At 38.9% G+C, this 108,393-nt stretch overlaps 18 protein-coding genes, 1 non-coding gene and 1 pseudogene across 31 annotated transcripts; 13 read left to right on the plus strand and 7 right to left on the minus strand.

The window, feature by feature from the left end:
- The first annotated feature begins 9,511 nt into the window (after window positions 1–9,511).
- On the plus strand, window positions 9,512–15,203 carry LOC110766967 (alpha-N-acetylglucosaminidase-like). Its single transcript, XM_088253251.1, has 19 exons — window positions 9,512–9,957; window positions 10,112–10,188; window positions 10,332–10,543; window positions 10,672–10,793; window positions 10,901–10,986; window positions 11,064–11,158; window positions 11,274–11,355; window positions 11,559–11,665; window positions 11,778–11,808; window positions 12,175–12,292; window positions 12,439–12,486; window positions 12,876–12,984; window positions 13,157–13,260; window positions 13,488–13,586; window positions 13,749–13,859; window positions 13,950–14,182; window positions 14,276–14,513; window positions 14,602–14,680; window positions 14,804–15,203. The coding sequence occupies exons 1-19, from the start codon at window positions 9,715–9,717 to the stop codon at window positions 15,091–15,093; spliced, it is 2,484 nt and encodes an 827-aa protein (XP_088109377.1). The 5' UTR covers window positions 9,512–9,714; the 3' UTR covers window positions 15,094–15,203.
- A 3,224-nt stretch (window positions 15,204–18,427) lies between these two features.
- On the plus strand, window positions 18,428–19,021 carry LOC148294591 (CDP-diacylglycerol-glycerol-3-phosphate 3-phosphatidyltransferase). Its single transcript, XM_088253255.1, has one exon. The coding sequence runs from the start codon at window positions 18,596–18,598 to the stop codon at window positions 18,836–18,838; it is 243 nt and encodes an 80-aa protein (XP_088109381.1). The 5' UTR covers window positions 18,428–18,595; the 3' UTR covers window positions 18,839–19,021.
- Window positions 19,022–19,538: 517 nt separating this feature from the next.
- Window positions 19,539–23,336, plus strand: LOC110766864 (aminoaldehyde dehydrogenase 2, peroxisomal-like). 2 transcript variants are annotated; one of them, XM_021970263.2, is made up of 15 exons: window positions 19,546–19,833; window positions 19,988–20,130; window positions 20,218–20,298; window positions 20,388–20,536; window positions 20,851–20,943; window positions 21,041–21,164; window positions 21,310–21,375; window positions 21,482–21,548; window positions 21,756–21,832; window positions 22,048–22,161; window positions 22,279–22,356; window positions 22,459–22,610; window positions 22,696–22,756; window positions 22,861–22,967; window positions 23,104–23,336. In XM_021970263.2, exons 1-15 carry the CDS (start codon window positions 19,725–19,727, stop codon window positions 23,192–23,194), a joined length of 1,512 nt encoding a protein of 503 aa, XP_021825955.2. In that variant the 5' UTR covers window positions 19,546–19,724; the 3' UTR covers window positions 23,195–23,336. The 2 variants fall into 2 exon arrangements, with proteins under 2 accessions (XP_088109378.1, XP_021825955.2); XM_088253252.1 differs by having other exon boundaries at window positions 19,539–19,833; window positions 19,988–20,298.
- Window positions 23,337–23,620: 284 nt separating this feature from the next.
- Window positions 23,621–28,447, plus strand: LOC110766863 (aminoaldehyde dehydrogenase 2, peroxisomal). The gene is made up of 15 exons (XM_021970262.2): window positions 23,621–23,883; window positions 24,314–24,456; window positions 24,621–24,701; window positions 24,780–24,928; window positions 25,137–25,229; window positions 25,322–25,445; window positions 25,593–25,658; window positions 25,760–25,826; window positions 26,000–26,076; window positions 26,330–26,443; window positions 27,293–27,370; window positions 27,452–27,603; window positions 27,699–27,759; window positions 27,862–27,968; window positions 28,140–28,447. Exons 1-15 carry the CDS (start codon window positions 23,775–23,777, stop codon window positions 28,228–28,230), a joined length of 1,512 nt encoding a protein of 503 aa, XP_021825954.2. The 5' UTR covers window positions 23,621–23,774; the 3' UTR covers window positions 28,231–28,447.
- Window positions 28,448–29,668: 1,221 nt separating this feature from the next.
- On the plus strand, window positions 29,669–33,376 carry LOC110766927 (uncharacterized). The gene is made up of 15 exons (XM_021970347.2): window positions 29,669–29,998; window positions 30,272–30,369; window positions 30,450–30,550; window positions 30,666–30,744; window positions 30,987–31,047; window positions 31,180–31,226; window positions 31,321–31,413; window positions 31,571–31,661; window positions 31,928–31,976; window positions 32,102–32,218; window positions 32,309–32,456; window positions 32,584–32,676; window positions 32,758–32,826; window positions 32,928–32,970; window positions 33,076–33,376. The coding sequence occupies exons 1-15, from the start codon at window positions 29,941–29,943 to the stop codon at window positions 33,174–33,176; spliced, it is 1,248 nt and encodes a 415-aa protein (XP_021826039.1). The 5' UTR covers window positions 29,669–29,940; the 3' UTR covers window positions 33,177–33,376.
- Window positions 33,377–33,821: 445 nt separating this feature from the next.
- Window positions 33,822–37,184, minus strand: DEL1 (DP-E2F-like 1). Of its 3 annotated transcripts, XM_021970238.2 has the most exons (12): window positions 36,830–37,184; window positions 36,673–36,740; window positions 36,538–36,590; window positions 36,363–36,440; window positions 36,189–36,242; window positions 35,985–36,084; window positions 35,701–35,768; window positions 35,527–35,599; window positions 35,365–35,429; window positions 34,879–35,218; window positions 34,553–34,620; window positions 33,822–34,308 (listed from the first exon to the last, which is right to left on the minus strand). In XM_021970238.2, exons 1-11 carry the CDS (start codon window positions 36,919–36,921, stop codon window positions 34,553–34,555), a joined length of 1,059 nt encoding a protein of 352 aa, XP_021825930.2. In that variant the 5' UTR covers window positions 36,922–37,184; the 3' UTR covers window positions 33,822–34,308. The 3 variants fall into 3 exon arrangements, with proteins under 3 accessions (XP_021825930.2, XP_021825928.2, XP_021825929.2); XM_021970236.2 differs by lacking the exon at window positions 34,553–34,620 and having other exon boundaries at window positions 36,830–37,181; XM_021970237.2 differs by lacking the exon at window positions 34,553–34,620 and having other exon boundaries at window positions 35,365–35,426; window positions 36,830–37,179.
- A 945-nt stretch (window positions 37,185–38,129) lies between these two features.
- On the minus strand, window positions 38,130–40,172 carry OTP43 (Pentatricopeptide repeat (PPR) superfamily protein). The gene is made up of 2 exons (XM_088253253.1): window positions 38,670–40,172; window positions 38,130–38,565 (listed from the first exon to the last, which is right to left on the minus strand). The coding sequence occupies exon 1, from the start codon at window positions 40,136–40,138 to the stop codon at window positions 38,675–38,677; it is 1,464 nt and encodes a 487-aa protein (XP_088109379.1). The 5' UTR covers window positions 40,139–40,172; the 3' UTR covers window positions 38,130–38,565; window positions 38,670–38,674.
- A 155-nt stretch (window positions 40,173–40,327) lies between these two features.
- Window positions 40,328–43,271, plus strand: APC8 (anaphase-promoting complex subunit 8). Its single transcript, XM_021970243.2, has 4 exons — window positions 40,328–40,559; window positions 40,651–40,957; window positions 41,450–42,700; window positions 42,870–43,271. The coding sequence occupies exons 1-4, from the start codon at window positions 40,474–40,476 to the stop codon at window positions 42,957–42,959; spliced, it is 1,734 nt and encodes a 577-aa protein (XP_021825935.1). The 5' UTR covers window positions 40,328–40,473; the 3' UTR covers window positions 42,960–43,271.
- Window positions 43,272–43,436: 165 nt separating this feature from the next.
- LOC110766846 (B12D protein) lies at window positions 43,437–45,028 on the minus strand. The gene is made up of 3 exons (XM_021970245.2): window positions 44,870–45,028; window positions 44,664–44,752; window positions 43,437–43,827 (listed from the first exon to the last, which is right to left on the minus strand). The coding sequence occupies exons 1-3, from the start codon at window positions 44,897–44,899 to the stop codon at window positions 43,674–43,676; spliced, it is 273 nt and encodes a 90-aa protein (XP_021825937.1). The 5' UTR covers window positions 44,900–45,028; the 3' UTR covers window positions 43,437–43,673.
- Window positions 45,029–45,158: 130 nt separating this feature from the next.
- On the minus strand, window positions 45,159–45,230 carry TRNAD-GUC (transfer RNA aspartic acid (anticodon GUC)). The gene has a single exon. It is a non-coding gene; the product is annotated as a tRNA-Asp (tRNA).
- Window positions 45,231–45,431: 201 nt separating this feature from the next.
- Window positions 45,432–48,350, minus strand: LOC110766953 (serine/arginine-rich splicing factor). The gene is made up of 6 exons (XM_021970373.2): window positions 47,582–48,350; window positions 47,352–47,403; window positions 47,175–47,264; window positions 46,468–46,532; window positions 46,185–46,340; window positions 45,432–46,069 (listed from the first exon to the last, which is right to left on the minus strand). Exons 1-6 carry the CDS (start codon window positions 48,245–48,247, stop codon window positions 46,013–46,015), a joined length of 1,086 nt encoding a protein of 361 aa, XP_021826065.2. The 5' UTR covers window positions 48,248–48,350; the 3' UTR covers window positions 45,432–46,012.
- A 3,039-nt stretch (window positions 48,351–51,389) lies between these two features.
- On the plus strand, window positions 51,390–54,042 carry RR5 (response regulator 5). Its single transcript, XM_088253254.1, has 5 exons — window positions 51,390–51,820; window positions 51,936–52,012; window positions 52,241–52,318; window positions 52,445–52,515; window positions 53,446–54,042. The coding sequence occupies exons 1-5, from the start codon at window positions 51,658–51,660 to the stop codon at window positions 53,738–53,740; spliced, it is 684 nt and encodes a 227-aa protein (XP_088109380.1). The 5' UTR covers window positions 51,390–51,657; the 3' UTR covers window positions 53,741–54,042.
- Window positions 54,043–54,879: 837 nt separating this feature from the next.
- On the plus strand, window positions 54,880–57,712 carry LOC110766940 (formin-like protein 4). The gene is made up of 2 exons (XM_021970359.2): window positions 54,880–56,165; window positions 56,285–57,712. Exons 1-2 carry the CDS (start codon window positions 55,330–55,332, stop codon window positions 57,612–57,614), a joined length of 2,166 nt encoding a protein of 721 aa, XP_021826051.2. The 5' UTR covers window positions 54,880–55,329; the 3' UTR covers window positions 57,615–57,712.
- A 949-nt stretch (window positions 57,713–58,661) lies between these two features.
- Window positions 58,662–61,202, plus strand: LOC110766939 (protein EDS1-like; annotated as a pseudogene).
- Window positions 61,203–62,889: 1,687 nt separating this feature from the next.
- LOC110766865 (protein EDS1L) lies at window positions 62,890–65,591 on the plus strand. Its single transcript, XM_021970264.2, has 3 exons — window positions 62,890–63,599; window positions 63,891–64,652; window positions 64,877–65,591. The coding sequence occupies exons 1-3, from the start codon at window positions 63,237–63,239 to the stop codon at window positions 65,390–65,392; spliced, it is 1,641 nt and encodes a 546-aa protein (XP_021825956.2). The 5' UTR covers window positions 62,890–63,236; the 3' UTR covers window positions 65,393–65,591.
- A 309-nt stretch (window positions 65,592–65,900) lies between these two features.
- On the plus strand, window positions 65,901–68,376 carry LOC110766860 (protein EDS1L-like). Its single transcript, XM_021970258.2, is given in 5 exon segments — window positions 65,901–66,436; window positions 66,536–67,297; window positions 67,394–67,816; window positions 67,818–67,896; window positions 67,899–68,376. Coding segments are annotated over 5 exon segments (1,851 nt in total). The 5' UTR covers window positions 65,901–66,073; the 3' UTR covers window positions 68,123–68,376.
- LOC110766861 (uncharacterized) lies at window positions 68,013–71,796 on the minus strand. Of its 10 annotated transcripts, none has more exons than XR_002528217.2 (5): window positions 71,535–71,796; window positions 71,360–71,423; window positions 69,674–71,215; window positions 69,521–69,591; window positions 68,013–69,420 (listed from the first exon to the last, which is right to left on the minus strand). XR_002528217.2 is itself a non-coding variant. In XM_021970259.2 (3 exons), exons 1-3 carry the CDS (start codon window positions 71,622–71,624, stop codon window positions 70,308–70,310), a joined length of 1,062 nt encoding a protein of 353 aa, XP_021825951.2. In that variant the 5' UTR covers window positions 71,625–71,796; the 3' UTR covers window positions 68,013–70,307. The 10 variants fall into 10 exon arrangements, 1 of the variants encoding a protein (XP_021825951.2); XR_015835927.1 differs by having other exon boundaries at window positions 68,013–68,713; window positions 69,307–69,420; window positions 69,521–71,215; XR_015835924.1 differs by having other exon boundaries at window positions 68,013–68,971; window positions 69,307–69,420; window positions 69,521–71,215.
- A 464-nt stretch (window positions 71,797–72,260) lies between these two features.
- On the plus strand, window positions 72,261–73,746 carry LOC110766851 (callose synthase 10-like). The gene is made up of 4 exons (XM_088253812.1): window positions 72,261–72,320; window positions 72,434–72,547; window positions 73,191–73,316; window positions 73,475–73,746. The coding sequence occupies exons 1-4, from the start codon at window positions 72,261–72,263 to the stop codon at window positions 73,676–73,678; spliced, it is 504 nt and encodes a 167-aa protein (XP_088109938.1). The 3' UTR covers window positions 73,679–73,746.
- Window positions 73,747–79,770: 6,024 nt separating this feature from the next.
- Window positions 79,771–83,032, plus strand: LOC110766876 (ARM repeat superfamily protein). The gene is made up of 5 exons (XM_088253579.1): window positions 79,771–80,752; window positions 80,835–80,943; window positions 81,256–81,833; window positions 82,126–82,532; window positions 82,620–83,032. Exons 1-4 carry the CDS (start codon window positions 79,973–79,975, stop codon window positions 82,522–82,524), a joined length of 1,866 nt encoding a protein of 621 aa, XP_088109705.1. The 5' UTR covers window positions 79,771–79,972; the 3' UTR covers window positions 82,525–82,532; window positions 82,620–83,032.
- Window positions 83,033–85,524: 2,492 nt separating this feature from the next.
- On the minus strand, window positions 85,525–88,176 carry LOC110766938 (putative FBD-associated F-box protein At5g53635). The gene is made up of 4 exons (XM_088253813.1): window positions 87,817–88,176; window positions 86,368–87,267; window positions 86,126–86,275; window positions 85,525–85,842 (listed from the first exon to the last, which is right to left on the minus strand). Exons 1-4 carry the CDS (start codon window positions 88,174–88,176, stop codon window positions 85,525–85,527), a joined length of 1,728 nt encoding a protein of 575 aa, XP_088109939.1.
- Window positions 88,177–108,393: the final 20,217 nt, after the last annotated feature.

Below are 108,393 nucleotides of genomic sequence, written 5' to 3' on the forward strand. Positions count from 1 at the left end.
ATATTCCTCTGCAAAGGCGCTGCAAAGTTGTTATTCACCTGCAAAGCTGCTGCCCCCACATGACAGCATCCTCCTGTTGGAAAAATTGGCTCACCTAAGGATACAAAGTCCTTTTTTGTGTGCTATGGATTTCTACCTAAATTGCATGACATGGTTGACTCATTTCTAGAAAAATTTTGGAGTTGCCCATGTGAGTAAATATTGGCTTGCCATCTTTGTCAAAAATAGGTGACTTGTTTGGTGGCACAAAATGGTGGAATGTTTGGTAGCCATCCATGGTTAAGTTTGGTAGCCAACATTTGAATAGTGTGAGGTTGCATTCACACTCTTGCATATTTGGCTATATAAAGGGGTTTAGCATGCAAGAAGTAAATCATGGCTTAAGAGTTTTCTAGTGTATCAAAGTGTTGAGTAAGGGGTGAGAGAGAAAAGAAAGCTTGGGGAGAGAATAGAGTTCTAAGGGGGTTTCTTTGTAAACCAAAGTTGTAACTTATTCTTTCATTAGTGAATTTCTCAAGGGGATCACCAAGAGGATGTAGGCAATTGCTGAACCTCTATAAATTCTTGTGTCATTTTGTGCTTGGTTAGTTTCTCAAGTGTAGTGTGTGTGATTCATCCATAATTGTGTTTGTCACAAAGTCCATCAACAACAAGATCAATAGGGGAGGGTGAGTTGAGTTTGTTCTCAAATTCACAACAAGTGGTATCAGAGCTGTGTTGAAGCAGCAAGTTGCTAGAGTGTTGAAGATGGCAGGTGACAAGGAAGCTGAAGGTGAAAGTAGCTCTATGCTGCAGAGGCTGCCACAATCTGTCAACATGAAGGTGGAGTTAAAGCCCTTCACAGGGAAGGAGAACTTCACGCTTTGGCAAAGGAGGATGAAGTCAGCCCTTACACAACAACATCTCCATGTTGTGTTGGTGGGCAAGGAAAAGAAGCCAACAGGTATGACAGATGATGAGTGGGGTGTACTTGACGAGTTAGCCAGAGGAGCCATCGAAAACTACCTCTCCGATGAGGTGCTCATCAACGTATTGAAGGATACAGCGAAGCAAACATGGGAGAAGCTCGAAGAGATGTTTGCAGGGAAGTCGCTGTCCAACAAACTCTTCCTAAAGGAAGAACTCCTAAATCTTAAGATGGAGGAGGGAGGTAATCTAATGGAACATTTAAGTAGTTTCAATAGATGTGTTGCTGACTTGCAGAGAATGGAAGTTAATTATAGTACGGAGGATAAAGCTCTTATGTTGTTGACATCCTTACCTCCATCCTATAAACACTTTCGAACTACTCTTATGTTCGGGAAGGTCACTCTGGATTTTGAGCCGGTGGTGCAAGACATCATGACGCACCATAGGATGGCCCAACGTTCAGGAGAAAACCCTCAAGGTGAAGGTCTAGTTGCTAAGACCGAAGAGAGGGGCCGTTCAAAGAGGCGTGAAGGCAAGAAAGGCAGCAGAGGAAGGTCAAAATCCAAGGCAAAAGAAGGTTGTTTCGAGTGTGGGTCAAAGGAGCACTGGAAAAAGAATTGCCCCATATGGAAGGAGAAGAAGAACAAAGGGAAGAATGCAGCAAACACAGCTGAGGAAGTCACAGAAAGTGATGGTGAGCTTTTATGTGTTAATGGCAATGTTAAAACTAATGCATTTGCTAATTCTTCAAGGTATTCCTCTTCCGATTGGATTTTGGATTCCGGGTGCTCATACCATATGTGCTCAAACAAGGAGTGGTTTGACACATATGAAAAAGAAGAAGGTGGTGAAGTTATGATGGGGGATGGCTCAATTTGTAAAGTCAAAGGCACCGGTACAGTCAAGGTGAAGATGCATGATGGGGCTGTTAGGACGCTTGGAATGGTAAGACACATTCCAAAGTTGCGTAAGAATCTCATTTCCCTTGGAACTCTTGATAAGAATGGTTATTCAATTAAAGCTAATGGAGGGAAACTCATAATCTCAAAAGGTTCACTTGTGGTTATGAAGGGAGAAGTTCAACCTAATTGTCTATATAGATTGTGTGGTACAACAATTACAGGTGGAGCAGCTGTATCCACAAGCAAGGACTCGGAGGATGAAACTCAGCTTTGGCATTTGAGGCTAGGGCACATGAGTGAGAGGGGCATGCAGGAACTACACAACAGAAAGTTGTTAAAAGGTGTTCAAAGCTGCAAGCTGGAGTTCTGCAAATTCTGTACCATGGGAAAACAATCAAAAGTAGCTTTCAAGCAGCGAGATAAAGAGGAAGAAAGCACAGGTGTGCTAGATTATATTCACACGGATGTATGGGGGCCATCACCGGTTAAATCAATGGGTGGAGCTCGCTATTTCGTGACTTTCTTGGATGATTTTTCCAGGAAGGTTTGGGTCTACTTCATGAAGGAGAAATCTGAGGTCTTCACCAAATTCAAAGAGTGGAAGGCAGAAGTTGAGAACCTAACCGGAAGAAAGATCAAGATCCTAAGGAGTGACAATGGTGGTGAATATAAAGATAACAAGTTCCTTGAGTTTTGCAGAAACGAAGGCATTAAGAGTCACTTTACCGTGAAGAAGACGCCCCAACAAAATGGAGCTGCAGAGAGGATGAATAGAACTCTCATGGAGCGTGAGAGATGTATGAGGATTCATGCAGGATTGCCCGAATCATTTTGGGCGGAGTCAGTTAACCACGCTACTTATTTGGTTAACCGATCGCCGTCAAGAAATCTTGAGTTCAAATGTGCAGAGGAGGTATGGTCTAATAAGTCAATTGATTATACTAATCTTAAGGTATTTGGATGCAGTGCATATGCACTTATTCCTAGTGATGAAAGATCCAAGTTGAAGCCAAAGTCTCTTGAATGCATTTTCATCGGCTTTGAAAGTGGTGTGAAGGGCTACAAGCTATGGGATCCAGTGAACCAAAAGAAGATACTCAGCAGAGATGTTGTGTTTGATGAGAAGACCATGCCTATGAACAAAGTCAAGAATTCATATGCAAAGGAGGATGTTGTTGAGAAAGAAACAACCATTAAAGTTCCGCTCAAGAAGGTGTCCAGGAAAACTTCACAAGAACAGCCAACTGAAGACGTTCAGGATGAGGTGGAGTCTGACACTGAGGAGGAAGATGCTGGGCAACAACAACAACAAACTCAAGAAGAAGAGGCTCAAGAACTGGTGGAGCCATCATCTATAGCTCGGTCCAGGCCCAGGAGAACCATCAAACCACCTCAAAGGTTTGGATGGGACAATGACGCAGTTCACTATGCCTTAAATGCTAGTGAAGAAGAACCAACCACGTTCCAAGAGGCTGTTGAGAGCAAGGAACGAGAAAGTTGGATGGAAGCTATGATGCAAGAGATGGAATCTCTACACCAAAACTCAGTTTGGGAGTTAGTTCCTAAACCCGAAGGTCGCAAGGTTATTGGCTGCAAATGGGTGTTTAGGAAGAAAGAAGCAATGCATGAGAAGGGAGCCACCATATTCAAAGCTCGGTTGGTGGCCAAAGGATACTTGCAAAAGGAGGGAGTTGATTATGATGAAATCTTCTCTCCGGTGGTGAAACATACTTCTATAAGGCTACTACTCTCCATAGTAGCTCAAAAGGACATGGAGGTGGAACAAATGGATGTGAAGACTGCTTTCCTCCATGGGGACTTGGAGGAGGACATCTACATGAGCCAACCTCAAGGGTTCATTGAAGCAAGCAAGGAAAATCTGGTTTGCAGGTTGAAAAAGTCTTTATACGGGCTGAAGCAATCTCCAAGACAGTGGAACAAGTGCTTCGATTCTTTCATGATGAAGATTGGGTATAGAAGATGTGAATCAGATTGCTGTGTATACACTCATGCATTCAAGGATGGTAATGTCATTTTTTTGCTTCTTTATGTTGATGACATGCTAATTGCATGTAAAGATATGTCAAAAATCCAGGAATTGAAGACATTGCTTGGAAGGGAGTTTGACATGAAGGATCTTGGCCCTGCACAAAAGATCCTAGGAATGGAGATAAGGAGAAACAGAAATTCAGGCAAGCTATGGTTGTCACAAAGTAAGTACATTTCCAAAGTACTTGAAAAATTCAATATGATGGATTGCAAGCCTGTGTCTACTCCTTTGGCGGAGCATTTTAAGTTAAGTGCGCAGGAATGTCCTTCTACGGATGAAGAGAAGGAAGAAATGAGCAAAGTTCCATATGCAAGCTTGATAGGGTGTCTCATGTATGCAATGGTGTGCACACGCCCCGACTTAGCCCAAGCCGTAAGTGTAGTGTCAAGATACATGGCGAATCCAGGGAAACAACATTGGACAGCAGCAAAGTGGATTCTAAGGTATTTGAAGGGCACCAAGAGGATTGGTATATTGTTTGAAAGACAACAAGGAAAGGCATGTGTGTTGGGGTATGTGGACTCTGATTATGCAGGAGATCTAGACAAGAGGAGATCCACCACAGGATATGTCTTCATTTGTGGTGGAGGACCGATTAGTTGGAGAGCGGTGCTACAATCGGTTAGTGCTTTGTCTACTACAGAGGCGGAGTATATGGCGCTCACGGAAGCTTCTAAAGAAGCAGTATGGCTGAAGAGATTGGCAAAGGAATTCGGGATAGCTCAAGACTTGGTGGTGATACAAAGTGACAGTCAAAGTGCTATATACTTAGTGAAGAATCAAGCGTTCCATGGGAGGTCCAAACACATTGATGTGCGATACCACCGGATAAGAGATTGGGTGAACGATGGAGACGTCATGATAAAGAAGGTTCATACAACTGAAAATGCTTCGGATTGTCTAACAAAGCCAGTCACAGCAGCAAAGTTCAAACATTGTTTGAGCTTGCTCAATCTTGTTCCATGCTAAAGATTGAGGTGGAGTTCTTGGGAGTTATCAGGACGATTCTCAAGACATAACAGATGTCCTGAAAGGCAATGATTTCCACATGGAGTTTTAGGCTCGCCAAGGTGGAGATTGTTGGAAAAATTGGCTCACCTAAGGATACAAAGTCCTTTTTTGTGTGCTATGGATTTCTACCTAAATTGCATGACATGGTTGACTCATTTCTAGAAAAATTTTGGAGTTGCCCATGTGAGTAAATATTGGCTTGCCATCTTTGTCAAAAATAGGTGACTTGTTTGGTGGCACAAAATGGTGGAATGTTTGGTAGCCATCCATGGTTAAGTTTGGTAGCCAACATTTGAATAGTGTGAGGTTGCATTCACACTCTTGCATATTTGGCTATATAAAGGGGTTTAGCATGCAAGAAGTAAATCATGGCTTAAGAGTTTTCTAGTGTATCAAAGTGTTGAGTAAGGGGTGAGAGAGAAAAGAAAGCTTGGGGAGAGAATAGAGTTCTAAGGGGGTTTCTTTGTAAACCAAAGTTGTAACTTATTCTTTCATTAGTGAATTTCTCAAGGGGATCACCAAGAGGATGTAGGCAATTGCTGAACCTCTATAAATTCTTGTGTCATTTTGTGCTTGGTTAGTTTCTCAAGTGTAGTGTGTGTGATTCATCCATAATTGTGTTTGTCACAAAGTCCATCAACAACAAGATCAATAGGGGAGGGTGAGTTGAGTTTGTTCTCAAATTCACAACACCTCCCACATGATAGCACAAAGTTCTTTCGGTGCAAGTTGAGCCATAATCAACAATAGCTGCAAAGTTGTTATTCACCTGCAAAGCTGCTGCCCCCACATGACAGCATCCTCCCACATGATAGCACAAAGTTCTTTCGGTGCAAGTTGAGCCATAATCAACACAGACTCCCCTCTAATAAATTGAGGCTAATGCTTCCTTGCCCATAAAGAAAGAGGAACTCCTCATTTCCTAATAAGCATGTGTCACTTTATAAAATAAAAATATATATATTTCTCAAACACGCATACATATTGTACCTTCTGTTTAGCATAGAAATTGGTGATGAAGAAATACATTCTTTCTTGTTTATGATTATAATTGTCACTTGCGGTCTTAATGAGATTACTTAGTTTACTGTTTGGGTCTTGTAGAGGTATTTTCATTCCGTGTAGGGAAGTCTTTACAACTCAAAGTTTGCTAGATTAAAAAATGCCTATATCCCATTAAGCAAAGAAAAAGAATAAAAGAAGAAGAAGGAGAAGAGGAAACCTTTATAAGAAACTATGCCTATCAAACGTTGGAGTTGGAATGGGCCAATAAAAGTGGAAGAAACAAAAATGCACTCTTGAGAATTGGAAAAATGAAAAGAAAAGGGATACATGTCAGTTTGTGGTTGAGCCACGGGGTGAGGAGATAGCTAAGATAACATGACTTTTCTTTGGGATTGTGCCGGAAATTTATAGTGAGACTCAAGTCCCCAACTCCCCAATGAACGTATATATAGTGCCTTGGGCGGTTGCAACGCTAATGGGCTATTGATTATGGCCTCACACTCATCGTACTTCCTTAGCTTGTTTGAAATCAGCCCTAATAATAATATGAATTAAATTTAGGGTTAGGGTTAGGGTATGAACAACCCTTGGAAATTCTCCTTTACGCTTCCTTTTCCACGTTCTAACTTGCACCAGAGCAGAACAGAGCCTCCTATCCTAGTACTACCATGGAGGGTCTCGTCGCTGAGCTCACCTCGGCTGAAGATCTTCAGGACCAGCTAATAAAGATGACTGTACGGCGAGATGAACTCGACGCCTGGTTTCGGGAGATCAGCGAAGCCATAAGCGCCGTTGATCTCGAGAAATTCAAACTGAAAAAGGAGGTGATTCGCCTAATAGAAGAAACGACCACTCCAAATATCCCGCTGATTGTCTACGACAGTACAAACAACGACAACAACATTGTTAATCCTTACCCAAGGTCAGTCAGTGGCATGGCTCACTGGATTAATGTTTGTTTTACATAAACTCTCTCTCTCTCTCTTTCTCTCTCTCTCTCTCTCTCTCTCTCTCCCACTGTTTTTCGGGGAATATTGCTTAAGTTTTCTCTCGTTGTGGCTTTGACCTTGCTTAATTAATTATTCTCTCTAGGTAGCTAGGTGTTTGAAAATATTAACATGACATGTTCTGTATATATTTCTCTGTCCAGCTTGCCCATGGTGGGGGACCATACATTGAGGATGGCAAATCAGGGGAAAGCCAGTTCTGTGTTTGCAGTGGTGAAGTATATTGAACCCCCATACAGTGGTGCAGTATTTGAAATAAAATTAAAACGAGGAGGAGAAGACCATATGGGCGGTGGTGCTGGAAGAGAAGGAGTCACTCATGAACCCCAACTACTTGAACCTATAGTCAAGTTATTTGGTCGTTATGCGATTCAGACTGCGAGGATTTTCAGCCGCTCCCAGTTATTTCTACTCCTAGAGAACGATATTACGCACAAGACACTGCATGGATATGCTATTGACACGAAGACTAAGTCAGTGGCTTCATTCGTGCCCCCGGGAGCTTCTAAGCGGGCTGGGGTCATTGTTTCTGCTTATGGGAAACTTTATCATCTTGGAGCTCCCGTACACCCCGAAAAACTATCCTTTGACAGTTACGATCCTGCTACAAATCTGTGGACACCTCTGCCTAATTCTGCGTATTGTCCCAACATGCGTATAGTTGGTCATGCCGTTTGCTATGGCTTTATTTTGTTTTCAATGCGTGACTACTACAATCAGCGGTTCAAAGTCACAGCTTTTCATGTGAGTACAAGCGTATGGCGTGAAGTGAAAATTGACACTGCTTTTGTTCCTTTCCGAGGGAGGGCCGTGGTTGTAGGCAATACTATATATGCCTTATCTCAATATGAAACGAACATTCTAGCATTCTCCTTCTTAAAGATGGATGAAGGTGATTTTGCTTGTTCACTAAGTGCACCATTAAGATTGCAGGGCCTGGAGGTTCGGGGTGGGCCATTTACATGTGGTGATAAGCAAACAGAGTATTTGGTTCATTTGGGGAACCAGAATTTTTGTCATATCCGAACTGCCCAGAACAATGCAATTTATTGTCGTCAATATCTTTGTATCACCACGTTTCAAATTGCTGTTGGAGAAGGAGGAAGTCGTATCAAGACCTTAGATTCAACTGTTTTTCATGTGGATGTCAGTCGCTCTGGTACTTTCTATATTAAATTCAGCTTCGCACCGTAAGTTTCCTTCACGTTTTTGTGTTTTCATCCATAACATTTGGGATTCTCTTACATTTTGTATGTAACATGGTTTATAATTATTTTGACTAAGTGAGTGCGAGGATTTTGAACCCGAAGAAAAGGAGGAGAGTGTAAAAACAAAGTGCAAGGTAAGTTACCATCCTCACGTCACTCACTCGTAATTAAATTACTTCTAGACAATTGAAAAAGAGAAAAAATAAAAATATTTGGGAGGAAGAAGCATTTCTCGACTCGATGCGTACCTGCAGCTGTGATACGTACCTAAATGTTATTTTTTTGTTTACATTGGAAAAACGATTCTCCTTTTTTAGATCATGTCAAATTTGTTGGTACAGTATGCATGAACAGGTGATACCTAGGGAGTTTTGTGTACATCGTCCAACAAGGGTACAAAAACCATCACAGGTGAAAGAAATGTGTCTATATGAAATCTTTTAATTTATTTAATGAATATGTAAGTGCTTTTGTTAGACTTTAAATCTAATTTCTTGTAATATAATTAGTTTCGCAGAGACAGGCCGTCCAACTGGAAATATAAAAGCAAAAAATAGGCTAAAAGCGAGAAAGCCAAACAGCAGGAAACACCAAAAAGATGGCGAATCTAATGAAAATATTGCTTAAGAAAGCACTTCCTTTACCCATATGTTGAGCAGTTAAAAATTAGTGATTTTATTCATCTGTAATTACGGTTGAAAACCAGTGGTTTGCTGATTTTGAACAATCTCTATATGTGACTGCATCTCTATAACATCCTCTTTTTTTTTTTTATTGAACAATTTAGAGAAGCCATTAACTTCTTGTGGGAATGTAAAAGGAAATCATATTGCTGATTTTATTTCTATTTTTTATTTATCACATAAGATGAACGTAATTTTTTATTATAATAACTTTCTTAAGTGTTTCTTTTTTCATATCTAATTTCTAAAATTCCAAAGTGTTCAATCATCTCCAATATTATAAAACAATAGGGTGTCTGTTGGATTCACATAGGCTTTTGGTGTTCTCTTAAGTGGTGCTGAGTTCTGATAACATAAAGAAAAGAGAAGGAGAATTACAGAGATAGCAGAGAAAGAGAGAGAAGAATTGAGAATTTCTGTGTTTTGATTTCAATCTATCAATCTTTAAGTTCAAGCCCCCATTGTACCCGTGTGTGTGAGTTTCCCCTTTCTCTTTCTAACTTTGGCGAAAGATAGAAAATAAAATCTTCTCCAATATTTTTTTTTAAAAAAAGTGTTCAATTCGTAAGAGAAATGTGATCTTTTAGATTCACATTAATATTGGCTTTTACTTTTTGAATTTTATTACGAAAGAACCGAAGGATATATAATTTTCTTTTTTTCTTGGTCTCACCGAAGGGGAGAATCATATAAACAAAAACAAAATAAAATCATACAAAACAGAAGAAAACAAAAATAAATAAATAAATAAATAAATAAAAACGGAAGCAAGCAACGACTCTGTGTCGCGCGCTTTCTCTCACAAGCCGGCCTTCAATTTTGTCTCATAGTCGTCATCTTCCTTCAAGATTCTCTTCTTTAATTGACCAGTAACCAGCCTAACCAACCACCATTGCAGTTAGCTTCCTCTGTTCCTCACTCTGCCTCTCTAAGCCTCCAATGGCCTCCAAGTTTCCCTCCTTTTCTCCAACGGTCACAATAATCTTCTTCTCCCTCTGCTGTGCCCTCTTGTTCAACTTAGCTCACTCCTCCGCCATCGGAATCGGCTACATTTCGCGCCTTCTAGAAATTCAGGACCGCGAGAGGGCCCCACCGTATGTCCAAGTCGCCGCCGCTCGTGGAGTCCTTCGCCGCCTCCTTCCTTCCCACTCTTCCAGCTTCGACTTCCAAATCGTCTCCAAGGTACTAATTTCAAACTTTGAAATGTTTCATCTTTTTTTAAAATTTTCCGAATCCAGCAAAGGCACAATTTTTATTTTTGTTAATTCAATTAAAGATTATTTTTTTCTATAGGTTTGCACAATCGTTTTTTATATATGGTTTATTTAATTTGCAGGAGCAATGTGGGGGTGCATCTTGCTTCATGATCAAGAACCATCCTTCTTTCCATAGACGAGGAGATCCTCAAATTCTGTATGTTGGCATTTCTCTCTTTTGTGAACACTTGGAGATTCAGATCAAATGAAAAAAACCCATGTACTACAATAATCTAATAGCTGAAGTTGTATGCTTGACACAATTTCATGTGACTTTCAAATTTCAAAACTTTTTACTAGAATTTCTGGGGTCACTGGAGTGGAGATTTTAGCTGGACTGCACTGGTACTTGAAGCGTTGGTGTGGATCACATATATCCTGGGATAAAACTGGTGGCGCGCAACTATTTTCAGTGCCGAAAGTAGGGTTACTCTCCCGGGTACAAGATGCTGGCATTTTGGTCCAGAGACCTGTTCCTTGGAACTACTATCAGAATGCCGTTACTTCTAGCTGTAAGCTTCTTGTGTTTACTTCTCCACAGTGGTTGTGAAATATTTGTGGCTTCCAATCTTGGAGCTTTGCTTTTGAACAATTGCAAATGATCTTGTTCCTTTTTGTTATCTAATTTTTTTTTTGTAAGATTCTTTTGCTTGGTGGGACTGGGAAAGATGGGAAAAGGAGATTGATTGGATGGCCCTCCAGGGAATCAATTTGCCTCTAGCATTTACAGGGCAAGAGGCTATTTGGCAGAAAGTTTTCCAGGTGATTTTCTGTGTTGCCTTTATTTTCCCCTTGTTAACTTAGCAGTAATAAATCAATCCATAGTGTTTTTTTTTCGTTTCGATAACGTGTTATTTATCCTCTAGCAGAAATTTAACATAAGTACATCAGATTTGGATGATTTTTTTGGAGGCCCCGCTTTCCTTGCATGGTCTCGTATGGGAAATTTGCATGGGTCAGTTTTCTGATCTTGCTCTAAAGAATAGTTTTATGGAAATAATCTTCCTTGATTACATAAAATACTTTTCGCAGATGGGGTGGACCTCTACCACAAAGTTGGTTTGATCAACAGCTGATTCTGCAGAAGAAAATTCTTGTCAGAATGTATGAACTTGGAATGACTCCAGGTACTAATTATCACAAGTCATCTACCCTTAAATACTTCGTAATTTTAAGCTACTCTTTCAACGGGGAAGAAATAGGGACAGTAACACTCTTGATTTCTTCATTTCTGTTTCTCAGTCCTTCCAGCCTTTTCTGGAAATGTTCCTGCAACACTCAAAACTACATATCCATCAGCAAAGATAACACGCTTAGGAAATTGGTAAGTAAGTACTAATACGTTCTAATGATGTAATCAACCTCATAAGTTCCTGACTTGTAGCTTTCAAGTGCTTTAATTGGTTAGTGTTCTAAATGACGCATTTCATTCAGGTTTTCTGGAAATGTTCATTCAATTCCTACCAACTTAACTATGTAGGTTTCTTGAATACTAAATTTATTTAAGATTTTCCACTTCTGCTTCAGGTTTTCGGTTAAGAGTGATCCCAGATGGACCTGCACTTACCTGCTTGATGCAACTGATCCCTTATTTGTTGAGATTGGGAGAGCATTCATCGAGGAACAACTAAAAGGTTGGTCACCTGCGTCCTGTTCCTCCCCCTTTATGTTTGTGCATGTAAGATTTGTGCTAAACACTACTTCCGTTCTAATTTCTTCTCATTGTTGGATTATTTGTTTGGTTAGAATATGGAAGAACCAGTCACATATACAACTGGTATGAGGCTTCCTTCACTGACCTTCTTTAAAAGCTCATTCTTCTATTCTCTGAAAATCCTTGACATCTGCTAGATAATATTTGTTCAACTGGTCATTCTAGCTCATAACAGACTGCCTTGAAATGATCCATTTCCAATATAAAACCAATTTTGCAGTAGGATAAGTAGGTATAATATTAGTAATTTACAATTTCCAGAGTAAGATTTAGAATAGTAAATGTGCTCCAATGAGATTATTATCTCAAATATGTCAAATATATATGTAGAAAATCTCAGCTGTTTCTTTATTTCAGTTTCCCGAATAATTGCACCGAGTTAAATCCAAAACTATGCTCCCTTTTTCATGTTTACTGAACCTATTGCAGTGATACTTTTGATGAGAATACTCCACCTGATGATGATCCAGAGTACATCTCTTCATTAGGTGTAGCAATCTTTAGGGGAATGCAAAGTGGAGATAATGATGGTGTGTGGCTAATGCAGGTAAAAGAAATGATATCTTTAAGTCTTGCTGAGTACATCTTTTATGGCAAAATGGTTAGTTACAATGGAAGTCCAATTCAACGCAGTTATGCACTAGATTTTCACTTTGTTTTGGTATGCTACTGAGTATACTTTTAACTCTTCAGGGGTGGTTATTTTCATACGATCCATTCTGGAGGCCTCCACAAATGAAGGTTATATTTATAATTTATTTGCTTTCACTGTGTGGCTTTCTTGTTATCCATGATTCAATTCAAAAACACTACGCATTTGATCACACAAATGGTTCTAAACTATGTGAAACTCTAAATCATAACAATTCATATTATGTAAATAAGCTCTTGATAGGAACAACCAAAGTCTTAGTAGCCTAGGCATTATGAACGAAAATCTAAATAGAAGTTGAGCATGGCTTCATGCAATTTACTTACGGTTAAAATTTAGATTCGAAAACTGAATGTAAAATGCACAACTCGTTTCAATCTTATATTGATAATTTGATACACAACCCATTCTACTATTATATCTTTGCTATTACCATCTTTCTCTGCTTTGGTTGACAGTGAAATGTGCTTGTTTTCAGGCACTTTTACAGTCTGTTCCTGCGGGGAGGCTGGTAGTCCTCGATCTGTTTGCTGAAGTGAAACCCATATGGATTACTACAGAGCAGTTTTATGGTGTTCCTTACATATGGAAAGTCATATGTCCATTTTGAAGATTAAGTTGCTATAAAGTCTTTTTTTTATTGGTCAAATTCTATGAAGTCCTTTTGTGTATACTAAAGAGGGACATTTTAAGTTCATCCATGCTATTTTGTTCTTCCCATCTAGATTCTTATTTGATTTGTTTGACTTCTGCATTACAGGTGTATGCTGCACAATTTTGCAGGAAACGTTGAAATGTACGGAGTTTTGGATGCGATAGCATCTGGACCAATTGATGCTCGTACAAGTGAAAACTCAACAATGGCATGTTTATCCATCCACAAAAAATTTGCTTATAATGAAGATATTATAAATTGTTTGTTATCTTCCATTAGGCTCTGCAACCACACAATGTTAAATTCCTTTGTTTAACTATATAGTTGCTGCATTTGAATTTGATAATTAACTTATTGGTCTTATTCTAGTCTCCTCTGATACTTAATAGTTAAAAAAATGATATATTTCATACTGTATCTGTTACTTTTCTGAAGGTTGGTGTTGGAATGTCAATGGAAGGTATAGAACAAAACCCGATTGTTTATGATCTCATGTCTGAGATGGCTTTTCAACACAACAAAGTTGATGCTAAGGTAACGTCAAGTTATTTCCTAATCCTGTTGAAATTTAGGACACTTACTGTTTTAATTTCCCTCTACCATCACCCTATAGTTGTGACTTGTATTGTAACTGATGAGTAGGGGGGGTGATTTGGAAATAAAATTAAAAAAACTACTCATTCCTTCCCACTTCAGGCCTGGATTGATCAATATTCTGCTAGACGTTATGGCCGCTCAGATCCTTCAATACAAGATGCCTGGAATATATTATATCACACCCTCTATAACTGCACCGACGGTGCCTATGTAAAGTTCCCTATATTCTTTTGCATATCTTCGTCTGTAAGATTGCATTGGCACGATCTTGTTCCCACACAACTTTTCCTATGAAAACAGGACAAAAATAGGGATGTAATTGTGTCATTTCCTGACGTTGATCCATCCTTTATATCAATACCGCCTGAAGAGTGTCAACCAAATGAGAACCCAGTAGCAGGGAGAGCAGTTCTAAAGGAAATAACCGATTCATTTGATCAACCTCATTTATGGTATTCAACATCCGAAGTGATACATGCATTAGAGATTTTTATTGCAAGTGGAGATGAACTCTCAGAAAGTAATGCTTACAGGTTAGCCCTTTTTACTCTCAACTGGTACCGCATGTTGTACTTAAAATTTTCATATTGTTGTTTAATTTTATTTGCCATTTTTACTGGTCTCAGGTATGACCTTGTGGACCTGACTAGACAAGCTTTAGCTAAGTTTGCAAACCAGCTATTTCTAAAGGTCATAGAAGCTTATCAGTTAAATGATGCCATCGGAGTGGCTCACCACAGCCAGAAGTTTTTGGGTCTAGTTGAAGACATGGACACACTCTTAGCCTGCCATGATGGATTTCTCCTAGGACCTTGGTTAGAAAGCGCAAAGAAACTCGCCCAAGATGAAGAACAGGAAAAGCAGGTTTGAGTCCTAGTTGAACTATCATCAAACAAAACTAATGTCATCAAGAAAGACAAAACTTTAAGAATTGATTTGATATAAAATGCAGTTTGAATGGAATGCTAGAACTCAGATAACAATGTGGTTTGACAACACAAAGGAGGAAGCAAGTCTGCTTCGCGACTATGGTATGACAAATGGTGATGCCTTATAAGAATTCATATCCTGCAATCTTTTACTGTAGAAACATTGAACTGTCTGTCTGCATGCAAATATTGCTGTAAGACTTCTGTTTTTCTTTTTTCTTGTAGGAAACAAGTATTGGAGTGGGCTTCTGCGAGATTATTATGGCCCTCGAGCAGCCATATATTTTAAGTATTTAACACAAAGCTTAGAGGAGGGCGGTGAGTTTCGGTTGAAGGATTGGAGGAGGGAGTGGATAAAGCTTACAAATGATTGGCAAAACAGCAGGAAGGCGTTCCCTGTGAAAAGTGGTGGAAATGCTCTCAACACATCCAGATGGCTTTTTGATAAGTATTTAGGATCAAGTGCTGACAACATACAATCCCTAAATGAAGCTGCTACTGAGATTGTAATATAATAGGTTTGGGTTGGAAGACTTTGTGATGAGTAATTTACTACTCATTTTAATTTTAAATAAAGTTTTAGAAAACTTGTACAACTTATAAAGGTAACAGTGGTGTTGAATTTTACCATTGCTTGCATATAGGATTTGATTCAGTTAGCACAAACAGTAGCTCATTCCTTATACCTGGAATGTGTTATTCCCCTAAGCTTTAAGCTTTTGATTACATCTCCCACGGCTCTCGTCCTGTCCTCAGCGATGAATGCAAGGTTATTGAACCGCCATTAGAGTTTGAATTTTCTGGTGGTAAATTCTCAGCAAAACTACAGGTTTGGGAAAATTATTCAGTGCTATATCTGAGCATGAAATGGGTATTTGAGCTTACCCTTTGTGAATTTAACCAACGATTTGGTCCTCAATTACAAAGCGAAGGAACTCAGATAAACAAACAATTGGTCTGTTTCTGTTTGACAGCTGAGAAAATGTATTGTATAACTTATCAAGGAAAGCGCGATTGCAGATTTTGATCTTTTCCGAGTAGGCTCTAAGATCTGAAGGGTCGTCGGGAAGGGTTTCCGGTTTGGATATCCTAACGAGTCCCAAGTGAAGACTTCATCGGAGGCTGAGACTGATGCAGGACGACAAGTGAGAACTTTGTGAAAAGCTTGCTAGGTGGAACGAACTGGGAACGGCGTCGTAAGCGCCTTTGGGGAAAGCGTGAAAAGCTTTGGCGGTAAAACGTAAGGCCAGAGAGTCATTTCACGCTTGTAAGTTGTATCAAGTATCAACCAACTTAACTAATTTGAAAATTCAGCGCTAGGCGGGTCTTTTTTTTTCCTTCCTGACTTTAAAGAAAACCTGAGTTTTTAAAGTCTTTAGTCTCTGCGGCCAAACGGTTCGTTTTATATTCGTTGATTTTTTTAAAAATTTGGGTTGGTTGATTGTTGCTGATGTTGAATGATGCGCACCGGATTGACTTGTCATGTGGTGGGCCATGGATTACGTGGCAGGATCTGGGTCGTCCACTCTGATTTTAGAGTGGACGTGGCAAAATGAGGAGTGGTAAACAGTTTTTCTTCAAGAAAACGAAAGCCCTAGCCGCGAAGCAGACATCTCAGAAGGCAAACCAAACAAAGCGTGGGTTGTTGCTGATTTTGGCGGGTGAGAGTTGAGAGAGAGCGCGAGAAATCAATGGGTAAAGGGGAAGCAGAGGAGGAAGGGCTTAGTTTCAGGGATATAAGTAGCTCTCCTGGTTGCTCTCACAAGAAGCTGAAGACGAGAATTGAGCCATGCCCTTGAAGTAAGTGATTGAGATGGAAAGAATGTGACACATAGCAAATATCTGTATCGGCTTCGGCACGTAACCATCGATTCCAGATTCGACCATAGGATAAGATAATTGTTCTACTTTCGTTACTGGAGCCTCTAACACAATGAAAATGAGGTCTGGACGGACTACCAAAAAGTTTTTCAAGCCTTTTTTTTTCAGTCCCTAAAGTTTTTCAAGATCCTTTGCAAAGTTAAAATGGACCATGAAGCTTCGAAGTTAGATTGTATATTTCATTTGATGATTCAGGTTAGATTCTATTGCCCCCCTCCCCAACACATTGTATTTGAGTTTTCAATAAATTTATCTTGTATCGTCGAAGTTTTTTTTATTTATAAAAGTGATAAGAGCATTCTTCCTTATCACTTTTGGCATAGCGAGCCCACCGTCGGGAGGTCCGCACGGCGGGCTATTAGCTCAGTGATAAAACCTACAATATTCGATCAAACTCTAAGAAAAAATCAATTTAAACCTGCATCCTTCCTCCCACTGCATTTTCTGTATCCTAGAACAAAGACTAACAGAGGTCAAAGAAAAGCAAAACAGCATAAACAAAGAAAGCAAAAGCACCAGCAACAAGTTTTTATCTGTTACTTATATTTTATTATTTTCTACTTTTCTACAACTAGAACGTAATTGCTGCTGATATATTTTGTTTTTGTTTTCTTTACGTACGTGGTACATGCATGAGGATTACACGAGGCAGGGCATGGCAGATTTGGATTTGCAGTTGTGTACCTCTTTGTCTTTGGTGAAGGCTCAAAGACAAGGACATGTTTCAATGTTTGTAGGTACAGGTCACATATATTATATATAGTCCACACCATATGTCTAAATCTTTAACTTTTATCCTTAACTTAGCTGGGGAAAACTTCTTCTATTTTCAATTTTTAACTTCCAACGAATTTAGGAACTTTTGATCACTGTGTCTAATTATTAAATGCAAGATGACTTACGCATTATATTAAACAACTGGCCTAATTCAAACATAGATTTTTCATAAAATATAATTGATTTTAAAACATTTTATCAAGGAAAAAAATGAAGTCTTTACTTAGCAGGTAGGTTACGATTGGTTGAAGCTACGTACGAAAGCCACAGTTACAAGTTATATATGAATAATCTGATGGAGGAGGAGCTGATGAGCTGCCTTTATAAAAATTGTTTGAGTTGATTTCCTTTTCAAAGTTGGCTCATTTTGCATGCCATCACCGGCGTCATTGGTGAAAGGCTGTATATTTGACTTGGAAATATAATACCACCACCGCCGGCCACGGTTCATTTTCATTCGTATTGAAAAAATGGGCCATGAAGCTTCGAGATCATGAGCATAACGGACGAGTAGGAAAAGGGGGCCGCCAAGAATTTTTGACTTTTTGGGCCTTTTTTTATTCTTTTTTTTTTTTGGACTTTGTGGGCCTCACGGTGGTTAGAGTTTGTGGTCAAAAGTTCTTGTTCTGGATGATTCCAGAAGGCATGTGGAAATCTACAGTTAAGTCAAGCGAATTTGCAATATTACCCTTGTGAGTTGCAAATTCATAAACCTAAAGAAAGGAGTAAGGGCTATAAGGAAAATATCTTTGTCGATAAAAAGGTATTTGAAGGAAAATAATCTAAAATAAGAGATGAAATTATAACCATTTTCATATCAGTATGTCACTCACTTATAAAGAAAAAATCTCATCCATCAAAGATATGATAAGCAATGTAATCAACAAATTTGATGATATTTGAATTTTCAACAAATTTCGCTTATATCGTCGAGGTGTTTTTGTTAAAAAGAGATAAGGGCATTCTCGTCTTTTCAAGTTGATGAGCTAATAAGGGTATTATTGTCAACAAACAAAAAAAGGGAAACGTGGAAATTGCTGACTTCTCATATAAAACAGGCCCGCGTGTTTATATAAATTGATTTCCCATTTTGGGTCCACTCCGGCACGCGTCGCAATTTAAGATTGGTCCAATCTCCCCTACAATTTTATATTTCCTAAAGTTGGACCAACTCCTATAAAGAGCTTTCGTTTACGTCTTTATGATAATAAAATAGAAATCCTCATCTTAAACCCCTTCTTCTCCAGAGAATTCTATCCTCCCCAAAACTCAACCTTCCACTTTTCTCTTCTTCTCAGAATCTCGGATCTTCAATCGGCTACGCATTTAGGGCTTCATTAATTTCTTCAGATCGAGACAATGAACGGAGACAAAGCTAACAATTACGAGACCTCCTGGGCCGATCAGTGGGATTACAACAGCAACTCCTCCTACCCCGTCGTGGTCAAAGGCGGCAATGGCGGAACCGCCGCCAAGTGCAAGCAAAAGGTCGGCGAAGGCCTCGTCAAAACAAAGGCGGTGGCTTCCACCAGCGCTAAAAAGTTCAAGGAAGGGGCCTCCACTGGGTTTCAATGGATCAAACAAAAGTGCCAGAAGAAATAGCAGATTGTTCATTGAGGCAGAGACCTCTGCAGATACAGAGTTTTAATCATCGTTTTTAATTTCTTTTCATTTTGTTTAGGTTTATTTTTTTTCTTTCTTCATTCTATTCGTTTGTACAAAATAAACATCATTACATGATTTTACATGTAATTAATCATATAATATATATTTCGTTCTTCTTTTTGTTGTTGTGTTCTTGGGGTCAAGCAAGTCATCTCTGTTTTGACATTTTCTTTTCTTTTCGTTTCTAGGGTTTGATTTGTTACGTTCCGTGGATTAATTGATAATTACCACCAAACACGGAAAATAAAATTAAAATCTATAAGCTTATTTGTTTGAGAAAGACTGGGATATCACTTTTACTATTCCGAAAGTAGTTGTGACTTTCACCATGCGAGCACATAGGTGCTTGAGCCCCCTCCCCTTAAAATGGATCCCTCTATATTTACCGAATTTTCTATTTTGGGCTTTTATTTTTCTTGCAAGTTTGAGGCAACGTTTGTCAATGTGGGCTGAGCTGCTGATTGACAAGCCCAATGTTGCTCTTTTTTGTAAAACCGTAATTAAAGAAATAATTAATTAGTAAACAACAGATTAAGAAAAGAGAGATCCTCCTCCCGCGAAAACTCAATGCAGCTCTCTTTTGGTGAAACATTGTAAAAGCCTGAAATGTCGTCTTCTTGTTCGAGTTTTCAGATCTCTTCACGCGATCCGCACATTGAGAGATTGAGACGTTAAGAGAAGACTGAGTGGCTAGGCTAGTACTAATAATAGGCACTGTCAACTCTGATCCAAGTGAGAGCCAATACAAACTACAACAACAAGAACAAGTAAAGGCAAGGCAACAACAATTTATAGCTTTTGGAAGAGAGAGAGAGAGCTGGAAATGGCGATCCAAATACCGAACCGGCAGTTATTCATCGACGGCGAGTGGAGAGAACCAGCACTCAAGAAACGCATCCCCATCATCAACCCTGCCACTGAAGAAACCATTGGTCTCTATATAGATGTGCATTTTTATTGATTTATTGAAATATTGATTTGTGGGTTTGTTTTCCAAGTTGGTTTACTTTTTCTTAACTAAATATCAACTTGGCTGAAATTTGGAATGTGAAGAAATGGGGTTGTGTGTGGAATGTGATGATGCAGGGGATATTCCTGCAGCAACTGCTGAAGATGTGGAGATTGCAGTGGAGGCTGCTCGAAAAGCCCTGGCCAGGAACAAGGGTAGAGATTGGTCCTCCGCGTCTGGGGCGGTTCGTGCCAAGTATTTACGTGCTATTGCTTCTAAGGTATTAAAGAGCATGGATTTTGATTCATTCTTATGTCTTTGGTCCTGTTTTGGAGTGTTTTATTTTTATTTTTTTATTTTCATGCAGATAAAAGAGAGAAAAACTGAGCTAGCCAAACTTGAAGCAATTGATAGTGGAAAACCACTGGATGAAACGACCTCTGACATAGTATGCTTGTGATTTTGTGACAATTTTGAATTGTTATTTCATCATGCACAAGGCCCTTATTTGTTTCCACATAATGGAATGGAATGCAGGATGAGGTTGCCGGGTGTTTCGAATACTATGCAGGCCTTGCTGAAGGTTTGGATGCAAAGCAAAAGGCTCCTATTTCTCTTCCTACGGAGAATTTTAAAACTCACGTTCTTCAGGAACCGATTGGGGTTGTTGGGTTGATTACAGCATGGTATTTTATGCTGCTTGTTTTTTTTTTTTTTTTGGTTTTTTTTTTAAGAGGGTATTTTCTGCATCTTTATGTTTAACAATTATGCACTTTATTTTAGTAACATTTGCTTGCTTGGTGGTTGCAATAACTTGTAGCAAAGTAAGTTCTAATCATCTATTGGTAAACCTTTTGGATTTTGAATGGTCCTAAAAGTTGGTAAGATGATCTTTGGATAATTTGGAGTTTTATCTTGTAGGTGGCCTTTCAGTGCAACTAAGAAGCATCTTAATGATTTATATGGTAACCAAGTGCTTATTTTTTATTTTTATGTTAAGGAACTACCCTTTATTGATGGCTGCATGGAAAGTAGCTCCTGCCTTGGCTGCTGGGTGTGCTGCTATACTGAAACCATCTGAGTTGGCATCTATGTATGTCATGTTCGGTTTACATGTACTAAACTTTGTTCAGTTCTTATGTTGATTTTGCACATTGTATGCCTATCATCATGTTATCAATCGATTCCAGAACTTGTTTGGAGCTAGCTGAGGTGTGTATAAAGGTCGGTCTTCCTCCCGGTGTCCTCAATATTCTGACTGGACTGGGCCAGGAAGCTGGCGCCCCTTTGGCATCTCATCCCCATGTTGATAAGGTTCAGCTTTTTCTTTACTGCTAATTCTGCTCTTGGAATTTCTGCAAATTTGAGTCTTGTTATATATGCTGAAAATTTGGTACTTGTAAGGTATCTTTGAGTTGTTATATAGGCTGTAATCGCAAAATTGATTAATATCCGACAGGTTGCATTTACCGGAAGTACTATCACTGGGAGCAAGATTATGGCAGCTGCAGCTCAATTGGTCAAGGTATATGTTGAAAGCTATCTAATGCGGAAATTAGTCAATCACGTTTGTGAAATTCATTCTCTTCATTTGATCTTTATAAACTTTCTCGTACGTGGTTTCTGTGTAGCCTGTTTCACTGGAGCTTGGAGGAAAAAGCCCAATTGTTGTTTTTGAGGATGTTGATATTGAGAAGGGTTAGTGCCTCCTGAAGCCTCATTTTAAGTCTCTCCACTCTCCACACATGTTTCTCGAATATAAATTACTTCCATTAGAAATTAGTTGTGTACATCCGAATGGAATCTGTGCATCTAAATCACATCATGTTAGAGAAACAATAAGCATATAGATATAACTGCTGGTACTGTAACCATAACGTTCTGCTCTATGATTCAATGAAACAGCTGTGGAATGGACCTGCTTTGGTATCTTTTTGACAAATGGTCAGATTTGCAGCGCAACCTCCCGTCTTATAGTGCATGTAAGTACTATAGCGAGCTGCTACATCACTTTCTGTTAGTCCCTTCTGAGATACATGGATGAATGATTGTGCATCTTTTAGAACTACGCAGTTAATTTATTACATGTGAATTCAAACTAAGCAGTTAATTTATTACATGTGAATTCAAACAACTCTTGACTATGGGGTTCATGCATGCTATTTTTTGTGTGTCAATTTCTTGCACCTTTTTTAAGGAAAGAATTGCAGCAGAGTTTATGGACAGGCTTTTGAAATGGTGCAAAAACATCAAGGTTTCAGATCCTATGGATGAAGGTTGCAGGCTTGGTCCTGTTGTGAGTAGAGGGCAGGTAAATGAGCACGTTTATGATCCAAATTTTTTTAAGTTTCACATTTAGTAGCATCTACTCATTTTCTGATAAAGTTATGATCCAAATACTATCTAATCTTCACTGCATCTGCTGCAGTATGAGAAAATATTGAAGTTCATCTCAACAGCTAAAAGTGAAGGAGCAAAAGTTGCGTTTGGTGGGGGTCGTCCTGAGGTATAAATAAACCTATGTCTTTATTATCAAGGCCATTTTGTTTCTTGACTTGTCACAACATGAACATGTTTGCTGAGTCATTTTATGAATGGATGATGGCAGCATCTAAAGAAAGGGTTCTTCATTGAACCAACCATCATAACCGACGTAACAGCCTCGATGCAAATTTGGAGAGAAGAAGTTTTTGGACCTGTTCTTTGTGTCAAAACATTTGGTTCAGAAGAGGAAGCTCTTGAATTAGCAAATGACACCTAGTGAGTTGACTCTTAATATATATGGTTTGATCAGGACCCCTTTTCTTTTCTTTTACTGACATGATATTTTGTTGATCTTTGACAGTTATGGCTTAGGCGCTGCTGTGATGTCAAAAGATTCAGAAAGGTGTGAGCGCTTTTCTAAGGTGAGAGTGAGACTCTCTTTTCTTTGCACCAAAAGTCTTCATGAAATAAAAGGCAGCATTTTGATTATCATGAGTTGTGTTTCTTCTGTTGCTGTACTCTGCAGGCCCTTCAGGCAGGAATTGTGTGGATCAATTGCTCACAACCATCCTTCATTCAGGCTCCATGGGGAGGCATTAAACGAAGCGGTTTCGGCCGCGAATTAGGAGAATGGTACATGCCTTCCTCAGCATTGCATTGTATCAATTATAATCTTCTGTTTCATCACATGCTGCATTGTGTGTGTTATAAAAATCAATGAGCTGCTCTGCTGATGGTGATAATGATATATTTCTCTTTTGATCAACAGGGGACTTGATCTCTACTTGAGCGTGAAACAGGTGACTCAGTATGTATCTGATCAACCTTGGGGTTGGTTCAAGTCACCTTCAAAGCCATGAAAGTACCCCGAAATCGAATCGAATTGGGAAGGAAAAAAACCCAAAAATGTAGCGAGCTGTTATACAGAAAATAAGAAGGGTTAAATATATGTACTGAACTGAACCTTAGAAAAATTACTATATAATAGTGTTGCGTTCACCATATTAAGTTGTTCTGTTCTGTGGTATTCTATTGATTATTTTTTCTTTTCATGAAGCAAGTTTTACAATTTATGTAAAAACGTGAAAAGGTGAAGACTTTCCAACACATACAAACAAAACTATCCCAAGAGGCTCACGCAGGCTACCCGGTGTGCCGGTGGCAGTGGCCTTGAGTGTTGCGTATAGATTTAAGCATAATTTAATTTATTGACCAAAAAAGAAGATGATTTTTTTTCTGAAAAACCCAAAAAGAAAGGGGATTTATGCATAATTTGGGTTCGTTTCCTTTCGTAAACTAAATTCTCAAAAAAGCCCATCACGTCACGTCATATCACGTCAGCCCAATGCGCTGAGTTGATCACTACCGTTTGGCCAAAAGCTTCACAGTCAGAGCTTATAGTTGGGGAGAGAGAGAGAGAGAGGGTAGAGAGAGCTGAAAATGGCGATCCAAATACCCACTCGGCTGCTATTCATCGATGGCGAGTGGAGAGAACCAGTCCTCAAGAAACGCATACCCGTCATCAACCCTGCTAGCGAAGAAATCATTGGTCTCTCTCTCTCTCTCTCTATGCATTTTTATTAATTAAAACAACTTCTGGGTTTTGTGTTCTAATTTGATTTACTGTTTAAACATCGCATTTGATAATTTGATGTATTTGGTAGCTGAAGAAATTGAGCAAAAAGAGATAAAAAAACAGAACTTATCTGAGTTGTCAACTTACTCTTTTTTGTAAAGTTGGAAGCTTGGCTCTGTTTACTAACCCATAACTGGTTAATTTGGGGGATTGGTAAACATGGAATGTGGGGTATTCGACTCTTGCTTGTCTTCTAATGGAGAGATCCAAGATTTTTTTTTTTCCAACTTCCTATGCTATCTGTATTCACACAGAAAATAATGGAAATGAACTTGTGGCTTTTGTAATCTGACTTAAATCAAATTAAATCTGATATATGAACGGGTTGTGGGATGTGTTGTAGGGAGTGTTCCTGCAGCTACTGCTGAAGATGTGGAGCTTGCGGTGGAGGCTGCTCGGAGAGCCCTTGCCAGGAACAAAGGAAGAGATTGGGCCTCGGCATCAGGAGCAGTTCGTGCCAAGTATTTGCGAGCTATTGCTGCTAAGGTATTGTCTCTGACTATCTGGTTGTTATTGAAATTAATCTGGTCTTGAATCTTGACAACAACAAAAGAAAGGTCTTGAATTGGATGCCAAAACAGAATGGAGCTCAAAGTTGTTTGGCCCCATTTTTGATGTCTAAAGCTTTTAGTGTTTTTGTTTGCCTGCAGATAACAGAGAGAAAATCTGAGCTAGCAAAACTCGAAGCAATTGATTGTGGAAAACCACTGGATGAAGCAGCATGGGACGTGGTATGCTTGTGATTCTCTGACAATTTGAATTGTTATTTATCACGCATAAGGCCTTATGTGCTGGCTCATGCAATGTAGGATGATGTTGCTGGGTGCTTTGAGTACTATGCAGACCTCGCTGAAGGTTTAGATGCACAGCAAAAGGCCTCTATTTCTCTTCCTATGGAGCAATTTAAAAGTCATGTTCTTAAGGAGCCCATCGGGGTTGTTGGGTTAATTACGCCATGGTATTTGCTGCTTCTTTATGTTAAACGAATATTCTTTTAATCTTAGTAAGATTTGCTTGCACCTTTTTGTAAAGTAAATAATCATAAATTTTGGATTTGAATGGTCCTAGCAGGTTTGTGATTTTTATCTTGTAAATAGCTATTCAGTGTTTCTAAGAATCATCTTAATGATTTATATGGTGATTAAGTGCTTATGTGTTATGTTCAGGAACTACCCTCTGTTAATGGCTACATGGAAAGTAGCTCCTGCCTTAGCTGCTGGGTGTGCTGCAATATTGAAGCCGTCTGAGTTGGCCTCTGTGTAAGTCCTCTTTGGTTTATATGTACTTTCTTCAGTTAATATGTTGATTTTTCACGTTGTATGCCTATCATCATGTTATCAATCAATTCCAGAACTTGTTTGGAGCTAGCTGATGTGTGTAGAGAGGTCGGTCTTCCTCCCGGTGTCCTCAATATTCTGACTGGACTGGGCCATGAAGCTGGCGCTCCTTTGGCATCTCATCCCCATGTTGACAAGGTTCATTTTTTTCCGTACCAGTTTTATTGTTGGAAATTCTACGAAGTCATCTTGTTATTATCCTACAAATTTGTTAGTTGGGTCTTGTGACATCATTGGGTTGTTTTAGCCGTGGGGCTGTAATAGGAATAAACTTATATTTAACAGATTGCATTTACTGGAAGTACTATTACTGGGAGCAAGATTATGACCGCTGCAGCTCAACTGGTGAAGGTAAGTTAAAGGCTTTGTAATCTGATAAGTGGTAAAGTATATTTGGGATATTCTCTCTCTTCATTTGATCTTCATGTACTTTCTCTGATGTGGTTTGGCAGCCTGTTTCACTGGAGCTTGGTGGGAAAAGCCCGATTGTTGTTTTTGACGATGTTGATATTGACAAGGGTCAGTGATTCTTGAAGCTTAATTTTAAAACTCTCTACATATATATCGTAGATAAATAAATCACTTCCATTAGGAACTAGGAACCTATGAATCTAAACTAAATCAAATTAGAAAAACATAAGCGTATAATACTGCTGATGTAATGATAATTTTTTACTCTATGATTCAAACAGCTGCTGAATGGACTGCCTTTGGTGTCTTTTGGACAAATGGTCAGATCTGCAGTGCAACATCTCGTCTTATAATACATGTAAGTATGATAGCAAGATGTTACATCACTTTCTGTCAGTTCCTTCTCAGTTGCATTGCATGGATGACGGTGCATCCTTAAATGTAAATTCAAACAATTTTAGATCATGGGGTTCATGCATGGTACTTTTTGGTGCTACAACATCAGTTGTGCCACTTTCCCACTTGTAGTTGAAATGCGGTTTCCCTAAAGCTTATACATAATGCAATCTTAGACAAGCTTTACATTATTAATTCCTTACACCTTGTTTCAGGAAAACATTGCAGCAGAGTTTTTGGACAGGCTTGTGAAATGGATCAAAAACATCAAGATTTCAGATCCTCTTGAAGAAGGTTGTAGGCTTGGCCCTGTTGTTAGTGGAGGGCAGGTGAGTGTACTGTTTACAATATCTTTTTTTTTTTTTAATAAATAAAAATATTATTTAATTCTCTATTTTGGATTGGGATAGGGGTGTTCAAGTAACATCAACACAGATTACACAATTGGGAAGCACTAAAATTCATACTTTTTTCTTCATCTTTTCTTTTTCTTTTTCTCTTTTTAAGTCTATAAATGTAAGAATTGGACTTAGGATACTTAGGTTGTCACTCTTGTAAAACAGGGGTTGTCTCAGTGAGTTGAGCTGTTTATCCTTCCAATCTTGTGAACATGTCTAGATAGTTTTATGTACATCGATAATACTTAGGTTGTCACTCTTGTAAAGCAGCGGTTGACTCAGTGAGTTGAGCTGTTTATCCTTCCAATCTTGTGAACATGTCTAGATAGTTTTATGTACATTGATAATATATTATTTTTGGTCTTGGCTTGGGTGTGGGTAGGGCACTAAAGTTCAAATCTTGAACCATTTTTTAATTATCTGGAAAAAAAAAATCTTATCCAAAATTGCCATATTTATGCTGAACAGAGCTGTTTTTGTTGCAGAACAGTTTGTTGAAAAGTTTTCTTTTTTGGGTCAAACTTTTTGAATTTCCAAATTATGAGGCTGATAAATTGTGTTGATGTTTGTTATAAAGGTTAAGAGTCCCTACATTTGATATGCATTAGTGTATATAATGTCTCAAATTGTGGGTGATAATTGTAATGCATTCGTGTTTGTCTAGGAGACAAAAACATGAACAATTACACATTTAATAGCATTAACCAATTCAAATCATTTATATTTCATTTTCAAGTTTATGATTGAAGTTTTACCTAATCTTCACTGCATCTGCTTCAGTATGAGAAAATATTGAAGTTCATATCAACAGCCAAGAGTGAAGGTGCAACAGTTTTGAGTGGTGGGGCTCGTCCTGAGGTATAAATTTTATGTTTTATCAAGACCATTCTGCTTCTTTATCTATCACAACATGTGAATTATTTTATTAATAAATGGCAGCATCTAAAGAAAGGATTCTTCATCGAACCAACAATCATAACTGATGTAACAACCTCCATGCAAATTTGGACAGAAGAAGTTTTCGGACCTGTTCTTTGTGTCAAAACATTTAGTTCAGAAGATGAAGCTCTTGAACTAGCAAATGACACACAGTAAGTTGACTCTTATTTTATCCCAGTTAATAATGGCATATTTGTTCGGCTGGTTTCTTTTTCGCTTTTTGCTGAAGGTTATTGAACTTTGACAGGTATGGCTTAGGCGCTGCTGTCATATCAAAAGATTTAGAAAGGTGTGAGCGCGTTTCTAAGGTGAGATCTCCTTGTACTTTTTTTGTCCACAAATAATCCTGCCCCAACATCATAGAAACATAATTTGATTATGAGTTGTGTCTCCTTGTTGCTGTTCTGCAGGCCCTTCAGGCAGGAATTGTATGGATCAATTGCTCTCAACCATGCTTCTGTCAGGCTCCATGGGGAGGCAACAAACGAAGTGGTTTTGGGCGTGAATTAGGGAAATGGTATGGCTTTCTCGGCATTGTGTTATAATGTTCTGTTTGATGTTGCTTATCCGAGTTAAATATAAAAGATTGATAAACATCACGAGACAAAGTAGACTAAGCAGACTACCTCCTCTTATTAACATCAATGAACTGCTGATGGTGATATAGTTTATTTTGTCTTTTGAACAGGGGACTTGATAATTACTTGAGCGTGAAACAGGTTACTCAATATGTGTCTGATGAACCTTGGGGTTGGTACAAGTCGCCTTCAAAGCTGTGAAAGTTTACCCACCAATAGGGTTGTGAAAATGTACTGATATACATGAAATAAGAAGGGATAATTAACTGGATGTTAATGTATCCCCTTCACCTTTAGGCTGGACTTACGGTTAATCATAAAGCTTTTTTCTGCAGACTCGCATATTTTGAATTCAGAGGCACTTTGTTAGCGAATATAATATGTCAATGATGAAGAAAGCTGTTGTGATTGATTGAAACTGGAGTGTATGCAAGTGGGCAGGGTCCAAGTATTTTATTAAGAGGGGGACCATTGTTTAAATTATTTTCAAAATTTTCTAAAATAATACGAATTAAGTGTCACTAGTTAGTAGTACTTTGTAATACATGGAACACTTAGCCAAAGTATTGGAGAACTTCCATACAACTGGATGTCATTGTGGTGGTGTCACCGTTATCCCGTTCTGTGGCAAGTTTTTCTTTAAGTCTTGGGTTGTTGATCGAAATTGATATAGCTTTTTCATGGTCGCGTGTTATACAAGAGGCTGACCTCTAAGTTTGGGAGTTGATGTCACATGGTTGAAGGCAAAACTTCTTTCTCAAACTTTGAACATCTGTATACTACTTTCACCTTTTTGCCTTCTCAAGTCTTGGTGACCGTATCCCAATAAATCAAACAGAAGGTCAGCATGATAAAATTGAGCGCAACCCAACATTTTTCTGATCTAGTTAACTTAATACCCAAGTCAGTCCAACCCATCAGCCTACTGTTATTCCGTGTGCTCATCCCTGTTGCGTCAACATCAGAGTTTGTGCAATCGAAGAATTTAGAATTCAATATTATCAACTCTTGCGTGCCTTTCTTGGTTATCAGCATGGAATGGTAACATAGCAACCATGTTGCATGCATGTAATAATGCCGTTCCGATCATAATTGGTATTGTATAGAAGAAAAAAAACCCTCTGTTTTTTCCTCATAAGTGGATAGTCGAAAATTTGTCGTTGATGTAAGGTAAAATTACTGTCATAATCCCATAACTTTTTTTTCTTGGGATACCATGCCATATTGGACGAGAGTGGACTCGAACCTAGAACCTAGAATGCTAGAGACGACTTGAAGTACGACCCCTTTATCAACCTCTCACTAATTAAGAGCAATATTACTTTCACAGCAGCGGGTAAAGGGAAGGTACTAAAAACCATGAAAATTCATAAAAATAAAAACCAAGAAATTTGTTGGGCCCCCAAATGGAACTCAGAGACAACCCCGTTATCCACAGCTTGAATGTAGAAAAGTGGGGGAGACTGCCCAGTGATCCTGTCTCAATCCAAAATCCCCTTCCAAGCGGAGTGAAAAACAAGCGGAAACTTCCTTTGGCTCTGTCTGTATTTTCGTACTTATGACCGCCACCAGCGAGTGTCACGTTTTATCTCTAACTTTCCTTTTATTTCTTTGCAATATTATCAACCCTTTCTAACTTCTACCGACTCTTTTTACTACTACTCCTAAATCCTTATCCATATTTTACTCTTACTCTATCTCTCTGTCTGAGCTGTTAATAAGTACAGATTTTTGTCCATTGCTGTAGCTTCCTACCTGTGAACCTTCCACCAGTGGCCTTGAGACTTACACATAAATTATGCTTTTGGGCTCCTTCTCCAGCGTGCGTTTATTGGATATTCTCAAGTTTCTGGATTTGTAGCACTAGAAATTTTCGCCTTTGTGGATCTGGGTTTGTACTGGTGTAGTAGGATGGGCAGCTCAGAAGAGAAGGTTGTTGCTGTGATCATGGTGGGTGGACCCACTAAAGGTATGAAGCTACTGTGATCTTTGGATCCAACAATGAGACCCTCTCTTCATTTCTTTGAATCTTGATGATAGTGCTGTGAATTCTTATTGCAAAGTCTAATACTTTGTGCAACAATAGCACCCAATTCCTACTTCTATAATTCTGAGAGCTTTACAATCATGAATGAGGAATTATGACATTTCTTTTACAGTCTTCCAATTTGATTCTTATGCTAAAGTTTCCTTCTTGCTTTGAGGACGCATTTCTTAATATATTAGAGTTTCAATCCCACAGGTACTAGATTTCGGCCACTGTCACTGAATATTCCAAAGCCGCTTTTCCCTTTAGCTGGACAGCCAATGGTTCATCATCCGATTTCTGCTTGTAAAAGGGTATATTCTTGTAGATAAAGTGTGTCATTTCTGGCTTCTCATTATGTAATACAAGTTAAAATCACTGTTTTGAATTACAGATTCCTAACCTCGGGCAGATTTTTCTCATTGGTTTCTATGACGAACGTGAATTCGCATTGTATGTATCCTCAATCTCCAATGAGCTTAAGGTCCCCGTTAGGTAAGCTCGTGCTTTCTTTTTCTAGTTTGTAGTTACTATTTAGATCTTGGAATTTTGAACTGAATTTGATGTTTAATTTATTGATCATCATTCATTCTGTTGATGCGGCTCTTAGATATTTGAGGGAAGACAAGCCGCATGGTTCAGCTGGTGGACTTTATAACTTCAGAGATCTGATCATGGAAGACAGCCCGGTTATTGTCTTTTACCCACTATTTTCTATTTGGTTGATCTAGTTTTTTTCTTCCTTTTATTTTACTTTTCCAAAGTTCTCCTTTTGCTTTTCCTTCTCTAAAATGCTGTGTGAGTGGATGCTTGCTCTCTTAGTTACTTTGAGCCAATGCATACATGTGTGCTCATATGCGCATATTTGGATGTTATTTTTGACTTGATGGCAATTCATTGTAAAGTAAATGCTGATTTTGGTTGCATGCAGTCGCACATTTTCTTGTTGAATTGTGATGTTTGCTGCAGTTTTCCACTTCCAGAAATGCTTGGTAAGTGTTTCGTGAGTTGCTGTGATTGTCATTGGATATTTCCATGTTGCTTTTTTTAATATAAAAAAATTGTTGATTTATAATGGATTGCAGAAAGCTTAATCTCTGCCTTTTTAACATTTATATCTGCAGAGGCTCACAGAAAATTTGGTGGTATGGGAACGCTCCTTGTGATCAAGGTTGGTCAACACATGGACTAGTTGAATTTTGGCAGTGTAAAGTTCTCCATTACAAAACTTATCCTTGTCTAAATTTTCTTCTTTCTTTGTAAAGGTTTCTGCTGAATCGGCCAATCAGTTTGGGGAACTGGTAGCTGATCCCGTCACCAATGAACTGTTGCATTACACGGAGAAGCCTGAGACTTTTGTAAGTTTGAGATCAGAATTTCAACTTCTTTTTTAGAATTTCCTCTCACTTGTGGAGCCCCATTGGAGCATTTGGATTTCTTTCCAGGATGGCTTATTTTAATTCTCGTTTTATCTTTTTTTTTTTTTTTTTTTCCTGATACTGTTACTTTATTCAGGTCAGTGACCGGATAAATTGTGGTGTGTACATATTTACACCAGACATTTTTAATGCCATCGAGGGTGTTTCCACTCAGTGGAAGGACAGAGGTAGTGATACCTTCTCTGTGTGAATAGGCTGTCCTGTGTGTGCTTCTAGTATGCTTAAGCTGTGGTGATATGAAAGTTTTAACTTTTAACAAGAACTTGGTATCTGTTTTTCTTTCTTTTTCTTAGAGGGACTTATTATCTGTTTCAGCGTGCATCCCTAGTAAATCTTTTTACTCTTAGATTGCTGCCATTAAGATGTATCTTCACTTATTTGTAGAATTAGTATTCATCGTGCTAAAATCTGAACTCTTTTCTGTTATTTTCAGCTGATTTAAGACGTCTATCCAGCTTTGAATCCCTTCATTCAGCAACAAGGTTTGTGGCTATCCCTTGCTGATTGGGGGGATCTTGTTCAATAAAATGTTAAATCTTTTGTGCCTTCCAACATGTTGAATAGACAAGAATAGAAAAGAAATGCTGATACAAAGTTCCTTGAACAGGAATGCTCCCACACATTTTGTAAGGTTGGATCAAGACATCCTGTCACCTCTTGCGGGGAAGAAGCAGTTATACACATATGAAACCTTGGACTTCTGGGAACAGATCAAAACTCCTGGGTAAGATTTGCCTCTGAGGTGTTGTCTTTCTGTAACCTTGTCCCCGTAGATCTAGACCATAGTGTAAATATTTTGTGTTTATACTTGCAGAATGTCCTTGAAATGTTCTGGGTTATATCTTTCACAATTTCGATTCACCACCCCCCATCTCTTGGTGAGTGGGGATGGTACAAAGAGTGCCAGTATTATTGGTGATGTTTATGTTCATCCATCAGCAAAAATACATCCAAGTGCAAAGGTACATTTTCTCTCATTTTGGCTTTACTATGTGCAAATCTAATTGCAGTGATTTTTTCCACCGTTTTAGAAATTATATAACTAGGTTTTCATGTAAACAGTGATTAATACTTTTTGGGGTCATACAGATTGGTCCCAATGTCTCAATATCTGCAAATGCTCGTATAGGAGCTGGGGTGAGGCTCATAAGCTGTATCATCCTCGACAATGTCGAAATTAAGGTATATTACAAAAAGTAAAGATTATGGAATGCATCCCTCAAGGTCACCTTATGTTGACATATGTATAATGTTTTCTTTCAGGACAACGCAGTTGTTATTCATGCAATTGTTGGATGGAAATCGTCTATTGGGAGATGGTCTCGTGTCCAGGCAAGTTCAAAAAATTTCTACTTGGGAGGACGTGGTTAATAACAGAACTTCAATTTCTTTCTTATTTGAAGCCTTTCTTAAGTTTGCTACTATGATTTCAGGCTAGTGGGAATTACAATTCAAAGCTGGGGATCACGATCCTTGGTAAATTATCTTCCTTCTCATTCATTCCTCCTGTTCCGATCATAAAAATATTGATTCGAAGAACGCACTGTCTGACTCTGAATGCCACTTTTGTTAACAATCCAGGTGAAGCAGTGACGGTTGAAGATGAAGTGGTGGTTATTAACAGCGTTGTCCTCCCTCACAAGACTCTCAATGTCAGTGTTCAAGAAGAAATAATTCTTTGATAAAGCAGAGGGACCAAACCCACACCCAACAACATTACACTCTCTCTCTCTCTCTCTCACTCATCTTCATATGACTTTCATTGCTTATTTAGTGTCATCGCTGTGATTCCTATTGCTTTATTGTTCACTTGTAAATTAACTTCCTGCTAAATATATATATATGTGTGTTAATACTACGGCTTTGCTACTTTTCCTGTCAAGTGTGGGGAAATTTTCTTTTAATAGTTAAATTAATAAGCTAAATTAATATGTTCTTAGATTATTTTATTTCTTCTCTCTCTTTTTTTTTCTTCATATTCATTCCATTGTTAAATAGTTTTAAAAAAAATATTAATAATTAAATACCCATTATAGTAGAGATTAGGATATCGCCTGGCTGGCGGGTAATTCCATTAACTTCATAGCAAATTTATAATAAAAACATTATATTTTTCATATTTGAATTTGTGCTTCTGTTCATGTATGGATATGGAACTATATGGTAAAAAGTGGATATGCCGACGACATAAGAGTTTGTTCATCGTAAGTTTATTGGACCATTTTGTATAACTTTGCATGATTCATGGTTGGCCTTTCAAAATGTAGAACACTAAGCAAGTTAGCAAATACCCAAACAGTAGCTAGGCAGGCACAACCCAAGCAAGCTTCAGAAATTTGCTAATATGATTTACTCAAAAGGATGAGCTCATGAGAACCTGTCATGTATAATTGGCCCAACTTCGAAATTCCAACCTGAATTTACACCATCCACCCTAAACATATGTGCTACAACATACATGAGCGGCAGTCATGCACATCTCTAACCGGCCATCAATTCAAAAAGAAATTAACAAAAACAAAAAAATTGGTGAGACTGTCAAACTAAGACGGTTAAGTGTAGTAGTTCGAGGATTGCCATTCTAACATGGTGCACAGAGAATGCATCCAACAAGGGGCCATCTCCTCTTTGGCAGGTCAACAACGAGAGTTGAATTGAAGTGGTTTCCTTGAATCAATTGGAGCATGTCAAAACGGAGAAGCAGGCATGTCAAAATGGATAAGCATCAAGAAATTCGGATTGGATTCTTCCCAGCAACTTCAGAGTACCATGACTTCCATGCTTCCATATAATGAGAAAACAGATCCTTCAAAGCTGCAAGATATAGCAAAACATTTGATTTAGTAATTTTGAATCCAATTGGGGCTGGTTAATTTTAATTGGGATTTCTATTGCTATAACAGGTGGATTTCCTAAGGCTAGTTGGGTTGTCTTCTCGGCTCTATTTCCATGCGGAGTTTGGGTAGCATGTTAAAACCTAATAGAAGATAATTTTATATTGAATTGGTATTGCAAATTGAAATCTGGGTTCCTCCCTCTTGTTATATTCTTCCCTCACCTAGTCTCCTGTCCTGTTTCTTTCTCTTCCCACTTCTCTTCCCTTTCTCCCACTATTTTCTCCTGGTCCTACATCAAAAAGGTTTACCAAGGCTGATGATACTGATAGATCATTTAAGAGAAAAAATGGAGCTCTCAAGAGAAAAGGAGGGTCCATCATTCATCTGTAGATATAAAAACTAATAAAGTTCCTTATCCCCTTCTTTGGTTTCCTGATGTGAATTTAAACCTATAAAGAATTGATCGTTGACAGCTAAATCATAATTGATAAAAACAGCTATGTTTATAATTCAAATCTATACTGCATGATGAATCATGAGATGGTACCTTGGTTTTGATACTGAGGACGATAAGTAGAGGTCAACTTCTCCCAGTCATGAACCCTCCTCATGTTGCTGTTCCCGGGTCTGGCAATAGTGACAGGAGCAAAAGGACCAAACTGATAGCTCGTTGAACCATCTTTTGAGTCCTCCAAATCATGTTGCCTTTGTTTTTGCGCATCCAACTCCCCACCAATAGAAGATTCCAGCTTGCCCCTCTTAGAAATGACGTTTGTGATATCTGTACCAAAGGCTCTTTTTCTAGACTCGTTTGGAACCAAATTCTCCTCTTTTCCTCTCAATCCCAACCACTTAAATGCAGGTTTCCTTGTATCTGGTGTGTGGGTCTGCGTATTTTTCATGAGGAAAAAATAACTTTCAACTCAGTGCAAAAAACAAGTGTAGCTGTTAACTAATTTTGAATTCTAAAATTTCTCTAATTCTACAAGTTTCATTTCTTTTTTCTATCAAGGATTTAAAGAAGTGTTTTTACCTTCTCAATGAGATTCATGGAGGACAAAACATTTGCAATATCATAAATCCGCCTTACTTTAGCTGCTTCATCAAGTGGAGCAAAAATTATTAGTCATGAGTTCCGTCTCCATTTTATGTGATATATGACCAATAGCAAACAAAACAAGGATAAAAGTATTACTTCTCATCGCTGATGCACTCTGTGCATCCCCAAGCAATAACTTGGCAACATCATCAAGGGATATCATTTCTTCCTACAAATTCAAGCAGTCACATCAAAGATGGCCCAAAATTACATAGTAGACTAATCACAGTTTTATAGAATGAGCAAGTAACAATCTACTATTTTACTCACAGTGGAGCAGACAAAGAGCTTCACGAAATTCTGCGTAAGAAGCGCCAGAGATTTTTCCCTTCTATTATCTGCAAAGATTAACCAAGAAAACAGAGACAATCTTAGGACATCACCAAAAATATCATTCATAGTAACTGAATATCCCCTAACAATTAGCCCAGAGCTATAAAAACTGAAAAGATAAATCTATAGTTTACACGGTGAGATTGACTCAATAAATTGTATATGGAAATCCAAAATCCAAAGCACCTGACCAATCTTGAAAGTGCTGAACCAAAGTTTACCTGGTTTTTGGTCTGCTGGAGGTTGAGGATTGACAGTAGGGTTGGATTTGTCGTTCGGCTGACTCCCACATCTCTCTTCATCATCCTCATCATCTGAAACCTGTGAAAACAGGAAAGTAACAAAATCTTGAATTATTTGAACCGAAAATTAAATTTTAAAAATAAATAAATTCGAAAACCTTAAGAAAACCCCAAAACAATTACCTTTGCATCGTCGTTGCCAGAAAAGTTAATGCAATTCTCTCTCAGACCCTCTTCCTATCATACCAGAAAAAATTCAAGTAAGTACCCACAAAGATCCAGATGATTAAAATTAAAAATAAAAGAAAAAATTATACCAGATCTGAAGCGTAATAATAAATTGTGAGAAAGAAATACCCTGAGCTCTTGTAACGCGTTAGGGATTGCCCCAAATCCTTTCCAAGAATACTGGTTCTTTGCCTTCCGTGCAAGAACCTGAAAATCAAATTAACCAAATAAATAAACCGAAATTGGGGGAAATTAAATCAAACATGAAAACTACTCAGAAAGGAAAAAGATAAAAAAAACTGACCCCAACGCTCTCCAAGACATTGACGATGTCATAGATCCGTCGCCTCTCAACACCTGCAAGTCGAGAACTCGTTAGATCCAAAGAAATGAACACAGAAACATGGGAACGAATCGGCGATTGGAGCAAGATGGAGACCTAATCGTGAAGCGGCGTCGTCGAGGCCAATGGATGTAACGCCGTCGCGATTGTACAAGCCGAGGAAGCTGTACGATTTAAAAAGGGAATAGTTAGAGAAAACAAATTCAAGAATCAAGAAATTTGGACAGAGAGAGAGAGAGATGAGTATGTGTACTTGGAGCACAAGAGGCCGAGAGATTTCTGCTTACGGCTATAGCCGTGTTTCCTGGTGGAAGGCCCAGACGAGGGGGCAGCAGGAGCCGCCATGGTAGAGAGAATATGGAGGGAAAGGGAAGGTGATGAAGACCAAAGACTGAAGAAGACTAGAGAAATAGAGGGAGGAGAGGGAGGGGGAGAGAGAGAGAAAGAGAAGACCGTTAAGAAAGAAGTGGGGAAAAGGGGGAGGGTTTTGAGTGAATGGCGGGGTTACAAATTTCAAAACTTAAACGAGCGTTGGGGGTTTTGGGATCTGAAGGCGGCAGCAGCAAGCGCGCAGCGGAGAGCGTACGTAGCTGCGGAAAAGATATTTATTTAAAGGGAGGAGGTGGATTTGGGGCCGGTTCTTTTCAAATATTTGAATGAGCGGGAAAATGGAATCTCACGCTTTCGGGTATGGAGCCAAATTAACCGGTTTTTGCCTCCCGTTTTATTTTTTAATTTTTTTCTTTTTTTCTTTCGTCAATCATGCATGCTGTTTCGGCTGCCTAAATTTTCCCATTTAATAAAATTACTCCAATTACCATACATGGCAATAAAATTACATTAAAAGGTAATTTTTAAAGCGCCTAAGATTTCCTTTGAAAAATAAATAAACAATTAGAAATTATGGTTGTAAATATGGACTCAACATGCCATGACATTGTTTTACTCCACAATCATGAACTAAGTTTAAGATTAGAGATAAATGAAGGGATGTGGGTAATTTGGGAATAACGAGGGATGTGGTTAGTATATTAACGTTCTTTGTGTGTGATATTTGATGGGAGTGAGAAAAAATAGTGAGTAGGTAGATTACATGGGAATGGCAACAACATTGTGAGAATGCTTATAATTATTTATGTTTAAAACGTTATTCAAGTTGTATTTCTCAACTATCTTTTTGTAAACTGTCATAAACGGAATTTGAACTTGGGATATCTTCCATCGATGGAGACGATATATACATGCTACTGGACTACAAGTTGGAATTCAAAAAATGCTTCAAGTTCTATACATTGCGCATTGTGTGTTCCTTCTAAATTCTTCTTAGGCTATCGCGTTTCAAGGTTTAGAATTTAGATTCTAATATGGATTAATGTTCATTGGACGCACTTTTATCCAACGAAAATTAATCAATATTTTGGGTGGTGCACATAACAAATAGTAATGAACAAACTCTTCATTAAACGGAGCGAAGAAACCAGCTTCTTCTGTTAATGCAAAGCTTCAACTTGACTAATGTAAGCAACTCCAAATTTGACAACAGTGGATATGTGCTGAAGTTAAAAGATTTCCTTTTACTTTATAGATTGTGGAACTGATACAAGCTGATACAAGCTATGTTATCAAACAAATCGCCGGCAATATGCTTCCAAAGCATGCGATGACAATGAGAAGGAAGAAACAATTGAACCTTGAAACTCACCAACGCCGTTGACAATCATGGCCAGATTTTCTTTCTCATCTTTTCTTGCTAAGTTAATGATCATCATGTTCTTAGCCTGTTGCTCAAGTTAAAGTCTCTCCCACACTCACTGCTTCATCTCCACTAGAATGATGAGATATGGTCATCAGATATATAACCCCCTTGAGCCAGACCCATTTTGTGAGTGCTCTGCTTGTAAAAGCAGTGAAAGCCTCAAGTTGGGTGGCACAGAAATCTCTCTTTCAATCGAACTGCACCAAATATGCCCAGCTGATCCTTGAAATTACCTTCAACCCCAAACAGCACAGAAGGAAGTTAGGAAGTTTTGCAGACAGGATCAAGTGTTCAAACTTGAGCAGGAATCGAAAACTCTTCTAAGCAGAATTCCTACATGATTTATAGTTTGACCTGGCGGGGAAGTCGGCCACATCTGCTCTGCAATCTCAAAATCTCTTTTGCAAAAGCTTGATTACCTGTTAACAAAAGCCCATCCAGAACGCGATTGAAGGTGAACCTACGGGGCAAAAATCCTCTATTAACCATCTCAATCAACAACTTCCCAGCCACTAACAGATCTTCAGGTTTCTTCCTCACAAACATGGCACTAATCAAAACGTTGTATGTATCCAAATTAGGCAAGCAAATTCCACCACCCATCTTCTCAAACACACTTAACCCTTTTTCGATCTCTCCAGCATCACAAAAGTAACGAATCACAACATTATATATCTGAACATTTGGTTCACACTCATCATCCTTCATTCTCTCCATATACTCCATCGCCCTTTCCATGTTACCCGCATGACACAATCCTCTAATCAACACACTATAAGTGGTCACATTAGGCACATAACCCTTGCTCATCATCTCCTCAAAAACCAAGACAGCATTTTCCACGCTATCTTTTTTGCACAAAACCTGAATCAAAGCATTGTAAGTTGCAACGGAAGGAAGCACCCCCTCCCCAACCATCTCATCAAAAACTTTTCGAGCTTTCTTAATCTCACCAACAACACCAAACCCATGAACCAAAGTCGTGTAAGTAACAACATCAATCTCACACTTCCTCTTCTTCATTTGCAAAAAGAACTCCCAAGCTTCCTTAATCTGGCCAGCTCTAAAATACCCTTTAAGCATTATGTTAAACGTGGTTAAACTCGGGTCCAATCCCCTCTCCACCATCTCCCCCAAAAGCTCCAAAGCCTTGGGGGTTCGCTTAATCAAACACCACCCATTTGCAATAATATTATAACTAATACAATCCGCCTTAAACTTGCCCCTAAACACCTTAAACAAATTATAAGCCTTTTCAACACGCTTAGCTTTGCAAAGCACATCAAGTATGGTATTAAAGGAATTCAAATCCTGAGGACAGCCATGTTCATGCATAGACAAGAACACCTTAACAGCTCTATCAGGTTTGCCAGCAGCAACATACCTCTCAGTGATGATAGCAAAAGTTCTCGGGCCCGGGCCGAGGCGGCGCGCCCGCATCCGGGAAACGAGGGTCCATAGGGCCTTATAGTCGCGCAGACGGCCAGCAATGTCGATGGCGTGGTCGAAGGAAGAGCAAGAGTGCGTGTAGCTGGGGTGGTGGTCAAGGACTTTAAAGAATTGGATGGCTTTAGGCCCATGGTTCCAGAGCCGTTTCAGGGTCTTGTCCACCAAATCTGCAGTCCACTCGATTTTAGGGTTGTGAAGAATCTGGCTTAGGGTTTGTGGATCGGATTGGAGGATGAGGTTGGCCAAGTAAGAGTCTTGAGGCGGCTGTGGGGTTGAGGTGGTGAGGCTGCGACATGGGATTGAAAAACTGGGTTTTGAGTTTTTCTGTGCCACAGTTTTGAGTTGCAGAGTGAACATTTTCTGGAGTTAGAGCCATTGGTGGTTAGTTACAACTTACAATAGTTACACTTTTCCCTCGTTATTTTCTCACCAACCAAACAAGTTTCGTGGGGTGAATTTAATTGGGCCGGGCTTTCTCCTTTCTTACCACAACAGCCCAACCCGTCGCTTGTAAAAACAAAAACAAAAAAAACCCACCAAAAAAGAAAAATCAATTTTGATTTGTGTTTTTGAAAAATCTGAAACTGAGCGCGGGGCCTTGCTCCTCAGTATACCACCGCCACTCCCGGCGCACGTTAGATGTCAACAGCAAACAGTTGCAGCATTGGCTTAGTGACTGAGAGAGCAAATCAATGAGTTCAAAAGAGAACTACAGAATCGAGCTTCGAACTGCGATTCGTCAGCTAAGCGACCGTTGTCTCTATGCAGCTTCCAAATGGTACCCACTAAACCCTAAAACCCCAAATTCCAATTCGAATTTCGGTTCTTTGCAGCTACTGATGCTTCCGTCGTTTTTGAACAATTTGCAGGGCAGCAGAGCAGCTTGTGGGTATTGAGCAAGACCCGGCAAAGTTTACACCTGCAAACACCAGATTCCAGCGCGGGAGCTCCAGCATTCGACGCAGGTTTCGCACTAATGAGATCACTTCAACGCCAGCTGCTGGAGTGTCGTACGTGTCAACTCCGGTGATGGAGGAAGACGACATCGTGGATGGTGATTTTTACCTTCTTGCTAAGTCGTATTTTGATTGCCGAGAGTACAGAAGAGCTGCTCATGCGCTTCGTGATCAAAATGGAAAGAAGTCAGTGTTCTTGCGCTGCTATGCTCTTTACCTGGTCTGTTAACATTCTCTTATATTTATCTCATTGCCCTTGTTTCTCTTTCACTCTTCGCAAATGAAAGTTTTGGTTTTTTTCTTTTCGTCTTTTGTAGATTATAGATTGATTTAGGTGAGATTTATGGGTGCCCATGTAATATTGATTTCATGAGCACATAAATTTTGTATCTTTAGAGGCGTCCAGTCATTATTACCTTAAAGGTTGTTTTTTGGTGGGTGCTGCAGTTGGCATGAACTAGTTTAAATAATGGCGATTCAGTGCTGGGTACAAGTTTGATTAGGATGTAGATCAGGTAACTGGGATCCAACACACAATAGATTGGCAATAGGGTATAGGAATCCGATTAGCAAATCTTTATCAGTTTAATAATACAAGAAAAGACAAGTAGAGGTTTCTCATTTGTTAGAAAATCATTGATTTTTATGAACCTACCTATTTCATTCCAGATGTTATAATTATATATTGTCTCGTTTTTATTGCGTAATGAAGGCTGGCGAAAAGCGGAAAGAGGAAGAAATGATAGAACTTGAGGGGCCCCTAGGTAAGAGTGATGTTGTGAATGGTGAACTGGTTTCTCTCGAGAGGGAGTTATCAACCCTTCGCAAGAATGGTACCATTGATCCTTTTGGACTCTACTTGTATGGTCTTGTGCTCAAAGACAAAGGCAGCAAGAGTCTTGCTCGCACAGTTCTTGTGGAGTCTGTTAACAATTACCCTTGGAACTGGAGTGCCTGGTCGGAGCTGCAGTCCTTGTGCACTACAGTTGACATTTTGACCACCCTTAATCTCAATAACCATTGGATGAAGGACTTCTTTCTTGCCAGTGCTTATCAAGAACTAAGGAAACACAATGAATCCTTAGCAAAATATGAATATCTCCAGGGTCATTTTGCTTTTAGTAATTACATTCAGGCTCAAATTGCAAAGGCCCAATACAGTTTGAGGGAATTTGAACAAGTTGAAGCAATTTTTGAAGACCTTCTGAGGAATGACCCTTACCGAGTGGAGGACATGGATATGTATTCCAATGTGCTATATGCAAAGGAATGTTTCTCTGCACTGAGTTATCTTGCTCATAGAGTATTTATCACTGATAAATACAGACCAGAATCTTGTTGCATTGTCGGCAATTACTACAGCTTAAAAGGGCAGCATGAGAAGTCAGTTGTGTACTTTAGGAGGGCACTCAAGTTGAACAGAAATTATTTATCTGCTTGGACCCTTATGGGTCATGAATATGTTGAAATGAAAAACACCCCAGCTGCTGTCGAGGCATATCGGCATGCTGTCGATATAAATCCATGTGATTATCGAGCTTGGTATGGATTAGGACAAGCTTATGAGATGATGAGTATGCCCTTTTATGCTCTTCATTACTTCAAGAAATCTGTATTCTTGCAGCAAAATGATTCTCGGTTGTGGATTGCCATGGCTAAGTGTTATGAAACTGACCAGCTCCACATGATTGAGGAAGCAATTAAGTGTTACCAAAGGGCAGTGAATTGTAATGACAGGGAAGCCATTGCCCTGCACCAGCTTGCAAAGCTACATTTTGAACTTGAACGTTCTGATGAGGCAGCTTATTACTACAAGAAGGATTTGGAGAGGATGGAAGCTGAAGACAGGGAAGGACCAAATATGGTTGAAACCCTTTTATTTCTTGCTCAATACTACAGAGACCAGAAAAGATTTGAAGAAGCAGAGGTCTACTGTACCCGTCTTCTGGATTATACTGGCCCAGTAAGTTGCAACTCCTCTTTCTCTGTACATGTTTGCCTAAATATAACATTGAAATTTAACGAAGTTTATGCCCCTCGAAAAAAAAGAAATTTAATTAATATGTACAAATGTTTCGAATCAACTATAAGGAACTCTTAAATAACTGTTATTTCTTTGTGCGTCGCTACAGGAAAAGGAAACAGCAAAAAGTTTACTTCGAGGAATGAGAATGGAACAATCTGGTGGTCCTTCGATGGATGTTGAGCACTTTCCTCCTTAATTTTAGTCATGATTACCAGATTTATTCCTTCTCTACCGGTTTTGACTCAACAAGCAATGACAATCTTGATGTGGGCAGATCACATTCGAGCATTTACTGCTATTTATAGTTGTTAATGAATTTGATTTCTGTAGAAAATTTCATTTCCCATGTGTTGTTTTAGTCTTCTAGTTTGCCTAGGTGCGATCAAACTAAGGCAGGCCTCTTGTTTGGCTCTCCTGTGTCCTCACGATTGGTAAGCTCAGTATTTGATTGATCCTGGGATGCTTTTATTAATACAATAGTGATGTTCGCTTAGGGTTTGAAACACAAGTAGTGCCTGTTCGTGTTTGATGGTTCTCTGACTAAATCAGACTTGGAAGCTGCATCCATGAGTCTCAAAACCCAACCACATCAAGCTGCCTGTTTGTGCTTGATGTGTTTCAGATAATAAAACTGGTGAAATTTGAAGTAAATTGTTTTACAAAGAACAAGGAATGCGAAAAATAATGTAATTCAATTCAACCAACGAATTAATAGGTAGATGACAGTTAATCATCATCGCATATGATACCAAATTTACGTTCATACTGTTCTGCACTCAATTTATTTCAATCGTAACCCTCATACAGCAGGGGCAAATTTAGCACAACCTCCAAACTCCAATGACTGAAAGCAATTAAAGAGTCTCCATCTCAGACATTTTCCTTTTCTTTTAATTGGTACTCAAAGCAGTTAATTCCGGCTTGGATCTGTGAAAAAACCATTGACAGACGGCATAATTTCTGGCGACTTGTTGCGGACAAATTTCCTCAGGAAATGCTCCTTGTACTTTTCTCCCTCGGCGAAATTCTCCAATATTCCAGCAGCCCTGTTCTCCTTGCTCACTCTGATTTAGAAAGAAACGAGAGATAGGCAGTATTATTTTAGGCCACAACATCCATGATAGTAGCAAAGAGAAGATGATTAAGCAACATTCACTCGTTTTTACACATCCATAATCACAGAGAGAGAGAATGAATCAGTAAAACCTATTTGTATGATAAAAGTCATGGTATTTACCATGTGTGCTCCTTAGACCATTATAATCTAACAGAATAAACTTCTTTCATTTTGTAGGAGGGAACCAACAGAGCAAGAAGAAAAAGTCTCACTAACATGGACCTCTAATCTGGACACTTACAACACTACACATGTGCATAAGCCAATCGAACCATATTTGAATGTGCCAAAGGTTGAAGATTTTAAGTGATTTTGACAACAATCAAATTTTGTTTATAAATACTTTCTAAATACATATACAGATTAGAGAGGGCATCAGTTCCCATCATTCAAAAGTCGGTTCATTTTGGTTTGAAATATTTACTTGGGCTCTCTACTGATTAAATTTGGACCACCCACTTTGGTTAAATTCAAGCAAACTCAGTAGTTTTTTTGTTCTTCGCACAAAAGTAACTGATTGGCATCAAAATAAACCCAAATATTTCCCAAGTACTTGGTTATGAAAATGAAAGGTTTTTCCTTTCCAGTCCTGAAAATATTCCTCTACTTTGATAAGTTTCCACACAAAAACCAATCCAATCAACATACAGTGAAACAATCAAAAAGTAAAATACAGCTTAGCAAAAATCTAACTCAAAGCAATAAGCTTTGTAGTCCACATATATGTCTAGAGAGAGAGAGAGAGAATGGGAGAGAGAGAGAGAGAGAGAGAGAGAGAGATACCTGACTTCCGGGTTGATTGTGATATGGCGGAACAAGCTAAGCCCGCAAATCCCTACGGCAACCCCTGTGGCCGCGAACAGTGGATAAACCTACACGTATAAATACGACATACATCAGATTTACAGCCTAACCTAACAAACAAAATCAAAGCCGATCTGGCGCCAAATGAAAGGGAAATTCAAGGGTACGGGCAGATCTGAGCCTACCTCAGGCCTCAACCAACGATTCGGAGCCATTGATTGCGCGTACGGTACGGGGATTTTCTGATAAAAATGTTGCGAGGGCTTGGAACTGCAAAACAGGGACGAAGAAGCAAAGACGACCTGAACCACCAGTTTTATATTTTTATTTTTTCCAATTTTTTAATTGTAAGTGGTCCAATTTGATTGGCTGTCTCGGGCTTTGCGTGCGTCATTCGCAGTCTTAGTTCAGCAAATCAGAACGCGACACGTGGTTTAGTTGAGTTTCCCGGGAAAAAAAAAGATAAACTGCGGGCGCCGTTGCCGGGGATCGAACCCGGGTCACCCGCGTGACAGGCGGGAATACTTACCACTATACTACAACGACTTGATGTTCATTTTGCATTTTTATATCATCTTAAATCCTCACAAATATATCTTAACGGTTAAAAAGTGAAACAGGGCAGAACAAATCAGGCTTCAGTTGGGTTAAATTAGTTAATTACATTGCCACCAGAATTTGTTTGTCGCTTGGATAGTTTGATTTGCATGCACTCTTCTTAGATGCATGCATAAAATATTCACAGACTAAGTCCGAATTATGAAAATATTTATTGACCTAAGCCAAATTGCTAATAGCAATGAGAATTCAAATCTTCAACCTAACACACATCAGTTACCTCACAATGAAAATCTAGTAAACGAATGTGTTAAAATAATATACTCGTATACAATGACATTGTTTTCCTTGGCCAAAATACAAGGCCATATGTATCTAAGACCAGAAAATTCAAATGATATTAATGAGAAACACAACTTTCTGCCAAGGAGCATGAACTTTTGGAATCTCTGTGCCGCTTTTGAGTTTTGAGCACAAGAAGCATAATTGATAGGGCATTGGCTATTCTTGGGCATGCGCAGTTTCATCGGAGTGGAAGCTTCTTCATGCTAATTTCAATGCATCTCCTCCATTATCACTTCCTCCCCCGCGTAAGTTCGCATGAAAACCGAAATCATAGTATCAGAATGTTAAATGAATCCATGTCCATCCATTTGATCAGCGTATCTGACCCCAACCATCAACTTGCTTATGACTAAAATCAGGTCATGGTGATATCTACATCCAAAATATGCACTGGAAAAGAAAAGACCTAGCCGAAGCCATCCATGTCAATTCCTTTTGTCACGTATACGGTCACGCCATGAGCCTTGTTTTTTCGCAAGTACCTACAAAAAATGGCAGCATATTAATTTCAACTTTTATCTGAGTCTTGAAAGAACCCCACCCCTACGAAACAATATTTCCCTCTTTTTGCTTAGCAAGAAACAGTATTCAACTTACCTTATCACTCAATAAGCTTGTAGGTTCACTTTCTTTGCTGTCCTTTATATCGTTCTCTGCCTCAACCTCACTATCTATCATAATGGATGGTGGATTATCTGATGAACCAAACATAGCCTCATCATGAGCAGTTTTGATCTTCTCCTCCCTTTTGTTCTACATAGTGGTATTCAAATGAGTAACTTCAGAAACTATGGAACTATCATCTCTCTGAAAACAAGATTTCAAGACGCAATCTGGAAGTCAATTGAGTAACTGACAGCAATTGAGTAGAGAGTCATACCTCAATCGCAGAAAACCGAAAGCTTCTCCCAATGTGCTTAACTAATGCTGCATCATCTTCAGCAACTACAAAGAAGGCGAACATGGACAATCAGCTCAATTAGATCAAATCAAACAGGGTTCACAACATGCAAGCTACCTAGATCAGTATGGTAATTGATTGATCCAATGCTCTGCTAATTGACCACTGAATTATATTTCTGATCTTGGATATTTATATGCCACACATATTGTAAGGCTATGGAGCAATCAGAGTGCAAGCTTGAAACAATAATCTCTAGTTACAAGTATGGCCAGGCAATAAGATGCAGTGGCCATTAGTATTGTCTGAGAGCTCCAAAACTTTGCACGACATGTAATATATCAAGAAGAGAGGCATGAAAGGCACACACAGATGCCCGAACAATGTTTATCTGATTCTCAGATTATGGACATCTATAGAATGGAAAGTAACATTCTCCATCGGCAAATATAACCAGGGTTTCTCCCTAAATGGTGAGCATAAAGATGATTAACCAACCTACTGAAAAAGTTGTGGAAAGCCACAAATATCTTATAATGGCCGCAATCTTTAACTTTTAACTTAAAAAATGACCACAATGTCAGAGAGACCTACGCTACAAAGGACAGAACTTCAAGCAGAAATAATGCCAAGAACAAAATTCAATCTTTACTTTCTAAAACAAAGTGTGGTCATAAACGTTTAACCTTCAACTTCCTCATCATCAAGTGGTGCATCTTTGTTGAATTCAAATCTTTCCCAACCAGAGCCCATGCCCTTCGTCGTATCCTTCTCAGCTGCAGTCAAAATAACAAGATGGTTATTTTGCACAAGTCCAAGTAAACCCAAATACTAGAGGCTGGTTCTTAAAGACCACAACTCACCAGTTTCAGCAAGTTGAAATTTCATCTTCGCTTTGACTCTCTCGGCTGCTGACTGTTGTTCATAACATAAGAAGAGCTTGTTATCATACTTGACAATGAACAATGACTAATTCTACCACTTAACTTAATAATTCAATGTCTCATGTAATCTAAAATTGATAAAGGCCTGAGCTTGGCTCCAGCCATTGATTGAAAATAAGTAAAAAATACAATTACCAATCTAAACATACCATTTTATCATAGCCTTGAATCAACTTCGAATAATCAGCAGCACCATTTCTCTCCTTCCCCATTTTACCCTTGCTCTTCTCCAAACCCCTCTCTCTCGGCGACGAGCTCCGACTCCTTCGCTCCTTTCTCCGATCCCGAGGTGACCGACTTCGACTCCGGCTCCTCCCTCTTCGTCTTCTACCTCCATCCAAATCGCTCCCAGACCTACTTCTCCTCCTCCTTCTCTCTCTATCTCTATCCCTATCCCTATCCCTATCTCTATCTCTATGTCTCTCTCTGCTCCTACTTCGCCGCCTCGAATGCCTTTCTCTGCTCCTACTCCTGCTCCTGCTTCGCTTCCTCGAATGCTTACTTTCTCTATGCGAAACCCTAGGCGGTTGTTTCTCTTCTTCTTCGGCCAGGTCGGGCTTCTTCCTCTTGAGCTTGTTCTGTATGGACTCGATTTGGGCTTGCTTTTGGAGCTCCGACTCCTTTTTGGGGCTAGAGGCCTTGACGAACTTGTTGAGGAAGGAAGACGACGAATAAGGCAGCGCTGAACCGCGCGCAGGGGGGTTTTCGGAATCTGTGCTTGCAGAAGAGAAGCCCAGGCCTTGCTTGAATCTGGCAGCTCCTTCGCCGCGCCGAGTCAACTCCTCGTAGTACGCCGCGGCTTTTGCCTCCTCCATTTTCGAGCTCGACGGTCAGCAACGGTTGCTGGTTTGAAGTGACGGCTTTGGGGCCCTGGTTCTTTTGCGCGCCGGATCGGGACCTGGTTCTTTCGCTGTGTTGCAATGAATCGGCGTCGTTTTGATAACTGGTCCTTTGGATCTTTTAATGGTCCATTGGGCCCGTATGGAACATCTGGAGCCCAACTCTAGATCGCTTAGTTTGGGCTCACTATTATTTAGTGCACCTTATCCATATTGTTATGTGTAATAACTAATTCCAAACCACAACCCAAATTTTAGTTTTCAACCTAAAAATTAGAAGTCTAAGTCTTTTAAAAAAAAATATTATATTTAAACAATAGTGTTGCTCCATAATTAAGAGTAGTTAGCCATGTATCCGAGGTTTTGTGTTCGAATCCCCTATCTTTATGTGGTTTAAGACTCTTGACCAAAATAGTGTATTCGGCCCGTTACCAAAATAGTGCTTTCTATGCTGCATCATTTTTAAAAGTAGGTCAAAGTCCAAAGGCGAACAAAGTGTCTGGCAACGAAACGACGAGGCTTTAGTGTTGGGTGCAACAGATGATAACAGTTTGAAAGTAGAAATAAAAACTGAGAATGGAACAGTGTTGTGCAGTGATTTCACTTCACAGCTGGGACCAACACAAAGGGCAGCTAGCTAAGCTAACCAGAATATTTTGAGGCAATGCAATAATGATGCTGGCTTGGCTTGAGGCTCTGTGGTGGAAATCCAAAGTTGATCAGCTGGAAGAAGAAGATCAATCAAAGCTCAAATTCCAAAGGCCACCGAAGTGGCTGGCAAATCACAACATTTTATTTTATTTATACAAACAGAAACAGAGTGTTTGTTTTGTCTTGTTTATTAAGATCTGACTGTTCACGCAAATGGAGGTGGTGCTGCTGCTCAGATATCATGGACAGGTATAATCAATCAATCACTCACACACACTCCCTTGTTTAGCATTTTTTTTAGTGGACCCCACTTTGATCTCTGGCTAGATATCCCCGTCCGTACAAAGTAAAATATATTTTGGGGGAAGTGACCTTCTCTTCTCCTCTTCTTCCATGACTCACAACAGGTCGCAGCAAACCCCAAAGCTTTTGGCTTTCCCAATTTTGACGCCGCCGGTGTGGGGTTATCGATTTCTTCAATTTCCAACAAAACCCAAATCAAAGAAAATATAAATATAAACAAAGTTCAAGTCTTTTTTATCCATCAGTGTTATTTAACATTTGACTCAATTCTGTTGACCTGTGGTCAAATTGGAAAAGAAAGGTGGTAGGATCACAGGCCTGATTGCATGTCTCAGATTAGCAGACTGAAATTGAAGGAACATGATGAAGAAGATGAAATTGAATTGATCCATCTTTGACTTTACAAGGTCATATCAGAGCCATATATAATGATGTGGGCTACATTAAACCTTTCTTGTTTGTCTTTTCACTTTATTTGAGAATAAGGATCTTATGTGGGATTTGGGTTTTGGGATTTTCCCTTTTTGGAGTGAATTAATTTATAATTCTAATGAATTCGTTGTAGTATTTAACCCTATTTCCTAGATCCTAGGTTCGACTTCTCCCTCAACCAATATTGTCGGTATAAAAATAATAATATTCATCCATTACCTGTATTCTATTTACTGACTGCTATTGGTTATTATGCCACTTCTCTTCTGAGGTCAGACCAGACCAGGCATTCTTAGGCTCCACCAATATTTTACACCAAACATTGAACCAAAAGCAAAAATATTATATACCAAAAGACCGTCCTCTAAATTATCAAAGAACCACATAGTGCAGCATTAGTGGTAAAAGCTTAATCTTTCAGGAATTGAAAAAGCAGAAGGCTTTAAAAATAAAAATAAAAATGAATACATTCAATAGGATCCTTCTCGAAAAACCCAGAGGCTTAATCCAATATTTTAATGGATGACTGTCTTGATTAGTGGCAAATTTAGCAAGAGTTGCAAAGGCAATATCTCCTTTCACAAGTTTAATACTCTCTCTTAATTAAATGCTCAGATATAGGAGATCATGGTTAGATTAGATGATCCAATAATATCAGTCGGTATGTGTAGCTAACCTATACCAGTAAATGCCTTGCAAAGGCAATTCTTAGATGATCCAAGATTTTGAGTGGATATGATTATGACATGACCATGCTCTAAAATCAATGAAAGCCTTGCATCTCCAACTAAAGTATCTAAAATGATAGCTGTAAATTTCAACAATTCTCCAAAATATATCATTCATTATTACAAAATAAATGTGTCATAATCAAAGACTAATATTATCGTTTTTTGGATCTAGAATATTTCGGAAAATATCTATATATATATTGTATAATTATCGATAATAGTGGGAAATATCAATGTCGACATGCTTCAACAACATTTGGCCAAAATATCGTTATAATATCAAGATGATGAAAACAATAAAAAATATCGCTTTAAGATTGTGTTCATTTTTATTTCTGGTACCGCGAGTCCAAATTGTAAAACTAAAACAAAGTATATCTTTAGCATAGTTAAACCATAATTCATTACGATAGAGGAGGGAGGTCGAACATATATCCTACCTTTCTATCATGAGCTTTTTTTTTCATGGACTATCTCACATACTTATATCAACCAATATATGGCTTACAACTCATACAAAAATGTTTGAACAAAATTGTTATTTTTTACTTAAAAACATTTGCAAGACTGAATAAGAAAGTTCGATGGAAGATATGGCTTGAAGATTTTCCCATGGACCAAGTTGGCTTTGAATTTCCAATGTTGACAACAAAACAAGGATTCAAAGTCAAATTCCTTCAATGATAGTAAAAAACTAAACTACTTGTTGTCTGTCTAGAATAGATAAACATAGGTTTGGAAATTGAATGAGAAAAAGATGCACCATGGGATTCAGCACACTGAAATGCTACTGAAACAGAGCAAATATAATTAATCAAACATTGAGAAAACAAAATCACAATAAAATTTACAATACAAATAAATAAGGTTTTTTATTTTTTTATTATTTTGACAGTGACCATTTTGACAAGTAAACACCAATAAATAAGAGGATTGACAGGACAACGGACAAGTGGGGGTGGGGGAGGTATAATCCTCTCTGCTAGATTTGCAAAGAGAAAACAAAATCTCACAGATATATTGGATCCTCAGAATCTCAGCTTTAGCCTTTTGCCTATTTAAAGCAAAAACCCACCCACCTCTCTCTATTTCCCCTTTCGTACGCCTCTCCTCTATAAACACGCTTCAACGCCTTACTCACACAACCAAAAGCTTCTTCTTCAAAAATACTCTGCTTCTCTCTGTTTTTTTTATTGTTTCCACGAGGACCCATTTCAGCTGACGCGCTAAATACCCCTCTAGGCTCCTCTTCAAGCTCTGCAAGGCTCAATGGCGATGGCCAGTGAGGTGTTCAGGCCTAATTTGCCCGAAAGTTTTGAGCTTTCTGCTGATTCTCAGATGGGTTCTGGGGAGCTGCATGTTCTTGCCGTGGATGATAGCCACGTCGACCGGAAGGTCATTGAGAGGTTGCTAAAGATATCATCTTGCAAAGGTATGTGGATGGCTCTGGTTGGTTTTTTGATCATTTTTCTTTTTCTCGTTTTGGGAAATGACGTTTTTGATTGCTTGGTGACTGAAGCATGTTGCAAATTTGTTCTGTTCTGCAGTGACGGCTGTTGACAGTGGGACAAGAGCTCTGCAGTATCTAGGATTGGATGGGGAGAAGAGTTCTGTCGGATTTGATGTAAGAAAACTTGCGCCTTGAAAATCTGTTTGGTTTCTGAGAAAAGGAGGGAAATAAAAAAAGAAAGATACTTTTCATTCATTTGTTGTTTGCTATAAGCCTATATGCAAATGCAAGTTCTTTTTAATAGAAAAAAAGAAAACATTTTCTCACCTACCAAACGGAAAATGAAACGTCTTTTTCGTTTTATGGTGGTTTTCTGACGTTTGAGTATTTTTGTGGTTACAGGCTATGAAGGTGAATCTTATAATAACAGACTACTCAATGCCTGGGATGACCGGATATGAGTTGCTAAAGAAGATCAAGGTTAGCCCTTTAATTTTTATTTGAAATAATCAATCAAGGCGCAGAATAACTGATAATCCATAATTAAATTCAAAGTTTATCGTGGCAATTACTCAGAGATTTATTGTGTAATTTTCATTTGAACAGGAATCTTCAGCTTTTAGAGAAGTTCCGGTGGTGATCATGTCATCAGAAAACATCCTGACCCGAATTGATAGGTATGTTCTTTTTTTTTTTTGGTCAACATTTGATAGGTATGTTCTTGGACCAAGGATTTCTCTCTATTTTATACTTTGCTGGAACTTGATTTGCTTTTCTAATTGTAAGCCCGATATATTATAATTGTTTTGTTTTTGAACATTAATGAATTTTGATCCATATTTCATTTTTTGCCCCATTGGAATTAGGAATTTTGTGGTCTATTTCAAACATAGCAACATCTGATTAGTTTGCCAGATCTTTTGTTTAACTTTTCGAGAAATAATTTGGCCATACTATATTCTTATGATCTGCAGAATTGATCTTTCTCTTAAAAGTACCAATTTTTTTTAATAGGAGGTGATTGGTGTTTTGCCTCAAATTGTTGAATGATACGTAGACATCACACGAGATTGCCATAAAATATTGTGATGTCATTTTACTCATGAATCTTTTGGGGATCACTCAAATCTTATAAAATAAGAGTCCTCACATGGCTTGTTCAATTATATTGAATAACAGTAGTTATTATTATTATTTCTGACTATGAATATCAAATTCTAGGTGAATGTTTTTCTTTAATTGTTTTATATTTTCCAGGAATTAATCATCTATTTTTCAGCATGGGTGCTGGATTTTTTTAAATGCTCATGTATGGCCAACTTCAAATGCCGCCCCTTCATGAGCCTAATGGGCAAAATTTGCCATGTTCAGATTTCATGGGCATAATATTATATTCTAGAAGATAGTATCTTCAAATTATTGCCTTGCCCTGCCTAACGTTTACCATATAAAATGCATATTGAATTCAACAATTATTGTTTACCGTATTTATTGGCGTACTTTTGAATTTTTTAATTTGTTTTGGGTGCTGATTGCCTGTTATATATTAAATTATTCTCCATATGAAGCTCTTTGACGGATGATTCTTTTACCACTGGTTTCTACAGATGTTTGGAGGAAGGAGCTGAGGAGTATATATTGAAGCCAGTAAAGCTCTCAGATGTGAACCGCTTGAAACATTTCATGATGGGAGGAGGAGAAAGAAGAGAAAGTGAAGAGAAGAAGATTCACAAGAGAACATTTCAAGTTGACTACAATGCATCATCACCTCCCTCTCCTTTACCGCAACTGTCTCCTTCGTTTGCTTGCACTCTAGCATCATCTCAGCTACCGTCTTCGTTGCCATCATCGCCCTCGTCACGGTGTTCGTCAAAGAGACCTAGACTGCACAAGACAGATTGATATTGTCTGCCATTATTAGGATTTTTAACTTCACGTTCATACAGAGTGTCCCCATTTGGCAGTATAGAGAATTTCCTGTTTTGCCACGTATGTTTTCTTCCACAACCTTGTGTAAATTTGCCAGCATATAACTTTCACCCTGCCCAGAAAAGAGAAAGGGGAAAAGGTTAGACAGAGACATATAAGCAAGACTTGGGGTTAAAAGGTTCTTTCCTTCCTACTTTTTGTGGATGTTGGAGATGGAAAATCTCAACACAATCAATGGAAATCCCAAAATATTTTGAGGGGAATATTTTGTTGTCTACTCATCGTTATTTTCAACCATTCAATATCTGGTTGTCTGTCATTTTTCACCCTTTTGAGTTGGAATCATTTCACGTGCTTTGCTTCTAAATTCTACTTTGGTGCCAAAACTTTTGTCATGGGCCATCATGGATACACCAACTTTTGAAGATTTTAGCTAAACTTGTTAGTATACGATCTCAAAGCTCACCAGTCGGTCTGTGTGATTTTTGCTTTAAAGACCAGCAACGAGATGTAGACCCTTAAAATCATTAGCCTCACTAGTTTTATAGGGCCCCATTAAGATTCATCACATCTTGGTTTTTCGTTTCATGGACCACACAGGATCGCAACCCCACATCTGATCAAATGCTTCAGTTCAGGCCACAGTAAATCATAATTGTTGGTTTTATTTTGTGTAACTCTTTTTTAGTAGAAACGATAGTTTAAACTACAAGGGATTACGAGGGATTGACTAGACTTCGTTCCCGGTTTTGTGTAACTTAACCATTCTTATATACTTGTTTTTGGGTGCAGGCACTGGTTCTGTTTCTTGTTCTTCTTCCATTTGTGCTCAGCTGAACAGCTCTTTGATCTGCTGAAGCCATTTGGCAGCTTGCGGGCAAGTCCTCAAATGGTGGGTCATGTATGAGACTTTGGAATGTTGGTTAATTATCAGAGTCTTTAACTTTGTTAATAACGATTAGCACATTGTAATATCGTTTTTAATTATAAATTAACAACCAAACAATGCTAATGATATAATATACTTACTCATTTGTTAATTCATCAAATAAGAAAGATCACTTATTTATGATGTCAACAAACTCTAATTCAACGGCTGCAAAGCAATTAGAACTTTCGAAATTAAAATCATTAATTAATGTCGATGCATGGAAATGATATACAATACTGGAAATGAAGGACGGCAAACATAAATCTCACACCCACCATCTGCCATTGCTCTATGCATTATCTCAAAATGACAGAAAAACCTACAAGGCTACAATACAGTCTCTTCTTCCATGCAACTTGTAGTTGCACTTCCCCAACAGGGTCTATGTAGTAATTTTCATAAAACAAAACCAACCAAGCAAACAACTACCTTCATTGAAACTGTCAACAACCAAACACCAAAACACAGGAATTGAAGTTACTCAGCATTCAAAGAACACAACACATTAACAAATAAACCCTGTGTTTGGTTCTTTTGGAAGCCTTTTCTTCCAAGCGCTTGTCATCTTACTGCTTTTCTGAGAAGTTCCTTTCCAGATAATTCTCTCGTCTCTCAGGTGCCAAATCCAGCAATGCCACAATCTAATGGAACAGTACTTGCTGAGACTATTACAGCAACAGCTGCAGCCACTCTTGTTATTGCTGGAATCTTGTTCTTCCTATACCGATTTCTTGCTGCTCACCGCCTCCTAAAAGGTAAGACCAATGGAAGTTTTCGACGAGAAGAAGTTGTGATGTATCGAGAAGAATTTAGGCAATGTGGTGCGAATGTGAAAGGGTTGATTGTTGATGAGAATGGGGTTGATGTTATATACTTTCGAAAATTAGAAGACGGACAGCTTCAAACAAATCTTCCAAGAGTAATGTTTAATCCCAGTTATGAAGATGAAGACGAAGAAAAAAGAGTGGATACTAAAGGAGAGAGGCCTGAATTGTCTAAGTCATCTGATTTGACCAATCCTGATAAATTGGCAAAACCATATTCTCTACAACCTCCCAGACCTCTACTTAGAACAACTTCAGCATTGATATTGGAGAAGCAAGCTCCACAATCACTGCCTCCTCCACCACCCCAACCAGCAATAGATAAATCTCCACCATCACCACCACCACCACCACCTCCTCCTCCTACTCCACTACGGATGCCACCACCGCCTATTCTGGCAAAAAGGAATCCTTTACCACCTGCTCCACCTCCTAAGGCAGGTGGTTTGGGTTTATCACTAAAACCTCCACCTGCACCTAAAGGCAAACCAAGCAATAATAGCAGGGCAGATGCTTCCACAGGGGAGAGCTCAAAAACAACTGGTGTTGGGCAAACAAAGCTGAAGCCTTTGCACTGGGACAAGGTTATGGCTGCTGTTGATCATTCAATGGTCTGGGATAAAATCAATGATGGATCATTCAGGTAAACAAGTCACAATACTATTACATCATATGGTTTCTTCTATCTTTGTAGTCTTTTCTTATTTGATGTCATGACTCATGATCATATCCTAACTAGATTTTATTCGCTTAAATTCTCAGATTTGATGATGAGCTTATGGAAAATTTGTTTGGATATACCACCATTAAAAACCAGTCCTCTGAAAGAAATAACCACTTGACAGCTTCAAACAAGTCTAACTCTTCCCCAACATCTCAAGTTTTCATCCTAGAGCCCCGAAAGTCCCAGAATACCGCAATCGTGCTAAGATCTCTTGCAATCTCTCGCCAAGAAATCGTAAATGCCCTCCTTGATGGGCAAGGACTTGGTTCTGATACACTAGAAAAACTTACAAAAATTTCCCCAACCCAAGAAGAAGAAGCTAAGATCCTCCAATTTAATGGTAACCCAAGTAAACTTGCAGTTGCTGAATCTTTCCTCTACCACATTTTGAAAGCTGTTCCTTCAGCATTCACTCGTTTCAATGCAATGCTTTTCAGAGCAAACTATGACCCTGAAGTCCTTCACCTCAAGAAGTCTTTGCAAACACTTGAAATGGGGTGCAAGGAGCTAAGAGCTCGCATGCTCTTCCTAAAACTTCTTGAAGCGATTCTCAAAGCTGGCAATAGAATGAATGCTGGAACAGCCAGAGGCAATGCACAAGGGTTCAACCTCAGTGCTCTTCTGAAGCTATCTGATGTCAAAAGCACTGATGGAAAGACTACACTACTCCACTTTGTGGTTGAACAAGTAGCACAATCAGAGGGCAGAAGCTGTGTGATCAATCAGAACCGCAGCATTGGTCAAAACACTAGCCAAATTATTTCACCGAATTCGGATAATGTAACGGCTGAAGAGAGAAGAAAAGAGTACCTAATACAAGGGTTGTCATTGTTAGAAGGGTTGAGTATTGAATTATCTAATGTAAAGAAAGCAGCTACCATAGAATATGAGAGCTTCATCCATATGAGCTCTACTCTAAGTAACCGCGTAGCTGAAATTAAGAAACTTTTGACACAGAGTGGCAATGCTGAGAGAGGTGGATTTGCAAGAGAAATGAAAGGGTTCTTAGAAGAATGTGAAGAGGAGCTTAAGGTGGTGAGAGAAGAGCAAGCAAGGGTCATGGAGCTTGTGAAGAGAACAACAGAATATTACCAAGCAGGAGCTTTGAAAGACAAAGGAGCACCACCACTTCAACTGTTTGTTATTGTGAAGGATTTTCTAGACATGGTTGCTCTTGTTTGTGCAGAAATTTCAAGAAAGCTACAGAAGAAGAAGAGTTATGAAGTGACTATAGGATCCTCATCGCCTCCTCTATCACCTCCTCTATCACCTTCAACCATAACATCAAACAAGTTACAAAACTTCCACTCACATTTCATTTCAGATATATCATCAATATCTTCCAGTGAATCAGAAGATGGTTTCTGAAGCTGATGTAACAAAACATTTTTCTAAAGACTATTTATATTCTTTGAGTTCTTTTCCTACATTTTCTCAGCAACCCAATTGAAAAAAAATACCACAGATTCCAACTCCCCATTTATCTGGATAACTTGCAATGTTTGGTAATAGGTCAAGCTGGGTTTTTTTCCAAGTCACCCACCTACAATAAAAAAGTGGTTTTTTTCTTTTTGGAAGAACTTGACCTAATTATGGGAAAACATACAATTTGTTTTACAATTAAGGACAAACTGAACCGTAGTTGGGCAAAAAGCAAGACGCTACTGTCGCACTGAGCTTACACCGTATAGCCGAGCGGCTATACTATTTAATATTCAAATATATTTAAAGCGTACGGCCGGGCGGCTATACTATTTAATATTCGAATATATTGGAATAGTATAGCCGGCTATACTATTTATACTATTTAATGTTCAAATATATTTAAACAGTACAACTGAACGGCTATACTATTTAATATTCCAATATATTGAAATCGTATAGCCGAGCGGCTATACTATTTAATATTCGAATACATTTAAAACGTATAGCCGTGCGGCTATACGATTTCAATATATTCAAATTTATTGAAACGGTAAAGCCGCGCGGCTATACGATTCAGTATTCAAATATATCTACAAAGTATAGCAGCGCGGCTATACGATTTAATATTCAAATATATTTAAAACATATAGCCGCCCAGCTGTATGCTTTAAATATTAGTATATTTAAACACTAATAATACACATCCATTAATGTATTTATATCATATGCTAGGTAGGGATGCGAATATGATGATAAATAACACAAGACATGATTTTATAACAAAAAAGTAGAATACCAGTTTTATCAGAGTTGTTCATTTCGGAGTATAGAGGTTTTGTGTTTGATTCTCATAGCTCCCTCCAAGTATGTATTTATTTTTAGTTTTTGAATAGCAACATTAACACGTGGGTTTCAAGCAGATCGCAGTTTTTTTTACCAAATGCATATTGACAATTGGATCTCATGCAGAAGGAGCATGAAAGTAGCTGACCCACCATCTTAAATCTTCCTTTGAAGCAAGCCAAAAAGCAGAACCAGAACAAGAATTCAGAAAAATGGCTTGTGAAAGTCTTGGAGGGATGTTGAATATTAGTGAGGAGCTTATCAAAACAAGTTGCTGTCTGTCCTTGAAGGTTCAGAACTTCCCAGATAAGCTGTTTCATGCTGAGAAGTCCCCTGCCTCCTCATCCCATGCTTTTTTCAGCTTTCCAGGATCTTGGTCTGTGGATGGTTGGTATTCTGGAGATAAATCTTTTGGAGAAAAAGAGATCAATCTCCAACTCTTTCCTTCTATGAAAAGTATAGGCAATTATGATGAAGCTGAAGAGCCTTGAGCCCGAGAGTTTGCAATTGCATTTGTAAACCAAGCCTTTCTGCACAAATTCGAACATATTTTGCAGAGTTCCCAGCTTGAAAATCAGTTGTGTTTATTCTTTCTGTGTTACAAACCACAATTAGCAATTTTAACCCCAAACATTCATACAGCAATTACTTTTCATTGAAAATTATGATTGTAAGCCACAATATCACCCAAAAAAAGAGGAGGCATATATAAAATCCCATATCGAAGGAGAAGTTTCTCTATAAATAAAATCGAGGCGCTTTTGTGATAAAATCTCACACATGCTGAGCTTTATAGGTGACTAAGTTTGGGAGTGAGGAAGTGTTGAAGAATATAAAATAGCACATAAAAAAAATTGAATGTAAAAATTGAATATTACTATTATTATTTTACAGGGCATTTACTTGTAATTCAAGTGTTGTGTGATTGATTCTTTTGTGATTTTCTCAGGGCACTCTACAGCTGGTGCAATTGCTGCGCTTGCCACAATCCGGTTCTTGGAAAAGTTTCCGAATGCGGATAGTGGAACGTTTTTCTGTGTGACTTTCGGATCTCCCCTTGTTGGTAACCATACTATTTCTCATGCTCTTAGGAGAGAGAACTGGTCCAAATACTTCATACATTTTGTCATGAGATATGACATTGTCCCTCGGATTTTGCTTGCTCCTCTCTCCTCCATTCAACAACAGTTTGAGAAAATTCTCCCATTCTTCGATCCGAAATCGCCAAACTTGAAAAGTGAGATTCTTGGAACAGCCCCAGAGGCCTTGCATCTCTATACAAATGTGATGAGGAATGCATCAGCTCTTACAAGCCATGTTGCCTCTCAGCTAATGGGGAGCACAAATCTATTACTGGAAACTGTAAAACACTTCATTAAGCTAAGCCCTTACAAGCCTTTTGGAACATATGTTTTTTGCACTGGGAATGGGAAATTGGTAGTCTTCAAAAACCCTGAAGCTGTGTTGCAAACCTTGTTCTACTCGTCAGTTAAGCAGCGAAATTGGTAGGCTCAGATGGTTACTTGGATGACCTTGGCTTGGTACTCGAAGATCTCTTTGTTCTGATTGTTATTCTATTTTGTGTTCCAAAATTGTTAAGATATCTTGCTTGTTAATTTGCAGAGTGTAGGAGCTAGATTATGCCTTCGTGCTGCGGGAGAATCAGAGAAGAAAAAACGAGTAAACCAGGAAAAGATCGGTCGAAAAGTGGAAGAACTGAAGAAAGAAATGACAAAGCTAGAAGACTACCGAGCCTTGTGTGAGCACAATAGGGGATATTACGACGCCTTCAAGATTTCGAATGAAATGAGAGACTCGGATGCTAATGTGAGTAGGTTTTTGCTAGCAGGTATATGGGATGAAATTATTGAAATACTGAAGAAAATATGAGCTTCCTGATGAATTTGAGGCTATAGAAAAGTGGATACAATTAGGAACCAGGTATCGCCACCTTGTTGAGCCTCTTGATATTGCTAACTATTATAGGCGCTAAAGGGTGAACTCACCAGGAGTTACATGAAAAAAGGCGGCAGGCCAAAGCGTTACAAATACACACAAAGATGGCTGGAGCATTACCAAAAGTTGCAAATAGGAACCTGTGGGGAATCTGCTTTTGGGAAGAGGTGGAGGAGTTAAACAAACTCATAGCGCCGAAGCAATCTACAGGGAAAGGGATAAAGTTTTAGAGCTGCAGAGAAACTTAGGAAAATGGATCAAAGATGGGGAGGTTGGTAAGTATGTGTTATTGGAGCAGTCCACCTTTGTCAAATTGTGGAACAAACTCCCTTCGCAGGTCAAGTCAGAACCCATGATAGAATTCATGAAGGAGCAAACAAGTACTGCAAATTTTGTAGTATCTTGATTCTTGTGAGTGTCAAATGTTGTCAATTCCTGTCGACCTGCCAGAGCAAGGGCAACTGTGGTATCTTTCTCTCTGTTGTTTGTGTTTGAATGTTTTGCTTATAATAAATTTGTTGGAATTTTAAGAGGTCTGTGATGGGTGTTGCTTTGATATCATTGTTAGTTTAAGTGGTGAAGGGGTTTAGGACAATAGACAATAGTTAAAACAAAGTAATTTTATTATATTGAAGGAGAACAGTACATAGCTTGATGTAAGCTAATTGGCCTCCTTCGTTTTTTGGCTTATTGGCCATCACACTTGCTTAAATTAATTTGGGCTATTTGGCCCTTCACTTAGATTGGTGAGCTTATTAACTCCCTTATAGTTTGGGAGTTCTATTAGTTGGACTCCACATGGATTGTGGTTGCATGCCTATTTATAGGCTAGGTGTTGCCGCAATTGCCCAAGTCCCACCGACTTGGACAATCTCTCCTAGCCACATATTTTATATGTCTAGACTTTTCTAGCTATTTAAGATAGTTGCTAGGATATTTCTAGTCTTTTATAGTGCAACATTGAGCTTGCCAACTTTGCATAATCGGTGAAGTCTTCCTCTTGAATTCTCTAGATTTTTCTTGAAATCTTAAGCACAAATGTGCATTATTTTCAACAAAATTAATGCCAGAGCAACGGCTACTGTGGTATCTGTCTCTCTGTGGTTTGTGTTTGTATGTTTTGCTTTTGGGTTGTTTTCTTTTCACTTTGGATAAACTCTTGAAAAATTACGACATTGTCTATTCCTTTCACATTTGGGTTTCATGTGGTTTTCTTGCTATATTTTGTAGGCCTTTCAAATTCGCCGCGACTATGCCTTCTAAACCCTAAACTTTGTCGGAAAAGAACAAAATTCCCCGGGAAGGTCTATACCTCCTGTGTCACCTCCTCTATCACCTTCAACCATAACATCAAACAAGTTACAAAACTTTCACTCACATTTCATTCCAGATATGTCCTCCTCAACATCTTCCAGTGAATCAGAAAATGAGTTCTGAAGCTGATGTAATATTTCTTAAAATGATTAATATTCTTTGACTTGTTTTCCTTCTCCTACATTTTCTCAGCAACCCAATTGAAAGAACAATACCACCATTTTCCAATTCCCAATTATATTTGAACTTCACTGAAGCAAGTAGAGAAAAGGGCCGATTTTATGGGCCTTGGAATGCATGACAGGCCATTGGTAATGGTCCAGGCTGCTATTGATTGGCCTGACTGTGCTAAATAACTGCCAATAGTCACCAACCGACGGCAACAATATAAAAAAACAAAAACAAAAGTCTTTGTCTATGACTTCTGCATGTTCATTTAGCTCAATTTCATAGTAAATTTCAAAATCCACAAAGCAAAACAACCTATCCAACAAAGCCAACAAGAAGAAACACCCAACGAAAGTGGAAGGTAAAGACCTTGCAGCAACAAAGAAAGAAAAACAACAACATTCCCATGGCTAAGAATATAACAAGGCACTTTCTTTTTCACCTACAACGGTAACACGTTCCTGTCTGTCCACACCACACCTGCCAGAGCAAGGGCAACTGTGGTGTCTTTCTATCCGTGGTTTATGTTTGAATGTTTTGCTTTGGTGTTGTTTTCCTTGTAACTACATTATATTCTTCGAGTAATTTTCCTTCATTTTCTCAGCAACCCAATTGAAAGAGGGTTGAGGGCAGAATATATAGGCCTTGGAATGCACGACAGGTCATTGGTAATGGTCCAGGCTGATATCTCTTGATTGGCCTGACTGTGCAAATAATATCTGCCAATAGTCACCCACCAACAATATTAAAAAACAAAAAACAAAAGTAGGTCTATGACTTCTGCATGTTCATTTAGCTCAATTTCATGGTAATTTCGAAATCCACAAAGCAAAACAGCCTATACAACAAAGCCAAAAAAGAAGAAACTTTCAACGAAAGTGGAAGGAAAAGACCTTGCAGCGACAAAGAAAAAAAACACAACATTTCCATGGCTTAGAATATAACAAAGGACTTTCTTTTTCTTATACAACAGTAACATGTTCCTGTCTGTGGAATCTTCAACCCTTGCTGAGGGAGATAAACTAATGACTTTATGGTTGTTCCTGGAAGATGTAGTTGACTTGCAGATAACGCTAAGCCGCGTCAACCAAGGTCAAGCAATACTTGTTTAATGACGATAATGTTCATCATCCACACCCAAAACCAACACAAAGTCTTGGTCTAGGCAAGTGTATTTTTTTTATTCTTTAAATTTTCTCATCCATCCCACCATCTTAAAGCTTGCTTTGAAGGAAGACCCAAAGCAGCGCATCTGCAACAGAACCAAAACAAGAATTCAGAAAAATGGATGTTCAAAGGCTTGGAGAGATGTTGAAGATTAGTGAGGAGAATTTGAAGACAAGTTGCTCTCTGTCCTTGAAGGCTCAGAACTTCCCAGATGAGCAGTTTCTTGTTGAGAAGTCCCCTGCCTCATCACATGCTTTTTTCAGCTTTCCAGGATCTTGGTCTGTGGATGGTTGGTATTCTGGAGACAAAGCTTTTGGAGAAAAAGAGATCAATCTCCAACTCTTTCCTTCTGTGAAAAGTATAGGCAATTATGATAAAGATGACAAACCTGAAGACCGAGAATTTGCAACTGCATTTGTAAACCAAGCCTTTCTGCACAGATTTGAACATGTATTGAAGACTTCCCAGCTTGAAAATCAGGTAAGTTTTTTTGTACTTGCAAGTTGCTACTTTCAAACTTTGTTATTTAATATACCTACCATTCAGGGAAGTTGACTGGCCATCAGAATGTGTAAACTCAAATTGGTCATCATCAGCTAATATAATTTACCAAGAAATTCTAGTTTGACATTAAATTTCAAAGAAAAACTGTGTGTTGGCCAGTACTTTTGTAGTAAAACGGGAGCCATGTGCTCAAACTAATTTGCTGAACTTGAAATATCATCAATTCATTTGTAATTCAAATATCTTCATTCATTGTAATTCTCTCAGGTGGAAGCGGCTCTGAATGAACAGAAGAGTATAATATTTACAGGACACTCTACCGGTGGAGCAATTGCTGCGCTTGCCACAATCTGGTTCTTGCAAAAGTACCCGAATGCGAATAATGGAGCATTCTTCTGTGTGACTTTCGGATCTCCCCTTGTTGGTAATCATATTATTTCTCATGCTCTTAGGAGAGAGAGGTGGTCTCAATGCTTCATACATTTTGTCATGAGATATGACATTGTCCCACGGATTTTGCTTGCTCCTCTCACCTCCATTCAACAACAGTTTGAGAAAGTTCTCCCCTTCTTCAATCCAACATCCCCCAACTTTAAAAGTGAGGTTCTTGGAGCATCGCCGGAGGCCTTGCATTTCTATGCAAATGTGATCAGGAATGCATCATCTCTTACAAGCCATGTTGCTTCTCAACTAATGGGGAACGCAAATCTTTTATTGAACACTGTAAAACACTTCACTAAGCTAAGCCCTTACAAGCCTTTTGGGACTTACGTTTTTTGCACTGGGAATGGGAAATTGGTTGTCTTGAAAAACCCTGAAGCTGTCTTGCAAACCTTGTCCTACTCTTGTCTGTTAAGCAGCGAAACTGAACATGCAGCAGCGATTGCCCTCAAATGCTTGAACGAGCATTTTGGCTATGAGAAGGAATTTCTAGGTGATGAATCCAGCTTAGACATGCAAGATGTGGTTGATTTTGATAAACTAGAACTTCGCTTAGGCTCAGATGGTTACTTGGATGACCTTGGCTTGGTAAGTTTTAAATTTTTTCCCCTTCTTTTTCACGGGTACTTGAAAGTCTCTTTGTTCTGATTGTTTTTCGATTATGTGTTCCGAAACTTTTAAGATAGGAACCAAAACCAAAAACATCATAATGCCAGGAAAATATTTTGTAAAATGAAGTTCCTTCCCACTGAAACAAATAAGTTTTCACTTTGTTTATAACATGATCTGGTATCTTGCTTGTAAATTTGCAGGGTGTAAGAGCTAGATTGTCTCTTTGCGCTGCGAGAAAATTTGAGGAGAAAAAACAAGAAAATGAGAAAAAAGTAGCTTCAAAAGTGGAAGAACTTGAAGTAGAGATGAAGAAACTAGAAGACTACCGAGACTTTTATAAGGAGAAGGAAGGGGGATATTACCAGGCCTTCAAGATACAGAGTGAGAAGAAAGACTTTGATGCTAATGTGAGTAGGCTTGTGCTAGCAGGCATATGGGATGAGATTATTGAAATGCTGAAAAAATATGAGCTTCCTGATGAATTTGAGGGTACAGAAAAGTGGATAGAACTAGGAACCAAGTTCCGCGACCTTGTTGAGCCTCTTGACATTGCTAACTACTATCGGCACGCAAAGGGCAAGCGTTACATGGACAAAGGCGGCAGGCCAAAGCGTTACAAATACACACAAAGATGGCAGGAGCATTACAAAAAAGTGGAGCCAGGAGCCTTTGGAAAATCCTCCTGCTTTTATGCAGAGGAGGAGGAGTCGGGCTAGAGAGAAAAGTAGGAAAATGGATTATTGTGTGTGTATGGAAATGTAGTAGTATCTTTGATTCTTGTGTGTGTCAAATGTTGTGAATTCTTGTTCACCTGCCAGAGCTAGGGCTACTATGGTCTTTGTCTCTCTGCGGTTCGTGTGTTTTTGTGTTTTGGTTTAGTGTTGCTTTCCTTTGTAATAAATTCACTTCGGATGAGCCCTTGTATTTTCTGCCTTTTGCTGCACAAATTATCAAATTAAACCAAAGTAAAACAAACACTTTTCCTAAAACAAACACTATGAATGTTCTTTGAGTTATTTTCCTACGTCATCAAAAGTAAAACAACATAGTCATCAAAATGTTTGTTTTCCTAAAAGTAAAACAAACATTTTCTCAGCAACCCAATTGAATGAAAGAAAATATATCTCCGAATTTATTGGGCCCACACAAACAAACAAAAAACAACATCACTAGACTACAATTGCAAACAATTATCATAATCACTTTTAAGGAAAGTTCCCAGAAGTTCTTGTTGACTTTCAGGTCAATGACTTGTTTAATCATCCACACTCAAAACCTACGAGTCTTGGTCGAGGCAAGGGGTTTTTTTGTGTTACCATCTTCAATCTTCCTTAAAAACAAGACCCAGAACAAAGAATCTGAACCAGAAAAATTGACCAAAACAAGAACTCAGAAAAATGGCTTGTGGAAGGCTTGGAGAGATGCTGAATCTTAGTGAGGAGCTTATCAAGAAAAGTTGCTATCTATCCTTGAAGGCTCAGAACTTCCCAGAGGAGCTGCTTCTTGTGGAGAAGTCCCCTGCCTCATCCCATGCTTTTTTCTGCTTTCCAGGATCTTGGTCTGTGGACAGTTGGTTTTCTGGAGAAAAAGCTTTTGGAGAAACAGTGATCACACCTGCACTGTTTCCTTGTATGAAAAGCGTAGGCAACCATAATGAAACCGCAAAACCAGGAGACCTAGAATTTGCAATTGCTTTCGTAAACCAAGCCTTTCTGCAAAAATTTGAACATATTTTGCAGACTTCCCAGCTTGTTAATCAGGTAAGGTTTTCATAAATTTAAGTACATATGTAATATTTTACAGGGAATTTACTTGTAAATATTCAAGTGTTTTCATTGATTCTTTTGTGGTTTTCTCAGGTGCAAGACGCTATCAATGAAAGGAAGAGTATAATATTTACAGGGCATTCTACAGGTGGAGCAATTGCTGCGCTTGCCACAATCTGGTTCTTGCAAAAGTACCCGAAAACAAATGCTGCAACATTCTTCTGTGTGACTTTTGGATCTCCCCTTGTTGGTAACCATATTATTTCTCATGCTCTTAGGAGGGAGAATTGGTCTCAATACTTCATACATTTTGTCATGAGATATGATATTGTCCCTAGGATTTTGCTTGCTCCTCTCTCATCCATTCACCAAGGATTGCAGAAAATTCTCCCCTTCTTCAATCCGAAATCGCCTAACTTTAGAAGCCAGATTCTTGGAACATCCCTAGAGGCCTGGCATTTGTATACAAATGTGATGAGGGATGCATCAGCTCTTACAACCCATGTTGCCTCTCAACTAATGGGGAGCACAAATCTAGTGCTGCAAACTGTAAAACACTTCATTAAACTGAGCCCTTACAAGCCTTTCGGGACATATGTTTTTTGCACTGGGAATGGGAAATTGGTTGTCTTGAAAAACCCTGAAGCTGTGTTGCAAACCTTGTTCTACTCTTGTCAGTTAAGCAGCAAAACGGAATGGGCAGCCATTGCCCACAATTGCTTGACCGAGCATTTCAGCTATGAGAAGGAATTTCTAGGTGGTGAACGTAGCTTAGACATGCAAGATGTGGTTGCTCTTGATAAACTAGAAGAGCTCTGCTTAGGCTCAGATCTTTACTTGGATGACCTTGGTTTGGTAAGTTGTATTTTTGGTACTTAAAAATCTCTTTGTTCCGATTGTTAAGATATCTCTAATGTGGTTTGCTTTGATATCTTGCTTGTAAATTTGCAGAGTGCAGAAGCTAGATTATGCCTTCGTGCTGCTGGAGAATCAGAGAAGCAAAAAGGAGAAAACCAGAAAAAAGTTAATGGAAAAAGGGAAGAAATGAAGAAAGCATTGGAAAACCTAGAAGAATATCGAGCCTTGTGTGAGCACAATGTGGGATATTTCGACGCCTTCAAGATTCAGAAGGACAGGAGAGACTTTGAGGCTAACGTGAGTAGGATTGTGCTAACAGGAATATGGGATGAGATTTTCGAAATGTTGAAAAAATATGAGCTTCCTGATGAATTCGAGGCTATAAAAGAATGGATACAACTAGGAACCAGGTTCCGCCGTCTTGTTGAGCCTATTGACATTGCTAACTACTACAGGCACTCCAAGGATGAGGACACCGGACCATACATGAAGAAAGGCAGGCCGAAGCGGTTCAAATACCCACAACGATGGCTCGAGCATGAACAAAAACTGCCAGCAGGTTCCTGCGGGGAATCGTGCTTTTGGGCAGAGGTGGAGGAGTTGCACAAACTTACTGGTGACATCACAGCAATCTACAGGGAAGGAGAGAGAGTTTTGAAGCTGCAAAGAGAAGTAGGAAACTGGATTCGTGAGGGGTTGGTTGGTAAGGACGTTTTATTGAAGTCGTCAACCTTTTACAGTTGGTGGCAGCTGCTGCCACCCCCGCTCAAATCAGAACTCATTTCAGGGCTCATGGATGATCAAGAAAGCATGCACGAGTAGTTCTAGGAGTCAATAATAAGAGGAGATAGAGTCGCCTTACAGAGCAAGGGCTTCCCTGGATTTCCAATTGCTTGATTTGGGGTTTGGTATGGGGTGTTATCTACTACGTGTGTGTTTTGCTTTGGTGTTGTTTTTATTGCAATTGGCCAAAAAATAAATGTTGCCATTGATAAATTCACTTTGTGTACACACCCATATGGAGAGTTTCGGTTAAACCTGTTTCTTTTTGTGAATGGATTTGCTTGATTATGATATATCAAGAAGATCACAGGCCACACCCTTGAAAGTTCCAACCCATAATCAAGATTACAAGATTTAATTAAAAAAAAAACATGGATTAAATGTTCAGCACATTACAACAATACTTGTGAAGACAAGGGTCACAAATTAACAGAGGTTTCGGAAATGTCAGGATACTTCCTCTCTCTAAAACAGATTATAGTTCAACAGAGTAAAAGTAACACATAATAACAAGACTTGAATCACTTTTTTGTGCAGAAGGCATATTGATGTTACACCGACCCTATCAATGAAGAGGGTGATCTATTCTTTCTTCTTATACAATTGAGTTTAATTTCCTTGCCAAGGGTGCTAGAGGATGAGCACAGAAACCATGCATAACGGTTACATACCAGTTAATTCATAACCATCACAATAGAAACAGAAACAGGCATGAAAAGTATAAGGAGAAGACTGCATCATTTATCTCAGGGCAAAGGGATACCTAGTACTAAATCCAAAGCGACACAAGTATTAGAGCTTCGTGCCATAAAGGTGACTCACTTATCAAGCTACACAGGAATGAAGCAAGTCTCATAAAGAGGAAAGCAGCAACCTGAGCGAAGGACGCTGCCAAATTGGCAATATAACCCACATTAGATATGAAAACACCATATAAGCTTTTGGCTAATGCACAACTAGAAGTTGATAAGGTTCACAGCCTGATACAGAGGGGAATTACCCTAGACGATGATACCAACCCTATCCTAAGCAAGAGACACTTCTAGGTTCCTTGTAGATACAGAGTGATAGCAACACAACATTTTTTTTCTGGCTTAGTTATTAATGGCTTCACCAGTCAACTAATTGTCCCTCCCCTTAAACAGATGACAAACCAAATGATCTCCAAGTAAATATATGCATGAACTCTAAAACGGCAATTGAAAATCCGCCTTAGCACTTACAGCTGCAAATACTGAATGGCAAGACCTTCAATCTTGAACACTTGTGCAACAAGCAAATGTAAGTACAAAGGATCTTAACAAAACTCATCATGGAGTAATGCTTTCCACCTTCATCTAATATTTAGCAATAATAGAAAACTTTGTATCAGACGACAAAAGCAAAAACATATTATAAATAAACAAAGATACGCCAAATGTACTAGACAAACTTAACCTCAAAATGCAAAGTCCCAAACAACTAGAACAGAAATGTGGTACCCTATTCTGTCATATGGAACAAATTACCTGCATAAAATAATTGCGCATTAGGGTTTGACAATATCCATGTTAACCTTAAAAGACTGAAGCCCATATGCAGAAATCTTACCCAGAGCTCCACATGAAAATGCTATACACCATAACCTAAGAAGACTCAGATCCCCTCCATTACGGGAAGGTCCATTACAGCAATCTCAGAAGTTAAACAATGGTATAAACCAAGATCCACAATTGCTAGATAACCATGGTTTAACAACTGAGATTAATGAAGTGAACCTTTCGTTTGAATCCAAATCCAGCCTTAGAGATACAACTATGAAACTACACAGTTTAAATCATTAGGAACCACTGATCAGGGACAAGGATGCCTTCTACATCATCAATTAGCAACGTCAATAAACCCAAACTAAAATAGGAGAATCAAATAGTAGCAAAGATAAGCAAAAATTGAAAAGATTAAAAGAAATACCATAATAGTGTATACTTGTTTCATGTATTGAATTTCTATACCACCTTATCTATTCACATAAGAACACTGAGTCACTGAGTTCTCTACCTCAGCACATGCACCATACAGATAAGAACCAAGTCAAAAGAGAAGCAGATCAATTCCGGGCGCTCAAAACCCTATACCCACATCTAACTAAAGAAATCAAATTCTAAGACTGTAGAACACGCAAAAAACCATGAAACACAAAAAACAGAGACAAGAGTACATATCTCACGAAAAACATAAGTTCTTTTTAGGACCTTGTGATCAGGCTACAAGAACGAGGCAGCCGAAACGTGAGGCTACCTCCATGCACACTTGCCTCTGCCTCAACAGGCTCATGCTCATAGGGCTTCCTGCAGCCAGGACAGCGGCTATCCTCCTCGAGAATCCTCTTGTGGCAGAAAAGGCAGAGCCGGAATCCGCACAAGCATGGCAAAAAGCTCGTGTCCGTGAAATCCAAATCTTCATAGCATATAGGACATGAGGATGGCGCAGAAACAACACCACTATAGGCCCAAGGAACACCACCACAACCGTAATGTTTCCTGTTCGAATTTGGCAAGCTAACCTGCTTAGCTAAATTGGGCAGACTCTGAGGCCGAAAAGCATCGTCAGGCCTCCAAGCCAGGCCATTTCCTGAAGCTTTCGGGATAGTTCTGGCGCATTGAGGCTTCGAATTCTCAACCCCAAAATTCGGCCCATCAGACCCAATAGTCGTTTCCTGAGGAGAACCCGATTGAGCAATTGGATCATGCTCTGGGGGAGACTCCAAACATGGGTTTTTCGGCTTCTCGTTGGCGGCTAAGGCGTCAGCCACGGCTTCCCAATCGTCCAAGCACCCATCATCGCCACCCCCTTCATCATCCTCTGTGATATTTCCAGAGCAACAGCCACCGCTGCTGCTGCTGCTACTGCTGCTGCTAGACCCAGTGAAGTTAGTCTCGGAATAGTTGCTGCCCAAGACGCTACTTGTCAAACTGTTCGGACTGTTCGAGTCCAAATCGCTGTCATGGTGGTGGTGGTGATGGATCGATCCGTCATTCTCACCGCCTCCGGGCCTCATCCCTAGATTACCGAAGGGACGGTGGTTATTACGGTCTTTGCGTTCTTCAACGACGCCGTTCTGTTCCGCTTTAAAGTCCTTATTCTTCACAGCGCCTAAATCCCATCGAATCCATATCAATCAAATGCCAAAACAATATTTTCTTTAAAATCAAAACTGACAAATCGGAGAAATTTAACGATACGACACACAATTAAATATGCATATAAAACGTAGTAATTACGAGATCGGGGGCGTACCTTGAGAAAGCCATTGCTCACGACGAACATCGAGCTTGCACTGCTTCAATTTGGCAGACCTGGCCTGAAAATCCCCAAATAAACGAGAAATTTTACTAAAGATCAACCAATAAATACAAATTCGTATACAGAATAACAAGAGATCGTAAACCGGAAAAGGAAATTGAAATCTCACCCTCTTCTTCTTGCTCACATCCCGGGCGTTGTTGTTGTTGTTGTTTGGGGCTGCATGAATGGAAGCGTTGGTGATCGAATCGGAAACCATCGTTTCTCAACAGTCGAATTCAAATTTCAAGATTCGCTCAAAAACCCTAAAATTTGCAGGGAGATTTAAAAACCTTCGAGAGATACAGAGAGAGAGAGAGAATGGATAACGGAAATTCGGAAACTCCTCTGCTCCGCTCGGCCTTTGTGCTTCACAAACTCTGAAAAATGGAGGGGGTTAGAATTATATACCGACATATTTACGGAAATACCCCTTATTTTTATATTATTTTCGGCCATATCCTGTTTGAGGTTCACCGACTTTTTAATTCCTTTTGAGAAGGGATAGTTATATATGGAAAGGACATATTTGTAAAATACTGTAGGTGAAAAGACGTGGACGATGCCGTTTCATGGAGATTTAAAATAGTGTAGCCGCAGACTATACTATTTAATATTCGAGTATATTTCAACAGTATAGCCGAACGGCCATACTATTTAATATTCCAATATATTTAAAACGTATATTCGTGCGCGGCTGTACTATTTAATATTCCAATATATTGAAATAGTATAGCCGCACGAATATAGCCGAACGGCTATACCTTGCAAAAAGAGATGAGGGTCAAATAGATCACAATCGTGATATTGAGCACCTGTGGGACTTTTACCAGCAGTACAAACAACGACAAAGTAGATGATATCCAGAGACAGGAACAAAGATGGCGTGAATCTGGAACTTTTAGTGCTGACTTTGGCAAGTATGGCCATCATGTTTTGCTTTAATAGACCTTTCCCCTCCTCTTTTGTTGTTATGATTTCCCAATAAGTTATTTGTTAATTGTTTTGTTGTTTCATGTTGGAGCTCAGTTATTTAGAAATGATCAAAGGACGATTGCTACCTTGAGGGCTTTAGTTGAGGTCATGGAGGCACTTAGCAAAGATGCAGATCCAAATGGAGTTGGAAGACTTATTACGGAGGAGGTGTTATTCCTTTTACCTCCTACTTTTGGATGTGATGTTCAATAAATGGTTTACTATTGAAAGCCTGTTAGTCTCTAAAATCCTTTGCACTTGGCAAAGTTTGACCTTATATACTATACTAAATTTGATCTTATATTGACTTATATCAGTTCACCTTCCCAACTATTTTCAGCAATATTGTTTTAGCTTCAGTTTATGATAACAATTGACTGTGTTCATTGATCTGTGGGTTTCCAGTTGCGAAGAATTAAAAACACCGATGCAACATTATCTGGGGAGCTTACGGCCTACAATATTGTCCCTCTTGAAGCACCATCATTGACCAATGCCATTGGAGTTTTCCGGGAAGTAAGTTTGACCTGAATTATATATGTCATGCCTCATGTTCTTCATCTCCTTTAAGAGTTCTGTTACTTTCACTTTGCATCTTATCTATCTTTGGTTATGTATAATCCAAAAAAGATTAATGTTCGTTTTCATAAATAGCAAACAACAATTAACAAGTGCCTTTTGTGTTGTGAAACTTGTCTTATTCTCTGTGATGCAGCTTTTTTGTAGGTATTGTATTGTCGAATCATTAAACGTAATTATGTTTATAAACATTGCAGATATTGCAGATATTGCACCTCTCACCTCTCATCAGGTGAGAGGTGCAATATCTGCAATTACGTATACTGAGCAATTCCCCAGACTTCCTGCTGCTTTTGAGATATCTGGACAACGAGATGCTGACATGTTTGATCTGTTGGAATGTGTATTTGGTTTTCAGGTTTGTGTTTCCTAACATTTTCCGTAAGCTTAATTATATCTGCAGTTTTGTGGTACGGTAAATGTAACACTATATATGCATATATTTTCAATTCCACTTGCTGTTCGTATGCATATGTAATATATCCCTTTTGATAACTGTTCTGGTTAATTTTTCAGAAAGACAACGTAAGGAATCAGAGAGAGAACGTTCTTCTTACAGTTGCAAATGCACAATCTCGGCTTGGTGTACCTGTTGAGGCTGATCCAGTGAGTGAACATGTCATTCTTTTTACATGGGCTACTGATTATCCTTCTTGTATTCATGTGAATGAACATGTCATTATTTGTTACACCTATTACTTTCCCATTTACTTATTTTGAGTGAATGGTTTTCCACATTTAAGGCCTTACTAGCTTCTTCTATATATTGTGAAGCAAATAATTCCAAAACATAATAAGTTTGAGGCATTGTTCAGTTTCTGGAATATTTATAAACTTAAGTTGTAGTTTCAAGAAATTTGAATATCTAATATCAACCATATGTGAAAAGAATATTTACATGGAAAACTTGTATCGTCTATATGTGGTCGGTGCCTGTGTTGGTTAATGAAAACTTATGATATTAAATAGTATAGCTGGCGGCTATACTATTTCAACATATCCAAATATTAAATAGTCTAGCCGCGCTGCTATACTATTTCAATATACTCGAATATTAAATAGTATAGCCGACCACCTATAGTATTTTAGTATATTCGAATATTAAATAGTATAGGCGCGCGGCTCTACTGTTTAATATATTTAAATATATATTATTATTTTTTAAAGGCCGCCTAGCGCCTAGGCCCATTTTACTACACAAATCCATATGTGGACTGCATGGCCTAGCGCCCAGGCACAAACCCAAACCCAAACCCAATTACTCTCCCCAACCCATAAATAAATGCTTTTATATATATATATATACAAGCGATAATCTCTTTTACCAAAAAAAAAAAAATTATCGATAATCTAAACTACTCTAAATGAATATAATCTATAGGGAATGAGATTTGAACTTTGGTTCAAAGGAATGGACTTAAAGGGTTTAGGATAATCTACGGGTAGGGGAATTTGAACTTTAGTTCAAAGGAACGGACTCATTGTCATAGGTAACTGACCTAACTCATGTCTTGGAAAAAAACAATAGTTCCCTTAGGTCAGCAATTACTGACTCCAATATTGATTCCATCTTATCCTTTGAACTCCAAACCATGTTAGTTCTTTGATTTTAATGGGTTATGTCTAATTATATATCAGTTTCATGTTCAAGGAAGGGACAAAGTACCCCTTTTAGAAGAATCAAAGCCATAGTTTGAAGAAAATTGCCTAATAACTGAAAAAAGTTGAGATCTACAATTTCCAGGCATCAAAGATGATGAAGAACAACTGAGAACAGTAAGCATGAGATGAAACCTTGTAGGGGCATAAAGTAAAAGAGATCAACTTTACCCTGTGCTGCAGAGTAAGAACCCTACTTCAGACCAAAATATCCAACTACTCTTAACAAGAATTGAATGCTTCAAATATCTCTCACCCATGAAACTTGAAAGTGCAATCATAGTAAAAACGCTCCATATTAAAAAAAAAAAAAAGCCTTTTCATTGATAGGCCAATTTTAGCATCTATATATATAAGCAAAAGGTAGAGAATGGTGAAACATTCAAAATACCAGAAAATGTCATTGGTTAATTCAATTATTAAGAATTGAAATTATTAATTAAATGAGGCTAATATGATAAATTCACATTTTTTCGTATTAAAAAATAAAAATAAAAACAAAATTAGATAATAGGTCCTACTTTTATGGAAAATAACTACCCATGTTATCTTTTCTTAATTCTAAAAAGAAAAGAAAAAATAAAAAAGAAAATCAATTGGCACAAGCATGTGCCAAGGGGCTAGTGTTATATTATACAGTCTATTTGGAGGGAAAAACTCAAAGCTAGTCAATTGTTATTTTCTAATTGGTTCTTAATGCATTAGTTTTTTTTCTAAAACCAATTATTCGAACTCGGATGCAAAATGGGGAGCATATCCGCTCTAACCAATTTTACTAAGACAATGTCTACATCATATTGTATTTTTTAATTTGAATAAAAGTTTTCCATTTCCTCAGTAAAATATGAGTTTTACACATGGGTGCGTCATTGAACTCCACTCTTTCTGGCCCATGCTAAGAACAAAACGGGATGGGCTTACTTGGAAGATTCGAATTGGGCCAAGATTTAAACAAAGTTTTCGAAACACATGTAAATCAGAAACCCAATTGGTTTAATCCCAAGAAGGATAAGGAGTGATGATTTTGGAAATGGACACCCAATTCTCGAGACAATTTTCAAATTTTCCAATAGGGTGTCCGTATAATTCATGTAAACTTGACCTGGCTTGGAGTTCCAATTAATTTTAATTATTAAAAAAACGTGCTGAGCTGTCCCTGTCCTATTTAGTTCACCTCTCAATTTCAAACCCAACCACAAAATTTTGTTGTTACCAAACCAACCCTGTTCAAATCAAATATATCATGTGTATCTATCTCATTATGTGGGGTTCTACCTAAGACTATATTTGTATCTTTTATTTGATGTGGAAGGGCTGAAGTTGCGAATTTGAAGTTTGGACTACGCATATCAAACAATCTTGTGTGGTCCTCTAACCCAATTTACAAAGTGGCAAAGACCAAAACGTCGCATTTTTGTGCTAAAGATAATGTTGGACTTGATAGAAACCTTAAATTCGAGTGACATTGATCTCCAATTGTTCAAAGCACCAAATATGATATTGGAATTTTACGCGGTAAATCAAATGAAAAATATTAGAGATAGTCGCTCACGCACGCATAAATGATTTTCCATTGATACAAGCGAATTGTTTTTCAAGTCAAACAACTATACCTAGAAATGAAGAAAATAATTCAACCCCAAATATGATGCCGAAAGGACCTTTTTTTTTTTCCTTTATTATATTATCTCTCTTTGAAAGGCAAGGGCCAACGCATGATTGTCCTCTTCCTTGCATGTGGAACTATGATATGCTGAATTTAAAGCACCTTATATAAATAAGGCATGATGCAATAATGCCATTGAAATAAATTTGAGTCTTCATCACATGCCATGATGATCCTGGAACATGCACACCCACAGTAGAATTAAAGTATATATCTTCAATTCTAAGCTACCCATCTATCCAAAATCAATACCATACAACAAAATTCATTGGTATTTTCTCCACAGCTCATATTTTCTTTTCTTAATTATTATTTTTAGTTTTTCGACTTTCTCACATGACGCGAATCTCATATCGTAGGTCTCGCTCGATGCAAAAATAATTGAATTACAGCTTCCTAATTTGTGATGTCATTAAGAGCACTTCCAGCAGCAAAGGCTGGCCGGGACATGAGGTGGGGGCCACGAGCCTGGGTTGGCCCGAGGGCAAGGCGAGCCCGAGGTCCAGCTTGAGTTTTGGGATGATGTCAGCCCTCGAATTTGAAAATATTTTTTTTTTGCAATAAAATAATGAAATTTTTTGAATTTTCATTTTAAAAAAACCCAAAAATTAATGAATTTTTTCCTATAAATACCAACCAATACTCTTCACTTTTAACACCAAATCCTCATACATTTTCTTCTCCTTCAACTATTATTCATTTTCTACTCAATATTTTTTTCACTTTCTATAAAAAAATCTTATCCGAAAATATTATCCAAATTAATTATTTAGGTAAAAAAATTTGTGAAAAAAATAAAAAAATGAATAGTATTTGCCCTTTGTCATGACAACGGGTGGAAGCACACATTGTTTTTTGCAAGGACAGCCACTATTCACGTGATTAGTAGCTGCCCTAGCGCCCCCTTGCCATGGCAAAGAGCAAACTGCTGGAAGTGCTCTAAGGATTGAATGAATTTCATCTCTATCCTTATTAATGCATGGAAATGCTAATGATTATAAGATTGTATCACATGTGAGTATGCCCAAGTCGATATATATATACATGAAAGATACATAGATAACATCACGTGGCAAACAAAATGCAGTACCCAACTAAAAGAATGTTTTTTTCTTGGCAGTATGTGCCTTATTCTCTGAATGGTTATAATAATGCATAAATTTTATAGTCAATTGCTCCTTCTACACTAAAACGCCATGTTTTGAGCTTTCAATTTCATGTTATGTGTCGCGCTACAAACAACCAAATTGCACATGGCCTGCACCCTGCAAATAGAATTCATTCAATTCTGCCAAGACCAGGTCCTAATTTTCTGCATGAGACATGAGATTTAAGCCCGTCGAACTTCATATATTTTGTGAAGAAAGAGGATATCCGAACACAGGACCTCATTACATATAATCATCATGTACAATGATGGTTATTTTTATTTTTGCGAATAAAAAATTATGTCGGTTAGGGACCTAAAATCCCTTTTACAATGGTGAGTGTTGTAAACATTTGAACCACAAATATTTCACAATTTCATATACTTATAAGGCAATAAATATTTTAGATTATTATAAATAAACCCAATCCTAGGCATGTATTTATAAAAAAACCCACACACTATTTAAACATAGAAACACACCCAAAATCAACCCCAAAATCAACAATTATATATTTTTTGGGTGTGTTTATAAATGGGTTTTGAGTGTGTGTAATGATGGGTTTTGGGTGTGTTTATAAAGTGTTTTGGGTGTTGGGTTTTTTTATAATTTCAGCCCCCATTTTGGGTGTTTTAGTGAAATCCCCTAAATATTTCAGTCCTTTTGTTCATCTAACTTTGAATGGCCATGTAGCCAAACCTTACAGGGCCAAGCTGCCAAATCTCCAACCAATAGCAAGTTAGTTAATTTCACCAAAATTGCCCATTTATCCTATTTTTCATCATCAATTTTCCTTTTTCTTTGCCGACAACCATTGCCCTTCAGCCAGTGATTTGCTTCATGTCCCTCTAATAACAAAACCTTTTAAGCTTTGGTTAAATGTAAACAGGTAGGTAGGTAAAGGGGAGGTTGATAGCTGACTGAGACCCACAAATTTTGAGTAGGGTTCTAGTTCTAGAGCACACATTTTTTGGCCCATCCATCCATTTTAATTAACAAATTGCATGTTTTCTGATTTGATTTGCCGGTCCACTAATTGTTTTCCAATTAGCTCAACCTTGTACTAAAAAGATAAATATCTCCAACCCCTACTTCTGAAAAGAGTTGGTTCAACCTCTTATTTGTTAGGTGAACAAATAAAGCCTTGACCAATATTTTGGTTAATTAATTACCTTCTTGAATATGAATTGGTAAACTAACACTTACCCAATATTAATCCGTAATACAAACAAGATCGAGGTAGTTATTCTCACATCCGATGTTCTGTGTTCGAATCACCGCTCTCGAATATCACTTATATACAAACAAAAAAAGACCACATCACAATCACAATAACAAACACCACACACAAGCAGTTTAATCATTTTGAGCAGTAAAAATATGAGAACAAGCTGCTTGAGCTTGACTGTAGGCACAGTTACTTTGGCATAATTAACCCCCGCAACTGTCACGTGACACCTTAATGTTAGACCCAAAGTTTACCCAGCATTGACTGCCGCGTTATAATTGTTCACGTGCTCCCGTGTCCCCTAATTTATTAAAATTTACTTCCTTTCGTTTCTCCGGAGGACCACCGTGGCCCTGCTTCCACCTGAGCACGCTCCCTCCTTTTTAAAAAGTTTTTGAGTTTGGACCAATCAAGTCCTACCACAGTGTTGAGCTCACATGAAAGCGTCCCCATCTGATCACCAACTTTTTAGTTTTCAGTTACAATACAATCGTGAACTTTTTAGTTTTTGCAAGTTTAAGGTATGATTTGTAATTCCAGGAGCAAAGGTTTTGAGGACTAAACCATCCTTGAGTGAAGTAAACAATTAGGAAGCTTCACCTTAAGCCAGTCATTATCACTCTCCTTACTCGGAGATTCTTCAATAAGTATTTTATATTAATGATTGGTTATATATTTTTAATCTTAGCCGTTATATTGCGTTCATTAAATGTATTAGTAGTCTCTTAGATACAATTCAACAACCGAGATTAAAAGTACGTAACCAATCATTTACTTAAATACTTATTGGAGAATTTCCTCTCTTTTACTCATTTAAATGAGTATAAAAGTTTAAATACTTGGTTATATTGTGTGTTTAAATGTGTTTTGAGTTCAAATATGTAATTAAATATTCTCGAAATCAACTAGCTTCCCGACTTATGATTCAGTTTCAACTTATTTTCACGCTAAAATCCGTGATCAAATATCCTCAAACCAAATTAGGAATGGGATCAACTAGTTTCCCGATCCACGGCTAAGTAAACATGCCATTTTACCTACCGTTACCGACTCCATCTCTAACCAAGACGACGCCGTTTGGCGTTACTTAGCTAAAACATCCGTGTTCCGACTCTCTTTCCCTTCTCTCTTTCAGTTTAAAAAGCACAGAGACTCGAAAACAGCTCTATCTGTTACCACCGACCAAACACACGCAAGATCACCACCGTCAACTCCGGCAATGTCGCTGGAGACTCCGGAAGCTCCGCCACCTGACTCGTAAACTCGACCCGAAATCACTAAAAAACCCGGCCCATCCACCACAGCACAGCACAATGCCTCCCGCGCAAAACCTCAAGCACCGGGTCTTCACGTGCCTGACGAAGCTCTCCGACCGTGACACTCACTCTCTCGCTGCTTCGGAGCTCGAGTCCATCGCCCGGACCCTCGAACCGAGCTCCGTACCCGTTTTCCTTTCCTGCATCCAATCCACCGACGCCTCCGACAAGTCTCCGGTTCGCAAGCAATGCGTCCACCTCATCACCGTCCTCTCCGAATCCCACGGCGATTCGCTGTCGCCGCATCTCTCCAAAATGCTCAGCAACATCACGAAGCGGCTCCGCGACCCGGACTCCGCCGTACGATCCGCCTGCCAAAATGCCGTCGCTTCGCTCTCCTGCCACGTCACCAAGCCTCCGTTCAGCTCGTTTTTGAAGCCCTTAACCGACGCGCTGTTCACGGAGCAGGACCCGAACTCGCAGATCGGGTCGGCGCTCTGCCTGGCCTCGGGCATTGATGCCGCGCCCGACCCGGAGCCGGCGAAGCTGGCAAGGCTGTTGCCGAGACTTGAGAGGCTGATGAAGTACGACGGGTTTAAGGCGAAACCGGCGGTGCTGACGCTAATCGGGTCGGTGATCGGGTCGGGCGGGGCGTCGGGTCAGGGAGTTTTGAAGAGTTTGGTTCCTTGCCTTGTGGGGTTCTTGAGCAGCGAGGACTGGGCAGCGAGGAAGGCCGCGGCGGAAGCGCTGGCCAAGTTGGCGGTTGTGGAGAGAGACACGCTGTCTGAGTTCAAAGCTGGGTCTTTGAGAACGTTCGAGAATCGGAAATTCGATAAGGTAATTTTTGTTCTTCCTTTTTCCAAATATAATTTTTTGTTGTATTTTTCTTTTTGTTTATTTTGTCAATGTGCTGTAATAGGTGAAAGGTGTTAGGGAGGTTATGAATCAGATGGTGGAGGCCTGGAAGCAGATTCCTGATCTCTCTGATGAGGCTTCGCCGCCGCCTCATTCGAATGCTTCTTCCAAAGGTATTACTAGATTTGATTGCTTATACAAATTGATAACTAATTGATCTTAGTTCTAATGGTGGTTCAGATCAACTCTCGTATCATAATACTCAATTATTCGGTACTACTTTAAGCTGGCTTAAAGAATGAAACTTATAAAATATTTTCTTCCTTTATGTTGCATTTGATCCATGCTATGATGGTCAGTTTAGTTCATGAGATTTCTTTGGATAAATAATTTTTCTAATTTTTAATATGCTGCCTTTGCTCGATTCGATTGTCCTCTTTGTGAGCTTTTTTTTTTTCTTATTTGGGACTTTTGATGGGGTTCAGAGAATGCAAGCGATGGATACCACCCGGCTGTGTCCAGAAACTGCGATGCTCCTGGTTCTGAAGCTCCTAAATTGAAGAAGAAACCTATCCCGGCTAGCAGATCAACTCCACCTGATAGTTCTTATGCTACCACTGCTAGGAAGAGAAGCCCTTTGAAGAGCAATGACAAGAAAAAGAATCCAGGAATGTTTCGAAAGACAGACCATAAGAAGCCTTCAGACTGGGACGTTGAGGTTGCTGCTCTTAGTGGTCCTTCATCGGCTGGGGCTTTTGATGATGGTTTTAAGGAGAGGGATGAGAAAAGAAGGATCAATGGCAACACTAGATTTTCTAAGCCAGAAACAAAACGGGCCTTATTCCATAAGAGTTCTGATAGCAAAGTGCACAAATTTGGGGGTTCAAGGTCAGGATCTCGTGTGGCTCCCTGTCAAGAGGATATCCCAGATTCTACAGTTGTAGTCAGTAATGTTACTGAGGATATCCATAAGAATCAAAGAGAATGTGAGGATTTATCCCTGATCCGCAGTCAACTGGTTCAGATTGAAAAGCAGCAATCCAGTTTACTTGATCTCGTGCAGGTTTGTTTCCACTGCTTGAAAATTCTATATTATGATTTGGTTTGTTGTTAAGAATAAGTCATGTTAGACATGTGATTCAGACATCATTTTGTGAAATCCATGACAAACCTAAATTGTGTTACTATATTTCATACAAGAGTCAATTGTTCATTTTTATTCGCCAAAGCTGTATAACAATTCTTGCATATCTTAATTAACTTATTTATTAGGCAAGCACTCATCTTTGTGCTTGTGGTGCATTTTGATGTATTGCTGCTTCTAATCATTTTCTCCATTTCACTTCTTACATTAGAGATTCATGGGTAGTTCGCAAAATGGAATGCGCTCTTTGGAGACACGTGTGCATGGGCTAGAGCTAGCACTGGATGAGATCTCATATGATTTGGCTTTGTCAAGTGGAAGGATGACCAAAATCGACTCACGGAGCAGAACATGTTGCCTGCTACCTGGTCGTGATTTTTGGAGCTCCAAGTTCTGGAGGAAAACAGAAACCAGGTACTCATCCTCAAGGTTTCCTAATTCCAGGGGCATTGCACCGGCAGCAGCCTTGCGCTACAGATCTGATGACAATGGCAATGCTGAAACATTGATGTTGGAGAACCTTAGGTTTCGGCTCCAAGATCAGAGTGGGTTCATTGTAAATCCATTGGCAGAGATTCAGAGTGGCTCGAGGGGTATATCAGCCAGTTGAATCAGCAGGTATTGTACAAATGTTTCCTCACCTTTTTAGAATTCGTACCAAGTTTGAAACCGTACTTTACCTAATTTTCGATTCCTTTTCCCCAGTTGCTGTTTAGCAGTCTCTGTGGCATAATTTCAGCTGGAAATTTTGAGTTTGTTCTGAGCCGTGCTATCAACACAACAGATATGAAATGATCAAGGCAATGTGTGAGCCGTCAGAAAAATGTGCAAAGGTCCTTTTGGGTACTACCGACAGAAGTCTTTTACACGATTAATAGAAGATATGAAATTCTGTATCCTCTTAATTCAAGTGCATCCTACGTTGTTATTTTAAGTAAGATTTCAAAGAAGTGAGATTTATCACCAAATGCCACACTTTATTGGTACAGAGGAGGTTATATTGTGTATAGAGGAGTAGGGGCCTCATTTTGTATCTTTGTTCTTACTTCTCACTTATTATTACTTGCTCTGAAAGAGCGATTAATATTTGATAATGATGATGATGAATTCTACCCTAATCGTCTCCTACCGTTTCACATTCGATCACCGGCGGTGCCTGTTGGATCGTAGTTTCTTAGTCCCACGTTTCATCTATGTTATATTTAGCGGTAATAAGCCCCTTCTAATGTTGTTGAGTGGTACTTTTCTTCTTAATGTTAAAATGGGCAAAGAGCTAAGTTCGAATCCCTTCCACCGCATTAATAATGAATAGAAGTCATGCAGATGGCAAAATCCCGACCAAGCGAGATTTTTTGAAAGAGAAACAACACAATATATCCAAATGCGCTGGCTATGTATATAAGTTACCAAAGAAACTGCAAGAAAGAAGACAATGACTTTTCCACATCGGAATAATTATTCAACAAATATGAAAATACAAAACATATTTGGGTAAAATCCAATCAAACAAATAATAAACTTGTATATCCAAAGGGTAAATCCAACCAATATAATGGACCTAGAGAAGTATTTCAAAATGCCATATCCAAATCAGAAACATCTCCATAGCATCTGGAAGTGATGCCAACAAACTGAGAGGCATTAATTAGGTCCAAAATCTAACTCATAATTCAATTACATAAAACGTAAAAGACAAAATCAATAATCTAAGTTTCATAGACAAGAAGATCCCTGACAGCCGTGAAAACTTAAGAAACTACGGAGCTTGTTCAGCAGACTGCTCTTTTTCGATTTTCTGCACAGAAGAAAGAAGAAAATCTAAGTTAGGGATCTTACACAAAACAGTTAAAACACGAAGACGACGAAAACGTTATAAGCCGACACCAATTATCTGCTAGAAACACCAAAACATCAATCAAGCTATATATTGTTGTCATCAAAGCTGTTTTCACAATCTGATGAAAGGGAATACTTGAGCAATTTAAACACAAGTACCAGAATCCTATGAGGCCTTCCTGCATATTTCAATCATCAAAGTGATTGCTAGACTGGTTTTCTTGGCTTATTTTGCACTCAAATGTTATACAAAATCCATGCCATGGCGTATGATTTTGACTTATTTTCCTCAATTTTGTGCAGCTTTTCTCATTATCTGGTGTGTGCATGGATTTTTTTAGCACTATGATCTCTTTTATCTTATGAAAGTAGGGGATGCATAAACTTTATCAAACAGATACATTTCTGCTGAGGTTGTTCATCTTCTGAAGTTACAATTAACAGCAAGGTATCATCCTAGTCTCAAAGTCAGAGGTGCAACATGTATTATGTTAATCCTATAAACTATTAATACAACATCATAGAAATTATAAATATATGTCCACATCTTTTATCAATAAGCAAGAAATGCCAAGAAATTAGGTTAGATTTAGGGGAAATAGTTTCAATATATTCTAGATTTTGTTCAGACACAACAGGAGAAAGATAATTCCAAGAAACTTATTTGATACCAAGCCCAAGAATACGCTACAAAACACTTGATAATCTTTGTCATGCACAATCGAGTGAAACAGAAATGAACCATCTTTCATGCTTCATACAAAATCACAAGGTATTAACAATTCACCATAATTAAAACAATAAAAGGAAACCCTAGCTGGAGAGAGAGAGAGAGAGAGAGAGAGAGAGAGAGAGAGAGATGAGTGTTACCGATTGAGCGTTGTGCCAAGCGAGGCCTTTGTAGACATTTGCAGAGAAAGTGGCGGTGAGGTATATGGTGGTGATTCCCAGGCCCGCAGTGAAGGCCTTGAATGCCCAATCCCCTGCCTTGCTCACTATCCCCATCGCCCCTCTCTCTCTCTCTCTGCGAGTTTTTGCTGCTATCGCTCTCGTCTATCTGAGGTCTGTAAGCCCCTTCCCCCTACTACTTCAAGTAACAAGCTTTTAGCCCCTTTTCTTTTTTATCAGTAAAACTAAAAAGTTGGTTTCTTTTTATTATTGAAGGGGAAAAGAAATAAAAATAAAAATAAAAATAAAAGACACTACCTTTATTTTATGAAATTGAGGCAATTTGAACTTACATTTGCCAGTTTTGAAATCATAACATGAAATATGATTTATTCTTTTGGCAATTTGATAGTCAGCTGAAGATTGTGTTTTGAAATAACTAATGAATATTTTTATTTTTATTATTATTATTATTTTGGATTTGGATATTTTCTTTTATCAAAGGTATTATTCATTAGAGAAATTTAGGATCATTGATCAGTAACAAATATAGAGATAATTGAGAAAGCACTTGTAAAGATACAAAGGAACATTTGCAATAGAAATTTGCTTTTAATCATTTACGAGTAAGGTTATAGCGGATAAGTAAAAGGTATATATGATTATATGTTTGTTGGAGTTGGAGAGATAAAAAGAGATTTCAACACAAACTACGGATTTCAATTTACCAATTTACCAATAAGTCGTTGCTATATTTGACTTTTAAACTTTATTTACAAGTAGAATTTATAATCAAAAGGTATACCATGTTATAAAGAAACCAAAAACTCCAAAAGTATTTACCCAAAGGGAAATACCATGTTGAGCTAGCCGCTGCATTCCCTAACTAGAGGCATACAAATTGTACGGTTGATGGAACCATTTGTTTAAGTTGGTGCATAGCATGATCTCTCGCCTCTTCTTCCTCCTTGACATCTTCAATTCTTCGATCCATACCGGTAGGATGGTACGACCAACGCTTGACAGGATCAATAACAAGTTTCTCGAGTGCAACAACATTCTCTATGAAGTAGATGACATGCTCAACGGCATTTATACGACCACGATACCCTACTATTTCTACTACCTTAAGGTTATGATGCGGCCATTCAGGACCTTTTTTCACCTTCATTGGCTTCCATGGGCCCCATCTATCGAATTCCAACTGCACCAACAAATGCAACAAATTTTCAGTGATTGAGTTGAATTTACTTGGATATAATTTTTTTTTTTGGTGAAAACCAAGGTATCCCCCGCGCGATTGCGGGGATTAACCCTCGAGGTACTGTCGGGCGCAAAGCGGGGACCTCTCCCAACAAAGTCTGCTCTATTCGCAAGCGCCTGGGATCAAACCCAGGACCTCTTGTTTAAAGGATCCAAGCCCCTTCCACTTGGACCAACTTCTGTTGGATATAATTTCAAGTATGGATATATATATATATAGCTACCTTAAGTACGAGTGTCTGCAAGGAAGGACATGCCTTCAAGAAAGAAGCTAAATGATACAGAAGGAATGGAGCATCTGGTTTAACTATTAGCTCCAAATGCTTAACATTTGGTAATGTAGGAACAAGGGATTCACACCAATGACTCCAAGACTGAAAACGAAACACAGATAGATAGTAAGGAACCACAAATCCAACAAAAAGATAAGAAAACAAACACATGATAATAATTACAAAATACTAACCGACATCTTGAGGTGAATATCCAACGTGAGAGTCTCTAGTTGAGAAAGAAGGCATAAAAATGGGGTGAAGGCAAGCCTGATGCTTTCAGGAACGAAAGTCGAAAACTCACAAAAGGATACCTCAACAAGTGACGGCAAATTATTTAGAAGTAATTTTATCCCGGTACCGTGATAAGCAAAGGACACAAGGTTTGCGTCACAAATCTCAACACTTCTGAGGCCAAGACAACATCTTATTGATAAATACTTCAATGAAACTGATGGCCGGACAACTCTTAAATCAACCAAGTTTCTAGCACCCCCCAATGATAATCGTTCGAGAGCTCGACAATTGGACAAGAAGTACTCAACAACTTCTTGGGTCACATCAACACCTATCAATTGAAGAACCCTGAGAAACCTAAAACCAGTGTATCCACAAGAGTGCAGACTTGGAATGTCGCAACAAAAAGGCATCACTTTTTCCTTTTCAAGACCTAATAGTGTGCGGGGAAGGGAGTAGGAATCTTCATAAAGATCACGTAGACAGTCCAACAAAAGCACTCGAACTCTCTTTTCCATTGCAAATTGAATCCATTTATCAATGGAACTTGCAAAACGATGATCGAGATGAAAGCAAACCCTGAACTGTTCAATTGAGCCTCTATGTTGTTTCAACACATGGTTGACCCAATTGACATATCTACAACTGTTTTGGTGCTTTACTTCCCGGGCACAGAAGTAGAACAAATTGTCATCATCATCAAAATAGAGATTTGTAGTAAAGCACCAAGCATAACGCCATCGCTTAGAAAGAATACTAGTAGCTGCTGCTTCCTTAAGAGGCAAGAGAGATAATATGATACCGCCAAGAATTTCTTCTGGCAATTCACTGATTCTATCCACCAAGTTGGACGCATCCTTGACAAGAAAACATAAAAACATAAAAAGAGTAAGTTACTGCATTGCAATTATGCAATATGGGAGTTGGTTGGGCGTGCTTTTTACCTCCATTGCAATTATGCAATTTGCAGTTGTTGATGGTTACGGCCTTCTGCGACGAAACGAAGTCCGCGTCGAGGCTGCTCTCTTGTGAGACAAACCCTAAACCCGAATATCTTCTGTGCTGTGTCTTACGTTTTTGTCTCCTTTTATATTTTTTCTTGGGTTAATTACAATTTAGTACCTGTACTTACACCCTTAAGGCATGTTAGTCCATGTCTTTTCAATTTTAACAATCGCATACCCTTAGTTTGTAAATTTTTTGCAATGTGGTTCCGCCGTTAGGGTTTCTGTTAGATCTCTCTGTTAACTGCCTACGTGGCATTGTGGGTCCCACATTTTTTAATTTTTTAATTTTAAATTGATTAAAATATGAATAAAATATTAAAAATCAAAAAATCAAAAAATTTCTCTCTCTCTCTCTCTCTCTCTCTCTCTCTCTCTCTGTGTGTAAAAATTCTCCCAAACCACTGCGATTTTCTTCTCCCCTTCATTCCACCATGCCCACTCGCAGCCATCCTCCAAAACCCCCACCTCCAAACGAACCAAGACCCCAGCCGGCAACCACCCAGACTCCCTCCCTCTCCCTCTCCTGATGAAGCTCCAACACCCAACCTTCAAACCCATACCACAGCCACCCTCCACAGCAGCGCAACCACCCAGCGCCCCCTTCCCCCATGACCACCGCCTTCCAACCCCCAACGAACCCAGAACCCCAACCCAGCAACCACCCCCTCTCTCTCCGATTTCCCTTTGTTGTTGAGAGAATACCCTAGCTTCCAACAAACCCCAGCATGCAAGGAACCCAGAACCAGACTCGCCGACCATTCTCTCTCCACCTCCACCTCATATCCCTCCACCATCCACTTCCTCTCTCTCTCCCCCATCTCCACCTCCTTTCTCTCTTTCTCCTCCCGATCGGGGTTTTTAGATCGCAGCCTCAAAACCTGCCCGAGATTCGAGCCTTACCACCATCAATCTCCGCCCAGTGCCTTCTCTCCCTCCGTCTCCCTCCAAATCTTCTCTAGACACCCATCACTTCAAATTATAACCTCTAAACCCACCTCAAATTTGAACCCTGCACTCACGATCTCTCGCAGTTGTCAATTTGAAATGTGGGTTGGGTGGGTTGGGTGTGGTTGCAGATCCATGTGGATGCAGATGGCAGTCGCTCGAATCTGTGCTAGGTATGCGACTTTGGATGGTGGAGGCAACAAAGAAACAGAGAGAGGGGGAACGGCTAAGACATTTTTGCCATCTCCGACATTTTTTCTGAAGTCTCAGCTCCTGAAAATACATTTTTGTTGTTGTTGTAGGTTTTGGGGTTTGATTGGGTTGGAATTGGAATTGGAATTAAACGTGTGCCTTTGTTTTTTTGGGTGAGGGAATAATGGTGGGCTTGAAATTGTGGGTGCTGGAGAGAGAGAGAGAGAGAGAGAGAGAGAGAGAGAGAGAGAGAGAGAGAGTTGTGGTGAGGGGAGTGGTGGCTTGCTGTAGGGAGGGTGGGGGAAGCGAGGGAGAGCTGCGGTGATGGGAGAGGTGGCTTGGTGGAAGTTGGGGCTGTGGGGAGGGTGGACGGTGGAGGCTGCGAGGGAGAGGTGGTGCAGGTGGTAGTAATGGGGGAGAAAGAAACTGGGGAGGGGTGGGGGGGGGGGGGAGAAAGGATCGAAGGGGCCGCTGGTTTTGAGTCAATGGGTCCCAATATTTTTTTTTCTTCTCTTTTTAACTTTTCCTAAAAAAATAATATTTTATTCATATTTTAATCAATTTAAATTTTAAAAAATAAATAATGTGGGACCCACAGTGCCACGTAGGCAATTAACGGAGAGATTTGACAGAAACACTAACGGCGGAGCTACATTGTAACAAATTTAAAAGATCGGGGTATGCGATTGTTAAAATTGAAAAGACAGGAACTAACATGTCTTAAGGGTGTAAGTACAGGGTACTAAATTGTAATTAACCCTTTTTTCTTTAAGAGCCTTGGGACCAACTTCCTTTTACTTTTGGGCTCCGCTGTCTTACATGGTATGTGCCAAAGAAAAATAAAAAAGCATTTTTTTAATAATTATTTTTTAAAATACAAGCGATAATCTCAATTATGAGAGAGGGGGTGTTTCTGGCACACATACAACCAATGTGCCATGGAGGTTCGAGCTTGAGACCACTAATTTAAAATAAAAACCTATTTAGCATAACTAATTTTTTTTCCTTTTCAAAAGCTTTTTTTTCCTTTTCTTTCATTAGCATAACTAATTTTATTTTATTTTATTTCAAACCTCAATTAAATTTGAAGTCTTTTGTGGACTTTCTAACTCCTCCCAACAATTCACCTTCAACCAAATTGCGACAATGTTGGTAGGCATAGTTTCTTCATGGAATTATTTTTTAATTTTTTTTTATTATAAAAGGATATAGACATTTTTTAATTTTCTAATCGTCTCCTCCCATTTCATATTCGAACCGGCTATGCCTGTTGGATATTAGTTTCTTAGTCCCACGTTTCATCTATGTTATCTTTAGCGGAAATGAGCCCTTTCTAATGTTGTCGAGTGGTGCTTTTCTTCCCAATATTAAAATCGGCAAAGAGCTAAGTTCGAATACCTTCCACCGCATTAATAATAAACAGAAGTCATGCAGATGGCAAAATCTCAACCAAGCGAGATTTTTTTGAAAGAGAAACAAAATAATACATCCAAATGCGCTGGCTATGCATGTATGTTACCAAAAGAAACTACAAGAAAGAAGACAATGACTTTTCCACATTGGAATAATTATTCAATAAATATGTGTTGAGGCCCAAAAAATCCATGGTTCGGCCCAAATAAATTCTCGGCCCAATGCAATACCTTACCGAGGAGAAGCCCGATTAGGGCACGCGAAAGTTCGTCATACGCGCTTGCACATATGCCACGCCAAGCAAATAAGCAACACGTCACGCTACAAGCTTAAGTGGGCCCAAGCCACTCAAATGCCCGGGGCTTGCTTGAGTGGGTTGTGGTATGGATGGTAATAAATCAACATGAGGCCCATTGATGGGCCGAGAAATGGAAGCCCCGAGTCGCTTGGGAGCCTCGGGACTCAAGCCCATTTCTTAGGCCCAAACATGTGGGTGAGCACAAGAGGAAGAAATAGCCCAGTCAAAATAGCCTATGAACCTTACCAAAAGCCCAAACGTTTAATGAAAATAGCCCAATAAAAAATAGCCCAATCAAAAAGTAGCCTATTGACTCAACCAAAAAGCCCACTTACTTAATGAGCCATCTTGGCCCATACAAATACCCCAGCTGGCTGGGAGAACAAAAGCCACGAAGAGGGAGGTCTGAAGGTTTATTGAATAAAGCTGCTGGAGGTTCCAGCACATGGGGGAGCAAGTTCCAAGCAAAAATCCTTCAAGGAACCAAGGGATATTAGCACGCAAGGAGGGATGCCATCCCTTGAACCAGCATACAAACCCAGTTTCTTTCCTTCATCAAATTTGGCCATGGAAAAAGGAAGAAAGAAGATAAAGAAGATGGGTGAAAATAGAGGCTCTCCTCTGAAGCAGCCAAGGGAGGGAGCCTTGAGCCCCCAAAAGTCTCTGATTTTGTGGGATTGGGCAGAGCTAATTGTTGCCACCATAAGGTAAGTCAAGAGGGAGGAGAAGAAAGAAGGAGGAAAGCTTAGCTAGATTGGGAGGAAACCATTAGGGTTTCTTAGAGAAGAGCAAATCCCAGCAGCTATAAATAGGGCCCCTCTCTACCCAACACAAGACACACTTGGGAGAGCAAGCTTCATCTCCTACCTGCAAGCTCAGTAATTTTCGTGCTTTGCTGGTCTATCACCCTTATTCCCCTCATTTTTTCCTCTTCAGGCAGGCTGCTTAGAGTCACAGACGAGCTGCCGGAAGTGACCCATTTCTCTCTTTCCCTCAATCTCAACCAAACCTCTCTGCAAAACCCTTTCCTCTCCTACCTTAATACCCCATCTTTCCCCTAGAAACACTTAATTTTCCCTCAGTGCTAAACTCATGTTGATTTTGCTTCCATGCCACATGCCTCTCATGCCAAGCCCAAGATTTTATCTGTAAGCATGAAGAAATTATTTGTAAGTTGTTGTTGATTTGGTTGGTGAAGGTAACCAAAGTACTTCCTAGGGCCCTGCTGCCATTTCGAAGCATTTTGTGGCTTAATTTTCGAACTCAGACAAAGGAGATAATTTCATCAGCTAAGCCCACTTGCCGCCGGAAGAAAAAGACCCCTACAATATGAAAATACAAAACATATTTGGGTAAAATCCAATCAAACAAATAATAAAAAAACTATATATCCAAAGGGTAAATCCAACCAATATAATGGACCTAGAGAAGTATTTCAAAATAGCCTCTTGTGTCGTTTCCCACAGATGGCGCCAATCTGTTGATGCTCAAAAATGGTTCAGCACTTTTGGGCCCAACTTAGTGATAATGTATGATGGATGATGGGTGAAGGTGAGGACATTCAGCTTGTGTGTGAAGATTTGGGCAAGCGATAAATATACAAAAAACAAGATATACGTGGTTCACCCTTAATGAATGGGCTACGTCCACGGAGAAGTATATTCTCATTATCATAATAATATGTATTTACATTTGTACATGGGGTTGGACCCAAATATAAAGGTAAGAAGTGAGAAGCCCAGCTCAGCGATCCCTTCCTAAGTAGAGAGTGGTCTCCTTTTATAAATTAGGGGGAGTCTACGCATCTTGTAATATTCCAATGTGAGACTGTTTGCCTTGCTTAGATTTGCTTCTAGTTGCTCGGTCAGATATTGTACAAACAGGAGTCCCCTAAGTTCCCGATTAAGGAGATACATGTTGATCGCTGAAGGTAAATGTACCAAATAGAGCCTAAGTCTCAGGGTGACTCCTAAAGGCATGTACTATCGTACGTGCTAAAGGCTCTGCTATAAGCTTGATAATTGACATGGGTGCCATTCGGCAGGTGGCATAGGTGCTGGAAGGGAGATGGTCTCCAAGAGGTGTCGTTCAGGGTGTGGCATTGGCGCTGTAAGGGAGAAGTGTCCTCAGAGGTGCCGTTCGGCATGTGAACTTGGCGCCGTAAAGGAGAAGTGTCTCTAGAGGTGCCGTTCGGCATGTGGCCTTGGAGTGTAAAGGAGAGGTGTCTCAAAAGGTGTCGTTCGGCATATGGGCTTGGCGCCGTAAAGGAGAAGTGTCTCCTGGAATGTGCCGTTCAGCATGGCCTTAGCATTGTAAAGGAGGGGCATCATCTTGGGGTGTCGTTCAGTAGGTAGCCTTGGTGCTGCAATGAAGATATATCTTCTGAGAGGTGTCGTTCGGCGTGTGGGCTTGGCGTCGTAAAGGAGAAATGCAATCCAACATGTGGCCTTGGCGCCGTAAAGGAGAGGCACCATCCTAGGGTGCCGTTCGGAATGGCCTTTGTGCCCGAAAGGAAGAGATGTATCTAAATGAGTGTCACCTATGGGGTGCCGTTTGGCAAGGCGGTGTTGGAGTTGTCGTAAGCATTGGAGCTAATTCCGTAAACTTCGAATTGCTGCCATAAGCTTGGAATTGCTGCCATAAGGTTGGGGTTGCTGCCGTAAACTTCGAATTGCTGCCATAAGCTTGGAGTTGCTGCCGTAAGCTTTGGAGTTACTGTCGTAAGCATTGGAGCTAATGCCGTAAACTTCTAATTGCTACCATAAGCTTGGAGTTGCTGCCGTAAGCTTTGGAGTTGCTGCCGTAAGCTTGGGAGCTGATGTTGTAAGCTTTAGAGTTACTGCCGTAAGCTTGGAGTTGGCGTCATAAGCTTAGAGTTGGTGCCTAAGCTTGGAGTTGCTGTCGTAAGCTTGGGAGCTGACACCGTAAGCTTTGGAGTTGCTGCCATAAGTTTGGGAGCTGATTTTGTAAGCTTGGAATTGCTGCCGTAAGCTTAAGTAGGAGCTGCAATAAGCTTTGGGCCTGGCAAATGGATAGCTGTAGTAATTAGAAAAGGAATAATCATTAAGTAATGGATACTCACATAATTTTGGAGTGCCGAATGATGATGGGGATGTGAAGGCATCAAGCTCGCCGAATCATCTTAAGACGCAGAAGGTAGGCGCCGACTCATTGGGGGATGCTGCCGTAAGCATTGGAGCTAATGCCGTAAACTTCTAATTGCTGCCATAAGCTTGGAATTGCTGCCGTAAGCTTTGGAGTTGCTACCGTAAGCTTGGGAGCTGATGTTGTAAGCTTTGGAGTTACTGCCGCAAGCTTGGAGTTGACGCCATAAGCTTAGAGTTGCTGCCGTAAGCTTTGGAGTTACTGCCGTAAGTTTGGGAGCTGATTCTGTAAGCTTGGAATTGCTGCTGTAAGCTTCAGTTGGAGTTGCAGTAAGCTTTGGGCCTGGCAAAGGAGTAGCTGTAGTAATTAGAAAAGGCATAATCATTAAGTAATAGATACTCACATAATTTTGGAGTGCTGAATGATGATGGGGGATGTGAAGGCATCAAGCTCGCCGAATCATCTTAAGACGCAGAAGGCAGGTGCCGACTCATTGGGAGATGCAGAATCATTGGGGGATGTGAATACATCGCACTCGCCAAATGATGCAAGGGTGCCGAAGTCTAATGCTGAAGGCAGATGCCGAATCATTATGGGGATGTGAAGACATCGCATGCACCATATGATGCAAGGGTGCCAAAGGCAGATGCTGAATCATTGGGGGGATGTGAAGACATCGCACACATCGAATGATGCAAGGGTGCCGAAGGCAGATGCCGAATCATTAGGGGGATGTGAAGAGATCTCACTCGCCAAATGATGGAGGGGTGCTGAAGGGATTGAATGTAAGGTGCCGGGGGCACTCGAAAAGGAGAACAACATAGCCTCTTGTGTCGTTTCCCACAGACGGTGCCAATTTGTTGATGCTAAAAAATTGTTAAGCACTTTTGGGCCCAACTTAGTGATAAGGTATGGTGGATGATGGGTAAAGGTGAGGACCTTCAGCTTGTGTGTGAAGATTTGGGCAAGCGATAAATATACAGAAAACAAGATATACGTGGTTCACCCTTAATGAATGGGCTACGTCCATGGAGAAGTATATTCTCATTATTATAATAATGTGTATTTACATTTGTACATGGGGTTGGACCCAAATATAAAGGTAAGAAGTGAGAAGCCCAGCTCAGCGAACCCTTCCTAAGTGGAGAGTGGTCTCCTTTTATAGATAAGGGGGAGTCTACGCATCTTGTAATATTCCAATGTGGGACTCTTTTCCTTGCTTAGATTTGCTTCTAGTTGCTTGGTCAGATATTGTACAAACACTCACTATCCCCATCGCCTCTCTCTCTCTCTCTGTGCGAGTTTTTGCTGCTATCGTTTCTCATCTATCTGAGGTCTGTAAGCTCTTTCCTCCTACTACTTCAAGTAATAATCTCAGTTTTTTTAATAAATAGTATATCCGAGCGGCTATACCTTTTAAATAATATATTTAAAAAGGATGTGAAAAGAATATAACAGTAAGTGTTGTCTTAAAAGAAACTTTCCAATCACATCAAACCATGAATGCATTTTATGCCAAGTAGATCAACCTACAAATATCTCATTAGTCTTCCCTTCTGAACTCCCATTTACATAACCTTTATAGAACTCATCATTTATCTCAGAAGAACTGTTGCGCCACAAAGGTAAGCCTTCAACACAGAAAACCTCTTCACTCAAGCAACAAAATTAGAAAACAAGATCAGGGAACAAGAGTAATGATAAGACTGACAGTACATTGCAAACCCCACATGGACCCCTCCGGTTTTTACAGTGCACAAACAGAACAATTCACCTAACATTTAGTTGACTATTGCTGTTGTGTTAGCAAACAAGCATTCTTACACAAAAAAGAATCAAATTCATATATAGATGACGATTTTATTAGTTGAAAGCATTTCCTTCTCCTGTTTTGATTTGCTTCTATTATTCTTTTTCAATGTGAACCAGGGCACTTCACCATAAGAGCTTGCATGGATCCATTCCTAATGAAATTACCAATTGTCCTGAGCTTAGGGCTCTGTAAGTGGAAACGTTTCCTTCTCATTTCTGTATCTCCTTTGAGTTCCCATCTATTTATGTTATATGTCACAAGAATTGAGCATTGCATTCCCCTTTTCTTCTACTTGTTAGGTACTTGAGGGCTAAGTATCTGTAAGGAGGTAAAACATCAGTTATTGGAAACCTTTCTCATCTCACAATACTGTAGGACTTTCGTCTTTGTCTTATCCTTTTTGTTTACAAAGTCTTTGTTGCATGCCACAATTCTCCAATTGGATAGTGTCTCAAATTACATAATTGCTTCTATATGTCTTAGGAACTTGTCCACTAAATTCTTCTCCGAGGAAATCCCAGATGTTGGAGTTCTAAGCACTTTTAGGAACAAGTCGTAATCCCATCTGTCATTCAATAAACTTGTGTTGCATATGCTCGTGTTTTTCAGATGTACGTGTAGGTTATAGTTTTATGCATTTAAGTAAGATATAGGCATGCGTTTGCTCCTGTCAGCCAATCGCTCATTTAGTGAAGCATTTGGTGCAACAAAAGAAAATTGGTCGACTTTCGTAATATCTTAGCAATGCGCAGCTTCTTCATTCAAACCTCTAAATCAGATGTTCTATCAGCAGAAATGACAATACAACTAGAAAAACTACATATCCAACAGGAATTGTTGCTCTCATTCCAAAAGATAAAAACCCAACCTAACGGACATTATATTGGTAAATGCATGAAACAACAAAATTAAAAAAGGTTCAACATGCATTATTCCAACAGGTCCATAGCTACACCACATAAAATGGTTATAAATGCTTCAAGCAACAAACCCTTTATTATGAAGCACGAAATGGATCAAGATTCGCGGGCCCTTGATAGACATTGATGATACCGGCTTCAGCTACCATTTCCAAAATAACACTCTTATTTTCCTCACAGCAGGTCAGGTCGACCGAGCCCAAAATAGATGCAGTGATGCTACTCCTCGCAATGTGGAGGGGCTGCATAAGTTGTCAGTTGACGAGAATTAGCAGCACTGATGATAATATTGATGTTGTACGCATCTAGCTTCTCGTCAACAACAAAAGCTTCATTCCAGTCGTTTTCCTTAAGCAAACCAAAGATTGCACGGACTTGCCACGCCTCATCTACAAAGATGGTTTCCCTTGCAAGGAGCGTCCCTTTTCCAACAAGCATCTCAGCCTCAACCTTTCGACGGCCCTTCCCCTTACGCTTGGCGAGCCTCTTCTCCAATTTCAAATAATTCTTAAGTAAATCAAGGGAGTAATGTGCCATTTGTTAAACATGTAGAAGTGATGCTACTCCTCGTAATGTGGAGGGGCTGCATAAGCTGTCAGTTGACGAGAATTAGCAGCATTGATGATAATATTGATGTTGTATGCATCCAGCTTCCCGTCAACAACAAAAGCTTCCTTCCAGTTGTTTTCCTTAAGCAAACCAAAGATTACACGGACTTGCCACGCCTCATCTACAAAGATGGTTTCCCTTGCAAGGAGCGTCCCTTTTCCAACAAGCATCTCAGCCTCAACCTTTCGACGGCCCTTCCCCTTACGCTTGGCGAGCCTCTTCTCCAATTTCAAATAATTCTTAAGTAAATCAATGGAGTAATGTGCCATTTGTTAAACATGTAGAAATGATGCTACTCCTCGTAATGTGGAGGGGCTGCATAAGCTGTCAGTTGACGAGAATTAGCAGCATTGATGATAATATTGATGTTATATGCATCCAGCTTCCCGTCAACAACAAAAGCTCCCTTCCAGTCGTTTTCCTTAAGCAAACCAAAGATTACACGGACTTGCCACGCCTCATCTACAAAGATGGTTTCCCTTGCAAGGAGCGTCCCTTTTCCAACAAGCATCTCAGCCTCAACCTTTCGACGGCCCTTCCCCTTACGCTTGGCGAGCCTCTTCTCCAATTTCAAATAATTCTTAAGTAAATCAAGGGAGTAATGTGCCATTTGTTAAACATGTAGAAATGATGCTACTCCTCGTAATGTGGAGGGGCTGCATAAGCTGTCAGTTGACGAGAATTAGCAGCATTGATGATAATATTGATGTTGTATGCATCCAGCTTCCCGTCAACAACAAAAGCTCCCTTCCAGTCGTTTTCCTTAAGCAAACCAAAGATTGCACGGACTTGCCACGCCTCATCTACAAAGATGGTTTCCCTTGCAAGGAGCGTCCCTTTTCCAACAAGCATCTCAGCCTCAACTTTTCAAAAGAATACAGGTGTAACTAAAAAGAATAGCTTAGTTTGAGGTTGTGCTACATGAAATCCAGTTTCAGCATGAGTCCAGTAGTTCACTGTAAAATACTGGAGGTCATTGCCTGTCCACCCTCATCCATGCATGCCCGGGCAGGCATCAATATGCACACACAAGAACCATGACCATTATGTTTTTTCAGATTGGTGGGTTTGATTTTTCTTTCATATGGCAGTCTCATGGTATATTGAATAGTGATAGTTTGTATGCATCACCCTTTCTTTTCGCATTTACATGAATTGCTTCATAACACTGGGAAATTAGGTTTGCAACTCCTAATAGCCAAAATTGATTTAAATAGGATTGCAACTTCTTAACATGCATTTTCCCACACTAGTTGCTTTATTGTTTTGTTTTGTCCCAAAATTGAAAAATCAAACATACTCTCTTTTGGTCATTGGTGAATCCTAAGGCAGTTAGGCTTTTGGCCTCAATATGCTTTAGTTATCGTTATTGTGCTGCTCTTTCCTTAATAAGATCTAGTTCTTATTTCTAGTAGAATGGTTTTGTTTCAAACTTATGATTTTGTCTGCACTATGTAGGTTATGTTCTACGAAGGCTTGAAAGATTGTACCTTGCTTATAGTATGTAAGTCTTTAAAATCGAATTCAGAATTTTATGTATGGTGATTTATACTTGGATGTGATCAAAATAAGATTGCAAATACTGGGGGTAAAAGGTATCAGCTTTGTTTTGTGGTTATTCTTAATATTATTTTCAAATGACTTTCAGTTGTCAGTGTAGACCTAAATTTGTCACAAGCATCACATGCATCATAATGTTGTATTAGTGTACCTACTGTTACCTGAACAAAGCTTGGCTTATTAAGTCAGCTGTTGTGCTTATGAACATTGACCTCATGGGTGCACAGACACAAACACCTTTACAAATTTATAGTTTTTTTTCATTGAATCATTTCCCAACATTTTCGTTAATTGTCATTGTCGCATAATGTTGCGTAGATTCAGCTGCACCAAAATGGGTTCAACTGCATCCTCAACTTGTGATACTCGCAAGTGCACGAACCGTTGATAGTTTAGCGTATGTAAGTGCGAGGTCGATTCCACAGGGATTGGTGATTGAATGATCCAATTCAGTTTTCCTACACAAAACATAAATAAAAACAAAAGAAACAAAACAAGAAGAAAGAATGTACATTACAAGAAAAATAAATTACAACTACGAAAACATTAAGGAAATTAAGAGAACTTTGAGGAAGAGAAGAAAGTGTTGAGAACTTTGAGAGGGAGAAGAAAGTATTGAGAACTTGGAGGATTTTGGAAGAACATGTGTTTGAGAGCTTTGAGGATTTTGGAAAGGTTGAGACATGTGTTTGAGAGATTTGGAGACTTTTGGAAGAGAGGAGAGATGTGTTTGAGAAAGAGAAGGGAGGAGTGTTTGGGAACATTGAGAATTTGATGAAGGAATGGAAGAAGTGTTTGGAGAGTGTTTGAGAATATGTAGGCTTTTTGGAGAAGAAAGGAAAGTGGTGTTTGGGAACTTTGTGGATTTTGGAAACTTGGAAAATTTGAGAACGTAGAGACGGGAGGAGAAAGTGTTTGAGAAGTTTGGAGAATGTTTATGAACTTGGAGAATTTGAGAACTTAGGGAAGGGAGAGAAGGGTGTTTGAGAAGTTTAGAGAATTTGATGAAGGAATGGGAGAAGTGTTTGAGAACATGGGGAATTTGGAAGAGAATGGGAATTGTGTTTGGGAACTTTGTGGATTTTGGAAGAGAGAGTGTTTGGAAAATTGGAGAACTTTGAGAACTTTGGAAGGGAAGAGACATGTGTTTGAGGAATTGGAGAATGCTTGGAAGAGAATAGAGAAGTGTTTGGGAAGTGTTTGAAGATTTAGTAAAAGGATCATATTACAACAATTGAGAACTACAAAGGGAAATTAAGAGAATTTGAGGGAGATAAGGGAAGGGAGCTCTAGAGAAGTGCTTGAGAGCTCCCCCCCTTGGGGTGTTATTACAAGCTTAGAGAACTTCCCTATTTATAGGCCTAGGGGAAGTGAAAATCTGAATTCAAAATGGCTAATGCATACAACACTTGTTATATAAAATCTGAAATGGTTGATGCACTTGTATTAGAAAATCTAAATTGGGTGATGCACTTGTATTAGAAAATCTTGAATTGGTTGATGCACTTCACCAATAGATCCCACCAGCAGCCCTAGCTCATCTTCATGTCACCATGACCAAGCTTCCAACCAGAAATGATAGCTCATACCTAGCTCACCATGACCAAGCATCCAACCAGCACATGCTGAGGTCAGCATGACCAGCAACTTCAAGGGCTTACAACTTGGGCTTCTCTTAATCAAATTAGGACTTTAAGCACTCTAAATTGAATTTCAGAATGTCTTCTTTCCAGCCATATGTTATTTGGGCCAATCCAAGGTCGGAGGAAGAAGTTAAGGCCGAAACAAATTGCTAACTCATTTTCCGCGCTGATAAGATCCATCCTGAGCATGGTTCTGTGTTTGCTAGGTAACGGACTCCAGATTTATCCAATGGGGCTGAATTTTGGATATGTTATAGTACACACCAATTGGAGCAACTTTCATGAAGAATGTGGCCTCATCCGAGCTATGTAGGTTGCTGAAACAAAGCTTGCAATATGACCTACGGAACTGGACTGGCAGGGGGCTGTAGCCATAATGAATTTGTCTTTAAGCTCTTCATCAATTCATCCAAATTAGGCCTTAACATGCTTGAATTGCATGAATTATGTTCTCCAAAGCCATCATTGTTACCTAAAGCTCAATTAACTGAAAGATAAACACAAAAAGGATTAAAAGCACAAGTTTAACTCAAAAACATAACCAAATCATAAGCTAGAAGGGTAAGAAATAATATACAATTATGAACCGATCAAATACCCCCAAACCTAGATTTTGCTAGTCCTCGAGCAAAACAACACAAAACAAAGTTAAAAACAAAACTAGAAGTTAACTAAACCACTTTCGTAGGTAACTCGATTGCATTTAGCATATGCAACAAACCTTTAAACCTCTAGGCATCCCTAGTAGGAGGAGTTGTGTCTCCTGAGGGTTTAATAGATACGATACCCACAAACGTTTTTCTAACTCTACAAAACAAAATGGTTAGAAAACTTATTAAATTTGTTAGTCCTTAAGAAAAATAAAAATAAAAATAATTATACAAACAAAAATAAAACCAAAAACCAAAAAATAAATAAATAAAATAAATAAATAAAAACAAAACAAAAGTAAGACTCAAAACAATCTTCCCGAACATTTTCTGAAGAGAAATGACTCATGCACATGACTCAAAAGTTTTTAACAATAAAAACTCAATTTTAGACATTATTCACAAAGCGGCAAAGTTCAAAACATAATATGCTCAAAGTGTAGTAGTGTGATAGCCAAATGCAACAAATTCCCCAATCTTAGTTTTCACACAATTTCAAAAATCATACAAAGCACAAGTTCAACTTCAAATCTCACCAAAGTTGTCCTCTCACAAATGAATCACTCAGAAGAGGGCTATAATGCAACACTCAGTTATAAACATGAGATTAGAGTTAAACCATAAAGACTTAACTCAAAATAGAAAGATGAAGAACTTGCATTAATATGATCTCAAGAAGGATGCCAAACACTTAAAAGCAGAAAATGAATGCAATTCAAACCACATGACATTTAAGATCAATTTAGGTCTTTAGTAAAGGTTGTAATTGGGCCAAGGGAGTAAGGTGAGTAAGAAATGAAAGGTATGGATAATACAAAGTCCAAGGAACTCGCAATGTAAGAGCATAAAATAATTGTTTACAAGACTTCGAATCATCACGATTAGATTTTTTCTTTTACATGATCAAAACTCCTTATACCTTCATTTACATTGATTGATACTCCTTTCCTTTAATTGAACAAACACCAATTTATTTTGAAGGCCCAAAAATGAAATTTCAATCAACCACCACTTAAATTTTCTCTTTTCTTTCACCAATTGTGTGATTTTTTTTTTCTTCGAAATGTAACACCCATTCCCAAACTTAGTATGAAAAACACATCCCAATTAAAGCTCATGAGTTCCTTAGAAAGGTAAATATTTGTTTTTCGGGCTAAGGCGAGGAAATAAAATTGGTAAATGAAAGAAAAGGTTTACATGTAGGCTCAAAATGGTTAACAATGGAAAATCATGCTTAAGCATGCATAAGGTTAGCTTGAAAAGCACAAACGATCCAAAGAGGGCCTTAATATCACTTCTTAAATGTCATGAAATCAAATTGCATAAGAATGAATGACTTTTAAGTGTTCAACCAAATCAATGAATAATGAGATCAAACAACAACTTTGATGACAAGAAAATAAGAGTATGTAAATAACACTCATGAATTGAAGTACAAGGCTCAAAAGCTCACTTTATATGGTTGGTTATATAAGTCTAATTTATGCTTCATACAATTCTTTAGATCATGCAAATTCTTTAATTGGAAAATTATGAAACAAATGGCAAGTTTAAAGAAGGTTTCAAGCATATCATGTTAGAACAATGCCAAATTAAAATTTTTTTTTATTTTTTTTTATTTTTATTTTTTTAATAAAGAAAAAAAAACACTAAAATAAAATGAAATCCAATTTTCATTTAAGTCATGCAAACATTTATCACAATCTCATCAAATGTGTTCGGAAAGTGAATAAAATCAAAATAAAAATAAAAGCAAGACTCAAACAAAATAAAATAAAAATAAAAACAAGCAAAAAAATTAAATTAAATTAAGGGAAAAAAATCAAATTTACATGCTAAACTCCAATACCCCCAAACCTAGAAATGAACATTGTCCTCAATGTTTAAAAATTAGGAACAAGCAATGTCATAGCAAGAAATGAAAGGTACTAAAGTAAATATAAATCACAAAACATACAAGAATTAAAATACACAAATAAAATAATTACAAAAATAAAAATTACAAAACAAACAAACAAACAAACAAAAAATGAAACAGTAAACCCTAATCACACAATTCTGAAACCCAAAAAAATTTGAAGCCCAAAGCCCACAATGAAATTAACCCACCTTGAAACCCAAACAAGGTGAAAAACCGACCCAAAATGAATTCTGAAGCCCACACATTTTATTATTATTATTATTATTTTTAAAAAAAGAAGATAAAACGTGAATTATGAGCGCAAAGTGGGATTTCTGAAAAGAAAGCACGTGGTCCCTAATGTCGTCTCATGGATAGTCACGGGCAGAAAGCAGGAGCCACGTGTCGACGCATAGAGGCGCCGCAGATCCACAAGCGAAAATTACGGGCTCATGGAAAGGCGCGACAACTTTGCTGAACGCGTCCGTTCAGACAAAGCAAGTCGTGACAAATGTGTTGGAAACGGTTGGAAAGTGAGAAGGTTGTGGGACTCGAGGAACGCTGGATATTCAGAAAACGCTTAGACGCTGCAACGGCTAGGGTTTGTTTGTCAAAGACTACATCTATAAGAAGGAAAAAGAAGGGAAAAAAACAAAAAACAAAAAACACACAAACTCAGAAACACAAAAGAGAAAAGAAGCAAGAAAAAGAAAAAAAAAAGTGAGAAATCAAATGGCTTCTTCCTACCCCTTTTCGTTAGATCTCAACCTAGCTCCACCGACTCAGACACGAGGCCAAGCAGTAGCACCAGTATGGATGCCCTACTTTGCCTCCGCACGGGGGCCTGTGACTGTCAATGACTCAATACTCCTGGACAACGATGTTGCCATTGGAGTTTGCAGAAATTTAGTGACTCCCAAAGATATACGTGTGTTCGGGACAAGGGATGACAACCGAGTCACGAGTGATGCCCTGGCACTGAGCGTGCAGAGTACAGCATGTGTCGCAAGTTTGGGTCATCGCCTACTTGCGAAGTCCCATGAGGTAGAGGTGCTTAAAGCTCAGTTGGCGGCGGAGCGAAGTTTGGTTGAAGACTGTCAGAGTGCTATAAAAAGCTTGAAAAGGGAGAGGTCAAGGATTGTGGAGGTGAATCGACACCAGCTAGAAGTATTGCGAGACGAGAATAAAAATCTATCAAAGATGGTAGAGTTGTACTCTCGCGACATGAGAAAGCAACTGGAGGACCTAGACCGACCGGGTAAACGCAAGCAAGCGGATCGCGAGAGTAGTTACGCTCAAGCTAAGATTGCGATCTTTGGGAGCTCAAGTGATGAGCCCCAAGAGGCTGTGCGTGAAGCCCCGGAAGAGGACAGCCAGAGGGCCAAACTCAAAGCTCCTATGGTCGAGACACCGAGCGCCAAGAAGAAATGATTTCAGTTTTTATTTATTATTTAATTTTAAAGTGTATGTGTGTTTTTTTTTTCTTTAATTGGGAAATAAAAACGTTAGCTATCTCAAAGAAACGATTGACCCTAAATGTAAAGAACGACAATCAAACAAAAACACGAAGACCCAAACAAGATTTTTTTTTTTTTATTATTTTATTTTTAGTTAAGTAAATACACAAATAACTGCTTCTTCTTTTAAGAGAAAAACTTAAGGATGACCAGTTAAGGGCCTCAAAAAACACAGCCAGGGGTTCCGGGAAGGTTGGAGGGGTCACAATGGTCCCGCTTAAAACCCTAACTTCTTAGACACCGAAGGTGTCGCCTTAAAGAACTCCTAGACACTGTATAGACTGCGGTTGCTCACTGGAGTTACCAAAAATTTAGCTCCTTCAAAGAATATCCTATGAGTTTTAAATTATACTACCTAATTAAATAAAAAACAAAATAAATAAATAAATAAATAAACTGAAATAAACACGCAATTCAAACAATAATTTAAAAGAAGAGTTGGGATTCTTGCACCAGGTGTCCAAGACGCATCTTTAATTTTGTCTCTTCTTCCAACTACATTATTAAGAAACCAGTCAAACAAGAAGAAAATAATTGAAAATAAAATAAAATAAAATAAAATAAAATAAAAACTGAAAAAGCAAAAACACAAACATCAGAAAACAGGGAGGCAAAAGTAAGTGAAAGTGTAGACATGCTCCCTTTTAAAAAAAAACCGTGCTCGCAATTTGCGCCAGAAATGAAGGGATCCGAGAGAAAAGAGCACAGGATAGCACCCTCGAGATCCGAAGTGCTTTCGGCTCCCTCGTCTGTATAAGTCTATTTAAACTCATCTCGGTGAAGTAGAAGAGTACCCCGCATTTCTTCCTGCAAATTCAGAGAAAAACATCAAAAAATCCAAAAACAAAACAATGGCATCCTCATGCACTCACCTTGATGATCTTAGCCTTGAACTGTCCCTTGCACCACCGAATGCGCAGATAAGGGCTCCTCAAAACCATGTCTTCCCAAACTCCACATATCATCACGGTACGGCCTCAAACTTTGCTGAGGTAATACCGAACTTTTCTGAGGCAATGCCGAACAGAGCAGCGCTGCTTGGAGGCATGATTGGCAGCAAGCTCACACCGACAGATCATCTGCATGTGGCACAGAGGTCTGACAAAGCAGCGGTGGAGGAGTCCAATAATTTAACTGTTCTCCATGCGGTCTCGGCTACCAATTTGGGTATGCGATTGCTGGCGAGAACACGGGAGTGTGCCGCGATGAGCGAGGAAATAACTTCCTTGAAGGCTATGGTGGCGGACTTGCAGAAGCGGCTCTACTGTGCCAATCAGCACGTGGAAGCACTGCAGAGAAAAAATGAGGACCATGTGGAGCTGCTGCAGATTCTGCAAGTAAGAGACAATAGAGGCATGCCATGAAGATGAAGATGAAGATGAAGAAGTTGTTTTTATTTTTAATTTACTTGAATGTTTTTTTTGTTTTTTTTTTGTTTTGTTTTGTTTTTTACTTTTTTTTTTCTTTGTTTGTAAAGTTTGAAACGAAATAAAAATGTGTTTTTAACACTCAGAAATAAACTAACTAACCACACCACGTAAATAAATAAACTAACCTAACAAAACAAAAAAAAAGAACATAAAAGAAAACAAAGAACTTCCAAATTGATTTTTTTTTTTTTTAAATTTATTATTATTTACAACTAACTGACCGCACAAAGAAAAAAAAAAACAACAAAGAAGTTCCAAATTGCAATTTACAAGGAAAATTAAATAAAAACTCAAATTTCAATTTTTTTTTAAACTTTTTAATTTTTTAATTTTTTTTGTTTTTTTATAAAACACACAAATATACAAGCAACTCATGGATGACCAGTTAAGGGCCTCAGAAAACACAGCCAGGGGATCCGGGAAGGTTGGAGGGGTCACAAAGGTCCCACTTAAAACCCAAACTTCTTAGACACCGAAGGTGTCGCCTAAAGAACTCCTAGACACTGTATTGACGGAGACGCTCACTGGAGTTACCACGAGTCAGCTAATATAAAAAATCTTTTTAAATTTTTTTTTAATAAAAGAAATAGAAAATTAAAATTACTAAAATAATAACAAAACAACTAAAGAGAAAAGATTGGAATACTCCCCCTTGAAGCGATTAGGTCGAGCATGGATGCATTTGGAGGTCGCGACTTCTCCCACTGCTCCACACTCCCCATTCTTATGATTGAGGTTGCCATCTCTCTCCATTTTTATTAAGCTATCATAAATTGCTAAAACGAACACAGAAAACTTGAAAAAAGGATTAGGAAATAAAAACTAAAATGAAAAGGAAAATCAACACACATCCAATTCCATGTTTCAAAGCAACAATCACCAATGGGTTGTGTAAGCTGGGACTTAAACCCAGTTCTCTTGCTTGTTGGGCAATTGTCCTTTTCTGTTGGACTACAAACACAACTTGTCCATTAATGTCATTAACTTTAAAACTTGAAATTGTCCAGTTAAGAAAAAAAAAATAAAGTAGGAAAGCCAAATAGAATCAAACAATGTTACCGATCCCCGGCAACGGCGCCAAAAACTTATTGCGTAGATTTAGCTCCACCAAAATGGATTAAGCTGCATCCTCAACTTGTGATACTCGCAAGTGCACGAACCGTTGGTAGTATAGCATATGTAAGTGCGAGGTCGATTCCACAGGGATTGGTGATTGAATGATCCAATTTAGTTTCCCTACACAAAATAGAAACAAAAACAAAGAACATAAAACAAGGAAGAAAGAAATAAGTAACTCAAGCAAATAAGTTCCCAAGTTCAATTTAGATTAATGGATTGATTCTAGCTAAAGTATGATTAAGCCATGGTGTGTGGTCATAACCTTGTGTTCCTAATTCCCTAATTTGATCATTTGTTGTCTAACCTAAAATTAAGCATTAGGAACCCATTAAGCATAGAAGAACATTTTAAACAACCAAGTATGTATCTAATCCCTGTTGTCGAATGTCCATACATACTCTTCCTATTCATAGTTCAATTCGAATTAAAGCATGGTGTATACTCTTAATTCAAACCAAGATAGCTAACATGCAAGCCTAAATGGTGATCAATCATTCAAACTAGCATATTAACTTATAAGCATAATGAATAAGAACAAAAACCATAATTGAAACTTGGAAACTAATTCAACTTGAAAACTTAAGAAAAGAATTTACATAACAAAGAAAAATAAATTACAACTAAGAAAACATTAAGGAAACTAAGAGAACTTTGAGGAAGAAAGGAAGTGTTTGAGAACTTTGAGGAGGGAGAAGAAAGTGTTTGGGAACTTTAGAGAATTTTGGAAGAACATGTGTTTGAGAGCTTTGAGGATTTTGGAAGGGAATGTGTTTAAGACATGGGGAATTTGGAAGAGAGTGTTTGAGAACTTGGAGGATTTGGAGAAGAAAGTAGAGAGGTGTTTTGAGAGCTTTGTGGATTTTGGAAGAGAGTGTTTAGGAACTTTGAGAATTTGGAAGAGAGTGGTTGAGAACTTGGAGGATGTTTGTGAACTTGGAGAATTTGAGAACTTAGGGAAGGAAGAGAAATGTGTTTGTGAAGTGTTTGAGACATGGAGACTTTTGGAAGAGAAGGGAAGTAGAGAGATGTTTGAGAACTTTGAGGATTTTGGAAGAACATGTGTTTGAAAGCTTTAGAGAATTAGAAGAAGAGAAAGGAAAAGTGTTTGATATTTAGTACAAAGAAAATTTAATAGAATGATCTTATTACAACAATTGAGAACTACAAAGGGAAACTAAGAGAATTTGAGGGAGAGAAGGGAAGGGAGCTCTAGAGAAGTGTTTGAGAGCTCCCCCCCCTTGGGGTGTTATTACAAGCTTAGAGAACTTCCCTATTTATAGGCCTAGGGGAAGTGAAAATCAGAATTCAATAAGACTAATGCATACAACACTTGAATTATAAAATCTGAAATGGTTGATGCACTTGTATTAGAAAATCTGAAATGGGTGATGCACTTGTATTAGAAAATCTTGAATTGGTTGATGCACTTCACCACTAAATCCCACCAGCAGCCCTAGCTCATCTTCATGTCACCATGACCAAGCTTCCAACCAGCACATGCTGAGGTCAGCATGACCAGCAACTTCAAGGGCTTACAACTTGGGCTTATCTTAATCAAATTAGGACTTTAAGCACTCTAAATTGAAGTTCAGAATGTCTTCTTTCCAGCCATATGTTATTTGGGCCAATCCAAGGTCGGAGGAAGAAGTTAAGGCCGAAAAAAATTGCTAACTCATTTTCCGCGCTGATAAGATCCATCCTGAGCATGGTTCTGTGTTTGCTAGGTAACGGACTCCAGATTTATCCAATGGGGCTGAATTTTGGATATGTTATAGTACACACCAATTGGAGCAACTTTCATGAAGAATGTGGCCTCATCCGAGCTATGTAGGTTGCTGAAACAAAGCTTGCAATATGACCTA

The sequence above is a fragment of the Prunus avium genome, chromosome 5 (assembly GCF_965620075.1).
Source record: "Prunus avium chromosome 5, drPruAviu1.hap1.1, whole genome shotgun sequence".
NCBI lineage: Eukaryota > Viridiplantae > Streptophyta > Magnoliopsida > Rosales > Rosaceae > Prunus > Prunus avium.

Bases quoted from the DNA above. Each gene is read 5' to 3' on its own strand.
- LOC110766927 (XM_021970347.2), top strand. From the start codon at position 29,941: ATGGGCAGCTCAGAAGAGAAGGTTGTTGCTGTGATCATGGTGGGTGGA. The intron at 30,745-30,986 runs GTTATTGTCTTT...GGTTGCATGCAG, and splicing joins TGATCATGGAAGACAGCCCG to TCGCACATTTTCTTGTTGAA. The intron at 32,827-32,927 runs GCAAGTTCAAAA...CTATGATTTCAG, and splicing joins GGAGATGGTCTCGTGTCCAG to GCTAGTGGGAATTACAATTC.
- OTP43 (XM_088253253.1), bottom strand. From the start codon at position 40,138: ATGTTCACTCTGCAACTCAAAACTGTGGCACAGAAAAACTCAAAACCC.
- LOC110766851 (XM_088253812.1), top strand. From the start codon at position 72,261: ATGATATCCAGAGACAGGAACAAAGATGGCGTGAATCTGGAACTTTTA. The intron at 72,321-72,433 runs GCAAGTATGGCC...GTTGGAGCTCAG, and splicing joins AACTTTTAGTGCTGACTTTG to TTATTTAGAAATGATCAAAG. The intron at 72,548-73,190 runs GTGTTATTCCTT...ACCTCTCATCAG, and splicing joins GAAGACTTATTACGGAGGAG to GTGAGAGGTGCAATATCTGC.
- LOC110766953 (XM_021970373.2), bottom strand. From the start codon at position 48,247: ATGGAGGAGGCAAAAGCCGCGGCGTACTACGAGGAGTTGACTCGGCGC. The intron at 47,265-47,351 runs GTGAGTTGTGGT...TTTTGACTGCAG, and splicing joins ATTTCAACTTGCTGAAACTG to CTGAGAAGGATACGACGAAG. The intron at 46,533-47,174 runs GTTAAACGTTTA...CCTTCTTTGTAG, and splicing joins TGATGATGAGGAAGTTGAAG to TTGCTGAAGATGATGCAGCA.
- LOC110766876 (XM_088253579.1), top strand. From the start codon at position 79,973: ATGCCTCCCGCGCAAAACCTCAAGCACCGGGTCTTCACGTGCCTGACG. The intron at 80,944-81,255 runs GTATTACTAGAT...GATGGGGTTCAG, and splicing joins TTCGAATGCTTCTTCCAAAG to AGAATGCAAGCGATGGATAC. The intron at 81,834-82,125 runs GTTTGTTTCCAC...TTCTTACATTAG, and splicing joins GTTTACTTGATCTCGTGCAG to AGATTCATGGGTAGTTCGCA.
- LOC110766861 (XM_021970259.2), bottom strand. From the start codon at position 71,624: ATGGTTTCCGATTCGATCACCAACGCTTCCATTCATGCAGCCCCAAAC. The intron at 71,424-71,534 runs GTGAGATTTCAA...GGGGATTTTCAG, and splicing joins ATGTGAGCAAGAAGAAGAGG to GCCAGGTCTGCCAAATTGAA. The intron at 71,216-71,359 runs GTACGCCCCCGA...GATGGGATTTAG, and splicing joins TGAGCAATGGCTTTCTCAAG to GCGCTGTGAAGAATAAGGAC.
- LOC110766864 (XM_088253252.1), top strand. From the start codon at position 19,725: ATGGCGATCCAAATACCGAACCGGCAGTTATTCATCGACGGCGAGTGG. The intron at 19,834-19,987 runs GTCTCTATATAG...GTGATGATGCAG, and splicing joins TGCCACTGAAGAAACCATTG to GGGATATTCCTGCAGCAACT. The intron at 22,757-22,860 runs GTGAGAGTGAGA...TGTACTCTGCAG, and splicing joins GGTGTGAGCGCTTTTCTAAG to GCCCTTCAGGCAGGAATTGT.
- DEL1 (XM_021970236.2), bottom strand. From the start codon at position 36,921: ATGGCGGCTCCTGCTGCCCCCTCGTCTGGGCCTTCCACCAGGAAACAC. The intron at 36,591-36,672 runs GTCTCCATCTTG...CTCGACTTGCAG, and splicing joins CGACGCCGCTTCACGATTAG to GTGTTGAGAGGCGACGGATC. The intron at 36,441-36,537 runs GTCAGTTTTTTT...TTTGATTTTCAG, and splicing joins ATGTCTTGGAGAGCGTTGGG to GTTCTTGCACGGAAGGCAAA.
- LOC148294591 (XM_088253255.1), top strand. From the start codon at position 18,596: ATGAACGGAGACAAAGCTAACAATTACGAGACCTCCTGGGCCGATCAG.
- LOC110766967 (XM_088253251.1), top strand. From the start codon at position 9,715: ATGGCCTCCAAGTTTCCCTCCTTTTCTCCAACGGTCACAATAATCTTC. The intron at 10,794-10,900 runs GTGATTTTCTGT...ATCCTCTAGCAG, and splicing joins TTTGGCAGAAAGTTTTCCAG to AAATTTAACATAAGTACATC. The intron at 12,487-12,875 runs GTTATATTTATA...GCTTGTTTTCAG, and splicing joins GGAGGCCTCCACAAATGAAG to GCACTTTTACAGTCTGTTCC.
- APC8 (XM_021970243.2), top strand. From the start codon at position 40,474: ATGAGTTCAAAAGAGAACTACAGAATCGAGCTTCGAACTGCGATTCGT. The intron at 40,560-40,650 runs GTACCCACTAAA...AACAATTTGCAG, and splicing joins CTCTATGCAGCTTCCAAATG to GGCAGCAGAGCAGCTTGTGG. The intron at 42,701-42,869 runs GTAAGTTGCAAC...GCGTCGCTACAG, and splicing joins TTCTGGATTATACTGGCCCA to GAAAAGGAAACAGCAAAAAG.
- LOC110766863 (XM_021970262.2), top strand. From the start codon at position 23,775: ATGGCGATCCAAATACCCACTCGGCTGCTATTCATCGATGGCGAGTGG. The intron at 24,457-24,620 runs GTATTGTCTCTG...GTTTGCCTGCAG, and splicing joins TGCGAGCTATTGCTGCTAAG to ATAACAGAGAGAAAATCTGA. The intron at 27,371-27,451 runs GTATAAATTTTA...AATAAATGGCAG, and splicing joins GTGGTGGGGCTCGTCCTGAG to CATCTAAAGAAAGGATTCTT.
- RR5 (XM_088253254.1), top strand. From the start codon at position 51,658: ATGGCGATGGCCAGTGAGGTGTTCAGGCCTAATTTGCCCGAAAGTTTT. The intron at 52,013-52,240 runs GTAAGAAAACTT...TTGTGGTTACAG, and splicing joins AGAGTTCTGTCGGATTTGAT to GCTATGAAGGTGAATCTTAT. The intron at 52,516-53,445 runs GTATGTTCTTTT...TGGTTTCTACAG, and splicing joins ATCCTGACCCGAATTGATAG to ATGTTTGGAGGAAGGAGCTG.
- LOC110766865 (XM_021970264.2), top strand. From the start codon at position 63,237: ATGGATGTTCAAAGGCTTGGAGAGATGTTGAAGATTAGTGAGGAGAAT. The intron at 63,600-63,890 runs GTAAGTTTTTTT...TAATTCTCTCAG, and splicing joins CTTCCCAGCTTGAAAATCAG to GTGGAAGCGGCTCTGAATGA. The intron at 64,653-64,876 runs GTAAGTTTTAAA...GTAAATTTGCAG, and splicing joins ACTTGGATGACCTTGGCTTG to GGTGTAAGAGCTAGATTGTC.
- LOC110766940 (XM_021970359.2), top strand. From the start codon at position 55,330: ATGCCACAATCTAATGGAACAGTACTTGCTGAGACTATTACAGCAACA. The intron at 56,166-56,284 runs GTAAACAAGTCA...TTAAATTCTCAG, and splicing joins ATCAATGATGGATCATTCAG to ATTTGATGATGAGCTTATGG.
- LOC110766846 (XM_021970245.2), bottom strand. From the start codon at position 44,899: ATGGCTCCGAATCGTTGGTTGAGGCCTGAG. The intron at 44,753-44,869 runs GTAGGCTCAGAT...TTATACGTGTAG, and splicing joins ATCGTTGGTTGAGGCCTGAG to GTTTATCCACTGTTCGCGGC. The intron at 43,828-44,663 runs GTATCTCTCTCT...TTTCTAAATCAG, and splicing joins ACAATCAACCCGGAAGTCAG to AGTGAGCAAGGAGAACAGGG.
- LOC110766938 (XM_088253813.1), bottom strand. From the start codon at position 88,176: ATGGTCGGCGAGTCTGGTTCTGGGTTCCTTGCATGCTGGGGTTTGTTG. The intron at 87,268-87,816 runs GTTTGGGAGAAT...TTTCTTGTCAAG, and splicing joins GGGAGAAGAAAATCGCAGTG to GATGCGTCCAACTTGGTGGA. The intron at 86,276-86,367 runs GTTAGTATTTTG...TTTCGTTTTCAG, and splicing joins ATATTCACCTCAAGATGTCG to TCTTGGAGTCATTGGTGTGA.